Source organism: Cryptomeria japonica, chromosome 10, assembly GCF_030272615.1.
Source record: "Cryptomeria japonica chromosome 10, Sugi_1.0, whole genome shotgun sequence".
Classification (NCBI taxonomy): Eukaryota; Viridiplantae; Streptophyta; class Pinopsida; order Cupressales; family Cupressaceae; genus Cryptomeria; species Cryptomeria japonica.
The window spans coordinates 512927133-513071311 of record NC_081414.1 but is presented as its reverse complement, the minus strand read 5'-3'; positions in this window follow the sequence as shown (position 1 = coordinate 513071311).

Below are 144179 nucleotides of genomic sequence, written 5' to 3'. Positions count from 1 at the left end.
CATTATCTTAGAGAAGAAGCTCAAGAGAAGAAAGTGGTATTGGAGTATGTTAGCACAAAGGAGAAAATAGCATATATCTTCACCAAGCCACTACCAAAGGACACTTTTGAATATCTCAGAAGTCAGTTAGGGGTCCTACCCCTATCTTCTACTCACTGACCAAGTTCTGTGAAAGCATCAATCCGATGACTCTAATGAATATATTTTGGGAGTTGATGTTGAGTTATACACTTTAGGATGTTTTCTAAAAGTGTATTGGAATTAATATAGGAAATATTACAGGGAATGGGAATTGAAGACAAATGCTCTGACCGAGACTCAGTTGATACACAACAGAAAGAAATTATGTTTTAGTTCTTTACTTTTTGGCATTGTTGTCAAAGGGGAAGAAGACGTACAAAGGGGGAGAAGACTACTATGAAGGAGAGACAACTGAGAGAAGACCTATCAGGGAAGAAGACTAAGAGCAAATTGAGCAGACTACAGATTGGAAAGAAGACAGAAGAAAATAGGAGAAGTCTAATGTATGGGGGAGAGCATTTCAGCATTTTAGAATCACAACAATTTGAATCTTTTAAGGTCAAATCAATTGGTTTTGCAGTCAATGCCAAAGGGGGAGATTGTTGGCAATATTGCATTATAATAGACAATGAAAGATTGTTGGCATTTCATAAGGATATTGAGAAGGTTGTTGATGATTATGGATATAACTGATTAAAGATGTTTTATTGTCTTGATATTATTATTTTGTCATTGATGTCAAGAAATTGATTTTCTAATTCAGTATGATGTTGCATATCTTGAGAAGTATGATATGAAGATTATAAAGATGTTGGTAAAAGACACAGGAAAGAATATGATGAATAAGGGGATGAATTAGGTATTCAATGGACAACTACTACCGAGTCAGACAATGATGAGATCATGATGTTTTAGATTGTTTTAACATCATACATATGTTGTAAATTGTAAAGGTTAATACTATACTATGTTATCAACCAAAGAACCTAGTTGGTAAACCCTAAGGTTATCGCTATCAGTTAATGAAGGTGAAATTTCTACCGAGTGAAGTTTAGTATTCATCGAGTTGTAACCGAGCTATAATAGAATGCATTAAATGTTTACATGCGGTATTTAATGAAGGAAGCTGATGAGCTGGAGTAGATTAAATGATTGGTAAGCCGTGGAAGAAGTTTGTTAATGAATCTAAGGCAATGAAAAGTCGGCATGAAGATCTACAACTCAGATTGAACCACAATACCTTGGCACAAGTTCCAAGACTACTATGCAAGTTCCAAGGTGGGGTAAAATGTTTTCATATCGAAAGATGCATTGAACTTGAAAAAAGATTGAAGATCTGATGGCTATGATTGATCATGGGAAATGTGATCAAGGAGATTAAGTGCTTATCTAATTGTTTATAAATAGGAAACTATTGATAAACAATGTATGTGGGCAAGTGTATGCACAAGGATGCTACATAGTGATTACCGAGCACAGAAGCTTGAAGACCTGTTTGAATAATAGAGTATAGAAGCCCAACAGATAGACAAGATTAGTTCTATGTCTAGATTGTATTGAACAAATAGGAATCTTATTTAGCAATTTAGATGTGAAGTTGCAGATAGATTTTATTACTGTTATTTTGTGAAAGTGACAGAAAATTAACCGAGTGGACTTAATAGTCTTATATGTAAACCCTCTAGCAAGGTGACATTCTGATTGAGTGTTTGAAATCCTTTAACAAGGTCACTTCTAACAAAGTGAAGATCCTAATAGATCTGAGGGAAATCCCTTAACTGGGTCACATCTAGCAATGTGTTTGTAATTTTTAATAGGATTTGCTTTTAATCGAGCATACTCTAGAAGAGTATATTTCTTAGTGGGTCCGAAATCCCACAGTGGTTTTTCCCTATTTGGGTTTCCATGTTAAATCTAGTGTTATGAGGTTTATATTGTTCCTATGCTTTTGAGTTTGCATGTTTAACAGTTTTGGTTATATTACTGATATATATGTTACCAAGGTTGAATTTGATGTTTTTATGGATGATTAAGTTTGTATGATTCACCCCCCTCTCATCTTGTTGGCTATTGGATCTGTACTTATCTTAAGTATTAGAACTATCAACTTGTCCCTATCACTATGTATAAGTGCATCGAGGATCATAAGGACGTGTGGATCTTGTTGAGCTGACTCAATTTCTTCTTTTGTCAAATGTTGTTGTAATTTATTTAGGGTAGACATTGTCTGAGGACCTAAGTGTTGACCAGTTGACATGTCCATATTCGAAGTGGGGTTTATAGACTGTGTTGTTCAGGTCCATTATTCCTCACTTTTTGTGACCTCATGACGGGCATCTAAAATTGCTATATGAGGGTGGTTCTATGCAAGATGATGACTAACACTAGACTGTAGAAGTAAATATGAGGTATGCAAGGCTATACTAGATTCTCTATTGAGGATTTTGACATGAGACCTATTGAGCATTTCTAGATTTCTCTAATGCAAGTCTTTCCATTTCTTGCCTAAGTTGTTCTGTCTCAATCTCTCTATCAATTCGACGGGCAATTTTAGACTCAATATTTATCTCGTATATGACTCCTATATATTGAGGTGCATTTCTTCTTAAGTCCCAAGATAAGTTAGCTAGACCATCAATGTTTTCTCGTTGACCGCCGTTTGGCACTAGATTAGGTTGCTCAAAGGGGAGCAAACCATCACTTGGGAGACCCATGATGACACATGCTATGACTCTATAATTGATAATGGACTTAGATGTATATGAGGTCTAGATGAAGACGTATATGAGGATGATAATGCGGATGCAAAATTAGGACTATGCAACGACTATGGATAAAAGGACTTAAGATGATAATGAGGACAGAAGCAGGACTATGCAAAGACTTAGGACTTCCTAGGGTCACAAGTATGTTGAAATTTTTGAGTTTTTGGTTTCAAAATGGACTTTTTTTTCTGTAACCTCATGTGTATGAAAACTTTTTGTAGTTTTCCAAATCTGAGAACAATTTCTTGGAGGTATGTATAGCTGACTGACTCAATTTTCATACAATCTCAAAAAATTCAGAGATACATAGGATAGGGCTTGAAATAGCCCAAAGGACTGACTCAATATTGGTCTAACACAACGATACATAAAAAAGCATAGAATACAATCTTACGCTGGAAAGTGGACACCATTCAATGAGGCCCCCACAGCAAAATACCGAAACAAGACAGATAGATAGAGAGTCTGGCAGCACTGGCTCCACTTCACGACACACACTTCTGGGGCATGCTAGTCTCTCTTACCCCAAAGATCCGAAGATCTTATCACCAAGGGATTTTTGTCTCATAATGTAAGGTACATGAGGGATATCTATGGGGTACGATCTGCACTCCCAGAACCACTAAATGTAGGAATTTTGGCAACTAAATTGGTTCATAGTATTAGGTTTCGAGGGATCCCGATCCAATGACGGATTCTCAAAGCAAGCCACTTAAGACTTTAATTGAGCTTATTAGTGCAGGGAAGGACCCCACATATGTTGAATTCACTCAACACTCTAGCTACCTAACTAGTATACTTATATAGCAACTCAAAAAACCCGCTCGAGAGTACATTGGGAGAGATGATATCCCCAACGCATCCCAATTCAAAGTACCTCTGTGGGGTGATGAAATCCCCAGTCAAAGATACCCCTCACTACGTAGAATAAAATAAAAAATGGATGTCTTTGTCACCTTCCTCCTTTCTCCCAAGACCCCGAAGGCAGGTGGAAAGTTGGTTAATGCAATAATAGGTCCACCCCAAACAAGATAAAAATTCTTTACCTTAAGAAAAAAAGAAAAATGATTTAATCTAATGCAGCCTGATTCACGTTCATTTTATAGCCCAAATTTAGGTGTTGAATACGCATGTGCTTGTCCATTTTAAACACCAACTCAAAATATGAAGGCATACATGTCAATTTTAACCATTTATTGATTTTAAGCACCAAAAGACAAAGTGTGAGATACATGCATGTCAATTTTAGCCCATGTTCATTTTAAGCACCAAACAACGAAGTGTGAGATTATCCATACATGTCCATTTTAACTGTTGTTTATTTTAAACACCAAAAGATGAAGTGTTAGATTATGCATGCAAAAATACTAATCTAATCCTTTCTGTAAATCCACCATAGGCTGTAAACAAGAGATTAGTAGTAAAATCAAACCAACAGAAAATAGAAACTCAAAACTTGACAAAAGCGAATGCGTAACAATACCTGTGTAATTGTGTGATACTTACAAATCGAATGCGTGATCCTGACAGAGCATATGCATAAATCTGATAGACCCAATGTGTAATGATAACAAACAGATTGCGTAATAATAACAGGTCGATTGCGTGACGGATAGGCAGACAACAAAAAAATTAAAAAACTAAAAAAAAAAAAAAAAAAAGAAAACTAAACCCAATCAACAACCTGCAAAACCAACTGTGAGGCCCTAGCCAAATCTCTCATCATCCATTCAATATTGATTAGATCATATTTAACTTGATAAGAAAGAACTAAGATATTATATCTATCAAAGGCTAGTTGATCTTCCAACTCTTGTATCTGGTTTTCTGCCTGGAGAACCTTTTGATAGCGTTTGGCTTCTCTTCTTTGTTGTTTCATCCTTCTTGCACCTAAAATCTTGAATTGTACTTTTCTTGCCATAAACTATTATAATGAAATCATGAAATAGAAGTAATTTGTTTCCAGATTAACCCAATTTTAGATAGAAATAGACATATCAAATAACAGACAGAATAAAAATTTAGACAACAATTTTCCTTGCGAATGCGTGATCCAAAAAGGGTGTTTGCGTGATTTGAACAGGGTGATTGCGTAACCCTATTAGAGCAAATACGTGACCTTGAGGGGTCGCATGCGTGATGTTGTCTATGCGATTGCAGGACGATGTAATCGCAATTGCATGATGGAATATCTATTCTCAAAATTCATGCGAAATCTATAAATTTTTTGCAAAAATCCGTACGACCTGCAAAAATTACACAGAGAACAGAGAAGGTAAATTAGCTATGTTTCACGTCGGGTTCACCAAAATGTATGCATGTAAAATTCATCTTAATAACAATATGAATTAGAAATAAAAGGGAAATCATGAATCCCTATCTAATCAAAGAATCTTAACAAACTAACAATGAAATAACACAATCAAGCAAATAAGAATTAAAATAATTCAAATCAAACTCCCTATTCCAAGATTGCATATAGCTTCCATTGCTCTTCTCTTCTCTGTGGTATGATGGCTCTTAGATATTGCACTGGTAACCTGCAAGTGACACAAATATTCAAAGTTCGTGATTGTTGAGAATGGAGATTCAATGCTCAATTTATAGATTTTTGGAGAAGATTGATTGAAAGGTGGATTAGATTGATCAAGACGTGGAACTTAGGTGAGCTCACATGCTGATTGATAGTTGAACTGCTGACTTGGAGGTGAAACATAATAGATTGAATAGATTAATTGAGTCAACTGATTGAGAAAAAGCTAACTGAAGGAAGAAAAAGAATGATTGGAGGAAATAAAGAGGATGACAAAGAAAGCTTAATTTAGAAAAAGCTAACTGAAAGATGGAAATAGAGATTGGAGAGATAAATGATTTAATTAATTAATTTAGCATGTTCTTGCATTTAGACTTAGATTTTTTATTTAATCTTTGCATGAAATTTGTTCATATAATTGAATTTATTAATTCAATTTAGCATTTGAATATATTTAGAACTTGACTTTGATTTTCAATTTGATTTTTGAGATCATGCACATGTGATTGAATTTGATGAAATTAGAAGAATATGAAATTAAATGAAATTGGAATTTGGGGATTTGGAATTGGAAGAATTAATTAGTTAATTAAATAATTTAAAGAAACTATTTAATTATGTAGAAATGGAAATTAATTAAATAATAAAGATTATTTAAATTAAAGGAATTAAATCACAATTAATTAAATAATAAATATTTAATTAATATTTAGAAAAGGGTTAAATGATTAGATGATGATAGAATAGGAAATAGAATAATTAGTAAGATTATGAGGAAATATGAAATTAGAAGAATAAGATTAATTAGCTTAATTAAAGAATTAAAGAATTATTTAATCAATTAGATGAATAATTAGTATATGATCAATGAGACATTTTTAGGTGTCTACAGGATCCCAAAATCCTGAAGCAAATCCTTATTCTTATATTGTTAACTTGGGATCCTGAAATCCTGAATTGCTTGTGAATGGGAATTTTACACCTCGAGATCTTGGATTCCAAGAATCCCAAAGTCCGTTGTATTTTGATAAAATGAGTAAATTGATTGTGTCTTTTCTTATAGAGTAAAGCATGATTAAGGAAGCATCTACATCCAATCGAAAGAAAATAGGGGACGAGATAAAGTTGGAGAAAACCCACCTACAATGAAGTACCAGTACCAAGTTCAAACCTTAGTGTCCAAGCTTGATAATGAGGTGTAGTGGGTGACTAATACTAATGTGGGTCACATTGAAATTGAAGACATCAGAAAAAAGTGGCACAAACTAACGTAGAAGCACCATACAGATGGATTAAGAGATCCAGACTGGTCGAAGCCACAATCTTCCCACAGGCTGTACAATCTCCTGAGCTAATTTTCACAATGGCTCACCATTATAATCAGGAAACTAGAAAGTGTGTAGATGTAGTGGGTAATGTGATACTTGACCTCTCTCCCGAGATGATTGGGATCACATTTGGGATCCCGAAAAGAGATAAAGTTCATCAAACTACAGAAGAAGAAGTAGCCTCTATTTTCCACAAGGATGGTTTTAATTACAAACATCATATTAATGAAGCTTGGTTAAAAGAACCTAGAAAGACAAGCTTAAAGGCAACATATATCTTAAGGGCAGATTTCAAGAACACACCAAAGGAGTTGGTGATTATGCTAATCTATGCCTTTGGTAAACCAGATTGTCGACATTTCCACCTATGGATGTTCCACTACATGCACATAACCCTAATAGGTAAAGAATATTTGGATTAGCCACCAATTATCTCTGACAATATTTATAAACAACTAACTATAGTTCTACAAATGAAGACTTTTTTATATGACTTCTTATGTGATATGGGTAGTAGCTCGAGTTGGTAAATACTTGGGTCTGAACAAAGAAAACAAATTAGGAGAAGAGTCAGGGAAGAACAAGCTGTGGGAACATTACACGCAATTATTCATCACACAAGATAAGTTTCATTTCAAGAGGATAAATGATGCATTCATATATGCAGTCATATGTAAACTAATAGGTGATGTAGGGTATAGAATTTCACCATAGGCAATGAAGATGATCAAGGAGTGGGGTTGTTGGTTCCTTCAAAATCAACACTCTACTTACATAAGGGAAAGTGGAATTTTTGGAAGGCCTTGCCTCCTTCCTAAGTTTTGTAGTAATAAAATAATTATTCTTGAGTATGCACTATAGATTGTAGGGTTGTAATCCCTTCTAACCCTCAAGCACAAAAATGGGGTCACCTTCCCCATTTCACTAGAATATTATTCTTGTCAGAATTTGCAAGTGGCTAAGGCAGCTGAACAGGAGCTATAGGACCTCAGTTTAAAATAATTGGATTATGCAAGAGATAAATATGATCCTTTGGGCAAACTGAAGTAGATGATGCCTGTTTCGTATATAGGCCACTAGCTAGCTTTGGAGGATTTTTGGGCAGACATGCAGGATAGTTTTGAGGCTCATGACAGAAGATGCCACAGATTGACAGTTCCTCAGATTAGAAACTTTAGAATAGAAACCAATATTCCTCAGGATCTTAGAGATGATGGGGAGATATTGGATCCAATATAGAAGGAAAAAGAGATTGACAAGAGGCCACTCTCCCCTATTCGGTAGTCAGACCAAGAAATTGTTGATATAGAAATAGTCTCGAAAAAGGTGATAGAGAGGACAAGGTAGTGGTTGGGTTTGAGGATTAGACCAAGCATGACAAAAGAAAAGAAGAAAGGAAAAGCTACTGACAATCCTCAAACCAAAACAACCAAGGAGTATACTAGGAGGATGAGATTAGAATCTAGAAAAAATACTCCTATTGATCAGAGTATACTAGGAGGATGTGATCAGAGTCTCAATTTCATAAAACAATTGTCGAGCACGAGATTACCACTAGACTACAAGAAGTTCCTCAATCTTCTATTCATCCCATTGTTCCTACCATTGGAATGGTACTAGGAGAGGGTACTATGCATACTAAAACCACTAAGGAATAAGTCCCTACCATGACACAAACATCAACACCTACCCCTATCCTTACACAAGAATAGGTAATTATTCATAATGTTGAAATTGATTCTGACCAAGATGATGAGCCTATTGCAGTGATTGCTCAAAAGAAAAGGAGTGAAACAAGGAAAGGACATCTTGATATAGCTCACACAACACGCAAGGCTCAAGAAGAACCTATGATTCAAGTGTAGCCCGTGGAGGTACAAGTGCAAATGATGGAGGAGGATGAACCTGATGAACATGAAAAAATGATGGTTCTCACTCCTCAAGACCAAGAGAACCTACTAAGGCAATTAGAGGGAGGTGAGGAGAAACAAACAGATGAATCAAAAAGGGTGTTCGGAGAGGAAGTTCCTGAGAGATTTGAGGAGTTGGTTAAGAAACAATGGATAACTCCTTATCAGGTTCTTCAAGAAAACCTTGCTCAACAAGTAGCTCAACTCCAAAAATAACTACATAATCCTCCACTCCAATAGGAACAACAAGAAGAGGAAGAAGAACAAGAACATCATATAGAAGCCCACAAGATCACTACAGAAGTAACTGTACAGGGTGAGGAGAAAGATGACAATATGCCTCAATGGTTGAATTTCACTTTCAAGAAAAAGGAGAAAGTCATCCTCCGAAATATCACTTTGCAGCAAGCAATCAATGAGTCTCCAAGAAGATCCAAGAGGGCCAAAACAATTCATCACCATTCTAGAATTGACTCGAGAGATGTAATTCCAAGTATAGTAGCCTTGGTATAAGATGTTGAAGGACAACCTCCGGCCACCCCAAGGTATGAAGTTTCAAAGGTTAATTTGGGTAAACAAACCAAGTGGGGAGAAATTGCCACTCTAGTTGTTGCTACATCAACTGTTTAGACTAGGATGGAGAAAGAGCATAAAACTAAACTAGAAGTTAAAGCACAACTAAGACAATATAAACAATTAATATGGGGAGGGTGGAAACTATTATTAAAACCTAGGCGGAGGATCAGTCGAGTAAAGTCAAAATGTTCCTGCAAGATACAATGGAGGTAGTTGAAGAATCTCATTTCAATGAGAATGATCTTATTTACTAATCTACACAATGGCAACAATAAATTCTTTAGTTTTCAAAACAACACAAGATTCTTAAGAAAATCCAAAGATTAGGAGAGGATGTGATTGCTAAAGAGGACCTACTAGGAGAAGAAGGTATCAATAATTTGCAATCATGTATAGATATTTTGGATTTAAAGATGGAAATAATGGAGCAAGTGTTGGCATGATTGGCATAACTGATGTTGATTGAGAATGTTGATGAACTAGTAAAGGACTATTGGTAATGATATAGTGATGAAGAGATTGAGATTATTGGCTTAATGACTTTGATCAATTATTTGTGTTGTCATTGATGGCAAACTATGTGGAAACTATGTTTTTCATGTCTATTTTGTCATCTAAGTATTTTTGGTCTACCAGAAATGCCTTACCAGTAATGAAGACAGTGAACTGGGAATTAGGACTTTAACCGGTAAACATGGAAATTTTTTGATTGGCTCTAGAGATTGGTGATGAGTCAAGTGTTGAGGTTTGGAACATGTATTTGTATCATTGTACTGTATCTTTGATCGAAACCGCCTCATGCTTCGATTACCAAAAATTATGTTTATGATTTTTGTTGTATTTTTTGTAGGGTTTAAGAAGGGTCTAAAAATTAGTATTCGATTCTTATAATCGGTAATGATTTTGATTTTGGCAGTATATTACATTATGTTTGTAAGTTGGTGATGACGTGGTTGAAACTGTGTGAAATGTTTGAATGATGTTTCAACGCGATCAAAGAGAGAATTTCTTAGGAATGTGCAAAGTACTTAGGAGAATGAGCTAAGGGTTTGAAAGTGTATCAGATCGAGGTGCGATGATCATTCAATGGTTGTAATTGATGGTAATGATCCATTTGATGATCTGCAATGAGATGTAAAGATCTGTAATAATCTATGTTGTGAATTCATTTGAATTTTGAGGTATCTAGGGTTTTGTAACCAACTCAAAAGTAAAGGTTATTTATCTTGGTAGAGTTTATGTTTGTTGTGTCGGTGAATTGAGTAAAGAGTGTGAAGTTGAACCACTATGGTGTATCTGTAAGAGTGTAGCAGAGTGGAGCTAAATAGGATCTGAACAAGCAAGTAGTTAGTGTTATTTCCAAATCATACATCTGTTGTTCCCTAACAGTTGTAGCAGACAAAATCCCTTAATCGGGTAGGTTCTAACAAGCCTTAAATTGTAAATCTCTTAACCGGGTAGCTCAGCATCTGAGTCTCAAATCCTCTTGTGAGGTTGCTTCTAACCAAGCAAAGATCCTAATAGGGCTCATCATAGCAATCCCTTAACCGAGTGTTTCCTAATAGGGTCTTCTCCTAATTGGGCTAGGCTCCTAACAAGGTGCATTCTGAAAGAGTGCACAATTTTTGTGGGTACCAATTCCCGTCATAGTTTGTCCCTATTTGGGTTTCCACATCAAAATTTTGGTGTTCATGTGGTGAATGTTTTTGATGTGTTGATTTGATTTACTTTCAATGTATGGATGTTAATGAACACTTAATGAGTAGTTTTGATAAATCAGTTTAACGGTTAGATTTTAGTGATTATCGATTGTGTCGACTTGAATTTCATCATCAGAATACTACCTGCAGCATATGAGTTTCACAAAATAAAAAGGAAATGCTATAGGAAATCCAAACTCAACCAATGAAACTACATGAAATGAATATTAAAATAAAAACCATAATATTACCTTCATGATTTAAGTCTCATTGTGTCCTAACTCCACTGTTCTTGGTTGCAGACGATTTTCTCTCAAACAAGCATTGTTAGCTTCCAACATGGCATATGAATATTGGACTAATAATTGATAGTTAACTGATACTATGATATGAAATACAAATGATTTAAAGCTAAATGATTATGCTAAAATGAGAAACGCTAAATTGCTTCAAGATAAAACTCACAGATGCATAAGTTTTTACTCAAATTGTTAACTTGAAGACTAACTCTTTCTCAAATCAAACTCCTACTTTTATAGACTTTTGAGAGGATAAGATGATATTTCTATGATTAACGATCATGATTAGATCTGCAAATTTGGATGGTTGTGAGCAAAGGTGAAGGATGAGAGAAAGGGGAAAGGAGAAGACAAGTGTCACTCATCTCACCTTGACTGGGTTGCAGATTGAGGGAATCTAGGGATGGTTGGAGAAGATTTAGGCATGAGAGGAAAGTGGACTCAAGTCCTTCCTAAGATATAGGGATGTTGGAGAGAATATAGAAGAAGGTTAGGAAATATGTGTACGTATACAATATTTCATTTATTTTGGAAGTTGGAGATAAGTGGCTAATAAATGTTTTATTTATTTTAATTTTGTTGAATTAATTTAGCCACATGATGGATGAGTTGGCAAAGGAAATATGAAGTGGAGATGGAAGGTGAGTAAGAAAAAGAGATTAAATAATTGATGAAACTATTTAATATTTGAGACTATAGGATAGAAGAATCACCATTAAATATTAGATATTTAATTGATTCATTTGAAGAATAATTAAATATTAGATATTTAATTAATTGATTTGAAGAAAAGGATAAATGAATTAATTAATAAAATATTTCAATTAAATTAATTAATAGAAAGACATTAATTGAGTTAAATAAATTAATATTTTCAAATTAACTATTTAATAGAAGAATAATTATTAAATAAATATAAAATATTAATTTAATTGCTCATAGACTTTTTTATGTGTATACATTTTTCCCCTCTTTGAAATGATGTCGAGACAACATTGTTTCAAAAATTAAATCAAGTCTTGATAATGCGCCCGATGGAGATAAAAATCATGATTGTGTGCCCCCTTAGGAGATTGATCTTGAAATTGTTGAAAAATTTGGATAAGTGATTGATCTCACGATAATTGAAAAGGTCCTTCAATTAAATTCATTTGTTAAAAAAAAATAAAAAATCCCCACTTAAAAGCATTAATTACCCTTCCAAATGGTAATTATCAAATTAACCTAGGTTAATTTTGTCCTCATTTGCATCCCTGTCAGCTTGTGGAGTGAAAATAATTGTCTTGGTGAGCTAGCAAAATGGTGATTCCATTCGAGAACCATCAATTTGAGCGTGTTCAATGGTATCAATGACCACTTGAGTATGATTATCTGGTATGTACCTTATCCCAAGCTTGTTTGCAACTTGTCATACCAATTTCCTTGTTATTCGGCACATTTTATGTTTTTTCTTTAAATTTCTGATTTTTCGATTTTTCGTGTTAGTGCTTTTATAGAATTCACGCTTTTGATCCATCTGTTCACACATATGTAAAAAAGGTTTGCACTTTTCAATGATTTAGTGCTTTTGACTTGTTCGATAGCACATTTGTTGAAAAGGTTAACGCTTTTGAATGATTTAGTGCCCGTGTTTAATAGAATAGTGTTTTTGTTGAAAAGGTTAGTGGTTTTGCTTTAGATGAATTTGTTTGATTTTGTTCATATTAAAATTCATTGAGATGATTTGATTTAAGCATTTTGATGCACAAATGTGATTGATAGGTATTCAATTGATGTCTTGATTGATAGAAATTTTGATAATTTTTATTGATAGGATAAACGATTGATTGATTTGATTGGTAGATTGATAGACTAGCTCTAAGAGACCGATTCAGTTTTTGATGAAGAGCATTGCAGAGTTTGATTGAACTCATTGATTGATAGAAAACCATGATGGATAGTTTTAGGTTGATTGTTAAATAGGATAAACTTGATGTTCTCCAATGTCAAGAGAAATTCCCGATCATGCGACATTTAGTGCCAGAGCTTACCCAACCTAAGATTAGACATATAGGTGCCTATGGATTAAACCATTTATTAAACATGCCTGATATTACCCATAATAGGGGATTGTTGACTTCTTTAGTAGAGAGATGGCATAGGGAGCATAACACTTTCCACCTGCCCACTAGTGAGATTAGTGTGACACTCAAGGATATCTATAGGATTCTTCACATCCTTGTGACTGGTGAGTTAGTCTAGTATGAATTTCAAGATATTGGTGGGACAAAGGCTTACAGAGTCATATTTGGTGATGAGAGAATTTCCAGAGGAGAGATCCGATGGGAGGATATGATCATGTACTATGAGACTCTCCCAGTGATTCTTGCAGGTTTGATTGGCAGATTCATGTATCTAGACAGGAGATCTTGAGGTTTCGTTGTTGGTTGGAGTGAGATTTTTTAGTGTATAATGTAGTATCGAACTTGATATGTGTGGGGTGTTCGCATTCTTTCTCATTTGTATCATGATCTTCATGAGGTTGTTTTCGATGATAGTGCTAGTCTATCTATAAGATGCATGCTTTTACAGGTCTGGTTTTGGGAGCACATTGCTATTACTCGACCTATCCATCATAGAGTTTGTGGTGAGAGGCAGCCATATGTCTATTTATATGTAGGTATCCTTACTCAGCATAAGCTAGGTAAGATGGAGTATTGGCATTAGGTTTTGGATTCACTGGATAGCATCATTTAGAGACCTTATATCGATTGTGAACCATGGATAGATGATGCATGAACATTACCATATATTCTACAGAGTAGATATCTGATTGGTCATACTCCATACATTATTGAGCGGTAGTTGATGAGTCGCATTTTGAGACAGTTTGGTATCATTCAACACATGCCTACTAGTGTCACTATATATGCACGATGGTATAAGGATATGCGAGATTGGGGACCTTCTTTGTCTTTTGAGATAGCATGCATAGAGTTTTTGGCTACTCCTAGGGTGGCTTATGATTTGAGATTACACATTCTAGATCCTGGAATGACTGCGGATTATGCTCAGTACATGCTTGTACACCTCCTAATCCAGTAGACCCTCCTCCAAGCTCAAAAGATGAGGAGGATGATTTAGATGATCCCATCATTAGGAGACAAAGATGGAGATGATAACTTAGAGCTGCTCGAGAGGCTGAAGGTGAGGGAGATGAGGGAGGAGATGGAGGTGGAGATCCAAACAAAGAGGAGGTCGATTAAGAGTTTGTGGAGGACCTTTTGGACTAGTTGGCAGGGTTGGGAGACCACTTCCCATGGGTGGGAGAGATGTAGGATAGATTGGGAGGGACACTAGCAGGACATGTATGAGATCAGTGAGAGGATTACCCTCTATAGGAGGAGGCATGAGCATTGGACTAGATAGGGGTTGCGGGAGGCATTGAGTTTGGTTAGATTCAACCAAACCCTAGGGTTATTGCAGCTCATGGTGGAGAGGAGGAGGATTCAGAGGATCATGTTCCTCTCATTAGACAATGGGTTCTGAGAGCTACTTGGGTTGAGATTCTAGTAGGTGGAGAGGGAGGTGGAGATGAGGGGATTCAGGATCATGTTCCTCAGTAGGATGTGCCTTAGCAACATAGTTTGGATAGTCTCAGAGAACAGATAAATCAGTTTAGAGAATAGGTGTAGACTCTCATGATAGAGAGAGACAAGGTTGTTAGGAGACAATAGGATACTCAGGGTCTTCTTGATCACATTCAGCGGGTTGGATCTAGCACTCTCTCAACTGATATTGTCATAGCACTATTCTGGGCCGGGAAGGAGACATCACACTGATGATGATTATATGAGGAATTAGTTGCAGAGAGTCAAAGAGCAGATAGCTATCATACTACTATGAGGATGGATACTAGCAGTGGTGGAGTCATGGGACCTCCTCAGAGGAGTGGTGATCATGGGGGACAACCATTTGGAGGATCTTCTCGCCCACAACCACAGAGATGGATAGAGTCAGGTGGTAGTGGCACATGACAACCTTGACTTGATTTATATTGATGAGGCACTTGTATTTTCGATCCGATATCATTGTATACTTGGACTTTTTATTTTTTTATGATGATATATATGCAGACATGGACTCTATATGATGATATTTGGTTTATTATGCATGTTACTCTATATGATGATGATCTATATGCATTGATTACATGGATGATGTTTCCTTTATTTTCATGATGATGATGTTCTATATGATGATGCAATAATGATGAAATGAAAATGCTTTTGATTTTAGATTTTGATGATCATGAATGCAAATGAAAATGATTACTAACTTAAATGATATGTTGTATTTAAATGATGAAAATGCAATGATCTATATGGGAATGCTTCTAATGATTACACATGCAAATGAATGTTGATTTTATTTTTATAATGATGTAAATGTTTCAAATGCAAATGATCTACATGAATTTTTTTTATTCTTATATGTAATGGCTATAATAATAAATGAATCTAAGTGTAAAGATGCAACTAAATGACTTTAATGGATAAAAAAATGAACTAAAATGATAATTATCCTAATGCAAACAATAATGATGATATACTACATGATTATAAAATGCACTTAAATGAAATGCAAACCAATCCAATGATTGAAATGCAACTAAATGAACTGAATGATAATTTAAATTATTCTTAAAGATAAATGCACCTACAATGATCAAATGCAAATTTTTTGTTTGTCCAAGTATACTCAATCTTTATTATGACCATTGATCTCTGAATGGAATGAAATGTAATTAATAATGAATGCTTATAATGCAGATGATAATGGCATAATCTAAAAATGATCTAACTAAAATGATACTTCCATTCTTCATATGTTGTCTTATAACAGTGCTTGATTTCATCATTGAGATTAAAAATGTTGTAAGAAAATACAAGCAACTTGACATAATGATTCAAGATTACCTGAGTATTTCTTACATGGATTTTGATATAGCAAGTTAATACAAGCAACTTGATATAATGAATCAAGTTGACCTGAGTATTTCTTGTAGAACATACAAGGATTATCTCCTTTCATGCATGACTCAGAACATCCTCATTGATCTTTTGTCAATCATATCCTTAGACAAGTACATACCTTAATAAGAGATAAACCACAAACATCAAACAAAGAAAATAATCATGCCCCATCATAGCTTCCCTAGTGATGGACATCCTTGATTCCCATAGAGTACATGATTAGCGATATAATCAAGATATAAACATCGAATCTTGTATGTCATTCACATGTTCTTGTGGTCATTAACTAATATAATCATCTTGATCAATGATCATTGATAATATTTTATTATTTGCTGGTTTATTTTTTGTTTTATGAGTTTCATGATTCAGTTGTTGCAAAATGCCTTGATCGTCATTGCTTTGTTGCTCATTATCTGTTTCAAAATCCTGGATGTTTTTGGTTTTTCTAAGTTTTCTGAATGTTTTGGGTTTTCAAAGACTTAAAAGATCACCTTAGAAAAAGGAAATAAGATTTTCCCCCAGCAAAAACAAAACTTTATTATGGATATATGAATTGATCAAGATCCAAACCATGGTGGGATACAAATGCAGATTGATTGATTCTGATAAAATCTAAGACAATGACTACGATAAGTATGTCAAAGGTTGATAATTGTTGGTAAGCTGCATATATCCTGCTAAATGGTTCAAAGCAATGGATGTGAAAGATGAAATGGATGAGATAGGATAGATGGAAGTAGTAGATGTGATAGGATGGCATGAATAGGTGTGTAAAGCGATCTCATAGATGGAAGAAATCATTTTTAGATAACACCTATTTACCAGGTTTTCACTATCTAAATTTATTGCATTTTTTTCATATTTTGATTTTTTTTTCTTTTGTTTTCACTTTTTTTTATGCTTTTTAGGGATTTTCTGCTTTTTTAATTTTTATTGATTTCTTTAGGACTTTATATGGTTTTTACTGATTTTTTCAAGACTTTATATCTCAAGCATAAAATTTCTTGAGATGGATGTAATTGATAGGTTCATCAAACCAATCACCTTCAGGGGTAGATAACTTGTCTGCTCCTGAGCCATATGTTGCTACTATGACAAAAGGACCTAACCAATTTGGTTCAAATTTACCCTTCTTTTCTCGGTCTTGTTGATTTCTCAGATTCTCCCTTAGAACTATATCTCCAATCTGAAAAATTCATGGCTTGACTGTGATTATAACTTCTCACCATTCTTTGTTGATATGCCTTCAAATGATCTATTACATTTTGGCAAGATTCTTGAACCAACTCAAGTTCTTGAAGTCTAGAGACTCATTGTTCTTCTTCAGGTATAAGACTTTTCAAGGAAACTCATAGAGAAGGTATCTCTACTTCTACTGGTAATATGGCTTTTGATCCATAGACTAAACAATATGGAGTTTCCCTCGTTGGTGTGTGAATGTTGGTTCGGTATGCCCAAAGAGAAGGATTTAACTGAATGTGCTAGTCTTTACCAGCTTCATTGACTGTTTTCTTCAGTATTTTCAAGATAGTATTGTTTGATGCCTCAGCTTGACCATTTACTTGTGGATAATATGGTGTAGAAAACCTATGTTGGATATGGAATCACTCACATAGTTCCTTCACATCTTGATTCTTAAATGGTCATCCATTATCAGTGATAATGGTCATAAGGACTCCATAGTGACAAATTATATAATTCAACATAAATGATGATAATTTTTTTCCTATCACTTTCGTCAAAGGTATTGCTTCAATCCATTTAGTGAAATATTCAGTAGCAGTCAAAATGAACGATTTATCTTACCTATCAAATCAAGGCCCCATTTAGAAAATATCCATGGTCCTGCCATAGGATGCAATTCTTGTGCTGGTGCGTGGATGAGATTCTCATGGATCTAGCATTTTTTGCATTTCTTATCATATGTGAATGAATCTCTCTCCATAGTAGGCCAATAGTAACCCATACAAAGAAGTTTATTAGCCAGTGTTAATCCACTTGAGTGTGGCACAAATACCTGTGTGAACTTCATTAAGAATTTTCTCAGATTCTTCTTGTTCGAGAAATCTCAATAAAGTGATATATAGACCTTTCCTATATAAGGTATTAGCAATAATAGTATAGAACGATGACTAATGGATAAAATATCTTCTCTAATTGTAGGATAGGTCAGGAGGAATAATATTCTCTTTTAAGTATTGATAAGTTGGATCGTATAAGGATTGATCAGTTCTGAATAAATGGCAAATAATGTGGGTATGTTGGGATTCAATGGTAGGTTTCAAGATATCTTCCACCAGGAATTCATAACATTGTTGATTCTCCTGATTCTGCAATAAAGATGCTATTGTAGCCATCACATGTGCTGCTTTATTCTCATTTCTTGGGATCTGAGTGAATGATACTTCTTCAAAGTGTTATTTAAATTATTCTATCAATTGTTTCTAGGGCATGAGATTGTCATCCTTAGTTTGATAATCATCATTTATTTGGTTGATTATAAGCTGTGAATCACCATAAACATTTAATTCCTTAATGTTCCATTCAATAGCCATTTTGAGCCCAATAGTCAATGCTTCATATTCTATAGTATTGTTTGTGTATGGAAACCTTAGTCTATATGATTTTAGAATTGTGTGTCCCTGAGGTGTGATGAACAAAATTTATGTGTCTAATCCATATTGTGTATAAGAACCATCAAAGTACAACTCCCAAAATTTTGTACTTATTGTCAGAATGTCTACATCAGGAAATTCAATGTGCAATGGTATGTCATCTTGTAAGGGTTCTTCTACTAATTGGTCAGCAATGACCTGTCCTTTGATAGTTTTTTTATCAACATATTCTATATCAAACTCACTTAGTACCATTACCCATTTTTCCAATCTACTTGTCAAAGTTGACTTGTTTAGCAAATACTTTAGTGGATCTATTTTTGCTATCAGTTTCATAGAATGAGTCAGCATATAATGTCACAATTTCTGAGTTGTAAATACAACTGCTAGACATGTCTTCTCTACTGATGTATAGTTCAGTTCATATCCTACAAGTTTTCTATTGATGTAATAGATTGCTCTTTCTTTACCTTCTTCATCATGATATACTAAAAGAGCTCCTAATGATACATTTGTCACTGTGATATAAAGAAAAAATGGTTTCCCTTTGATTGGTGATACAAGTACTAGAGGATTCATGAGATATTCTTTGAATTGCATAAAAGCCTCTTCACACTTTTGATCCCATTTGAATGGAACATTCTTATGTAAAAGATGAGTGAATGGATGACATCTATGTGCTAATTGAGAGACAAAACTTTTGATTGATTTCAATCTCCCTTATAGAGAATGCAATTGACTTATGTTCCTAGGTGACTCGATTTTCATGACATCTTTGACATTTTCTAGATCTACTTCAATTCCATGAGCTGATATAATGTACCCAAGAAGTTTTCCAGAGGTTACTCCAAATGCACATTTCTTTGGATTCAATCTTAACTAATATTGTTCAAGCCTATCAAAGATCTTTCCCAAGATGTTCAAATGTTCTTCCTGTTGGTGCCCAAAACCACAGATTGGAAAACCTAAAGACTTGCCAAATCCTCAAGCAGTCCAATCAACCTTGGCCAATGAATAGGGCTAGTCAAAGACTAAATCCCTCTACACTTTAGGCTCCACTAAACCTAGGTGGGTATACCTCACACTCTCAAGCACAAAAGTGATTATTTAAAGTAGATTTAAGCCTTTTAGCAAATTACAATCTGACAAATTGTTGTCTGTAATTATGCTTTATTATGTGCTTTAAATAAATGCCTTTGAAAAGAAATGATTGTGAATGTATATTGAAAATGAGATTGCTTTCAGGACTTAAAAGAAATATGCATAGATCAATTCATATAGTATTTGGGAAGAATGTTTTTCTGTCAAGGACCTTGAATGCATACAGATCAAAACCTTGAAAAATCAATAACAGACCAGTGCCTCTATCCAGGGATATATATGACACTTTGTGGACAAAATATCTTATCAGCTCAAGAGACAATTTCTCATCAACTATGAAGGTTCAGTGTGTGTTACACAAACTATAAGAACTCAATCTTTCACTTAATGCAACAACATGTGATTCATATCATAGCAAATCTATAAACAGATTTATCAAGAGGACAAAGATAACTCATCAACACAAAAGTGTACACAATATTTGGAAAAAGAGATAGTGAACCTTGTATATTAATCTTCAAGAAATAATTGCATACATAAGCTACACTTATAAATACTTCATTACATATTGCTTGCACAAAATGACACTTCTTCTTCCTATACACTTCTCTAATACAAAATGATATTCAATCCTTACAGCATTATGTTGGTCTTATGACTCTCCCCTCCATATCTACATTTTTTAACCACTTATATATGTGGTTGAATGGGCACCATACCCCTTTTGGGGTGAAAAGTCACCATTTTACATTAAAATTAACAAAACCCTTTGAAATTAATATGCAAACTAGTTAGTCAATAACCTTGCTTGAAGCTATGTTTTGGGTTTTTGTTTGGTCGGCTACTTTAAACTTCAGATAAGAATTTTAAATTTTTTTTGGTTGTAGGAAACATCCACTTCTAAAATGGGTCTTCATCAGATTTGATTTTTTCATACATTTTCATTCCAAGTCGACATCTTCTTTCATGAAGGTCGAAATAACAGGCTTTTCAGCCTTCTTACAGTCTTCTGTATGGTCTACAACTGAAAACACATTTTACAAATCTAATATTTTTACTGGAGCTTGGAAACTTGATTTTTTGAAATGGGTATTTATTATATTTTCATGTTTCATTAATTTTAATTCTCTGTTCCTATCATCTTTTCTACTGATCAAAAACACTAGTCTTTCATGGGCTCCATTTGAATTAATTTATTCATATCCTCATTTACTCTAGTCGTTCAAATCATTAATCATCCATTATGTGTAATTTCCATGAAGTGACCACCATTTTTAATAGTAGGGTGCTTGAAATTAGTTGTAAATTTGAATCCCCAATAGTGGCTCTATCTAGGGAAGTATGCCCCTTGCGGGCATAGCAAGAATCCAGTTTTCTCTGGTAGAGTAGACCATTGCCAATCACCTCCCTTCTGTAGATTATGTCAAAAATGCATCTGGTTGCCCCTAGGTCCCAAAAACATGAACACTCTTATTTCCTGGATCAAACACCTTGTTCTCATCATGCAAAAATATTCCGGTTTGGCACATATCATCAACCAATCCAATTTCATTGTAAAGCTTATCAATTGTCATATTTTCATGTTTACCATATATGTTGTACTATATTTTATTTTTGTCTTGATATTCCATGCTAAAATAATCACAAAAATCTCCTTTTGTTTTCACCACACGGGGCATCAAACTGTTATAAATCGTTATATCATTTGATTTATAAAGTTTTATCTTTTGAGACTTTCTAATATTTTTAAATATCACATTATCTCTCCTTACTTTATGGACACGGTCCAAATCATCCCCGACATATTGCTTTTTACCCCTCCTTCTTGAATTTACCATATAGGAAATCAAATTCCTCTGAACCATCATGCTTTTATCCCTATAAGGGTTTTTCCTTTGAAATACTCCTATATTTGGAAATACATCAATATTCATCCCTATTTTATAGGGTTTCTCCATTTCTCCCGAGAGATGTTGGCTTTCAACCTTTATTTCTTTGGTGTGATTAGGTGAAATCATACTAACAATGTCAACATCAGAATTGGGAGAATTTTTTTTTCTTTGTTACTCCCCTATGTGATTGATGTAAACCTAAAGTCAAAAATTCATACTCAGGCTTACTTTTCAATTGTACCTTTTGTTGGAGAGATAGATTATTTAGAAACCCTAAACTTTTCTCATGAACATTTTCTTTTATTTTTGATAAAATTATATCACCAATTTTATTTGTCTGAGTGTGCTTTGGAGAATGCAACTTTTTTGATCCATAACAATGCTCCCAATTATCCTCATTTTTATTTATGTCATTGCTCAATAAGATTTCCTGATCATCTGGAGATATTTCTTGTTCTTCATATAGTAGATTTGAAAACACATAGAGATATTTGTTAGACATACTCTGGCAATATGTCATTTCATCATTTATATCTGCATTATTATAAAGAGGATTTGTAAAACATGTAAAATGATCTTGATAGTTATATGACTCTTCAATTTTTTGGTCGTCGTATGTCCTCTCATTGCCATTAATGTATTTATCATAGAAATAGGAGGACTTATCAAATAAAGTTTTTTCCGAATGGCAGCCATCCTCTGTCATGTCATCACACAACTGATTTGAAAATTATTTGAACCTATTTCTAGGTGCATGTGCACATTCTATCTGTTGTCCATGACACACTTCTTTTTCCTTTGCTGCATTTCTCTGATACTCTTTATCCAGAAGATCTGAAATTTGTTCACTACTGAGCAGACAATCTTCCTTTCGATATTGCATGTTGTCTATTTCCACACAAGTCTCATCAACAATGGATTCTTCTTCAATCTGATCCAAACTTCCTTCTTCATTAGGGTTTTGTGTTCCCTTTGTAGATCTCATCCTGCATCCATTATCTTCTGCAACAATTTCATCATGTAGATACTTGAGAAAACTATAAACTAAGAGTCATACCCTAACTTATATATTTTATTTAATAACTCATAAAATGGAGTCTTGACATCTGAAGGTATCTCTTGATAAATATTGAACATCCTTATGAAGAAATTTACGACAGATTCATCTTCTTGTTTTTTTATATTTAAAAATTCATCCAAGGGAGACTCACAAAATTTTGTTTCCATAGTGTATTCTTGGTCTTCCTCTAGCTCATAGCATATGCTTCCTTCTTCACCTTCATCGTGAAACACATCAAGGAACCATTGCTCCAACTCTCTCCATGATGAGATGCTCTGTGTAGGGAGTGATTCATAGGCTTCTCTTTCATTATCCTTCAATGTCTTGATGAATAACTTCATCACATAATCTTTTGCATAAATCTCATAATCCTTTACAAATGTATAAAATGAGCCCAAATGATCAAGTGCTAATTCATCATATTCCCCATGGAATTTTGGTACAAGTTGTGAAATCTTAGGGAACAACTTGTTTGGGATACATTGAAAACTTCTGAGATCCAATGGCTTGATGCCATCTGGAATAAATGGTTTTCTTTGAAACATTCTAAACCACAATTGCTATTTCTTTCAAAAAGGAAAATTTTCATCTCCTTCTAGATCTTCTCCCTTAGTAGAGTCACCAACTGAAATAGATCTTGTTATGTAGAATAGAGTTTCCACCTCCTATGGAGGAAAATATTACTTGATGATATCCTGGGTTCTTCCTTCCAGTAGAGCACACCTTAACAGAGATTCTGGAATTCAAATTCTGTAGACAACTCCCCAGTAGAGTCGCTAATCTGTTGGTGCCCAAAACCACAGATTGGAAAACCCAAAGACTTGCCAAATCCTCAAGTAGTCCAATCAGCCTTGGCCAATGAATAGGGATAGTCAAAGACTAAATCCCTCTACACTTTAGGTTCCACTAAACCTAGGCGGGTATACCTCACACTCTCAAGCACAAACGAGATTATTTAAAGTGGATTTAAGCCTTTTAGCAAATTACAAACTGGCAAATTGTTGTCTGCAATTATGCTTTATTATGTGCTTTAAATAAATGCCTTTGAAAAGAAATGATTGTGAATGTATATTGAAAATGAGATTTCTTTTAGGACCTAAAAGACATATGCATAGATCAGTTCATATAGGATTTGGGAAGAATGTTTTTTTGTCAAGGACCTTGAATGCATACAGATCAAAACCTTGAAAAATCAATAACAGACCAGTGCCTCTATCTAGGGATATATACGACACTTTGTGGACAAAATATCTTATCAACTCAAGAGACAATTTCTCATCAACTATGAAGGTTCAGTATGTGTTACACAAACAATAAGAACTCAATCTTTCACTTAATGCAACAACATGTGATTCAAATAATAGAAAATCTATAAACAGATTTATCAAGAGGACAAAGATAACTCATCAACACAAAAGTGTACACAATATTTGGAAAAAGAGATAGTGAACCTTGTATATTAATCTTCAGGAAATAATTGCATACATAAGCTGCACTTGTAAATACTTCATTACATATTGCTTGCACAAAATGATACTTCTTCTTCCTATAGACTTCTCTAATACAAAATGATATTCAATCCTTACAACATTATGTTGTTCTTATGACTCTCCCCTCCATATCTACATTTTTTAACCACTTATATATGTGGCTGAATGGGCACCATACCCCTTTTGGGGTGAAAAGTCACCATTTTACATTAAAATTAACAAAACCCTTTGAAATTAATATGCAAACTAGCTAGTCAATAACCTTTCTTTACGCTATCTTTTGGGTTTTTGTTTGGTTGGCTGCCTTAAAATTTAGATACGAATCTTAAAATATTTGTGGTGGTAGGAAACATCCACTTCTAAAATGGGTCTTCATCAGATTTGATATTTTCATACATTTTCATTCTAAGTAGACATCTTCTTTCATGTAGGTTGAAATAACAGGTTTTCAACTTTCTTACGGTCTTAAGTATGGTCCATAGCTAAAAACACATTTTACAGATCTAATATTTTTACTGGAGCTTGGAAACTTGATTTTCTAAAATGGGTATTTCTTATATTTTCATGTTTCATTAATTTTAATTCTTTGTTCATATCATATTTTCTATAGATCAAAAACACTAGTCTTTCATGGGGTCCATTGGAATTAATTTATTTATATCCTCCTTTACTCTAGTTGTTCAAATCATTAATCATCCATTATGTGTCATTTCCATGAAGTGACCACCATTTTTAATAGTAGGGTGCTTGAAATTATCTAGAAATTTGAAGCCCCAACACTTCCCTTGTTTGAGATTTTGCAAGTATATCATCTACATAATCTTCCATAAATGTATGCATCATATCATGAAAAATTGTTGTCATGGCTCTTTGATAAGTTTCTCCCATATTTTCTTGATCTTCAAGGGCAATTCTTATTTGATTATATCCTAAGAATCCATCCATTAATGAAAACATCTCATGTCCTGCTGATAAGTCCACAATTATATCAATGTTGGGGAGTGGGAAATCATCTTTGGGACATGCCATGTTCAAATCTCTAAAATCAATGCAGACTCTTATGCTTTTATCTGGCTTTGACACTGGCACAATTCTTGAAACCCATTCTGGATAGGCAATAGGTCTTATGAAACCCATATCCAATAGTTTCTTTAGCTCAACTTTTACAAGGAGAGCGATGTGTGGATGCATCTTCCTTATTTTTTGTTTAACTATTTTTTCTTGTAGATCCACATTGATATGATGCATGTTAAGATCTGGATCAAGTCCTAGCATGTCTGCATAGGACCAAGAAAAATTTATCTATCTTTGTCTAAAGAATTCTATGTATTCTTTCCTCTCTTCATCTGATACTGATGTAGTAGGATGAAGTATTTTGGGATCCTTTGGTGTGACAATATTTATTTCTTCTGTTGGCTCTATTAGAATAGCAGATCTCTCCTAAAAATATGTAGGGAGGATGTCGAATTTTCCATCTTCTGGCACCTCAAAGAGGTTTTCATCGTCAAATACGTCCTTTATTTTTCCTCTTGATTGATCTAGTGTTGCCATGAAATTGTTTTCAACGCTAGGTCTTTTTCCTTGTTTTATTTCAATTTTGTGACTAGAAAGTTTAGCATTCTCCTGACTGCAAGAAATGTTACTTGATTCCATGATGGAAGATATCTTAGGTGTTATGGGTTCGACAACATTAAGATATACAACTAAGTTATGATCATTGGAAAAGACATCCAATTCAAGGTTTTCTAGGTTATCCCAATCAATTAGTTCTGGATGAAGAAGGGGTAAGTCATAGTCATCGTCATTGTTAGGTGCTTCAAGGTTCATGACATAATAGTCATAATTTGGCGTAGAGTATGTAATGTCATAGATAGAATGCTCTTGAGGATAGTCTCTCCCAAGTGTTCTCCAATAAGTTCTAACAAAATCAGTATTGGTATTTTGTGGTTCACAATCAAGTGACTCATCATCTGACGTTTGTCCCTCAAACTAATGGATTATATCAACACATACATCTTTAACACTGCAAGTTCCTTCTTGATTAATTTCAATAGATTCATTTGTATTTTTAAGTTGACATACTTGTGTACATGGCATAGAGGATTCTTTTGCTATCTTTTGTCTTCTTTCGAACTTAGCTTCTTCTGGAATAATAGGCAATCCCGCTTGACTATCTATTAGTTCTTCCATGGTTCTTTCATACCTTGGTACGTCTTTCTCATCATTTGATAGAAATCTGATATTTCCTGATACTTGATCAATAATTGTTTGTGTTTCTTGTGGTATTACTTCTTGTTCTTTTTCATCCTCTTTCTTTTGTTGTCTTGTATATGCCTCTTTTCTCCAAATTCTGAGTTCTTCTTGTCTTCTTTCTAACTCTATCTTTTATTTTGTGAAAGACAAGTCTTCATTTGTAATAGCTGCTTGGTCTTCATTCTTTTATGCACTTGATACACTAGATGATAAATCTAAACCCCATTCATATTCATTTGAATTTGTCTTTGAACCATTTTCCAGGATTACACCACTATACCATACAAGAATATTGTATGGTGCAAATAGTTCTCTGATTTTGGCCATTTCTTCTTTCACTGCTTTTGGAATATCTTTCTCAAATTCAACACTTGTTTGTATTTATTGAACTTGTTTGCAAGATTCTTCTTCTCTTTTGATTGCAAGTTCTTCCTGCTATTACTCATATTCTTCTTGTTTTTTCTTATTGGCTACTATTTCTACTACTTGGTGTAGCTTTTCTTGTCATGGTTCTTCTTTAGGGATTGCTTTCTTTCTCCACTTTGGCTATTGATAATTATGTTGCTTTTGATTTGATTTTGGATATCCAAGTCCTAATTTATCTTCTTTAGATTGTGAGTGAAGACAAATAGGTTCTGAAATACCTTCTTGTTGCTTGCCAATTGGTTCTTTTCCTTCATATCCCATTTTTTGCATGATCTTATAACCATTGCCATATTGCTCTATGGGAATATTGACTTCTACAGATGTTGCTATAGTTTCATTTTCATCTTTTTACAACCAACCAAGATTGTCCTTGTCTTTAGTTTCTTCTGCAAGTGTTCCAACTCTAACAAATGCTCCATCAAACATTTCTACTAATTTTTCTGAGATCCATGGTTGAACATTTGAAGGCTTTCCATATGATTTAGTTGAAAGTGGAAAGCTATGTAAAGAATATTTTCCCATTCCTTCATTTAATTTGAGCTTTTTCTCAAAGGTTTCCCATAATTTTTCTTGAATTTCTTTGGTGGGATAAACTAATTCTCTATTATGTGGAACTCTTGTATCTTGTGTTGGCTTCAGATTATTGAAATATTGGCTGGAGTCTGCAAATATAGTGACTTCTTGTCCCTCGTGAGGAAACTTTACACATTGGTGATATGTAGAAGGAACCGCTTGCATGTTGTGAATCCATGGTATTCCTAGAAGAATGTTATAAGATAGATTCAAATCTAAAACTTGGCATAATGTATTCCTTTCCACAAGTCCTATTTTGATTGGTAACACCACAGTTCCTTTAGAAGAACATTCTTCTTCATCATAAGCCTAATCGTTATTTTCTTCTTTGGATCTACTACATTTTTTGAATATCCCAAAGCCTTTATTAAACTTAATGTACAAATGTTTAAGCTAGCTCCACCATCTATGAGTACACATTTGACACAAGTTTTGTGAATGGTGATTTCAAAATGTAAGGGAGTATTGTGAGGATGTTGCAGGGATGCATCATCATTTTCAGAAAATGATAAGCAATGAGGGGCTATAAGGTGTCCCACCATGTTTTGGAACTGATCTACATCCAAGTCTTTTGAAACTGTTGTTTCCATTAGAGATTTTTCCAAAATTTCCTTATGCATAGGTGAAAATTTGAGAAGCTCTAAAATTGATATTTGAGTGGGTATTCTTTGCAATTGTTTCACTAAGTTATATTGTCATGAATTGGATGTTGATTCATTTGTTATACCCACAAATGTAACCTTCACTTTTCTTCTTATAATGACGTTGATTGGTTCTGAAGGTGTGTTATCTTTAACAATGATGACATTTACCACATCATCATACGTATAATTGTAGTTCACTTTGGCTTTGCCTTTGTCATCTTTTGATTTAGATTGTTCACCTTTTTCATAATTTGGAAGCAGAGTTTTGAAGGCTAGATGTGATTCGTTTATCTTATGACTATCTACTATGATAGTTCCATTATCGATTAAATCTTGGATGAGGTGCTTCAATCTTTGACAATCATTAGTTTGGTGTCCTTTATTTCTATGGTAATTACAAAAATGATTGTCATTCCACCAATTAGGTTTGACTTGTGGTTCATAGCTTCTTGCTTCTAGTAAAGTAACTAGTTTATTTGCAAGAAGAGTTTTCAAAGTTGATTCTAAGGGTTCTCCAATGTTTGTGAATTTCCCGCGAGGATTGGAGAAGAAAGACTTGGATTTACTGTTTTCTTGATTGTTAATGTTTGGGATTTGACTTGATAGATTAAAGATTGGTTGTTGTTTTGTAGCATTATTGTCATCATTTCCTCCATTAATGGCATTCCTATTCTTTGAACAGAATTTAGGTTTGTCATTGTTATTATTGTTGTTGTTGTGATTGTCATTGTAGGAATTATTGTAAAGCTTTAGTACTCCTTCCTTTACCACTGTGTCTTCTATTTTTAGACCATTTTCAATCATCTTGGCAAAAGAAGGAGGACATTGCATTTTTAGACGATAACTCATTTCACTGATAAGATTGTCAATGAACATGTCCATTTTCTCTTGATTAGGTACATCTCTTGGATACCTACTAAACATTTGTTTCCATCACTGTAAGAAAATCATGAAAGATTCACCATTCTTTTTCTTAACATTGCATAAATCTAGCATTGTTATCTCATTTCTTACATTGTAGGAGTATTGTGAAATAAATCTATTCACAAGTTCTTCAAAAGATTTGATTCCAGATGGTAGTCTTAACAACCATTCCATCCATTGTCCATTTAAACTCCTAGGTAATAGACGCATAAGGTAAGTTTCATCATGTGCAAATTCCATTACTCATAGTACAAAATTCCCTAATGTGATCTTGAGAATCAGATTTCCCATTGTATTTATCATATTTAGGGATTTCGCAATGCTGTGGAAATGGTATCATATTTAAACTTTTGTCAAAAGGATACAGGTAGATATCTTTCAATGAATACTTCTTGGAACTCGTTCCATTCTGCATATCTTGTATTTGTTGTTGTAGGGTTTGCATTTGTTGAGTGAGATTTAACAAGGGATTATCCATGCCTATTCTCCTTGTATCTTCATAAGTTCTTCCATCACTACACTCTCTTCTTGTATCATCATGATCCTTTCTTGTTTTATCTCCCCTTGTTTCCTCATGGATTTCTTTATTTATATCCTCATTATTTGGATCATCTATGTTTTGATTATCAATCATCTTTGCATCTTTTTTCAAGCCTTCTATGTTAAATTCTTGTGGCAATTTAACCCCTGATTTTGCCAACATTAAAAGATTTTTTTGTTTGTTTTGCTAATAACTTTTCCATTAGTCTATCAAATTTGAAATCTTGCTCAAGGTCTCTAATGGTGTTATTGACTACTTCTTCATCAATAGCCATATACTCAAAATTTTGGAACATTGAATTATCTTCTTCCATTTGTTTTTTTTATTTTCTCAGTTGCTCGTATTGAGCTCTAGTCCAAGCTGGCATGTGATTGCTTCAAACAATTTCTAAAGTTTTGAACTTCTAAAAACAACTCAATAGGTGATTATTGGTTTAGGAAGGTATGCTTTGTTGATTTTACCACTGTTGTTGGTTCATTGTGATAAAGTGTCTCTTTGTTGAAAAGCACGTCCTTGCAAAATTTCTCCATCAAATTCTATCCCACAACCACGTAAATAGTGATGAAAATGGTGTAGGAATGTCCTATGTTTTAACAAGATCTTGCGATTGATATACAAGAATCTTATCCTCTTCTAATTAGCTTTATAATTGGGCTTTATTTTCTTAAGGCAACATTTAAAAGTCATATAAGCATATGATAGTTTACATGTTTGCTTGATTCCAATGTGATTGCAATTTTGATTTTGATATAACCTAGGTTCAAAATAGGAACGATATATCCAAGATAATGAACAAAAGGTGGATTGATCAAGTTTCGTGATAGGGGATTTGATATATCCTGATGAGAAACTGATAATGATGTTGATTTTTGCACTTAAGATGGTTGAATCACTAGCTTGTTGAATGTTTTATGCTTATGGAAACCTTTTGGAAATATCCTATTGGATTGGTAACCTAATTATCGAACTAGTTTGAAGATATGTGATAGTTTAAAAAACAACTCTACTCAAGAAAGGTTTTGATACTGACTTTGAAATTTTGGTCTAATATGCTTTGTCTCAATTGTGAGAAAGCATTTGTGCTAACTTTTTGGTCAAAAGTGCTAACTTTATGGGAAAAATGTGCTACTCTGTTGCTTGAAAGCGCTACTCTAACTGTGTTTCAAGGATTTTTCAATTTTTCCAGCAAGTTGTTAGATTTTTGCTCATTTTTTAGATGATAATTTTCTTCAATTTTTTACCATTCTGAGCACATTATAGACATAGAAGACACAATTTTTGAAAAGCAAAATGCACAAGAAAGCACGAAATCCTATGGTAGGCTGAGACAATAATTGTTGAATCTCACATGGGGTTTCCCCCGAGGCTACGCTATTCAGAGCAGATATTTAGATGCTTGACCCCATTGGCTCCACCTGAGGTACTCACTTCTCTGGGGCAGCCAAGCACCAATTTCCATGAAAACTCCCCATGGCAAACTTTTTATCTCTATTAAGAACCATATGTGTGTGAGCTGCTTCAGAGGTCCGACCTCCTACGCCAACAATTAGAAGGATTTTGGCAAATAGGACAAGTGGTTTTTAGTAAAGACTTCCGGTCATGTGGCTATACATGCGGCACTTTCAGCTCTGTAAATACAGAAGGTTCCCAGCCTATAGAGGTTACGCTCGATAGGGTTTATGGGGAAACATAGTGTCGGTATGAACTTATCAGCACATGTTGTTTGTGAATTTTGTCAAAAACACAATTTATTTAGAGTGGATCAAAAGGACTCGGTATTAGCCCTTTTCCACTTGGGTCATTCCCCTCTCACTGCCCCCCTCAAGGCAGCTCGGGAAGGCAAGCCCTCTAAAGGTTACACATAAAAGAGAGTAGGTCTGGTTTTTTGATCACCGTATGAGGGTGAGAGAATACTTACCTATACTTCATTCAAGCATGGAAAACACAAGTTTATTATAGCCTTCTACAATCTATGTGCAACTACTTTAAAGAAATCACTCAAAATGCAAGTTGCATGTTGTCAATTCATCCCCTTAGTTAAGCTAAATGAGCAAGATATGATATGTTACTTTCCATAATAAAACTCTTAATTAATTACGTGAGGAAATGCATGAAATTTTCTTTAAAACAATCCTATACACAGATATGTTTGTAGTTTGAAATTTTCAGTTCTTGGACATTCGGACCTACAGAAAAAGTTTGTTAGCTGCGAATAAATGCGCTATCCTAGCAAATGCATTATTTTCCACCTCAAAAGCACTGACCTAGGGGGCACAAGTGTGAACCTAAGATACGAAAGTGTTGCTCTGCTAACTAAAATGCGAGAGTTCAAAGACAAAAGCATTAAACAAAATGACAAATGCAGTAATCTCAGAGACAAAAGTACTAGTCTAAGGATTAAATGCGTTGATTTGCAGACACAAGCGCTAACCTAAATGCTAAATGCGCTAACCTACGAGAAAAAAGCGCTAATCTATTAAATGAAGGCACTGTTAGAATTCACACAGGCATGAATTTGTATTACAAATGCGTTAAACTTATGTTGGCGAGAACTAGACAGGATATTAGAAAGATATATGTGAGGCTCGAGCCCCATGGTGGATGCCAAAATGTGTCGACTTGAATTCCATCATCAGAATACTACTTGCAACATATTAGTTTCACAAAGTACAAAGGAAATGCTACAGGAAATCCAAACTCAACCAATGAAACTACATGAAATAAATATTAAGATAAAATCCATATTATTTATTACCTTCATTATTTAAGTCTCATTGTGTCCTAACTCCACTATTCCTGGTTGCAGATGATTTTCTCTCAGACAAGCATTGTTATCTTCGAAGATGGCATATGAAGAATGGATTGATAATTGATAGTTAACTGATACTATGATATGCAATGCAAATAATTTAAAGCTAAATGATTATACTAAAATGAGAAATGCTAAATTGTTAAATTGTTTCAAGATAAAACTCATAGATGCATAAGTTTTTACTCAAATTGTTAACTTGAAGACTAACTCTTTCTCAACTCAAACTCCTAATTTTTTAGACTTTTGAGAGGATAAGATGATGTGTTTGAGATTAACGGTCATGATCAGATCTACAAATTTTGATGGTTGTGAGCAAAGGTGAAGGTTGAGAGAAAGGGGGAAGGAGAAGACAAGTGTCACTCATCTCACCTTGACTGGGTTGCAGGCTGAGGGAATCTAGGGATGGTTGGAGAAGATTTAGGCATGAGAGGAAAATTGGACTCAAGTCCTTCCTAAGATATAGGGATGTTGGAGAGAATATAGAAGAAGGTTAGGAAATATGTTTATGTACACAATATTTCATTTATTTTGGAAGTTGGAGATAAGTGGCTAATACATATTTTATTTATGTTAATTTTGTTGAATTAATTTGGCCACATGATGGATGAGTTGGCAAAGGAAAGATGAAGTGGAGATGGAAGGTGAGTTGGAAAAAGAGATTAAATAATTGAAGAAATTATTTAATATTTGACTATAGGATAGAAGAATAACCATTAAATATTAGATATTTAATTGATTGATTTGAATAATAATTAAATATTAGATATTTAATTAATTGATTTGAAAAAAAGGATAAATGAATTAATTAATAAAATATTTCAATTAAATTAATTAATAGAAAGACATGAAATGAATTAAATAAATTAATCTTTTCAAATTAACTATTTAATAGAAGAATAATTATTAAATAAATATAAAATATTTATTCAATTGCTCATAGCCATTTTTATGTGTATACACCGGTAATAGTTTATTATTGGTTTGTGATTGATTTGGTGAAGTTTTGTCAGTTTAAGTTTAAGTTTGAAATTATTGTTAATACTGATTCACTCCCCCCCCTCTCACCATTAACTGGATCCTCTCAGATTAACATCAAGGCCGTGTCAAGGTTCTTAAGGAACATCCTCCACTCCTCAATACACTTGAGCAATATGAGCAATTCCTGGTTAAGTTGTTAGGAAAGTATGGGTACAATCTCAAGAAAAATGAGGTGTTACATCAAGAGACCATACTCAACAGATAGGATTCTTATATTCCTGACCACTTTGCAGCCACTATGGAATTCACTGTGGAAACAATGAACAGATATATGTATGTGGCATTCTAGTGTGAGGGAGTTGAGATAATAATTAATGATATGGTCAGTAAGTTGGAAAGTGTAAATGAGATACTTAGAGTATCTAAGTTCATAATAGAGTATATTGTTTATCCACCCACCACTTCCATTGAATGTTTCATCAGCAACTACAAAAACTATAGGAAGAAGTGAATGATAAACATGTAGTTATTAAAAAAAAAGCACACTGGATCACCATCGCCGCCACCACGATTGTGCCTTCAACTGATGTTGCATCTTAAACTTGGTTTTTGGGCATTATTTTTGCATGATTCAAAGTTCCTGCCTCTAGAACACCATCATAGAAATGAACAACTAGAAATACTTTAGTAATAGTTAACTGGAGTTCATAGGCAGTGACTTGCATGTTTATTGCAACTCCTCCCTTTTTGTAATCCTAGATTATAGGCATGATTCTTTCCTAGAGTATAGGGTAAAAATCTATAAATTGTACAATTTGGGCCATTTTGAGGGTATGTGAATTGATGATTCAAGGCCATTTAGCTAGAGAATTTAGTTTTTATGCTATTTCTTTCTCATGAACTCTTGAAATATTGCCATTTGTTTTACAAAGATTAATACAAAAGCAACTTGTGGATTGCCTGATCTACTACCCATGTTCTCTTGGTTACTATTCTTTGTAGTCTGGTATCTTCTTCCATTTGAATCAGCAACTTGTCCTTTCAACTTTATTATTTTGTGAATCATATTACACATGTTAATGGTATATGCAGAATAAAATGGTAGAGAAATTATATGATCTTGTGATATTCATTTAAGTTGTCCAACTTTGCATATTTTCTAGAGAGTTACGTTGAATGTTGATTAAGTGTTATTGATAATACCTTACTGCAATACATAGACTTTGTAGTTCATTCAGTTGTTGTGTATTTATTTTGATATCATTTCTTGTTACCCTGATTTATCTTTTGACATTTTTTTTGGATTGAAATTAAAATTTAAAAGTACCAAAAAAAGGAACTATGTTTACTTAGTTACAACTAGCAGGCCCCTTGATAGGTACAATTGCATCAGCCACTGAGTGATCCAACATCATCGCAACCCAACTATAGAGAACTTGGAGTAGTTAGTCTTTCAAGATTGACTGCTTTTCAAGAGAGGTAGTATATGTTCTTTTATCCTACTTGACTGTTGGTGAGTGTGTCAGAACACACGTCAACAACACTACAGAAAGGACACTACTCCATTAGTGAGTAAGGCTAAGGTATGAATATCGCCCCTTATGCTATCTCCCACAACTTCCATCAGGGTTATGTAGGCATGCTCAGACCTAAGAACTAGGTGGAGTTGATGCCTTGTACTTGCAACCCTGCATAACACCAAACGTTTGCAAATACATATACATATAAAAGAACTCGAACAGGTGATAGAGAATCGTAACATCACATCTCGCTCACAAGTGAATGATGTGACATTGTCCCATTCACCCCAGTCCAATCATAGAAAAGATATTTTATATAGATATTATCAAACATCATATTCATTTAACACAATTATGAAGTAAAGGTTAGCACAACACATGTCATCGTATTCCAAGATAGTAAATCACACCTACTAATTAACATGTAATCATGAATGAATCGACATAAAACCCTAACCTAATGATTATGTCCTAAATATATCACTATCCACTTTAGGAGCATAATGTATTAAATAACATCATAAAATATCTCAATCAAGAGGAATTCAATCATCAATAAGGAAGTCAAAAGCGCACATGATTTTCATTAGCATCTAAAATAACTATCATAAGAATGATTCCTAGAGGGGGCATTACAAAAACTACCTATATGTAGTTTCATGCTCCTTCTTGTTGAATGAGTATGCCAATAAGGTGGTTGAGAAAGAAAAATTCAATCTGGAAACCTACTTATAGCACATGAATATCATCACGAGGAATCAAGGTAAACCTAGTCAAATACATGAATAAATACCTAGGGTTTTAAATACCAAGCTTCTAAGAATTCCTATGTGGGATAGCTTAATTTTTCTATGGAGTCTTTTATTGAACCATCAATGTCTTGAAATGGATAATTATAGGTGAATTTAGTGCAAAGGATAATAGGTTAATTTTTCTATGGAGTCTTTTATTGAACCATCATCTTCCACCTTTAAATTTTAGATCTATTGGGTGATAATATGACTTAGGCGTGTTAGGTCCATGGTAATTTACTCTAACATTAGATTATAAGCCATTATTTGTAAATAAATGGCCCTTTATATTATCAAATTGACAATATGTCGTAGATGCAAAATTACTTGTCATAAACTTAGGTAATCCTATGTCTCTCCATTTTCTATATACAAGGGTTCTCTTCACATTATTCATCTTGTATGCATTGTTACTATTATTGGCATATATTATTTTCCATTTGTTCTTTCTTATGTAGAAGTTTCTTTGGTGTTGTAGATTATTCTTTATCATGAATAATTTTAGTAATTTTTAACATGTTATCAAAGTTCTAAATCGTCATGATCCCTTCTCTTTTTTGGGGATATCTTATTAATTACTAGAGATACTAGTTGTCCACAATCCATCAAGTTTTTTTGTATGTTGTTTTTGGATTCGATTGTGTGTTTATTTGCATAAATGTTTCAAATCATACTCTATGATTCATTTTCGGGATGTTTGAGTACTCAGGAGTAGAAAGACAGAGTATGACCCAAAAAATTGATGCAAATAAAAACACAATTAAATCAAGAAACAACATATACAAAAATAATCAATTGTTTTAAAACGGTGCATTTTGACCCAAATTTTACTTCATAGTTGAGCCTCGAAGGCCCAAATATACTATAAACTTGATAGAGTTTGATTATTGTCCTTAATTTTTTTCATCGTTTCAATTTATAACTATTACTATGATGACATCCACATCATTAGTGTGGAGATCTAAGTTTTAATTTCATTTTTTTGGATATTTGTATAATGTTGTCTAAGTGCAACAATTTTTATTTCAAAATTTAAAGGTAGAGGGACCGCATACCATCATGCCTTACATTTGACATTTTATTCTTAAAAATTCAAACAATTATTATTTTTATTTATTATAAAGTAAGAGACAAACTTTATACCCATAATAAAGTGGTGGTATGTCTTGCAACCTATCCATGACCCTATCATGATAAAATGTATAGAACCTATTAGGGCCATGTAAGTAGGTGCCAATAAGACTAAGTCTCAACAATTCCTTTTGGGGATCCATCAAGAGCACAAGGATCAACTCTACATTTATGTGATTTTACCATTGTAATAACTCCGTATGAATGTCACTCTAATAGTGTATTACCCATGAACATCACTCATTAAGAATATTAGCCAAATGGTGATTTTAGACATATAGATAATTATTTTTCCCCAAAATAATTTTTTAAAAGAACTTGATGATAATTTTGGCATATTTCATTAGTACAAATAAAATTTTATTAGCTTGGAGTATTCCACCTTGCGATGCTATATCATGCTAACATTAGCGTTGGAATTTATCAAATGTCTTCTCTCATCATCAACGGCCTTTTTAGTTTTTTTGTCTAGATTTGGAAGCCTCATTCTTGCTCATACAAAGTCCATTTTTAGAGTGAAATTTTTGAAATGGGCTAAACTTTTACATGCTTCACGGTGTTGTAGGTGGTTTTTAGATTTTTTACGTGGTTTTTCTATAATTTTAGTTTGTTTAATTATCTTTATAAATATTTTTCATTTTGAAAACATTTATGGGTCATATCTTATATGTTTGGACTTATTTTTGGATTCAAATATTTTTGAAAATGAATATTTTTTTGTACTTCATAGTGGTTCCTTCTATTCCCTTTCATATTGTATTAGAATTTTATTTTCAATATATGGCCTTTATTGGATACTGTAGCATCTATAGAATGCACATTCTCATTTGCAAATGTATTAAAATAAAGAACAACACATTACACTTGTATTCTAATAATTTTTCACATCATGATGCATCATTATTGTGCTCACACTACATAAAGTGTCATGGGGTTTTTTTATGCATGTCGTATTTTTTCTATCGTACTTCTATTAACTTCATACATGTGTCCCATATTGTTCCACACCATTCTTGAGTTTTAGTTACATTATATTGGTCATTTTGATGCTACTTCTTTACCTTCCCTACACCATATTGGGATACACAATTTTGGTGGGGCTACTATACTTCTCCCTTGCTAGCATAATGTGGGTATTTTTAACTGTGTTAAAGCTTCCTTCGTTTCACTTTAGAGTGAGTAATGCACCTATATTTTCCCCCTATATATTAGGAAAATGTAGTGGCTAGCTATCCATGCATTTCAGTGAAATGAAATTGATACCATATAGACAGTCTTTGAAATGCCTACCAAAATACCCTAGATAAATATAACCATCTATCTAACAAATAGAGGTAATATTTTTTTTTAAACATCTTCTACTAATGCAACATATATAATTGAAATACTGATAAGAATTAAACAACCATCTTCTAAATATGCACATAATCATAAGAGCACAATACACAAGCAGAAATAAATACATTTCATTATTCAATATTCCCTAGGGTATCTCAACACCATTGCTTAATTAAATACTAGGAACATAGCATCATAATCACTACCATAAACTAGTACAATCTAACATTTCTTCTACACATCCATTTCTTATAATAACATAAGAGATCAACCATGCATTTAACTATCATGAATACTTCCAATTTCTATACAAATGTCATTAACCCTCTTCGGTTCATTCTAATAGCACCAATCTAGTTGTTCCTAATTTCCCAGTCTATTATTTAATAACATTACATCATTAATCTATTCTAAACATTATATACAACATAGCTAATTCATTTCCCTTGATAAGAATGAACCTTTCACAATATCATAATTCTACTTACATAATCAATTCCAAGAGATAAGTACAATAAAGAAATAACATCTTCCAATCCAAGAAAATTCACTTAATTCCATCCAAGACTAATCCAGTAACAAATTATGCAACCATAAATCTAAATCCTTATTTTCATAATGAACAATATCCAATACACAACACTAAATTAACAAGGATTACAATAACATATTCTATCACAAGAATCATGATCACAATCCTATTACATCCTTCTCCATAGAATATAAATACAATATCCTTTACATCAAGATACATGATACTCCATCTACAAATACAACTATCTCATGAATGTCACATGAATCATAGTACATCAATCTAGTCCAAAAGTCCATCCACTAGCCAAAGAGATAAATAATCCACATCCACGCACAAGAGCATCCGATGAAGAACATCCCAATGGAAGAAGGCATCAAACCACCTGACCATGTGGAACCACAAGGAACCACCCCCCATGCTAGGAGATGACACAAGGTCCCACACACACTCTAGACCTACGGTGATGCCTAACAACCAAAGAGACCTCAACAATACAATAACCACAACTAAAATAACCACATGAACAAATAATCCAAATTACATCACATGGCTAAATTAAAAGCACAAAACTCCTAGAGGCATATCAAAAACCATGGAATAAGGAACAAGGACACATGTAGGGAAGAGTGTCATTTCATGCTATCCTCGCATAGAAGATATATATATATATATATATACAATAGGATCTCCACCCATCACCCCGATAGACATGTGGAACCGTCTCAACCTATGAGAGAATCAAGGGAGTTTGATTTACCATCTCCAGAGTCTTCCCAAGATCATCCCGAGTCTCCACTTAAGGGCTATGAGGTGGGGCACCAAAATCATTTAATTATCTTGTTTAGGTGAGTCCTAAATACCCAACCCAACTAATGAATTATTATGATTATCACTTGTTTAAATCAAGAAAACTTCCAACGTGTTCCTAGTGGTCTAGACTTCAAGCATGTGATGACCCTAGCCATCACATGGAAGCCCACTCCCCCTAACCATGTTCCAAGACCTTAGGGTAAGCACATAAAGTATCAACAACCAAGAGGCTCATACAAAATATATCCACGGGCTATCCCACTTTTCCCAATGAAGGAAATTGATGAAAGTGGAGAATTTTGTTTAGGGGGGTTCGACCGAAGTGGGGGTGTTCGAACGGACTACCCTTTGGAGTTTGAGCAAAGCCCCCACTTCGCTCGAACCCCCTCTTTCGAGTGAAGCACCTTTAATGCTTGTTTATGTCATTTTTCAATTATATTGGGGGGGTTCGATTGAACCCCCTTTCATTTGAAGCCCCCTAAAAATGGGGGGTTCGCTCGAACCCCCCTTCGTTCAAACCCCTTTTTTAACACTTCTCTAAAGCTTTCTACATTTTTTTGCAGATTTTTGGCCTTCAAACCTCTGGTTGAAGGCTCAAATGGAATGATCTTGACAAACCCAAAATGTAGTATTGTAGTCCTCGAAGCAAGCTTTCCAATGACTACAATTTTATTACATATTGAGTTTATTATGAACTTGTTTTTTTAATTTTACTAAACATAGGTCTTTCACCAAACAAGAATTTCTCTATTCAACGCATTGGGAAAACTAGTAAACTAATTCAAATTTTTTTTGAAAAATATCTATGTCCTAGGTATTGATGTCTTCTTTCTAACAAAAAAAATAAAATTGAATTTCGATATATATAGAACAAGTAATGTTTTCAAACATACTCCTATGTCTAAAATATAATTAGTCGGACTTCAAAACTTAATAAAATAAAAAATATGTAACATATCACTATCAAACCAACTGCAAGCCCTGAATATTGATGTTACAAACCAAAATTCGAAAGATTTGAGTTTTTATCATTTATAAAAAAAGTTATGCATTTCGAGAGGCACATCACTCTTAAAAAATGTAGTTTGTTGTAAAAAACTACTTTTTGAGGGAGATGAAAAAATTAAAAAAAAATCCTTCAAAAAAATTTGAAAAATATATATATAGAATCTACAGACAAAATGCTACAAATCACTTATTTACATCATCTTCAAATTCTTAATAGTTTAAAAGTTATTGTTGTCGGAAGTTGAAGATTATTTTAAAATTGTTCATCTCAGTGTCAAAAGTGGCAAAAAAGTGGGAACCATTATTGTGAGTTCACCGGACAAATAGCATCCACATATACATATGCAAATCTAAGTTATAGCCAAAATGCTACAAAACTAAATCACATAATAAACCAAGAGCCTCAAATAAATGATCAATAATCAAGAGAAAGACAATAACCTCTTGTTCAACCAAAACAACATATTCCTCTACAACGAGGCACACATCATCCCGCTGGAGTCATCATAACAATCCTCCGCAGCAAAGATGAACCATCTTGTTGGAGCTATGACAAGGCAATCCTCAACAAAAAGGCACAATACATATCACTGGAGCTATAAACATAATAAAATATCCAAATATGAGCAATATACAACTCTGAAAATCACATAGGTATTGAAATCATCCTCTGGTACAAGAAGCGATCATAGAAAGTCAAAATGATCAAAATAAAAATGACAGGGAAAATTAGCACTTTTGTGAAATAGTACAACACTTATGAGAGATAGTTTAGAACTTTTCCAAATAGTATAGTGCTTTTGATTGACAAAATAGCGCCTACACAAAATTCAGTATCACATTTGAGAATTCAAACAACACATTCACAAACTACATTAGCGCATACACATTAAGTAACAACACATACACGTTAAAGATTGATGCATATGTATGACAAATCAGCATATTCATGACAAGGTTTGGTGCATTCACCCTTAGACTCAAACACATAAATACCAGATTATGATATCACTCGAGAAATACATAAGGCGATCGGAGTGAATCCAATGCCAACCAAACAAGGGATGCAATATCACATATAAATAAAAGAAATCAACAATAAGCATAATAAATCAACCCAAAATAAAATAAATACTTCCTGGAACATTGCAAAGAACTCATTCTAGTAATACATGGAAGACCAACTCCTCCCTACAATAACAGATAAGGAAACTCCAAGGTGCACAATAATATCGAGACTCCAACGTTGCACCGACATACTCTCACCATAATGCAAACTTGACTCGAATACACAATTCCAGGGAATGCAGAATCAAATACAACATTACACAATAAATAGATATAAAGAATTTGCGACAAATCACTAGAACATGTGGCTATAGAAAACATAATTGGAATACAATATTTCTTTAACTATATAAATAATCTTACAACATTAACAATATTGTTAGCAAGAGACATTGTTCTGGAAGAGATTAGCACTTGAGAATCATTTAGGGGTTGTCATTGATGGCAACTAAGATCCGAATGCATCATCCAATATATGCAAATTCATTCTATCAGAAGTCCTAAGCCTATTTTGCTGAAGTTTGGAAAGTGGAACACAAAGTTCGACAGAGTATGAGTATATTGAGAAGAACTCGATTTTGGGTGCACATTTTTGTTTGTGGTGCAAGAGGTAGTAGATTTCCTTTTTGAAATTTCTTAGTCCATAATCCTATCTTTCAGTGTTGATTCTTGTGCAAGTTTGATGATCTGGTATCCGATATTTCAGGAAGAACATGGTTATTTTGGTATAGCATGTTATGCAGAATCTTTGAGATGATTTTTTTGATTGGTGTCATGTTCATGGTTATTGTGCTGACTTATGTGAATCATATTATCAATTTGTTTTGGTACATGTGTATTTGTAATCGGATTGAACCGACATTTTGTTACACGTTTCATCTTTTTAGAGATGACATGTTGGTGACCAAATAAGGTGATTCAGATATATTAGACTGATCTATATGAGCATTTTGGTGATTGATTTGAGTGTGTGAAGATTGTACGAGTGTTGGTGTGCATTTTCACATGCGCTATCCTTAGATTTGTGCTCTGGTACATGACGAAGCAGAGAAGAATAGAGTAGTGTGCTAGAACAGTGGAAGAAGACTTTTTGTGGTTAACTGGAACTACATTTTGGCATTTGTAGATGCTATTCATCAGTTCAGACAATCAATTATCATTTGTAATCACTTGTAGGACAACAAGTCCTCAGGGGTTGTAGCCCTCTTCTTTGTAATTGAGCAATGAGCTCTAGGAAGTGTGTCTGAATGCATGTGCATTCTCCTTGTAATATTATTATACTCTTGATCACAATATTATAATATTGTGGGTTTCAATCCCATCATAGTTTTTCCCTTTCCAAGTTTCCATGTAAAAATTCTGGTGTTATGGTTTTGTGCTTGTGTGTGTTGAGTTTCTACATTTTACTTTAATTATTTTGCATCTAGGGGTTTAAGAATCAATTAAAGAAAGTTATAAATTACAGAACATTGATTCACCCCCCCCTCTCAGTGTTCATTTATTCTAACAATTGGTATCTGTAGACATATAAAATTCACATATTAAGTTTTATCAGCCCACTTTTCCCGCATACAGTATCAAATCTTATTTCCTCTGAGGAAGCCTAACAACTTGAGGAAGATCTAGGATAGAGAATCAATGGACTCCGGTTTACAGAAACAACTCAATATGGTACTTGAAGATCTAGATACAACAAGAAATGAATTAAATAGCTTGAGAAGAAATTCGAGTGATGTTGAAGACTTCATTGAATCTTTGAAATAAAAAGTGAACATATCTAGAGAAAAGAGAAAGCATCTTATAGAAAAACTTAAGGAGAAAGAACACCAAAGCATTGATAACCAAGCCTTAAAAGACAAGACAAATGAATGTGAAAAACTTGCTAGAGATAATGTAGTCTTGAAGAATGAGATGCAATCCATTGTAATTGTTAGCACCACCTCAATTTTTCATTAAATTTCAAATTCAAAGATCGCCTTTGGTGTTTCTTTCCTCTTTCGGCCTTATGTTTCCTTTCTTTGAACCTAAGTCATTGAACCTTTTCATATTTCAAAGGTTCAAGGTTCAATGCGCGCTCTAAGTAATTATTTTCACGGCTTTGTGTTATGGTAAAGCAAGCGTATTGTTGTAATTTGTATTAAACTTTGAACCCTTGAACCTTTTTTTGGTTCAAGGTTCAACCGACCCTTTTGCACGAGTTGCGGCTATGTAATGTTATTCAACAAGCAAGTATGAACGTGTTAAGTCGGTTTTGACATTGAACTTTGAAGTGTTTAAAAATCGGTTCAAGGTTCAAGGTTCAATATTTCCCTTTCTATTTGATAAAGGTCTTTGCTCGTTCCCAGTGTTGCTTTGAGCCGCAGATTGAGAATTCTTTGTTCTATCTCATCCAATTGAACTTGAACCATTGAAATCTTCGTGAGTTGGTTCAAGGTTCAAAAGGTTCATTCCAAGTTGGCTATAAAGACTTTAATAACATTGAAGGTGGCGCGGAAAAAAGGAATATTCCCAGCATCTCATAGTTTAAAATTTTTAATTTAGAAAGAAATCATGAAAAGTACAAACCGTTTGTGCGGAGTTGATAGGTAATTAAGAAAGTGTCAGGTTCCTATCATATCACTATTACCTCACATGTTCGAATGAATCATTATGAGGCATGTGTAGATCTTTCTCAGTAGTTTTCCCTTCTATTTTAAAAAGACATGTGAATTCTAAAAATTGTAGAAGTTGTAGTTGCTATTATTGAAGGAGTCGGAGATGTCGAAGGTAATTTAAGCTCCATACTGTCGAGGGTTTCATAGATTTCATGGTGGTTATAGGTGAGTTTTGATAATCTCCCTCTACTGTGTTTTTAGCTCAGAAAGTCGGTCAAAGTAGGAGAGATCTTTTGTTTTGGAATAGAATTTTGTCTTGTTTAGGAATTGTTGTTTAATGTAAAAGTGGCCTCAATGAGGCCCGTACTTCCAAAACTCGGTCGAACATCATGCTTGGTGAGCATACTTCTAGAGTTCTATGACACCTCTTTGGCTCAGGCCAACCTAGGAGATTTTTTAGAAAGGGCTAGAAACCCTGAAGTTGGTTCAATGATGGAGAAGATAGTAATAAGTGGTATGATTGAAACTGTAGCCTTTCCAACCACTACTCCCTATCTAGATTTGGTAATAGCGTGCATGAATAGATATGACACTAATAACAAATGCATTAGAACTAGTAGCGGCGAGGTGTTGGTGGAGATTAGCAGAGAGACAATTATGGCTGCAATGGGGATCCCACATAAGGAGTCATGCGAGGATTGGTCAATTGGGACTTCATATGCATTTTTCTCTGAAAAGAAATGCACATATAGAAGTGTTATTGCAAGAAATTGGCTTTTGAAGATGCAAAAGGGTGGATCTCAGTTACCAAAGCCCCTTACCAGAGAACACTTCATTACAAAAGTACAAGATATTGTTATATTGTTGAACAGGCTCAAGGGGAACTCGCACTTCTTTTATTGGGAGGATTGGATGTATTTCTATATCTAGGTGTTATTGACAGGTGAAAAATACCTTGACTAGGCACAAGTGATTGCAAAAAAACTCCACGAGGGTTTGAGCAATTTTGTGGGTATGTTTAGCTTCTACATGTCTTTATATTTGTTCTACATACTGGCCTGTACTAGAGATTGGCAAGGACTGCATAATCAACCTTGGGTGGATGGCATGATAATCTATGACTACTACCCTTTACTTCAACAACAAAAATATGCAGAGCATTTCACCAGATGGAATGATGTCTTCACAAGGAGGCTGGCCTTTGAATTGCAAGGTGATGTTAATAAAAAATGCTGGCTAAAGCCATGGAATTGATTAGCATATATGGAAGATTTTTCAATTAGTTTCCCAGATTTACCTATCTCCGAGTGGGTAGTTTTGAGGGTGAGCCATTTAAATTACCTATATATGCCTTTGACAGCTACATACTCATTAAAGTGAGCAGACAATTGGCCCATATTGACAAAAATCTAGGAATAAAGGGTAACTCCAGAGTTATTTTTCCAATTGAACTTGGTTATTATAGTTGTAAATCGGTGTCTGATGCTTTGAGTTTAGAGTTAGAATTTAAGAAAATGAATTTGCAGTCTTATGTTGGTAGGCAGAAGTTTTACAGTAGGGGGTATGTTGTGGAAAACCTGAATATGGATGATCATTTCTTTCATGAACCCCAGTTGGAAGACTACTAGGAAAATTGTAGTGACGAGTTGGAAGTAAGAAAGAGATTATGGTTGAGGTTCACTTTGCAGCAAGTGATTACCATGAAATTGCCCATTAATGTGACTGGTGTGCAGGAAGAAACTAGGGAGGATATCCTAGATCTTGAATTCAGTGAGAAGATCCAAGGATAGCCAATTTCTGAGATTGACTAGGACAAGAGAGAAGAAGAAAACATTCAGGCCATGACGTTTAATGTCATAAGGAGAACAAAAAAATGGCTAAGGGATAAAAAATTTAGAAAAGGATCAATCATGCCTTCCCATGAACTAACAGTTGGTCCGCATGCTAACACTCAGCTTCCTATTTCTACCTCTAACAAGGTTGTTGATATTGTAGGTGACACAAGGCCAATTATTGAAGAGGTTCAACTCAGAAGGTCAAAGAGGTCCCCATTGAAACCTTCAGCAGTTTGGGTTACTCACTCAAGGAGCAAAAAGAAGAGCAGGGAACCAGTGGTGAACCAAATTGTTGTAGACTTGGATCTAAGTGAAGAAACTAAAGAGATAATGGATCAGCAGGTGTTGAATAACCCTCTAGTGCAAGATGCAGATACAGGGAAAGAACTAGAAGGAGAGCCATACCCAATGAGTACTCTAACTATAATTGACTCCCTGGATGCTCAGACACCTCCACCTTCTAAAGAAACTCCCATCACTCCTTGATGGCTAGGAGTGTCAATTGGGAAGAAACGTAATGTTGTGCCTATCACAATTCCCATGGAAGATATGATGAGCAAGTTCCTCAGGAAGGTATCTAAACCAAAGAAACTCAAAACACAAGCAATGATGGAAATGGATGAGGCAATAGGTCATTGGGTGGCGGAAGTAGCAAAACCCATCTCAGGCAGAGATTCAGAGAAGGCCATTGAAGATGATTTTACAGTGGAGAAAATTGATTTGGGAGTTGCTTCGAGGGCGGTAGACACTAAACACATGGAATCCTCCACAAAGAGGATGATATCCAGGTCTTGGAAAGATGAGAAAGATAAAAAGGAGTTGAAATAGCTCATCACTCAAATGACAAAATACATCAATGCCATACATCATCCAATCCCTCAGCCCCTTTCCCAGATGACACTATCCTTTGATCCCAAATCACCGGTGTACCAAAAACTGTTAGATCAGGTTCAAAGGAGCCGCATGGTAGCAGAGATATTTGATGAATGGCTTGATTTTATAGTACAATAGGGTTCATATTATATTTCCAACCTAGTTAAAGTGTATGGAGATGCCAAAATTGTGAGTAAAGAGTTAGAGCTAGAAGTTGTTTCCTGGAAGAAGGAAAGGACCAAGTGGGTGGTAGTGTTAGCACAAATGAATGATGTGCAGAAGTTTGGCATGATGAAGTTCTTAATCGAGAAACCTATTGAGAATTTTGATGATAATGTTCTTTATATGTCAAGGAAAAATGTCGAGTGGATAAATTCTATCATCAAACAAGGCCATGAGGAATTTGCAAGGTTACTTAAAGGGTTGAAAGATCTAATTGACACAATGTAGAAAGATCTAAAGTGCATTGATATCCAACTCATGAAAAAAGATGCCCAAACAATTGAAGCAGCTACAAACATGACAAAGATCTTCAAAGAGAGGGTACAACTCATCAGGGAAACAAAATCTTTAACCACGGATGATTTTTCAAAAGTGGCTAGAATAGAGTTGATGCTCACAGTCTTCTCTGATCACTTGGAGGCACATAAAGATAAAGTTTTGTAGGTGAATATGGATAAGGAGGTTTGGAAGAAACACATCCAGCATATCAGATTTCCATACTTTCAGGTTATCTTGAACTTTTCAGTAGCGCATCTAAAGTGGCGTAATGCGCGTGGTGCTGCGGAAAAGCAGGACAAATCGATAGTGGCCTCTTACACGACGGAGTCCTGATCGGCTAATGGATGAGCTATCATCTTATTTGTGGCTTTTGTTTATTTATTTTAGTTTTATAAAGCTCAAAGCAAATGGTTTCTTTGACTCTAGGTTAGAGTTAAAATATTTAAGGTTATTTCATAACAAATTATTGGCCTAGAGGCTATATATGTTAAAAAATGAAGCTTTGTAGTGGTCCGAAAAAATTTGATTTGGAGGAACAAATTTTATTTTCCTTGAATTTATCATAACTTATATTTCTAGTATTTGAATGAAATGCTATTTTGATGAAATCTTTAAAAACTGTGTGTTTGAAGGATTAGCGGTCTCTGTTGAGATATATGTTGATGTGTGAAATATATCATTTCATTACCAGATCTTTCAATGTTTGTGAATTCATTGATTTTCATTGTTTAAAAGTAATCTTTATTGTTTTTTGAATGGCACTAATCCCCCTCGTCTTTTGAGGCATGTGTAAGGCCTTCCCCAAACCCAGCTTTGATTAACTTAGTTGACCATGTTTGACCCTATTAATAAATGCTTTATAATTCAATAGAATGAACTGTGTTAGACAGATAGATTGGTGAGAAAGGTAATTGGACCAAGTTATAGAGTTATTGCACCTTATGGTGTACATTTTGATATGTTATGAATTTGAAATCCTAAAAGATCCATTGATTGGATAATCTTGATTTAACGTATGTCAGCTATGTGTGGATGTAGAACTTATATGATTTCGTGATTGGATAACATTGATGAATGTTGATGCTTCATTTATATACTTTACAATAAAGAACTCTATATGATTCTAGAATAGGATAAATTGGAGATGATGTATGTCATTATTGGATTTGCAGGACTTTAATTATGATGATAGAATTAAGATGTATGTTTTATGTGTGGACCAAAATTATGAGAATTATGATAATTGCTTATGTGGATTTAATTGGATATGAGATATATTGAATTGTTCAAATGTAAATTGTATGCGAAGTGTTTGGTGTGTATTCTAATTCATGTGTTTAATATTATACGAGGTCCCCAGGAAAAGATATTCATGTGACCATGGAAATATTACGAAGAACCAAACCTAGACCTATGTATGTTCGTAAAACCAGGGTTTGTCTATTTGGAGAGACAACACCCCGTTTGTGTCGTATTTTATTCGTAATAGTAAATGATGCATGTGTGTTAAATGTTATTTAATTGACTTATTTAAATCCAACAAGAGACACGATTTCATGTATTTTTTTGTAAAAGTATTTTCTTTGTGTCACTTGACACGTGTGGATTTATGTTTGAATTTTTAAATTTGTCTCTTGGAGGGAATTGATTAACTATAGCTTTTTCAATTAATGTAATGTGATCCCATAAATGCCTTGGGTAAAGAATCTTTGGGATGGTCAACATAGGTTTGACCCGAAAATAAACTTCAGAGGGGTTAGAAAAGGGTTAAATGGACACCTAAGGGTAGTTTGATAGGGTTTCCTAAAGCCCATAAGGTATACCTAAGGGTTAGGGGTAATTTGAGGCCAGTTTCTACTCCCATGTGACCTTTTAGACACCCTAAAAAGTGACTTTTCTAAGTTGTGCGAAAATGGAAATTAGAAGACTTGAACTAAGTTGTAAACCTTCCCTTTCGAATGAGAGTTCCCTTTCCCATTTTACTTTTCCTTCCTTTTCAATTTTTGGAAACTTGTGAGAACTCTCACAAAGGGCTTCTTAAGCAAGAATTAGAAAATTAGTGGGTAATCACCCACTCTCCATTTTTGGAGACAAAAGAATTTTGTAAAGAAAAAGATAGAATTTGGTTTGAGAATTTTGGCTAAGGGTAGAAAGAGAAGAACCGTGGAATTGGGTTGCTCATCCTCAAAAAAACTAGCATACCTTTGGGCAGTTTAAGGTTGGTTGTATTTTTCTTATAAGGATTTCTTATTGCATGTGTTTTGAAAGTAATATTTGTGTAAAAGACTAGTTTCCGTGCATGTTCTCTTGGAAACTTATTTGGTATTTTATGTTTATACATTGTATGTGTTTTGGGAGTAATCAAGACCTCCTACTCTTGGGAGAGAGGAGGATCTTGTGGATGGTAGAAGTGACAGCCCTCGAGTGAGAGACTCTCGTTATGAGAGCGATCACAAGGGAATTTATGTGACCATTGCTGCATGGCTTGTTTATGCATTGGGGGTCATAAGGAGGGAAATAAGGCATGAATGCCTTGGGGGGCATAAGGAATAAGGGGTTGAATATGTTATACTTGATGTATTTGGTTTGCCATGAGGTGGCTATTTGTTTTACCATACTTGCAGTCTCCTCAGGGTACTTGGTCCACTACCACCCTTGAAAAGACATCACCAATGTGTGGTGCAGTGTAGCTCGGGTTTGGGAGTGTGTTTGGAGTTTGTGTGTATTTTGTCTTCTGTGTTTGCATGTTTGTTACCTGTCTAGGGCTTGGTTCTCTGAGCTCGGGGGTGGCTACTAGTTAGCCTAGGCTGGGAGGTGAGCACTCCATGGTCATATCCTTGAATTTATTTGTAGGTTGTTGGAAGAAAAGAATAGGCAAGTGGAAGTTTGCTGGGGTTATTTGTTGCAGAAAAATATTTGTAAATGTAATGTATTATTTGAAAGTCCTCATGTATTTGAAATGAGAGACCTATTGGTAAAGTGACAATAGTGTCTTTGGAATATGTTTTAAAAGAAATGTAATAATTATTTGTGTTAGACTGCAGAAAAGAAATAAGTATTTTCTGGTTCTAATTTTTCTATGGTTCTGAAAAATAATATTTGTTGTGTAAAGAATATTTTGAAAAAAGAAGAAAATTGTTTATTTCCCTTACGCATTTAAAACAAACTATTAGAAAGGAAATGGAATCAGTTTTGCATGCATATAGTAGGTTGGTAATAAAACATTTGATCTATACATGGAAATGTAAAATTTAGTTTATTTAAATCTGTTATTTAATTTATTCGCAAAAAAAAAATAAAAAAAAATTATATCCATCTCTAAGGTTTTATTTAATAAATTATAGGTTGTTCTAGTTGCGGTTAAATTTGTTAAATTTGGTCATTTAAATAGTTGATGTTAGATTTATCAAATTTTGTTATTTGTCTATTGCAGAAAATAAATCTAAATTTGTTAGTCTATCTCTCTTAAGGTACAAAAAAAAAATAATACCTTGATTTAAATCTGAGAATTAATAATAAACTGATCTATGTTTTTGAAAAGAAAAATAATTTATATTTGTTCCAATGAAAGTTTAGCCCTAAATCCAATGAGCTTTCAAAATAAATGCATATAAATAAATATATATACCTGTATATTTATTTATATTTACATTTAAAATATATGTATATAAATAAATATATATATACATAATATATATATTTATTTATATTTATTTTTGAATTATAATTATATATATAATACAAATTATAAAATATATATATATATAATTACATTTAAAAAAAAAAGGAATATTACAAAGCAAAGTTTTTTTTTTAAAAACAAAATAAATAAATAAATAAATAAAATATAGCAAGGAAAAGGGGCTTGGCCCCTGTAGAACCCCCGTAGGGCGGCCCCCTCCTTGCAGAGGGCAGCGACCCCACAGCAGTGGCGCTGCCAGCTGCGGGTCGCGACCCATAGCGGCGGCCGAGGCCGCCTCTGTGGGCTGTGACCCACAGGTCCGGCAGTGGCCGACCCTGCGGAGAGCCTTTCCCCACAACCTCCGCCACTCCCCCTGCGAGACACTCCTCTGCCAAACGCCGCCACCGTCATTCTCCCAATGCTCCACCTCACCTTTCCCCCCCTCTCCGCCAAATGCCATGGCCGCCGCTCGAGGGTCCCTGCACAATCAAGCTACAAAAAAAAAATATAAAACCCTAGCCGGGTAAGGCTAGGGTTATATGGTCAATAAGAAATGAAGGAAGTAAAAGAATTAAACTCTATTTTTTATAAATAAAAAAAAACAAAATTAGGGTTTCTTTATCTTTTAACTATTTAGGTTAAGTTATATGGAATGGTATAATATGTATTTCCATATATTTGTGTTACGAATTAAAGGAATATATATATATATGTGTGTGTGTGTGTGTGTGTGTGTGTGTGTGTGTGTGTGTGTGTGTGTGTGTGTGTAGTTTTAAAAATAAATGTATAAATGGTCTTTAATATAATGGTTTACTTATAACGTTCATACTTTTATCAATGTTGAATAAACATTTAAATATAATGAATAGGGCAAAATGAAGATTAAGTAATTTTACAATTTAAATATGTCCTTAATAATAAAATGGGCATATTAAAAAAATAAAAAAATAAAAGAATGTTTAAATTTTGAATTACTTATGAAGTTTAATTCTTTAAGGAAACTTATAACAAGTTGGTAAGTGGTTTTAGCTAAAGGAAAATATTGTTCAGTCCACCTAAATATAGATCTGGATGAGATTAAACTCTTTTAGGAAAATAATCGTTATGAATTTAATTCGACCCTTTTAGTCGATTTAGTTATAAAACACATTTTAATTATTGTTAGACATTTATAAATCTAAGTGCTAGGACTAAAATAATTAGTTCCTAAAAGCAATTAATGATTATCAGAGGTTATTTATATCCTCATCAATTATTTTAGAGAATTTTGATTAAATCAATCCATTGACTAAATTTGATGAGGAGATAAATTAATTTATTTAGCATTCCACATTTAAACTAAAATAGTAAGAAAGAATGTATTAACAGGATGGAGGAAATTTGATATGTAATAAATAATTAATATAGAACCAAGTAATTATGTTAATCTCTAGTTAGTAGAAATGGATTTATTTATGTACTAATAATCGCAACCGAAATAAGATGGACTTTTGAGTAAATTTATTATAAAATTTATTCGAACCGCTTGATAATAGGAGTTATCGTAAATGTTATAATAGTATTTAACAACATTTAAAAATTCACTTGGAACATCTTGTTAAGTTGTCACAACTATTTAAGCGATGGTTGCGTGTAACTTTAGTGTTTTAAAAATTTAGTGTTTTAAAAAAAAAAAAATTGTTGGTTGTGTTTTGCCCAAAAAGTTTGGGCATGACAGCATGAGTGGGAATCGATCAGTATTTGCATTGCATTGGGTTTACTTTATTTTGAGTTTACTGAATGAACATATGCAGAAGTAGAAGTCTGTGAGATCTACACTTGAAGATAGATCTTTGTAGCATTATTTTGTATTGATGAATGAATGCGTATGCCTTTTGCGCTTTCTGGTGAAAAGTGTATTCATTTCTTAATTAGCTGCATAAAAATTCTTTGTAAATCTCATGAGGAGCTTCCATCCAATGCAGAGGATGAACCTTAATTTGGTTCACCCAACTGTTGGTTCATTTGTTTTCCTTTCATAAAGGGTGTACACGAGTCAATATTATAATATACATATATAAATTAAAGAAAGGACAAATTTGTTAATCAACAGATTTTTGGCGACTCTGTTGGGGAGTTGAATCACAAGACTGGTTGCCTGGTTATAAGGTATCAAGAATTGGATTGTCAATTGTTAAGAATCTTTTTGGGTGCCATCAAATTTTTTCTTTATAGACAGACTGGAGTCGAGAAGATATACTATGTCTCAAAGGCGGGAAGGGATAGTTGACTCTGTTTTTCAAGAATTGCAGAACCTAAATTTTTAGCCCACCTTTTCACCTCAAAGATGAGTAAGAAGTAGACCTACTTCTCCATCTCCTTCATTTCCTATATCCTCGATTTGTCAAGCTCTAACCTTGCATGGTATTTATTTACCTAGTATAATCAACTCAACCCCTCTCAATATCATCCTTCCAATGGAAGCAAATAATCCTTGGGGAGTTGCAGTAGGTCCACTGAACTTGGGTTTAAATCTGAATGCCCTACCCAAAGGAGCAAGAGATCACTTGCCAAAATTTAGCGTTCAATGTTGCCTATGGTATAATAGCTATTCAACATGAAGATGTTGTAGTGAGGCTATTTGTACAAACACTAACTAGAGCTGCTGCAGATTGGTTCTATCACCTACCAAATAGTGTAATAAAAAATTGGCAGGATTTGAAAACAAGGTTTGAGGCAAGGTTCAAAGTAGCAAAGGATGAACACTCTCTTTTGGCCCAATTGGCCCAATTAAAAAAAAAGATTCCAGAATCCATGAGGGATTTTGTAGCAAAATTTGATAAGATTATACATAAAATTCCTGTCAATCAGAAACCCTCGGATGACAATCTAAAATGTTTTTTTATAAATGCCTTCAGAGATAGGTTTCCTGATCCACAGGCAAAGAGTTGCAACCCTAAGTGATGTCAAAACACTTGTTGTCGAGTTGGAGGATGATTTGATCACTACAGGAAAATGGAAGAGAGAAGTACAGATACCCAATGCTCAACCCTTTACTTCTTCAGACCTTGTAATCCAGAGACTGATGCATGATGTAATAACTCTTAAAAGATAGCTACCTAAAGCTAGTACATCTTATTCATCACCTTATCAAGACATACCTAGGAAGAATACAAATCAGTCTTTGGGGATTGGAAACAAATATTTACAATTACCCCCTACCCAACAAAGTTTGGTGATTGAAGCCCCACCACCAAAGGGCAGTATGTGTGTTTTTCATCTTACAGATGAACATGATGACAATTCTTGTCCTGAAATGGTGCGCTATGCGTAGCTAATTATTTCTCAAGAGATTTTAAATGAATTGAGTGAAGAAGAATCTTCTAGGCAACATGGCGACTCTGAGATCCACTTCCTAGAGTATGAGTCAGATTCAAAAAGAGGAGGTGACATTTTCGTTACTTTAGAGGATCCTTCATGTGTTGTGCTCACAAGGAATCAACGAAATGTAAAACCTCAGGGCATTTCTTCATCCTCTGCTATGAATTCTAAAGCTAAGGAAATTGTTTCCAGATTTCATAATAATGATCATAAACCCCAAGAACCTCAGTTGGTAAAATCTGTAGAAACATAAGGATCATTTTATATTTTAGACTTTTGTAAATCTTCCCAGATCCAAATTACACTAGCTGAGTATCTTAAATTAAATCCCAAAGAATTGAATAGACTTGTTCAGTTTGTAAAAGGAAGTAATGTAATACAAGCCAATGGAACACAATAGTCAGTAAATGCAACATTGTCTTCCCAAAGTGATGTGTCATCTTATCCTGTTGTTCATGAAATGACCCTTGAAATAACTGCCCTCCAAACAAATGATACTTTGTCTTTCCTCGAGTCAAAACCTGAGCCTTTTTATATATCATTGTTCATAAATGGTCATAAATTAAACAACTGTATTATAGACTCAGGTGCATCAGATAATATCATGCCATCTGTAGTAGCCAAAGCATTGGGGTTATCCTTGACAAAAACCTTTGGTAGATGCTATTCAATGGACTCCAAACAAATTCCCCTATTAGAATAGATCAAAGATGCTCAAGTAGTCCTTGCTGCTCAACCGAATAAAAGAATCAAGCTAACTATTCTAATAGTCGATATCCCTGCCAGCTATGGCATGTTGTTAAGTCATACATTCTATAGAGATTTAGGAGGTGAGATAAATATGGATTGGTATCAAGTCACTATTCCTATAGGAAAACAACAAGTCATTTTGTGGCCTAAACCTAAATCTATGTTCACCATTTTTCCCTCTAATGACCCAAAGGCTCAAAATTTGTATCATGAGTGCCAATTCAGAAATTACATGATTTTATCTGATAATGAAGTTGTAGAAAATGTGTCACAACTAGATGCAGAAGAAATTTTATGGTTGATGGAGTTTGATGGGAGTTGTGCAGCGTTAGGTTCTAGTGTAGGGGTAGTTCTTATTCCTCCCTCTGGTATTCACATTCCTTTTTCTTTCAAAATAGAATTCAAGAACACAAACAATATGGTTGAGTATGAAGCTTTATTGTTGGGATTAGCCAAAGCAAAGAAATTGGGAGTAAAAATTCTCCAAGTCAAGGGAGATGTGGAGTTGATTGTGAAATAGGTCAGAGGATTGTTCAATGTAAAAAATGAGAGATTGAAGCATTACTGAAATAGAGTTTGGGATGAAACTGAAGATTTTGATGCATTTTGTATTGAGGCCATTCCCAGAGAACAAAACTCCAAAGCAGATTCTTTAGCAGTATCAGCTTCTTTATTGATTCCTCACCATGAGTTTACCAATGATACTTATCGAGTTGAGCTGATATATCGGCCTAGTGTACCTGATAATTCTGAGTTTTGGCAGGTCTTCAAAAATGATAAACAAATTAACAATTTCATGCAGTGTGTAGAAACATTCGCTAGTACATTCTTTGAAGGGTCAGATGTAAAATGTAAAGAGTTTTCACCAGAGCGGGCCAAAGAGCTAACTAATGGGGTTATGCAGTTAAAAGGAAATAAGATTCCTAAAGGGTTGGTCTCTTTAGAACGTCTCTTTGACTGCCATGATGTTTATAAGAAAAGAAAATATGAACAAATTCCTACAGTTCAAGATGTTGAGGGTTATGAAAGGATTAACATTGGCATTGAGGAAGGTTCCAAGTATATAAATCTAGGAAAATGTTGCACACCTATAGAGAAAGAGAGGTTCATTTCTCTTCTATTGTAATACAAAGATGTCTTTTCTTGGTGTTACGATGACCTAAAAAACTTCAGGGAGGGAAAATTTCAACATCACATTCCTTTGAAACCTAGTGTGAGTCCTTTCTGACAAAAGCTTAGAAATTTTAATCCTAAAGTAGCTGAAGCAATATTTCTGGAAGTAGATAAAATGCTAAAGGCTAGGATTATATACCCTATTCACCATTCTACATGGATAGCCAACATTGTCCCAGTCCAGAAGAAAAATGGGGAAATAAGGATTTGTGTGGACTTTAGGAACTTGAATTAGGCCAGTCTCAAAGATAATTACCCGTTACCTGCTATGGATCATATTTTGCAAATGGTTTCAGGTTCAGAAATGATGTCCATGCTTGACGGATTTTCTAGTTATAATTAGATCAGTGTTTCAAAAAGTGACCAATATAAAACTGCATTCATTACTCCCTAGAGCACTTTCGCTTATAACAAGATGCCATTTGGTCCAATCAATGCAGGGGTGACCTTTCAGAGAGCTATGGACTTATCTTTTGGTCATTTGAAAGATAAGAAAATTGTTGTATATCTTGATGATTTAACTGTCTTCTCAAAGAGAAGAAAGCATCAACTGAAATATTTGAGGCAAGTGTTGTACAGATGTCGTGAACATGGAGTGTCATTGAATCTGAAAAAGTCAGTATTCAGGGTGACAGAAGGTAAATTTCTTGGTCACATTGTCTCTAAAGAAGGAGTGAGACTAGACCCTGAAAGGGTAAAGACAATTCAACAGTTAAGTCTACCATCAAACATAAATGCAGTCGGATCTTTCTTTGGCAGGTAAATTTTCTAAGGACATTTGTTCTGGATTTTGCAGAAACCACTCGATACATTGTAAACCTGATGAGTGAAAATCAAGCATCTAAATGAAATGAAGACAGGAAGAAATCATTTGAATCAACAAAGGAGGCCATTGCCTAGGCACTTGTTCTAGTTAATCCAGATTTTAAGAAGGATTTTATTATTTATTGTTATGCCTTGGAGCATACTATGTTAGGGATATTGCTACAAAAGAATGAAGATAATGAAGAAGTTCCAATATCCTTCATGAGTGTTCCCCTGAAGAAACATGAATTGAAATATTCCTTGATGGAAAAGAAAACGTACGCAATTGTGAAAGTTGTAAAACAGTTTAGGTACTATATTCTTCATTCTCATGCAATTGTTTATGTGTTGCATTCTGCAGTAAAGAGCATTTTGACACAACATGATATAGGAATGAATAATAGATCCTCATGGGTATCTAAGATTCAGGAGTTTAACTTGGACATTAAACCAACAAAATTAGTAAGGGGACAAGGCTTGTGTAAGTTGATTGCTGAAAGTAAAAATGAAATGATTGAGGAGCTACCCTAAGTCTTATTTGTTGAGCTTCAAGATTCTTGGTTTGCAGATGTTGCATATTACTTAACTTATGGGGAATGTCCCGTGCATCTTTCTCCAAGTGAAAAACAGAACTTAAGACTAAAGGCTACCAAATATGTCATTTTTTATGATGTGTTGTACAGAAAGGGGTTGGATGGAACTTTCTTGCGCTATGTGGATAAGTCACTTTTGTTGGTATTATGGATATGTTGCATTGGTTTTGTCATTTATGTCAACACTTATCAACACTTATCCTTCTGGAGATCTTTGGTTATGTTCACCGGCAAGTTCAGTGACTTATGCACAGTCACCAGTATTTGGTTCACCAACAGGTTATATTGTTCACCGGCACTGAGGATGACTTGTTATCATTTGGTTATGTCAAAGACATGGTTTGGACACTTGGTTATTGGTCTAATCGAGTTGACATATTTGTTGTTACTAACAAATTGGTCTAGGTTATGGATTGACATGCGTTGTCTATTCCAGATCAGAATGACATGCTATGGAGATGGTTTAATCAATTAATATTGTTTTTGAGCTGACATGATGCATCACATCTTGACTTGTAATAGATTTTATTGTATTATTCTTAGTAAGTTGACCTACACATTTGGTCTTAGGTTTTGGTATATATGTAAGATCTCAATTGTGAGATTAATATAGAGGTGAGATACAATAAGGTATTATAAGGTTGTGATATTCAGTATATGCGAATATAAGTAGAGCTACTCACGCAGACATCATTTGAAGATTCAAGAAAGGTTTGAAGGAGAAAATCAGAGCTTAACCGATACTGAATCTAGCATTGGAGATGCTACTTTGAGCAGTACATTATCATTGGATTTAATCATCCAATTGTAGTCAGTGTGACTCTCATTTTGTGATTGAGCAGTGAGCTCTTGGCAGCTGGCCTTTCTGCATGTCATTTGTATACACATACTATCTGCAGTAGTATCATTTGATTGTGGGTAAGGTTTCCCACCGTGGTTTTTCCCCTTACAAGGTTTCCACATACAAATCTTTGTGTTATGTGTTGTGGATATTGTTTCTCTTTCTGTTTCATGCATTAAGTTTCCCTTGTACTGTTATTAATTGTTAATCTGTTTACTAGCATTAAGTTTGGTTTACCGGTATTAAGTATCAAGTTTGATTAAAGTGTATTTGGGTTGAAATTAATAGACAACTGATTCAGCCCCCCCCCCCCTCTCAGTTGCCTTTGGGTCCTAACAATTGGTATCAGAGCCAAGTCTTCTTTTTGTAGAAGTTTAACAACTTAAGGAGATTTTATGGCAACTAACTATTTCAGGAAGGACAGTCTGAAACTTGATGGAACTAACTATGGTATATGGAAGATCAGAATGGAGACTCATCTGAATTGCATTGGAAGAGACATATGGGATGTTACACAGAATGGTTATGTTGGTCCTACATCAACTCAACCTAATCCACCTACATTGGGTAAGGATCAAGAGAATGATTGCAAAGCAAGAGAAGCACTTTTGAGCACCTTGTCAGATCAACAAATCATGGGATTATCAGACCAATCTACTGCTAAAGCTATTTGGGACAAATTGGAAACATTGAATGAAGGAGATACCACTATCAAAATTGCAAAAATGGAATGCTTCTGGGTTAGGTATGAAAATTTGAAAATGGAAGATGAAAGAATTTTTGCTTTTATGGAAAGGGTTAATGAAACCGTTTTGGGAATACAATGTTGTGGAGGTTCCTTAAGTGAAGATGAAATTGTTTCTAAATATTTAAGAGCATTTCCACTGGCATACAAAATGAAAGTAACTGCTATTAATGAGTTAAGAACTATGCCTAATACATCAGTGTCTGGAGATACCTTGGTTGGAAAACTTTTAGCATTTAAGCTTGAGGAATTTGGTCCTGTTGCTACAATTAAGATAGATTTAGCTTTCAAAGCATCATCATCTGCAACATCTTCATCATCAGCTGATAAATCTGATTGGAAAGCACTTTATGCAAGAGAACTTGAAGACATCGGGATGGAAAATGAAGAACTTGAAGAGCTTGAAGCACTTTTTGCAAGGAAAATGCCTAAAGGTCCTATTGGAAGCAAGTATGAAGGTAAAGAAACTTTTAAATGCTTTAAATGTAATAAAATTGGTCATATGGCATCTAGATGTCTGGATAGACATGCAAGATTAAGAGAAGAAGCTAAAAGAACATATAAGCCTAACCCTGAATATTAGAGATACAGATTCAAGAAAGATAGAGACAAATCTTGTTACTATGCTGATGAAGGAGTTACTGATTCTGATGAAGAACCAGGAGAAAATGGATGGGCTTTTTATGCAATAACAAAAGATCAACTGACACCTACTATTCCACCAGTAGAGCAGGCCCTGGTAGCTAAAATTGAAGAAAAGGATGAATGGATTATAGATTCTGGATGTTCACATCATATGACTGGTGATAAAAGTAAATTCTTATCTTTTCATGAATACAATGGAGGTCTAGTAAGATTTGGAGATGACAAAGCTTGTTTGATTAGAGGAAAAGGTACTATATCTTTTGATGGTAAGAACAATACTGACAATGTTTATTATGTTGAAGGTTTGAAGCATAATCTCTTGAGTGTTGGTCAATTAGTTGAAAAGGGATTTCAGTTACAATTCAAGAATGGTAAATGCAAAATCATGAATAGAACTGGTTTGGAAATTGCAACCGGTAATCAGACTAGAGATAATATCTTTCATTTGAATAACATTGAAAATACATGCTTGATTGCACACATTGATGAAAGTTGGTTATGGCACAAAAGACTCTGTCATGTAAATTTTGATTGCATTGTGAAGATTAGTTCATCTAAGGTAGTAAGGGATTTACCTAAGATTGTAAAACCTCATAATCTGGTATGTAAGGATTGTCAAATGGGAAAGCAAGTTAGAAAATTTTTTAAGAGTATTTCTAAGAAAACCAATGATGTTCTTGATTTAATTCATACTGACTTATGTGGTTCGACAAGAACAAGAAGTCTATAGGGAGATAGATACTTTATGCTAATCATTGATGATTATTCTAGAATGTGTTGGGTTAGTTTTCTCAGGGAGAAATCATAAGCTTTTGGGAAATTCAACTTATTCAAGGCACTTGTAGAGAATGAAACTGGCAAGAAAATCAAATGTTTAAGATCAGATCAAGGAGGTGAATTTACATCTAAGGAGTTCAAAACATTTTGTGAAGTGAATGGAATAAGAAGACAACTATCAGCACCTCAGACACCTCAGCAAAATGGAGTTGTGGAAAGGAAGAATAGAACTATTCTAGATGCAGCTAGAAGCATGATATCAGAAGCAAATCTACCTCATGTGTATTGGAGAGAAGCAGTGAATACAACTGTTTACACTTTCAACAGAATTCACATCAAAGGTGAAACCGGTAAGACACCCTATGAACTCTGGTTTGGTAATATTCCTACTCTTAAGTACTTCAGAATATCTGGAAGCAAATATTATATTAGGAGAGATGAGTATGTCGGTAAATTTGATCCTAGAAGTGATGAAGGAATATTTCTTGGTATTCATCTAAAAGCAAATCATAGAGATGTTTTAATAAGAGATTGCAGAAAATCATTGAGAGTGCAAATGTGCAGATTGATGAACACTTTAGAAGAAATTAAAGGTCTATGGATTTTGAACTGGGAGTTGAGATAATCATAAATGAACCTATATAGCATGCACTGAGATAGAATGTTGATCCAGTCACACTGGCATCATCAAAGAATTCCACAATGATTGAAGAACAAAAGCAAGTGAACACACCTAGGTATGTAAGATTGAATCACTCTGAAAGTCAGATAATTGGGAACAAGTATCAAGGAGTTATGACAAGAGGAAGACTGACAAATGAATAGGTATGTTTAATTTCTCAAATTGAACCAGTATCTATCATTGAGGCATGTGAAGATAAACATTGGATTAAGGCTATGGAACATGAATTGGAAAAAATTGAAAAGAACAATACATGGACATTGGTTCCCCGACCTAAAAATAAAAATGTAATTGGAACTAAATGGGTATTCAGAAATAAACTTAATGAAGATGGTAAGGTAATCGGAAATAAAGAAAGACTAGTGTGTAAGGGATATTCACATAAAGAGGGAATTGGTTACAATGAAACCTTTGCACCGATAGCTAGAATTGAGGCAGTCAGATTATATCTTGCATTTGCAGCACACAAAAACTATAAAGTATATCAAATGGATGTTAAATGTGCATTTCTGAATGGTGATCTTGAAGAGGAAGTTTACATTGAACAACCTAATGGATTTTCATTGACAAATGACAAGGATATGGTTTGCAGGTTAAGGAAAGCTTTATAATGATTGAAGCAAGCTCCTAGAGCTTGGTATGCTAGATTGGACAAAAATCTTATGAAACTTGGTTACACTAAAGGTAATGCTAACAGCAACTTATATTTCATAGTGACTAATGAAGAAATTTTGGTTATTTAAGTTTTTGTTGATGACATAATTTTTGGAGGAGAAGATGGATTGTGTAAAGACTTTTCTAACAAGATGCAGGAAGAATTTGAAATGTCTATGATTGGGGAGATAAAATTCTTTTTAGGATTGCAGATTTCATAGACTAATAAAGGTATATTCTTATGTCAATCAGAGTATTTGAAGGAATTACTGAAGAAATTTGATATGGAAAACTCTAAACTGGTAAGTACTCCTATGACTACAACTAATAAACTATCATTGAAGGATGACTCAGCTCCTATTAATCCAACAAGATACAAATCTATGATTGGAGGTTTACTGTATTTGACACAAACAAGACCTGATATAATGAATGTAGTATGTATTACTTCAAGATTTCAGAGTAATCCTAGAGAAAATCATGAATCAACAGTGAAAAGGATTTTTCGGTATTTACAAGGCACACCAAATCTTGGTTTATGGTATCCTAAAGATGAAAATTTTGATTTATGTGCATACACTGATGCTAATTGGGCAAGAGATGTAGATGAAAGAAAGAGCACGACCGGCGGGGCATTCTTTCTTGGTAGAAGATTGATTTCATGGTTGAGCAAGAAACAGAGTTGTACATCATTATCAACAACAAAACAAAAATATGTTGTAGCAACAATCAATTGTACTCAGGTATTATGGATTAAGAAAATGTTGAAGGACATAAAGGTTATATGAAAAGAACCTATAATCATCTATTGTGATAATTCAACAACAATTGATATATCTAAGAATCTGGTATTTCACTCTAAAACTAAACATGTTTCTATCAAATACAATTTTCTGAAAGAGAACGTTGAAGCAAAAGAAGTGAGATTGGTTTATGTGAATACTAAAGAGCAAATTGCAGACATCTTTACTAATCCTTTGCCTAAGGAAACTTTTGAATATCTCAGAGAGCAGCTTGGGGCCATACCCTCACCGGTAGAGACTTAGACAGTTGATGCTTGGCATCAAACCGACATAATTTATAGAGAAACCTTTTTCTGGCTTTGATGAAGGAGAGCTACTTCTCAGGGGGAGTAGTTGGATAAGTTGGTATTTGTAATTGGCTCTATGAACTGGTTGTATCTGGTATTTGTATTGCTTTGGCATTTGATGTCAAAGGGGGAGAGATATCTATGGAAAAAAACATTATCCTTTGGAGAGATTATTCATTGGGGGAGATATTTTTACTCTCTACATTTGTATTTTGATTTCTGGTATTGATCTATTCTAGAGATTGTTGGTTTTTGGTTTTTGGCATTTTTGCTTTGGTAGTTAGATGGTTTTTCCATCTTGTGTTGACGTCAATGCCAAAGGGGGAGATTGTTGGTATTATGGATATGTTGCATTGGTTTTGTCATTGATGTCAACACTTATCCTTTTGGAGATCTTTGGTTATGTTCATCGACAAGTTCAGTGACTTATGCACAATCACTAGTATTTGGTTCACCGGCAAGTTATATTGTTCACCAACACTGAGGATGACTTGTTATCATCTGGAGATCATTTGGTTATGTCGAAGACATGGTTTGGACACTTGGTTTTGGAGATTTGGTTATTGGTTTAATCAAGTTGACATATTTGCTGTTACCGACAAATTGGTCTAGGTTATGGACCGACATGTTGTAATGCCCCTACCCTGGTCGGACTTGTAAAACCCATTTGACCTTGGTTGACTTCCTATGTGGCATTTTTGAATGGTAGGTTAACCATGATGCAATGTGTAGTTTAGATAATACAAATAATTGTGCATACCTATTATTGTGCTCTTGCATCGATTCTTGTGTAAATGTAATTGTTTCCTAACTCTTGTGATAAATCTCGAGCTAATGCCTTCATTGAATATGTATATGTATATGTATGCTTGCATGATTCATGGGTGCAGGAGATTTCAGGTACAACACCGCCTAGGGCGAGGTTCATCTCCTTCAGGATTCGCAGGGTTGAGTAAACCTCCTCCATCCTCAGAATTCGGATTTGGGGGTCATAAAACTCTTGTCTTGCCTTAGCCATGGTCAAGTGAGCGTCATGTGTGGTTCGTGGGGCTTTCTTTTTATTGGGTTGTGTGTCGTGTGATTTGGTGGACTTCCTTGGTTTGTGTGCCTTGCGCAGGGTAAGTGGAGTTTGTTATCCTAAGTATTCAATTCAATTTAATGTGTGGATGTACGCATTAGTAATGTAGAAAATTTAAAATAGGTAGTTTCTTTTATATGATTAATCGTTAATTTAAAGAGATCGCTTTAATTATAATTGTAGCAAGCTTAAAGTATTTAACTTGAATTAATGTGTTCATTTACGCATTAGTAGTTGAGAAAATTAGAATAAATAGGTTTCCTTCATGAGATTAGTCACTCATTAAAAAAAGGTCGCTTTATTATGTTGTAGCGAGTTAATTTAATAGTTAATTTTAAAAAAAAATAATAATAAAATTCAATGAGTTATGCATTTTAGAAAGGAAAGATTTAAAGTCATTTGGGAAATAGAAATAAATTAATCATTTTTGCATTTTGGAAGAAAAAGGGTAAATTTTATTATTTAAAAGAAATTATTTTCTTTTTACTTGTAAAGCTGATATAGTATAAATGATTGATTTTTGGAAATTTAAATTAATCTAAACGCCTTACCTTGGTCAATAGTTTCGAAATATAATGTAGGCCTAAATTAACATTGAGAAAATAAAATTTAAAACTAAATAAGAGATAGAAGCATTTTAATTTTAATTAGAAAAGCGAGTTAGATTTATTGAGTAGTGGAAAAGAATGATTTCCATTTTCATTTTCTTTTATTTTAAAAATAAATACTTAAATTAGAAATTGAAAATTAGGTCAAAAAAAGGGGGTTTCTCATTTAACCTAGTTGTTGAAATATTTTTGGGGGTTCTTCTTTTTGGGGGCTCTTGGGAGAAAAGAAAGGGGGAGATTTTGGGAGGAGGGATTTTTCTTCCTACAGGTGGAATCCCTGTGCCACAGTATGGCATCAAGGGAGCTGCGGGAATTCCCGCCTCTTCCGTGTTGGAAGGTGGGCCCCGCAGTGCCCCCCATTTTTATTTTTATTTTTATTTTATTTAAGAAAAAAAATAATATAATAAATTAAATAAATTAATTTTAATGACAGTTCTTTTAAATATAGTTTTTAGTTAATAATTAATTTTTTTATTAATATATATATTTAATGTGAGGGTTAATATATATATTAATAAATAATTAATATGAAATTCATACGTTATTAAACAATATTTTTTTTATATATATTTTTAAGGAAATTTATATATTATATCGAATAGTAATTAATAACTGGTGATTTTTAATTAATACAGTATTCAGGAAACACATAGTGATTCTATCTGAGCATTCTGAGAACTTAGAAATAGGAATCGAAAATGTTAAAGTATTTTAAGTTCATCATGGAAATTTTGAAAAATCAACTGATATGCTAACAAGATCATCAGAAACTTAATAATGTGTCGATTGGAAGTTTGGAAGAAAATGATACATTCTTTTAGTAAAATAAATAGTTTAGTTATTTCTTCCCCGATGATGTGAAATAGATAATGGAAAAGATGGCAAGTTTATTTTATGTTTTCGCTTGTGTTAAGTATTGGCAAGGCTTTGCTAGGTTTGTTTGGACCCTGTCATCTGGTCACTTGTGTTGGTCATAGCCAGTTACGTCCCTAGTCAGAGTATTGTCAGTCATTAGAACCTATAATTGCTTGAAGTGTTCAGTTGGATCCGCTTCAAAAGGGATCATTATGTAAATTCCGGCCGAGGTGTCTATTGTATATTGGTTGTGTTCGCCTAAGTGGCAAGATGTAAAAGACTTATAAATTATGTATTCCTAATGATATTAATACCAAAGGGGTCTTGCAGTTGAGCAGACCCGGAGATGTAGCCCTTTAGGGGTGAACTCTGAGATCATATCTGTGTTATGCGATGCCTTGTCTCTTTTATTTCATACTTTAAGTTATCATGTATGGTTGCTTTTCATAAGTGTATAATGGGAATTTAATGAATCTAAATCAAGTGCATAAATTTAGACATCTTGAGAAATGTAGTAATCAGGTTCATAAAACATTGTAAATTATAATTATGGAGAAGTATTTGGTTTATGTTAATTAAAAGAAGTAATAGTGGAAAGAATATCGCTAGATTACCATTATTGTTTTAGCTTGATATAAGTTGGTAAATTGAACGAATGTGAATGGGAAACAAAGTTTGAATTAATGTCATAATTTTCTAATTTGAAATCTAAAGGATGAACATCAGATAGGTATTTACTTTTATCTTCTTAAATGAGTATCGCCATGTTAATTATATTTCTCTATATTGGATGGATGTGTTTAGCTATTTCACGTCTTAATCTTAACTAATAATCTTTACCAAACTAACTTGACAATTGGGTGAACTCAACTATTCATCCATAATTATAACCCTAATAAAATAATTCTCTTTATGATTGCTAAATTGAACTGAAAAGGGAAGTAATCGTATAGTTGTTTATATCTTAATCTTAGTAAAAGTATCTCTTCATATTAACTACATTTAACTAAAAAGAGTGACATGCAACAAGATAGTTATATTCTAATCCTAATGGAAGAATGTCACTATGAACTTATATTTTAATCCTATAATAATGAATATCATCTTGCTAACTATATCTTAACTAAAGGGATGAACTCATGTGTTCCTATTACATTTTCACCTTAATGAATTGAGCTCCTTCTATTAGCATTATTAAAACTCCAATGAATGAACTCTATGGCTACCCACATTTTATCCACCATAAAGAACTACGACTCATTAGTAGGTTATGCTTGAATTCAAAAGAAGGAACCTCACTCTATTAATGGTAGTTTAATCCTTAAGGAATGAATCTCATCTTATTTACCATTCTTTTAAATTTAAAGGATGATATCAATTGTGGGTGGTAACCTTAAACCCAAAAGAATGAACTTCGCGATATTAATCGCATTGAACCTTATGGGAGGCCTCTTAAATTAATTATGTTTTTAAAGTGCATTGAGTAAATAACCTCACAATGGCCTCCTATCCACCCAAAATAAATGAACGCTTCCTAAAATTCTAAGATGTCAAATCATTGAACATATATATAATCATGTCTTATGCATTATCTCGTAATTACGATATCCGGCTTATTGGATCAATTGACGCGGGTTGAGTTAGGTGTAAGGTTACGTAATCGCGTTGGGAAACTCCTTAGGTTCGTTTAGCCTTCTGCTATGTTATCTAAGTTTCAGATAACTCCAAAGTATCTTAATGTTGTAACTTATTATTAACACTCGTAATTATTATTATTATAAAAAAAAAAATATTTACACTCTATTTGAGTGTTTTTAACTTAAACCCTTAGGGGTTTCCTGGTGGGGCATTACACATGTGTTGTCTATTCCAGATCAGCACGACATGCTATGGAGATGGTTTAATCAATTAATATTGTTGTTTAGCCGACATGATGCATCGCATCTTGACTTACTTGTAATAAATTTTATTGTATTATTCTTAGTAAGTCGACCTACACATTTGGTCTTAGGTTTTGGTATATATGTAAGATCTCAATTGTGAGATTAATATAGAGGTGAGATACAATAAGGTATTATAAGGTTGTGATATTTGGTATATGTGAATATAAGCAGAGCTACTCATGCAGACATCATTTGAAGATTCAAGGAAGGTTTGAAGAAGACAATCAGAGCTTAACCGGTACTGAATCCAGCATTGGAGATGCTACTTTGAGCAGTACATTATCATTGGATTTAATCATCCAATTGTAGTCAGTGTGACTCTCATCTTGTGATTGAGCAATGAGCTCTAGGCAGCTGGCCTTTCTGCATGTGTAGACCCTATTTGTATACAACTGATTCACCCCCCCTCTCAATTGCCTCTGGGTCCTAAGAACTTCAAGAGTCATTATTGAAGACCTTTCATGATGAAGCCTGTGGTGGTCATTTTTCATCAACATTAACGGCTTACAAGATCTTGAGAAATTGTTATTACTAGCCAGGTATGTTCAAAGATGAATATGCATGGGTAGCCAGGTGTGAAAAGTGTAAATTATTCACAGATAACCACAACTTCTAGCCTTACCTTTTCGACCAGTAGTTGTGGATGAACTATTCAAACAATGGGGTTTGGATTTTATAGGTCCCTTGATGCCTACTTCAAGTGCAGGGCATACACACATACTAACAACCACTGATTATTTTACCAAATAAGTTGACGTTATTCTAGTAAGGAAGATAACTACTGAGATTGTTTGTAATTTTCTCAAAGAAAATATTCTGGTTCGATTTGGAGTTCCTCATAAAATTGTGGCTGATAATGCAACTAACTTCTCTTCTGCTGAGATTTCATTGTTTTGCTATGATCATGGTATATCTCTCACTCACTCCTCATATTATTATCCTTGGGGTAACGACCAAGTGGAGTCGAGTAATAAAAATCTCATTAATATTATGAAGAAATTGGTGAGGGAAATCTTTAAAGACTGACACAAAAGATTGTATGAAGCTCTTTGGACAGATCGTACATCTCCAAAAAGAGCCATAGGAATGTCACCTTTTGAATTGGTATATGATGTAGGTGCTCAGGTGGCACTTCCCTTAGAACTTGTGGCTTCCAAGTTATAGACTATCATTGAAGATGTATATTTTTAGGATTCCTTAGAGAAAAGGATTATGCATCTGATGAGGATTGATGAAGAAAGAGACAAGCTTGTTGATCGGATCACAAAACATCAAATGAGGGTCAAGAAAATATTTGACAGGAGAACCAGACCACGAAAATTCATGTTGGGTGATCAGGTTTTGCTTTGGGATAGAAAAAAGGAACCAAAAGAGGTGCATGCAAAGTTTGAATCTTTATGGAAAGGACCATTTATAATTTAGGAGGTAAAAGTCCCTAACTCTTTAAAATTAGCATATCAAGATGGTTTTGTTCTTCCCCTGACCTATAATGGGAAGGATTTGAAGTTATATCAGTTGTAAACAATATTCCCTCGTGGGTCTCGTACATAAGTCTTGTAAACAAGAGATCCTAGGGTTCATGTCTAGGTCCCTTGCTGTCCCAGTCCCCTGTCAGAGCCAATGTTAGCACCTCCTTAATTTTTCATTAAATTTCAAATTTGGAGATCGCCTTTGGCGTTTCTTTTCTCTTTCAGCCTTATGTTTCCTTTCTTTGAACCTAAGTCATTGAACCTTTTCATAGTTCAAAGGTTCAAGGTTCAACGCGCGCTCTAAGTAATGCTTTTAGCGGCTTTGTATTATGGTAAAGCAAGCGTATTGTTGAAATTTGTATTTAACTTTGAACCCTTGAACCTTTTTTTTGGTTTAGAGTTCAACCAGTCCTTTTGCATGAGTCGCGGCTATGTAATATTATTCAATGATTAAGTGTGAATGTCTTAAGTCAGTTTTGAACTTGAACTTTGAAATGTTTAAAAATTAGTTCAAGGTTCAAGGTTCAACATTTCCCCTTCTATTTGATAAAGGTCTTTGCTCGTTCCCATTGTTGTTTTCAGCCGTAGGTTGAGAATTCTTTGTTCTGTCTCATCGAATTGAACTTGAACCATTGAACTCTTCGCGAGTTGGTTCAAGGTTCAAAATTTTCATTCCAAGTTGTCTATAAAGACTTTAATAACATTGAAGGTGGCGTGACAAAAAGGAATATTCCTGGCATCTCATAGTTTAAAATTCTAAATTTAGAAAGAAAACATGAAAAGTAAAAACCGTTTGTGCAGATTTGATAAGTAATTAAGAAAGTGTTAGGTTCCTATCATATCACTGTTACCTCACACGTTTGAATGAATCATTATGAGGTGTGTGTAGATCTTTCTCAGCAGTTTTCCTGTCTGTTTTAAAAAGACATGTGAATTCTCAAAATCGTAGAACTTGTAGCTGCTATTATTGAAGGAGCCAAAGATGCCAAAGGTAATTTTAGCTCCATTCTGCCAAGGTTTTCATAGATTTCATGGTGGTTATAGGTGAGTTTTGATAATCTCCCTCTACTATGTTTTTAGCTTAGAAGGTCGGTCAGAGTAGGAGAGATCTTTTGTTTTGGAATATAATTTTGTCTTGTTTAGGAATTGTTGTTTAATGTAAAAGTGGCCTCAATGAGGCTCGTACTTCCAAAACTCGATCGAACATCGTGCTTGGTGAGCATACTTCCAAAGTTGGATGACACCTCTTTGGCTCAGGCCAACCTAGTAGATTTCTTAGAAAGGACCAGAAACCTTGAAGCTGGCTCAATGATGGAGAAGATAGTAACAAGTGGTCTGATTGAAGTTGCAACCATTCCAACCACTGCTCCCTATCCAGATTTGATAATAGCATGCATGAATAGATATGACTCTAATAATAGATGCATTAGAACCAGTAGCAATGAGTTGTTGGTGGAGATAAGCGGAGAGACATTTATGGCTGCAATGGGGATCCCACATAATGAGCCATATGATGATTGGTCAATTGGGAATTCATATGCATTTTTATCTAAAAAGAAAAGCACATATAGAAGTGTTATTGCAAGAAATTGGCTTCTGAAGATGCAAAATACCTTGACTACATTAGCCCCTTACCAGAGAACACTTCATTACATAAGTATGAGATATTGTTATATTGCTAAACAGGCTCAAGGGGAACCCACACTCTTTTTATTGGGAAGATTGGATGTATTTCTATATCCAAGTGTTATTGGTAGGTGAAAAATACCTTGACTGGGCGCAAGTGATTGTAGAAAGACTCCATGAGGATTTGAGCAATTTTGTGGGTATGTCTAGCTTCTACATGTCCTCATTTTTGTTCTACATACTGGACTATACTAGAGATTGGCAAGGACTACATAATTAGCCTTGGGTGGATGGCATGAAAGTCTATGACTACTACCCTTTACTGCAACAACAAAAATATGCAGATAATTTCACCAGATGGAATGATGTCTTCGCAGGGAGCTAATCAATGCAGATCAAGGGGAAATCAAGGTAATTTCAGGCCAAATTAGAGAAACAACATTGTTTGCTATGGTTGCAACAAATCCAGTTACATTGTAAAAATATGCATAAGCAAGAATGTGAATAAGAATGCTCTGGTAGACAAGAATGAATCCGATGATAAGGGAAAAGTGAAGGTTTAAGAGATTAGAGAGGAATACAAGAAGAAATGGGTCAAAAGTATGATTCAGATGCAATAGATGAGTCTACACTTGATTTCGGTGTTGGAACCTCATCCGGTAACTAAGGCACTTGGCCTTAGGGGGAAGCTTTTCATGTAGATCTTGAAAACCCCATGTCTAAAATCTATAACTTGTTGTGGGAAGTTTCAGATGGTTGTGAATGATTGTGCACTCGATCCTGAAGGATCTCCAAAAGACTTCATGTTGATTTGAGACTCTAGAAGAATAGTCATGAAATATAAAGCATTTGGTAGAGTTAGGGTTGAACATTTATAATACTTAAAAGCTAGGTATGTGGTCTATAAAAAGGTGATTTAAATTCATTTATCACATTTTGTTCGAAGTGAAAGAGGTGAGCTTGGCAAAGAGATTGTGAAGTGAACCCAAAGCTTTGAAGTGATTTGGTGAAGATTTCTTGCATCCGGTTGAAGATTAAAAGGTATTTTTCAGAGTTTGATAAATTTCTCTGTCATAACCTAAAAATCGACAATGGCATGATCTGGTGTGGTAACTCCATTGGTTGTTGACATAACTAATACAAAAAGGCCTAAATTCAAGAAACACCCATATAAATCGATGGAAGATGATCTGCAAGGGGTATTTTTGACCATTTGGTATGGTGTTTTGAATGTTGAAGACATTAGGGCATATATTTATTGTAATTTTGAAGAACTTGGGAATGTTGAAATGTTGAAGCTTTACACAAAGCACATGGTAGATGGCATGGGTAACCTTAAAGTCGAATTCAAATCACTCTAGGACAAGGGTTTCATCCAATTCATGAACTTTCTGATCTTTGACGAACCAGAATGGATTAGATTCATTCTAAGTAGAGTTCATGGCAAGTTTATATGGCTTGATAGGTTGCACAAGTTCACAAAGAAAGAAATCAAAGCCGTAACATGCTTGAATGTAATCGGTGTAGTTCCCACCCTAAGGAATGTGAAGAACACAACTATGACAGAGGCAACTAGTTTTGAACATGATGGAAGATCGATGACAATTAATGACATTATTGAAAACGATGTTAGATTTGCATCCATGGTGACAGGATACAAGGTTTATCATTCCAGCAGAGATAACTCAGTATCTTGTATGACCATTTGCACTGCTTTTCAAATCCTCAAGGAAGACAAATTGTATGATTTATGTGAGGTGCTCTGGAATGAGCTCTTGAATAATTTGAAGAAGGTAAAGTAGGATAAAAAGTATATATTCAAATTCAGTAGCCTAATTATCTGTCTGTATTTATATTTCATGAATGAGTTCCTTGGTGTAGGAAAAATTCAATGGGCCTATGACAAGCTAGTGGCAGTACAGATAAAGGAAAATATAATTGGATTGGGTGATGCACAAGCTCAGAGAGCTACTCTGTGGGGTTACTTTAAAACTTTCCAAGGCATGATGCAGAGAAGGGAAAGGATTCCTAAGGAAATTGTTGAAAAATATGAAGACACCATATGTTTCATGGTGGAACCTGATCAATGCTTGATGGAGGCTATCAAACTCAAGATAGTTTGGATCATGCCCATGGGGTATGAGGTTAGTGGTGACATTCTTGATGCGTATGCTCAACACCTCTTGAACAAGCCGGTAGATGTTAATGAGAAAAGGTTTGGAACATATAAGGAGAAAATATTGAGTCTTCATTCTCAGTTCACCAAACCTGGAATGTAGAGGAGAGTGAGGAAGGAAGTAGAGCAGCTCATAGAAGACATGGGAATAAAAAAGGAGGTAGTCCAAAGAGCCCAGGATCCTAAAGGAAGAGGTCCTCCTTCTTCAAAGCCAAGGCAAACAAGAAAGCCAGTACCTTCCTCCGGTACTCAAAAGCCTATTCCTCCACCTAAGCCTTAATCCAAACCATCCGGTGGAGCTGAGAAGAGGAAGAAAGAAAAACCTAAGAGAGCTTATGCATCAACCACTGCAGAAGAAGAGACTAAAATAGATGAAGCGGTGAGAAAAGTGAAGAAGAATGCTACTACTTCTAGGGTTGTGAAGATGCAATCCTTTAGTGGAAGTCAGACTAGCAAGAAGCCAAGAGTTGATACTTATCCATTCGGTATAAATCTCAAGAAAGTCAAGGAAGTAATAATAGAACAAGGTAACCTTAAATTACTTTCCCAATTTTATGATCATTTGTGATGTAGGAGCATCCTCGGTTCTTGGAAATCTTGCATCAACCAAAAACATTTCCTTTTCAGTTTGTTTTTTGTTTCGCAGTCTCAACATTTCTTTCTATATTTTTTATATTGGCTCACTAGATCTTGCAGAGATGGAGTTTTCTTGAGGACATGATCATCTTCCTTATTCCTAAACCATGGAGCATTTGGATTATTTTCAGCAAGTTATTGATTCTGGATTCTAAGACAGTTTTCTGGCTTTGGACACTAGAACCACCTGGACCTATTTTTCTATTGGAGAATCTTGTGGACCCTTTCTATATCTTGCAGAGCCCTAGTTCATGGATTCCAATGTTCCTTGGCATGTGGCCAACCTTCCCTTTGATCCACACTTCATCCTTTTTGTGTTCTAGAGGAATCTCTTTGGTGGAGGCCGATCTATTGGATTTACACGTTTGATCTTATTCTTCAGCATTTGATCCCTTTTGGCTGACTGAATTCCCTTGGGTCGTATAAATCATTGTAATTGAGCATTAAAAATCAGTCAAATAGAACATAGAAGATAGATCTTAAGCTTTAGAGGTCCAGAGTTGACCAATTATGTAATTGAGAATGTATGTGGCAGGCTTGTGAGCCGAATCTTGTAACCCGGACGTTACTGGTTACCTGTAATCAATTTTCATGATTTAATTCATTTAATTCCACATTTGCCTCTGTCATATCCTCTTGTTTCTATTGTGTTTACTCTTGTTGACTAGTCCAAATTGATCTCCTTGAGGTCCCTCCTAACCGATGTCTACACCAAGTGGTATCAGAGTGAGATTTCATTCTAGAGATTGTGTTGTCTTGAGAATCTTGTTGTATGGTGGCAAACTGTGGATCTAACTTGAAGCTCCAGAGGATTGGTGTGAAGATGAAACAAAGAGGAAATAGGAATGGTGGAGCGCATGGGAATGCAGACCCTGTTGTGATGGAAATGTTGAGAGGAATTTCAGCCCGATTGGAAGCCATTGAGATGACCTAGAGAAGAGCTCGACATATTGAAGATGTGAGCGAAGATGAAAAAGAAGAAGCACTGGTAGAACAAGTAGCAAATCCACCGATGACCGATCTAGAAGAAGAGAGGTTCTTGAGGGTTTTAATTAGGGAGAACACTAAACCATATTTTACCCCACTAGAGTATGATGGTAAGTTGGATTTGGGTGAATTAATGGATTGGATCTCAGAGATGGAGAAGTATTTTTATTTTGAGAACACCGCAGAATAAAGAAAGGTGAAATATGCCTGTACCCAGTTGAAAGGTCATGCGTATCTTTGGTGGGAGCATTTGTAGGTTGATAGACAAAGAAGAGGCAAAGAGAAGATCAAATCATGGGGGTAGATGGTTTCTAAGTTAAAATCTAAGTTTGTGACAACTGATTATCAAGTAAATCTATTCCAGAAGTTGCAGAACTTGAAGCAGAAGGAATCTAGTGTGAAGGAGTATACCGAAGCATTCTACAAGTTGAATATTAGATCCAGGCATGTTAATGATGAGATTGAACAAGTTACTAGATATTTGAATGAATTATAGATTTCTATACAAGATAAACTTAGTTTGATCAAGTTGTAGAGTGTTGAAGAAGCTTACCAATATGCCTTGAAGGTAGAAGAGAAGTTGAACAAAAGACATGAGAAGAGATAGAGAGGTAGAGGTGGAAGGTTTTTTAGAGGAAGATTTTAAGGAGGAAGAGGAACCTGTATAGATTAGAATAAGGACAAGGAAGTAAGTAAAGAAGGTAGTTCATACCAGAAGGATAACATAAATTTCTACTTGAGAAGAGAACTTGATGGCTACTAGAATGAAGGTTTTGGAAAAGATGATAGAAGACAAGACAAGAGAGTGTTTAGAGGAACTTGATTTAAATGTGGAGGAGAAGGACATCGTGCTTTCAAATGTAAAAATAAAAAGAACACTGGGAGAACAACATTGGAAGATGAAGAACCCTTGCAAAGGATAAATCTATTCAAGGCTAAATGTAAGGTATTTGGTAAGTGTTGCAAAGTAGTTATTGATAGTGATAGTTCAAATAATCTTGTTTCAGAAGAGATGGTGAATAAACTGAAGTTGGAAAGATTGAAAGACCCCAAGCCATATCAGATAGCATGGATTCAGGATGATCATATGTTGTTAGTAAGTGAGCAATGTTTGGTGAAATTGAAAATTGGAAATTATCATGATGAAGTCTTGTGTGATATTATGCCTATGGATATTTGTCACCTTTTGTTGGGTAGACCTTGGCAGTTTGATAGACAGGCAATACATATACACTATTGTAGCAAATGGGATGAAACAAACCTTGTTACCCTTGGAGGAGCCCTTGAAGAGTGAAGTCTGTATGAATGCCATAATTTATTTGGTGGGTGGAAGGAAATTCTTGGAAGGAATAAGACATGAGAATGTGTGTTTTTTCTTAGTTTCTAAGAAGTCTGAGAACTCATAGCCTAAAGAAGAACAATCAAAGCAGATAAAAGAATTGATGATAGAATACAAAGACATCATTTTAGATAATGTGTCTGATGGATTACGACTTGTGAGGAGTATCAGTCATTTCATGGACTTGATTCCCAGAGCTAGTTTGCCTAACAAAGTTGCACACTAGTTGACACCGATAGAGAATGAGGAGTTGAATAGACAAGTGCAAGAATTGCTAAAGAAAGGTTTGATCAGAGAAAGTTTGAGTCCTTGTGTAGTGACAATAGTGTTATCACCTAAGATGAATGGAGAATGGAGGATGTGTACCGATTTGAGAGCAATAAACAAGATCACTTTGTAGTACCAGTTTCCTTTACCTAGGATGGATGACATAATGGATTGTTTGAGTGGAGCCAAGTACTACACAAAGATTGACTTGAAGAGTGGATATCATCATATCAGAATCAGAGAAGGAGATGAGTGGAATACAACATTCAAGACAAATGAAGGATTGTATGAATGGTTGGTGGTGCCTTTTGGGTTGACTAATGCACCAAGTACTTTCATGAGATTGATGAATGAGGTATCAAAGAAATTCTTGGGTAAGTTTGTTATTATATATTTGGATGAAATTATGATTTTCAGTAAGACAAAAGAGGAGTATTTGTTGCATTTGAGATAATTTTTGCAGAGGTTAAGAGAAGAAAAGTTGTTGATAAACCTAAAGAAGTGCACTTTCATGAAAGAAGAGTTAGTCTATTTGGGATTTGTTATATCTACAGATGGATTGAAGATTGACCCTGAGAAGGTAAGAGCAATTGTTGACTAGCCTACACCAAAAAGAATTGGAGAGGTTAGATCATTTCATGGATTGGCTAGTTTCCACTGGAAGTTTATCCGAAATTTCAGTTCTGTTTGTAGCCCTATGACTGAGAGAATGAGAGGAGACAAGAAAGAATTCAAGTGGACAACCAGAGCAAATAAATTTTTTGAATTGCTGAAGCAAAAAGTGACTGAGCAGCGTATGTTAGATTACTAGATTTCAACAAAGTATTCCAAGTAGATTGTGATGCAAGTGCAACTACAATTGGAGCCATGTTAAGTCAAGAAGGAAGGGCAGTAGCTTATTTCAGTGAGAATTTAAATGATACTAGGAGGAGATATTCGATGTATGGTCAAAAATTTTATGCCATAGTTCAAGCCTTGAAGAAGTGGAGACATTACCTGTTGCCTAAGGAGTTTGTGTTGTATACTGATCATCAAGCCTTGTAGTATTTGAATAGTCAAAGTAAGTTGAATCAGAGGCATATGAGATGGGTAGAATTTTTGCAGAGTTACACCTTTGTGTTGAAGCACAGAAGTGGGAAGTCAAACAAAGTTGTTGATGCATTGAGTAGAAGGAGGAACTTGTTGATGGAGATGAGAGTGACAGTATTAGGATTTGAGGAGTTATAGACCTTGTACAATGATAACCTAGATTTTGTAGAACCTTGGAAATCATGTAGAGAATCGGTTATGATAGACAGAAGAAAATGGTTGGATTATTTCATTCAGGATGAGATTCTATTCAGAGGAGTTCAGTTGTACATACCTAAGAGTTCTATGAGGGAGAATATGATAAAGGAGAAGCATAGTGGAGGATTAGCCAACACTTTGGTGGTGACAAAGGGTGCCTCCAAGAAGTTGAGTCCACTTTTTGGCCAAAAATTCGAAGTGTTTTCTTCATTTTTTAGATTTTGTCCTATTTGACCTACAAATTTGAAGCACTTAAATATTGAATCTTGAAAAAATTCAGGAATAGAAAATGTAGTGCTCAAAGTCTAATTTCTAAATATGTAATTTATTTTAATACCCATATCTTAAAAATTAAGTTTGAATAGGCATTACTAAAACCTATAGTTTAAAAGTCACTGTTAAGGACCATACCATGCTCATGTACGACAAGCATAATTTGACCTAAATGAAAGTATTTTTTTTAATCCTTCTAGGAAAAGATCTATAACTCACTCACCTTTGATGAGGATGTTTTTTTGTAATTTTTTTCTGCATATATTTTTTTTTGTTAATTTTCTATTGGGCATAATCATTGTTTTGAAAAATCCTCGTGTACGACAAGCATAATTTGACCTAAACTTAAAATTTTTTAATTTTAATTTTTAAATTGTATATAATTGTCTCTAGTTTGATTCCATATAATTTTTTTTCAAAAACCTTAAAGACAAAAAAGTTATTAAAAAACTAAAAAACCATGTTATTTCAAGTTTATGGACCTCTTTAATTAGAAATTATTTTAAAAATAAAAATATTGATTCCATTTTTTAAAAAAATTATATATTTGGAATTTAGATAGTCTCTACTGTAATGGTTTTTCATTATTTAAAAAAAAATCTAAAATTTGGTGTTCAGATATATTTTTGAAGTCATTATTTTGTATGAAGATTGATTTGGCCTTCAAGTTGCAGGTCAAACCAGGTCCAAGCCAAAGGGTCGGCACTCCAAGCCATATCCCAAGCCAAAATCTGAAGGAGCAACTGGGCCAAAATTCAATTTTTTTAGAAACGGGATCCCGTTTCTTTTTTTTGTTATTTTTATTTATTAAAAATAAGCTATATATACATGTAATATAACATTTAAGTATAAGTCACATTTCCCTTTGTCTTTTTCCTTTCTTATACTTTAAGTTATATTTCATGTATATATTGGCAGGATGTTTGAGAGTGGTGTCAAATATCTAGGAGTTATAATGCAAATTTTAAATTTTAGAAGATCTTATAAATTTTTAGACTTGGTCAAATTCCAGCAATCAACAGGCTCCTATCAGGATTTTCTTGCTCTCTCTATATCACTCTCTTTATGGCCCTCAAGCTAAAGACTTATCTCTCTCCATATTGCTCTTCCTCTATCCCTCTCTTCCTCTCTATCTCTTTCCTCTCTCTCTCTCCCAAATCTAGATCTATCTCTCCACCTCTCTCTCACATCCTTAACTCTCTACTCTTTGTCTCCTCTCTCTTTCTATGCACCTCCCCTCCCTCCCTACCTACCTCTATTTCTCTGTATATACCTCTCTCTCTCTCTCTCTCTCTCTCTCTCTCTCTCTCTCTCTCTCTCTCTCTCTCTCCCTACCTACTTAATTAGATGTTTAAATGTTTAAATTTCTTTCTGATATGTTTAAATGTTACGTATATATTCTAGATGTTTTCAATGTTATGTATAAATGTTATACATGTATAGTTAGATATTAAAATGTTATCCTAGGACCCCTTAGTACATCCTAGGACCTCTTAAGATACCTATAGCCCCTTAAGACACTTAGGACCCCTTAGTGTATCCTAGGACCTATCAAGACATTATAGGACCCCTTAGTACATTCTAGGACATCTTTTGACCCCTTAAGACACCTAGGACCCCTTAGTACATCATAGGACCTCTTAAGATGTCATACAACCCCTTAGTACATCCTAAGAGCTATTAAGACTCATGTGACCCCTTAGTACATCCTAGGACATCTATTGACCCCTTAAGACACCTAGGAACCCAAGTAGTACATCTTAAGACACCATACCACCCCCTAGGACATCTTAGTACATCCTAGGACCCCTTAGTCCATCATAGGACCTATTAAGACAATTCATATGACCCCTTAGTACATCCTAGGCCCCTTAAGACATCATATTACATAAGAAGGGCCCTTAATACATCTTGGGCCCCTTAAGACATCTTAGTACATCTCTCTCTCTCTCTCTCTCTCTCTCTCTCTATATATATATATATATATATATATATATATATATATATATATCCCCCCCTTAAGTCCTTTTAATACCTGTCCCCTTTGTCCCCTTTTAGCCTTTTTAATATTCTCTCTTATAGTGTCCTACGAGGTCATATGGTGTTATAACACATGTGTGGCCCCTTTCGGAACCCATATGACCCCTTAGGTAGCTATATGACCTCTTAGGACACCATATGACCCATTTTAACATCCTAGTACATGACATGACCCCTTAAAACACCATATGAATCATTAAGACACCATATGACCCTTTAGGATAATATGATGTCCTAAGGGGTCATATGGTGTCTAAAGGGGTCATATGGTGTTCTAACACATGCGTGGCCCCTTAAGACCTTATATGACACCTAACAACACTATATGACCCCTTAGGACTTTATATGACCCATAACAACACCATATGACCCCTTAGGACACTATATGACTCCTCAGGACACCATATGAACCCTTTTAACATCCTAGTACACGACATGACCGCTTAGGACACTATAAGGCCCCTTAGGAAAATATGATGTCCTAATGGGTCATATGGTGTTCTAACACATGTGTCGCACTTTAGGATCTCACGTGACCCCTAATGACACCATATAACCCCTTAGGAAACCATATGACCCCTCAAGATACCATATGACCCCTTTAAACATCCTAGTACAAACATGATCCCTTAGGACACTGTATGACCCCTTAGTACAATATGATGGATCCTAATGGGTCATATAGTGTCCAAAGGGGTCGTATGGTGTTCTAACACATGTGTGGCCCCTTAGGAGCCCATATGACCCCTAACAACACCATATGACCCCTTAGAACACCATATGACCCCTTTTGACATCCTAGTACATGACATGACCCCTTGGGACACCATATGACCCCTTTTAACATCCTAGTCCACAACATGACCCCTTAGGACACCATATGACCCTTTAGGATACCATATGACCCCTTAGGACAATATGATCTCCTAAGGGGTCATATGGTGTTCTAACACATGTGTCACCCCTTAAACCCCATATAACCCCTAAAATAACCCCTTAGGACACCATATGACCCCTCAAGATACCATATGACCCCTTTTAACATCCTAGTACATGACATGACCCCTTAGGACACCATATGACCCCATACTAAGGCGTCATATGGTATCCTAAGGGATCATATGGTATTCTAACACGCCTGGCCCCTTAGGAGCCCATATTACCTATAACAACACCATATGACCCCTGAGGACACCATATGACCCCTTAGAACACCATATGACCCCTTAGGACAATATGATGTCCTAATGGGTCATATGGTGTTCTAACACATGTGTGACCCCTCAGGACCCCATATGACCCCTAACGATACTATATGACCACTTAGGACATTATATGACCCCTTAGAACACCTTATGACCCCTTAGGGAATTATATGACCCTTGAAGACAACATATGACCCCTTAGAGCACAATATGACACCTTAGGACACCATATGATCCCTTTTAATATCCTGGTACATCATATGACCCCTTTGGACACCATATGACCTCTCAAGACACCGTAAGACCCATTTTAACATCCTAGTACACAAAATGACCTCTTAGGACACCATATGATCCCTTAGGACATTCATATGGTGTTTAGAGTGATCCTATGGTGTCCTTAGGAGTCATATGGTATCGTTAGAGGTCATAAGGGTAACTAAGGGGCCACACATGTGTTAGCACACCATATGATCCCTTAGGACACCATATGACCCCTTAGTAGAATATGATTTCCTAACAGATCATATGTTGTCCTAAGGGGTCATATGGTTTTCTAACACATGTGTGGCCCCTTAGAACCCCATATGATCCCTAACGACACCATATGACCCCTTAGGAAACCATATGATATTCTAATGGGTCATATGGTTTCTAAGGGGTCATATGGTGTTTTAACACATGTATGGCCCCTTATGACCCCATATGACCACTAACAACACCATATGACCCTTATGATATCATATGACCCCTTAGGACACCATATGACCCCTCAGGACAATATGATGTCCTAACAGGTCATATGGTGTCCTAGTGGGTCATATGGTGTTCTAGCACATGTGTGGTCCCTTAGGACCCCATATGACTCCTAACGAAATGATATGGCCCCTTAGGACACCATATGACCCCTTAGGATAGAACATGACCCTTTAGGACACCATATGACCCCTTAGGATAATATGATGTCCTAAGGGGTCATATGGTGTTCTAACACATATGTAGCCCCTTAGGACCCCATATGACCCCTAATGACACCATATGACCCCTCAAGATACCAAATGACTCGTTAGGTGTTTTAAGGGGTCATATGGTGTCCTAATGGGTCATGTCGTATACTAGGATGTTAAAAGGGGTCATATGGTGTCCTGAGGAGTCATATAGTGTCCTAAGGGGTCATATGGTGTTGTTAGGGGTCATATCGGGTCCTAAGGGGTCATATGGTGTCATTAGGTGTCATATAGGGTCCTAAGGGGCCACACATGTGTTAGAACACCATATGACCCCTTAGGACATCATATTGTCCTAAAGGGTCATATGGTGTCCTAATGGTTCATATGATGTTTTAAAGGGTCATGTCATGTACTAGGATCTTAAAATGGGTCATATGGTGTCTCAAGAGGTCATATAGTTACCTAAGGGGTCATATGGAGTACTGAGGGGTCATATAGTGTCCTAAGGGGTCATATGGTGTCGTTAGAGGTCATATGGTGTCTTAAGGGGTCATATGGGGTCCTAAGGGGGTACACGTGTTAGAACATCATATGACCCCTTAGGACACCATATGACCCATTAGGAAATCATATGGTCCTAAGGGGTCATATAGGGTCCTAAGGGGCCACATATGTGTTAGAACACCATATGACCCCTTAGGGTGTCATATGGTGTCCTTAGGGCTCATATTGTGTCCTAAGGGGTCATTTCATAAATACCAAGATGCTAAAAAGGGTCATATGGTGTCCTGGTGTCATATGGGGTCCTAAGGGGCCACACATGTGTTAGAACACCATATGACCCCTTAGGACATCATATTGTCCTAGGGGGGCATATGGTGTCCTAAGGGGTCACGCCATACATACCAAGATGTTAAAAAGGGTCATATGGTGTCATGAGGGTTCATATGAGGTCCTAAGGGGTCACACATGTGTTAGAACACCATATGACCCCTTAGGACACCATATGACCCTTTAGGAGATCATATTGTCCTAAGGGGTCATATTGTGTCCTAAGGGCTCATGTCATGTACTAGGATGTTAAAAGGGGTCATATGATCTCCTGAGGGGTAAGTAGAGAGGTGGAGGGAAGGAGGGAGTGGTGCAGGAGCACCTACCTATGAATACATGAACCAAGAACAAGATGATTTTCAATTATCTAGAAGGAATGTAATAAGACCCTATGGGTCTTTTTTTGTAATTCAGTGCCCTAGGAGTGTGACAGGTTTGTCCATGTTTGGGTCAAATTGTCATCTAGGGTTTGGTAGAGAAAATTGAGTCAATAAGGGTCATAATGGCCTAAATTGAGGGATCAAGTAACCACAAGTCTATTTGAGTCATTTTTGATGTTTTAGAATCAAATGTAATCAACTATGATATTCTGGAGTCTAAGTTGGTTGAATTATGCAAAAGTTGTCATATTGTCAATTTGTTGTCATGACAATTTTGCACTTTTTGTAAGTTGTGATTCTCCAACGGTCAATTCAGTTTCAAAAATAGTTGGAGGAAGTTGTGGTCACTTGGGAGATATCTTTAAAGGCCCCAAACACCAAAGGATGTATGTTGATTGATTTGGAAAAGAAATCAAAGCATCAAGAATTGTTGGAAACTCAAAAAAACCGTCTAATCTTTGTTGATTGCATACTGAAGGTGGATTGGAAAGAATATTGATGGCATTGTTCCTGTAACTAAATCATGTTACCTTTGCTTTTCTTTCAATGTGAAGTCTTGAAGTGATCGCTACCCCATTCTACAAGCAAATCTCTACCGGGTAGCCTATACCCTTAAACCCTTAGGGTTTCACTACAATAATGGGTTTTGGCCTATCAATCCTTAATTGACCATTCTACTGTTATAGGAGATGGTAGGCCACTGTATCATATGTTAGTGCCAAAATCCATTAAGAGGATACAACAAGGCAAAAAAGGATGGAGAGCTAACCCTAGGTCTAGCATATCTATGTGACAAACCGGTTTGATGAGTGCAATGCATGAGAATTGAGTGGTAGAGAACTAGGAAAGGGTTTGAATGTGGTAGAAGAGTACTTTGGAGGTTTACATAACATTTCATGGTTAGTGATGGTCACCCATTAGGAGAACCAAACCAGTTTGTGGAAGGCATTCAGTCAAATAGGTCTAATAGCCCTATTAGGTCTGTTAGTGCAACATTGGTCGAAATATCTACAAGTTGGTCTAGTACTAGAAACTAAGATATTGTTGAGAACTCCCAAAAGGGTATCTGGAAATATAATTTGTTTGCCTAGATCCTCAAGGTGTCAAAAGTTATCACCTAGTTCCTTCAAATGGAGGCCTAATAACAACCGGTTCAAGTTTGTGGGCGAGTAAGTCAAGATTGATGTTTTGGTGGATCTAAACCATGAAATGCTATTTCATTTGTGTTAAGGTGTTGTGAGAACACCCCTCTAAGGATCGTTGTGTTGAATTGGTCAAGTGGGACATTTAAACCCTAAAGCCTAGTAGTAGCCCTCTCATGTATGCAAGGGTGTGTGTAGTCACACAAGGACTTTAGAAGTGTTAGTTATCTGTAAGTGGACATAGTGGAGCCTTTTGGTTTTACAAGGTGTTGATTGGTGTCATTGAATCATTGCTTGACTTGGTGATTGTGTAAGGATCTTTGGAAACAAGGATTACTAGTTAAGTCTGTGAGCCTTAGAGTTTGGCTGGTTCAAGGTTACCCTCTTTCCGGTCTATTGCCTCCTCATCAGGGAGGGATTTGTGAATAGAGATAGAGGAAGAGAGAGAGGAAGAGGGGAGATATTGATAAGTTTAGAGGGGGGAAATAGATAAAGAGAGGTGGAGAGGGAAGGAGATAGAGACAAGTGAGGTATACAAAAGTGGAGGGGATAGTTGGAGTGAGGGAGAGAAGGAGAGGTATTCAAAGAGAGGTAGGGAAGGAGAGGTATTATTTACTCCACCTCTCTATAAATTACCCATCTATCTATATTGTCTATCTCCCCTCTCCCTTTATGTATTTATCTCTTCTCTCTAGATATGGGTATCTATCTTCCCTCCTACTCTTTTTATCTCCCCTCTCCCTCTCTCTACCTACCTCTCTTTCCATCCCTATCTACTTTTATCTCCCCTAATTTTATACCTCCTTCCCTCCATTCTACTATTTATATCACCTCTCCCTCTATCTCCCTCCCTCTTTCCACCTCCATAATCTCTCTCTAGCTACTTATCTCTATCTACCTAACCTTTTTTTAAATACCTCTCCTTCTCTCCCTCAATCCAGGTCTCCCCTCCACTTTTTTATATATCACCTATCTCTATCTCTCTCCTCCCATCTCCACCTCTCTCTATCTATTTTACCCCTCTCAACTTATCACTATCTCCCAAACCTTCCCTTATCACTTTTATCAATCTCACTCTCTCCCAACTCTCTCTCTATTACCTTTTTCTCAACCTACATCTCCCACCCTCCCCACCTATATCTCTACCTCTCTCTAGAGTGAGATAGAGGTAGAGAGGGAATAGAAGGGAGATAAAAGTAGAGAAGGAATGAGGGAGGGGTGGAGAGAGAGATGTTGGTAGGGAGGGAGATAAAGGTATGTAGATTTAGACAGATAGGTATGTGTAGAGATATAGAGGTAGGTAGGGAGTGAGGGGATGTGTAGAAATATATGAGATAGAGAGTAAAGAGTTAAGGATGTGTGAGAGAGGTAGAGATAGGTCTATATTTTGGGATAGAAAGGACAGAGTGAGATAGAGAGGTAGAGATGAGATAGAGGGGAGATGAATGTAGAGAGGGAAGGAGGGAGGGGTGGAGAGGTAGAGATGGAGAGAGAGAGATATCGAGTGGGAGAGGGATGTATGTAGAGAAAGATAAGTTGGTAGGGAGGGTGAGAAAGACACCTAGAAAGAGAGAGAGAATTATATATGTATATAAATAGAGGTAGGTAGGGAGTGATGGGAGGTGTGTATCTAGAGAGAGGAGACAAAGAGTAGAGAGTTAGGGATGTGAGAAAGAGATAGACAAATAGGTCTAGATTTCAGGATAGAGAGAGAAAAGAGATATAGAGGGAGAGAGGGGATACAGGAAGAGTTCTATGGAGAGAGATGAGTCTAGAGCTCAAGGAAGATAAAGAGAGAAAGAAAATGATGATAGGAGCTTGCTGATTATTGAAATTTGATAATCTGAAAAATTTATAAGATCTTCTAAAATCTAGAATTTGCATTATAACTCGTAGAGTTTTGAAACCACTTTCAAACATCCTGCCAATATGTATATGCAAAGAGATGAGTCTAGAGATAAAGGAATATAAAGAGATTGAGATAAAGAGAGCTAGAAAATGTTGAATTGCTAATTACTGAAATTTGACTAAGTCTGAAAATTTGTAAGATCTTCTAAAATCTAGAATTTGCATTATAACTCTTAGAGATCTGAAACCACTCTCAAACATCTTGCCAATATATATATAGCTTATTTTTAATAAATAAATAAAAAAATTGGATCCCATTTTGTTTTTGAAACGGGATCTCGTTTCTTATATTTAGACTCAGGATCCCAACGGGAAACGAGATCTCGTTTCAAATTTTGGCTCGGGATTCCAAACCATAATGAGATCCTGTTTTGTTTTTGATGCACTTCGCGTGATTTGCCATTTTTTTCTAAGTGTAAAAATTCCACACTAAGTGGACACAACTTCTTGCACTTACCCCAAAATTGTAGCATTGGTGAGCGAACATTACTTTTGGCCTCAGATTCATAAGGATGTTAGGAAATTTGTGGAGAGCTATAGAGTTTTTCAAGTTGCAAAAGGTAGTATTTAGAATGTGGGATTGTATAAACCTTTGATAGTACCGAAGAGAACTTGGGAGGACATAAACATGGATTTCATACTTGGATTACCTAAGACACAAAGAGGGAATGATTCTATATTTGTGGTGGTGGATAGATTCTTGAAGATGGCTCATTTCATACCTTGTAAGAATACATCAAATATAGTAAATGTGGTTGACTTATTCTTCAAAGAAGTGGTGAGATTGCATGGATTACCTAAAAGCATAGTTTAAGACAGAGACACTAAGTTTGTTGGTTATTTTTGGAGAACACTTTGGAAGAAGATAAAGACAAATTTGAAGTTAAGTTATACTTTTCACCCACAAACTGATGGACAAATAGAGGTAGTTAACCAGAGCTTGGGAAATTTGTTGAGATGCTTAGTTGGAGAGAAAACTAGAAGTTGGGATTTGATTCTTGTACAAGCAGAGTTTTCTATAATAATTCAGTAAATAAGAGTATTGGAAGAACACCTTTTGAGATTTTTACCAGAGAACACCCTAGAGGAATATCAGAGGAGAGATATCAGTAATGAAGACAAGCAGAGTGTAGAAGCAGAAGAATTTGCAAATCACATGAAGGCCTTGCATATTCAGGTTAAACAACATTTGGAGGATATGAACAACAAGTATAAAGAGAAATCAAATGAGAAGAGAAGACATAAGGAATTTGAAGTTGGCGATGAAGTGATGGTGTATCTAAGAAAAGAGAGATTTCTACTTGGAACCTATAACAAGTTGCAGATGAAGAAGTTTGGACCTTGCAAGATCTTGAAGAAGTTCACTCCTGGAAATGCACATGAAGTGGAGCTACCAGATAGTTTGAGTATTTCACGTATATTCAACATTGCAAATCTACATCAGTATCATGAATCAAAATTCAGTGAAGATAGTATTACAAACTTGGAGAAATAGTTACCCCGGAAGGAACCAGATCAGATTGAAGACATTTTGGATAGTAGGATTAGGCGTAGTACCCAGAGCAGTTAGTACAAAGAGTATCTAGCGAAATGGAAGGACAAACCAGTTGAAGATTCATCTTGGATTTCTTAGGAAGAGGTGGACCACCTTGGTTTTCCTTTGGCCCCAGCAAAGTGAGAGACTCATTTTTTTTTCAACAATCTTGGATGTCTGATGCAAGAGCATCCTCGGTTCTTGGCAATCTTGCATCAACCAAAAACATTTCCTTTTTAGTTTGTTTTTTGTTTTGTAGTCTCAACATTTCTTTTTGTATTTTCTGTATTGGCTCACCAGATCTTGTTGAGCTAGATTTTGCTTGAGGACATGATCATCTTCCTTATTCCTAAAACATGGAGCATTTGGATCATTTTTCAGCAAGTTATCGCTTCTGGATTTTGAGACAGTTTTCTGGCTTTGGACACTGAAACCGCCTGGATCTATTTTGCTATTGGAGAATCTTGTGGACCCTTTTCATAGCTTGTGGATCCCTAATTCATGGATTCCAATGTTCCTTGGTGTGTAACCAACCTTCCCTTTGATCCACACATCATCCTTTGGATTTTCTAGAGGAATCTCTTTGGTGGAGGCCGACCTATTGGCTTTACATGTTTGATCTTGTTCTTTGGCGTTTGATCCCTTTTGGCCGACTGGATTCTCTTGGTTCATATAAATCATTGTAATTGAGCATTAGAAATCAGTTAGATAGAACATAGAAGATAGATATTAAGCTTTAGAGGTTCGAAGTTGACCAATTCTGTAATTGAGCATGTATGTGGCAAGCCTATGAGCCGAATCTTGTAACCCGGATGGTACTAGTTACCTGTAATCAGTTATCATGATCTAATTTCCATTGTGTTCACTCTTGCTACCCAGTCCAGATTGATCTCCTTGAGGTCCCTCCTAACTGATGTCTGCACCAGTTTGGATAAAAAGGGGAAAATATCTCTAGAAGAAGCTACTATTGTATACCTGAATAAGTATAGTGGAGCACTTATTGAGATTAATTCTAAAGTCCCTAAGAGTCTATATGATATTTTGGATATGAGAAAAGAAACTGCAAGAGTAGAAGAGGAGAGAATAAGGGAGTATGAGTTAGTGTAACTCTGTTCGGTGATTGCTAAGACAAAAGTTGATAAAATACTTAAGGAAAATAAAGAAAGATTTAGAAGAAAAACCTGAGTTAATAAAATCATGATTGGTAAGAATTAAGAGGTTCATAAGGAGACATGAGAAATTTTGAGAGAAATAATAAAGAAATATGATTATGATATAGTTCCTAAAATATCTCAAGGAAGTGTTCATAAGTCTATTCTGGAAGTCCTTGGGATGCCATCCTTAGGAAATGAACCAAAAATTGCAAAACTGGTCCAAGAGACAACTATACAGGTTAGATAATGTTGATAATAGTCAACATATTGCAGACTCCAATAAAGTAGTTCAAGATCCTCTGGTGATGAATGTTGAGAAGAATGTTGAGGAGATTGGTGATGACAAGGGAGAAGATGCAAAAATGGGAGAGAAGGAGAAGGATGAAAGCAATATTGAACAGGTTCCAGTGGCAAGAGACACTACAGAATCCAACAAGGGCAAGCAGATTGTAAGTGACATTGATCTCATCCAAGGGCCTATCAATCTCAATTCATTATCTCTTGTGCAAGCACTGAAGTTTGCAGCTCTAGCTCAAGCGAAAGCCAGTGAAGACTTGTTGAAGTCTCACTCTGAAGACAAAGAGCTTATAACTTTGGCCATAAGTATTCTTGAGAAAATTTTGTCAATATTCAAGCAAGACACACTTGACTCGCCCTCTGGTAAACTAAGAAATATACTTAAGGCAGTAGATTCTCATTTTGAATCTCTTGAGAAAATGTCAGATGTAAATATTTTGAATCATTTATATGTTATGAGGTTAAGGACTATTTTGAAAATGGTTGAAGGTGATAGGGTCAATTTGATAACTAGTGTGGAGGGAATTTGGGAGGCATTGAACGAAGGCAGCAAAATCTACAAGTCATGTCTTCTATTGCCGAAATTCACTATAGAGCTTGACAAGAAAATCAAAGAATGCGAAAGTCAACTGGCTGGTATATCTCATTCCTATTCACCCCAGGCCATTTTTGCAAGTAATTATGAGGCTCAGGTGATGTCTTTACTTGATAAAATAAAGATCCTAAATCGAGAAAAGGATAGGGTAATTGGTAGAATGGGAGATGAGAAACTTGATCACTCCTCGATTGGATACTCTTTTGAGAAGTCAGTAGGATGCCTTGAATTCATTGAATAAGAGTGTTCCTTCCGATCTCAGAGGAGATTAAATGCATGCATACCTATTTCATGCTTTGATAAACATTTTGGAGAACCTAAAGAAAGGTTGGGATGATCACTTGCAGTCTTTGAGTACTATTTTTGTAGACATTTTCAAATTTTTGCAAGTTGCCGTATATACCCTTGTACATACAATTTTGAGCGGATACCTACCTTTGCCATTAATGTCAGAGGGGGGGAGAGAGAGAGAGAGAGAGAGAGAGAGAGAGAGAGAGAGTGAAAAGTGATGTATTTTTTCAAGGGGAGCCTATGCCTGTTGCATTTTTGGAGTTTTGAAATTTTGCAATGTTTGACATAGTCATTTTTCACTAATTGTTGCCATCAATGCCAAAGGGGGAGATTTTTGGCAAGAGACACTATTCCAGAAGGGATTAGAACTTGAGAATTGTTTAAAGGTTGTCATTGATGGCAACTCAAATCAGATGCATCATCTAGTATATGCAAATTCATTCTACCAGAAGTAATAAGCCTGTTTTGCTCAAGTCTGGAAAGTGGAACACAGTGTTCGACAGAGTATGAGTATATTGAGAAGAACTTGATTTTGGGTGCACATTTTTGTTTGAGGTGGAAGAGGAAGTTGATTTGCTGGTTTAAATTGCTTAGTCCATAATCGTATCTTTTACTATTGATTCTTTTGCAAGTTTGATGATCCGGTATACAGTATTTGAGGAAGAACAAGGTTATTTTGGTATAGTGTGTTATGCAGAATCTTCGGGATGATTTTGTTGATTGATGTCATGTTTGAGGTTGTTGTGCCAGCTTATGTGAAACATATTATCAATTTGTTTTGGTCGACATGTGTATTAGTAATCGGATTAACCTGAATTTTTGTTACATGTTTCATCTTTTTGGAGCCAACATGTTGGTGACCAAATCAAGTGATGTGGATATATTAGACCGATCTATATGAGTATTTTGGTGATCGATGTGAGTGTGTGAAGATTGTATGAGTGTTGGTGCATAGTTTCACGTGTGTTATCGTTAGATTTATGCTCTGGTACATGACAGAGAAGATCAAAACATAGTAGTGTGCTAGAACAATGGAAGAAGAATTTTTGTGCTTAATCGGAACTACATTTTGGAATTTGTAGATTCTATTCATCAGGTCACACAATTAGTTATCATTTATAAGATAGTGAGTCCTCTAGGGTTCTAGCCCTCTTCTTTGTAATTGAGAAATGAGATCTAGGTAGTGTGCCTAAATGCATGTGCATTCCCCTTGTAATATTATTATACTCTTGATCATAGTATTATAATATTGTGGGTTTAAATCCCACCGTGGTTTTTCCCTTTTTGGGTTTCCATGCAAAATTTTTGGTGTTATGGTTTTGTGCTTGTGTGTATTGAGTTTATGCATTTTAATTTAATTCTTTTGCTTCTGGTGGTTTAAGAATCAATTAAAGAAAGATATAAATTGCAAAACACTGATTCACCCCCCCTCTCTCTTAGTGTTCATTGATTCTAACAAATATTCCCCATTGAGCAAACAATCTTTTCACCAGCACAATGCAAACATTCTTTCAAAAATTAAAAATGCAAAGAAGGAAGAACAATCTCCAACCCAGAGGTATAGAAGTTATGGCAATGAAATTTGAAGTAGAGAAATCCAATTCCACAATCCAACCAAGCCAACATCCAAGAAAATAAAAATCTCCAATATTGTAGAAAATTCTCCAAAAAGCCAACCCTCGACAAACCTCAGAAAAATATATTTAAAAACATCAATTCAAAACTATGCAATGGAATCAGCCAATCAAAATAATTGAAACTATAATATTTCATACCTACCATGCACAAAATCGAGGCAATAAAATAAAAAATAATATTACTTACTTACCCAAATCTGTCAACCAATAGTAAAATAGGGTAGGTAGGATAAATAATATTTAAATCAATAGACCATATTGATATAGATTAGTCTACTTTATGATGATTTGATGGTATCTTACCATGTACTAATTGTAATTCATGATTATATTGGATATGATGGTGATTATGATATAGCTTGGTTGTCATGATTGTCTTCTACTATGTTTGTGAAAGGGAGGATGTCATACCACTCATTTATGAGCATGCTATGACATTGTGATTCCTTTTCACTTGTCTATTTATTTCATGATATATATTATTATATATGTTGTTGGTCATGTCAAATTTGTAGGTACCAAACATAGACTCCACCTGGCTTCATAGCTCTGAGCATGTCTTCATCCTAATGGAAAGTTGATCAGAGGTGACATGAAATCCTAGTATACACTCTAGGTTTAAGTTGACACCCTTGTTAGTCTAGTGTCTTGAGTTGAGTTATCGTTTAGTGTTGTGTGGCATTTTATAGATGAAGTAAGAGATTGTTTGGTTTTCCCAAGAATTATTATTCTATTTGTTGTGCTTTATCCGCTAACTCAGGCTACATGAACCACTCATTCATTCCCATCGAGGGGGGGTCCAATCAAGAGTTATTGACTAGCTTCATGACTGGAACTAAGCCTTGCGAGTAAACAAAATTGAATCATGACTGGCTGGATCTTAAGATCTCAACCCTATGTTGGGTTGTCTTGAGGAGTTGTGATTATTAATTAAATTCTAAATTAATTAATTGGTTTATATAGTTTATATAGTTAATATAGTTTACTAATATTAAATTAAACTAATGGATGACATTTAAATATAATGTTGTATTTAATTATTGAGGGTTATTATTATTATTTGGCATTTATAATTATGCATGAAAGATTATTTATTTATTTATTATATTTTATATATGTATGTGGGAAATATTAATGGTATTGAGTTTAAATTATATGGGCTAGAGTATTTTTATATCTATCCGTACATTTAATTATTTGTTTATTGTGTATTTACTTATTTATTATTGGCTTGTCTATTTATTGGTTATTTATTTACCTACCCCTTGTTATTGTTAGGACTTAGAGGCAATTGAGAGGGGGGGGGGGGGGGGTGAATCAGTTGTTAATTAATTTCAACCAAAAATTAACTTAATCAAACTTGATACTTAATACCGGTAAACCAAACTTAATGTCGGTAAACCAAACTTAATGCCAGTTGATAGATTAGCAGTTAATATTAATACCTGTGAAACTCAATGCATAAAATAGAAAGAGAAACAACATCCACAACACATAACATAGAGATTTGTACATGGAAACCCTGTAAGGGAAAAACCATGATGGGAAACCATACCCACAATCAGATGATACTACTACTGATAGTATGTGTATACAAATGGGGTCTACACATGCAGAAAGGCCATCTGCCTAGAGCTCACTACTCAATCACAAAATAAGAGTCACACTTACTACAATTGGATGGTTAAATCCAATGATAATGTATTGCTCAAAATAGCATCTCCAATGTTGGATTTAGTACTGGTTAAGCTTTGATAATCACCTTCAAACCTTCCTTGAACCTTCTCTATTGTCTTCTCATATGATCTTCAATATTCACACATACCATGTTACAAAACCATATACCATATACCATTTTCTTCCTTCCTATTACATCATCTCACAAATGAGATCTTACATATATACCAAAACCTAAGACCAAATGTGTAGGTCGGCTTACTAAGAATATTACAATTAAATCAATTACAAATAAGTCAAGATGTGATGCATCATGTCGGCTCAATACATTTATAATAATATCCAATTAATAAATAATTTTCATAATGTGTCATGCTGATCTGAAATAGATAATGCATGCCGATCCATAACCTAGACCAATTTGTCGGTAACAACAAATATGTCATCCCGATTAGACCAATAACCAAAATACCAAAACAAAGTATCGAAACCATGTCTTCGACATAACCAAGTGATCTCTAAATGATAACAAGTCATCCTTAGTGCCGGTGAACAATATAACCTGCCGGTGATCAATATATTGGTGACTGTGCATAAGTCATTGATGTTGCCGGTAAGCATAATGTGTCAGTTCAACATAACCAAAGATCTCTTGAAGGATAAGTGTTGACATCAATGACAAAAATAATGCAACACATCCATAATACCAACAATCTCCCCCTTTGGCATTGATGGCAACACAAGATGGTAAAACATCTAAGTGCCAAAACAGAATGCCAAAAACCAAAAACCAACAATCTCCAGAATAGATCAATACCAGAAATCAAAATATAAATGCAGAGAGTAAATATCTCTCCCCCAATGAATAATCTCTCCCCATAGGATAATGTTAATGTTTTTCCATAGATATCTCTCCCCCTTTGACATCAAATGCCAAAGTAATATAAATACCAGAACATACAACCAATTCATGTAACCAATTGTTATAACCAACTACTCCCCCTGAGAAGTGGCTCTCCTTCATCAAAGCCAGAAAAAGGTTTCTCTATTAATTCTGCCGATTTGATGTCAATCATCAACTGTCTAAGTCTCTACCAGTGAGGGTATTACCCCAAGCTACTCTCTAAGATATTCAAAAGTTTCCTTAGGCAAAGGCTTAGTAAAGATATCTGCAATCGGCTCTTTAGTATTCACATAAACCAATCTCACTTCTTTTTCTTTGACACATTCTTTCAAAAAATTATATTTGATAGAGACATGTTTAGTTTTAGAGTGAAATACCAGATTCTTTGATATATCAATTGCTGCTGAATTATCACAATAAATGATTATAGGTTCTTTGCATTTTACCTTTATGTCCTTCAACATTTGCTTAATCCATAATACTTGAGTACAATTAGTTGTTGTTGCAACATATTCTGATTCTGCTGTTGATAATGATGTACAAATTTGTTTCTTTCTCAACCATGAAATCAATCTGCTACCAAGAAAGAATGCCCTGCCAGTGGTGCTCTTTTTGTCATCTACATCTCTAGCCCAATTTGCATCGATGTATGCACATAAATAAAAAAAATTATCTTTAGGATACCATAAACCAAGATTTGTTGTGCCTTTTAGATAACGGAAAATCCTTTTCATTGCCGATTCATGATTTTCTTTAGGATTACTTTGAAATCTTGAAACAATATATACTGCATTCATTATATCGGATCTTGTTTGTGTCAAATACAGTAAACCTCCAATCATAGATTTATATCTTGTCGGATTAACAGGAGCTGAATCATCCTTCAATGCCAATTTATCAGTTGTAGTCATAAGAGTACTTACCGGTTTAGAGTTTTCCATACCAAATTTATTCAGTAGTTCCTTCAAGTACTTTGTTTGACATATGAATATACCTTTATCAGTCTGTGAAATCTGCAATCCTAAAAAGAATTTTATCTCCCCAATCATAGACATTTCAAATTCCTCCTGCATCTTATTAGCAAAGTCTTTACACAATCCATCTTCTCCTCCAAAAATGATATCATCAACAAAAACTTCAATAACCAAGATGTCTTCATTAGTCACTTTGAAATATAAGTTGTTGTCAGCATTACCTTTAGTGTAACCAAGCTTCAAAAGATATTTATCCAATCTAGCATACCAAGCTCTAGGAGATTGCTTCAATCCATACAAAGATTTCCTTAATCTACAAACCATATCTTTATCATTTGTTAATGAAAATACATTAGGTTGTTCAATGTAAACTTCTTCTTCAAGATCACCATTCAGAAATGCACATTTTACATTCATTTGATATACTTTATAGTTCTTGTGAGCTGCAAATACAAGATATAATCTGACTGCCTCAATTCTAGCTACCAGTGCAAAGGTTTCATTGTAATCAATTCCTTCTTTCTGTGAATATCCTTTACACACTAATCTTGCTTTGTTTTTGATTACCTTACCATCTTCATTAATTTTATTTCTGAATACCCATTTAGTTCCAATTACATTTTTGTCTTTAGGCTGGGGAACCAATGTCCATGTATTGTTCTTTTCAATTTGTTCTAATTCATCTTCCATAGCTTTAATCCAATGTTTATCTTCACATGCCTCAATAACAGATGTTGGTTCAATTTCAGAAATTAAACATACCTCTTCATTTTCTAGTCTTCATCTAGTCATAACACCTTGATATGTATTCCCAATTATCTAACTTTCAGAGTGATTCAGTCTTACATACCTGGGTGTGTTCACTTTCTATTGTTCTTTAGTCATTGTGGAATTCTCTGATGATGTCGGTGTGACTGGATCCACATTCTATACCAATGCACTCTATATAGGTTAATTTATGATCATCTCAATTGTCGGTTTAGAGTCCATAGATCTTTAATTTCCTCTAAAGTGTTCATCTATCTTCACATTTGCACTGTCAATGATTTTTTGCAATCTTTTATTAAAACATCTATATGCCTTGCTCTTAGATGAATAACCAAGAAATATTCCTTCATCACTTCTAGGATCAAATTTACCAATATAATCATCTCTCCTAATATAACATTTGCTTCCAAATATTCTAAAATATTTAAGAGTAGGAGTATTACCAAACCATAGTTCATAAGGGGTCTTATCGGTTTCATTCTCTACCATTGCCTTGAATAGTTTGAATTTCCCAAAAGCTTCTGATTTCTCCCTGAGAAAAGTAACCCAACATATTCTAGAATAATCATCAATGATTAGCATAAAGTATCTATCTCCCTATAGACTTCTTGTTCTTGCCAGACCACACAATTCAGTATGAATTAAATCAAGAACATTATTGGATTTCTTAGAAATACTCTTAAAAGTTGTTCTAACTTGCTTTCCCATTTGAAATTCCTTACATACTGGATTATGAGGTTTTACAATCTTAGGTAAATCTCTTACTGCCTTAGATGAACTAATCTTTACAATGCAATCAAAATTCACATGACAAAGTCTCTTATGCCATAACCAACTTTCATCAATATGTGCAATCAAGCATGTCTTTTCACTGTTAGTCAAATGAAAGATATTACCTCTAGTCTGATTACCGGTTGCAATCTCCAAATCAGTTTTGTTCATGATTTTGCATTTACCAGTCTTGAACTGTAATTGAAATCCCTTTTCAACTAATTGACTAGCACTCAAAAGATTATGCTTCAAACCTTCAACATAATAAATGTTGTTAGTATTGTGCTTACCATCAAAAGATATAGTGCCTTTTTCTTTGATCAAACAAGCTTTATCATTCCCAAATCTTACTAGACCTCCATTGTATTCCTGAAAAGTTAAGAATTTACTTTTATCACCAGTCATATGATGTGAACGTTCAGAATCTATAATCCTTTTCTTCAATTTTAGCTAGTAGGGCCTGCTCTACCAGTGGAACATTAGGTGTCAGTTGATCTTCTTTTATTGCAACAAAATCCCATCCATTGTCTGTCAGTTCTTCATCAGAATCATCAATAACTCCTTCATTAGTATAGTAACATGATTTGTCTCTATTATTCTTAAATTTGTATCTCTGATATTCAGGGTTAGGTTTATATGTTCTTTTAGCTTCTTATCTCAGTATTGCATGTCTATCAGGACATCTAGATGCCATATGACCAACTTTATTGCAGTTAAAACATTTAAATGGTGCTTTACATTCATACTTACTTCCGATAGGACCTTTAGGCATTTTCCTTGCAAATAGTGCTTCAAGTTCTTCCTGTTCTTCATTTTCCTTTTTGATATCTTCAAGTTCTCTTGCATAAAGTGCTTTCTAATCAGATTTGTCAGATGATGATGATGATGTTGTTGCAGATGATGATGCTTTGAAGGCCAAATCTGTCTTAGTTGTAGCAACATGACCAAATTCCTCAAGCTCAAATGCTGAAAGTTTTCCAACCAAGGTATCTCTAGATATTGATGTATTAGGCATTGTTCTCAACTCATTAATAGCAGTTACTTTCATTTTGTATGTGTTAGAATCAATGACAGTCCCAAAGACACTAAGAGGGGGGGGGTGAATAAGTGTCTAACCAGTTAACAAAATATTTATACTTATTAAAAACTTTGCATCCTAGAATAGTGTACTGGTAAATAAGAATTAATGCAGCAAATAAGAATAATAGAGATAACATAGAAAACATACCATAACACAAGATATTTAATGAGGAAACCCGGTGTGGGAAAAAAACCTTGGTGGGATTTGTGACCCACAATATTCACTCACTAGCCAATGAATAAATATTACTTACATGAGGGGCCTACACATGCAAGAAGGCCAATAGCCTAGAGCTCACTGCTCAACTACAAAATAGAAGTCTCACTGACTTATAAAATGGATGATTAAATCCAATAAAATGTACTACTCAAATTAGCATCAACTATGCCAGGTTCAGTACTGGTTTAAGCTCAGTCTATAACCAAAAACTTTGCTGTAAATTATATCACCTTATACAAAATTGCCTTATACTTATCATCTATCTTCCTTACAAAAAAAGACCTATAAGATCTCATACATATATGAGTCTTTTACAATATGCCATGTCATCTTATACAAGAGATAATTACATTATAAAACAATAAACAAAAGTTTATTCCATGCCGGATTGAGTGTCGGTATGCATTGTTGCCGTTGTCGGTGAATTGCTTGCCGGTGTATGTAGAAGTCTATTGTCGGTGCCGGTATCTGTCGGTTGGTTGCCAGATGGTTGCCAGTTGGTTGCCATCAATGACAACATCAATTATTCTCATAAGAGTATAGAATGCCAATAGTATGCCGGTGGAAAAGCTCTTAAAACTTTAGAAACAATTTCATCTTCACTTAAGGAACCTCCACAACATTGTATTCCCAAAAAAATTTCATTAACCCTTTCCATAAAAGCAAAAAATCTTTCATATTCTTCCATTTTTTGATTTTCATACATGACCCAGAAGCATTCCAGTTTTGCAATTTTGACAGTGGTATCTCCTTCATTCAATGTCTCCAATTTATCCCAAATAGCTTTAGCAGTAGATCGGTCTGATAATCCCATGAGTTGCTGATCTGACAAGGTGCTCAAGAGTGCTTCTCTTGCTTTGCAATCATTCTCTTGATCCTTACCCAATGTTGGTGGATTAGGTTGATTCAGTGTAGGACCAACATAGCCATTTATTGTAACATCCCATATGTCTCTTCCAATGCAATTCAGATGTGTCTCCATTCCGATCTTCCATATACCATAGTTAGTTCCATCAAGTTTCAGACTGTCCTTCCTGAAAAAGTTTGTTGCCATAGAATCTCCTCAAGTTGTTAAACTTCTACAAAAAAGAGGACTTAGCTCTGATACTAATTGTTAGGACCTAGAGGCAACTGAGAGGGGGGGGAAGGGGTGAATTAGTTGTTAATTAATTTCAACCGAAATATAACTTAATCAAACTTGATACTTAATACCAGTAAACCAAACTTAATGTCAGTTGACAGATTAGCAGTTAATATTAATATCGATGAAACTCAATGCATAAAACAGAAAGAGAAACAACATCCACAACACATAACACAAAGATTTGTATGTGAAAACCCTGTAAGGGAAAAACCACGGTGGGAAACCGTACCCATAATCAGATGATACTACTACTGATAGTATGTGTATACAATGGGATCTGCACATGCAGAAAGGCCAATCGCCTAGAGCTCACTGCTCAATCACAAAATAGGAGTCACACTAACTACAATTGGATGGTTAAATCCAATGATAATGTACTGCTCAAAATAGCATCTCCAATGCTGGATTCAGTACTGGTTAAGCTCTGATAATCACCTTCAAACCTTCCTTGAACCTTCTCTATGGTCTGCTCATATGATCTTCAATATTCGCACATACCATGTTACAAAACCATATACCATATACCATTTTCTTCCTTCCTATTACATCATCTCACAAATGAGATCTTACATTTATACCAAAACCTAAGACAAAATGTGTAGGTTGGCTTACAAAGAATATTACAATTAAATCAATTACAAATAAGTCAAGATGCGACACATCATATCGGCTCAATACATTAACAACAATATCCAATTGATAAATCATTTCCATAACATGTCGTGCTGATCTGGAATAGATAATGCATGCTAGTCCATAACCTAGACCAATTTGCCGGTAGCAGAAAATATGTCTATTGGCATTACAATAAGTTGGGAGATTGTTGGCTCACATTAATGTCTGTTACATCATTTATTCTTAAGGACCTTTTATCGGATGTGGCACTAGTTAACCGAGTAACTAGGTCATTAGATACCTTCTTAGTTTTGTTTGGTCTTTTACCAGTCATCGGTAACCCTGTGACAGCTTTCACAACTTCCTTAGTGATTTTGTGGATTGCATCTAGCCAGAAAAATTCACCATGTACCCTGCTTAAGACTATCCTAATCACATCCTTGGGGAATTCAGGAATGCTAAGGATCTATGTAAATCCTAGGGTTTCAATGATCTTATGTTAATCTTTTACATTGCCGGATTCATCACATATCACAATTTTAAACATGGTTTTAATCTCTTCATCTCCTAGTTCCTCAATGTTAGAATGAATGTAAATTCTAGGATCTTTAGCATAAACAACTCCCTTAGGAGTTTGAGAAAAAGCACCTCAGGTATCATCTTTCTTTGCTACCTCAGGAACTAATTGAAATACGAGCCTAGGTCTTTTTATAACTTCGACAATAGTAGGGTTTTCTATATATTCAATTGCAGAGGTGGATGCCATGATAAAATACCTTTTACTGCCTTTAGGATGGATGATTGCTTGGAGTGTTCTTGCCTCTTAGCTCAGAATGCCTTAGCTTGGAATCTTCACACTCTTCGTAGGTTTGAAATCTCGGTGAAATGAAATGGAGCCAAAACCTCAATTTTATAGTGTCTTTTCACCATCTACCACATTAAATGCATGTCGGTTAAGTATTCACTTAATATTGTCTGTCGGTAATAAGTAATTTCCAACTTCTTATCTCTAACCGAGGGAATAATAGCACATGTGTCATTAGATTGCCAAACCCTCAAGGAAAATTTCTTCAATTAGATGAAGAACTTTCTGCCGGTGGAGCACTGCTCTATCCTATTGGTGAAGCATTGCTCTATTCTACTGGTGAAGCATTGACTGGTCCTACTGGTGGAGGAGTATTCCCAATATTTAGATCAGCTTTTCTAATCCATTGTTTTGAGAATTCTTGCTTAACCTCTTCAACTTTTTCTTTACCCTTCAAGCTAGAACTTTTGTTGTCTACCGGTGATCCTTTACTTCTACAGAATTTTGCAATATGCCCAATCTTGTTACATGCATAACAAGTCACATTATTGTTCTGAATAGCTTTCCCATAACCTATGTCGGTTTATGTTCTGGATTGATTAGATAAATGTTTGAATCTTCCACAAACATAACATCTCACATTCATTCTACAATTTTTAGAGTTGTGACCAACTTTGTTGTATTTTGAACATTGACCGGTGGGTGTGTTGGTATTATGATAATTTCTAGATCTACATTCATTTTCTCTATGACCATACTTATTATAGTTAAAGCATTTTCCATTGAATTTATAAGCATTAGGTTGTCTTACCGGTTTGTTGTGATCCTGAGTATTTGCAGTACTAGAGCTTTCACCAACTTCAAAGCCAATTCCAGAAGTGTCACCTTTAGGTTTTTGATTCTTCAGCAAGGTGCCAAGTTCCTTTGAGCTTTTCTTGAATTTTTCTTTATGTTGATTTGCAGTTACTAGTTCTCTTTCTAAGACTTCTTTCTATCTCATCAGTTCATTGGAGTCATTCTGAGTGTGCATCAGATCTATCTTCAACATCTCATTTTCATAGCTAATTCTTGTGTTTTCATTTGCTGCATCACTTAGTCTTCTGGTCAATTCTTCTTCATTCTTCTTCCTATCCTCAATCTCTTTACAAAATCTCATAGTCATATCCTGCATCTCATTCTTTGTTGTCATGTTCTCTTGTTTCAGCTTGCTTATCTGATCATTAAGTGATTCCTTTTCATCATTCTCATTTTGCAACTTTTCACAAAGTTCTCTTCTCTTATTTCTTGCAACAGTAAGATTCTCTTGAAGTTCCTGAATGATATCCTGAGCTGCCCTTAAATCATCTTCTAGTATGATATTTTTCAATTTCTCTGCATCATAGTCTGAAAGAGCTCCTTCAAGTTGCTTCATTAGATTTTCCATCTTTACCGGTGTCAAGATCTTCCTCAAGCTATTAGGCTTCTGAAAATAGAGGACCAAGCTTTGATACCAATTGATGAAAAAGAACAAGTAGAAAACAGTGATATATTGCATATGGATATGTATAAGAAATTTTTGATGGAGGTAGTAAATGAAATTCCAGATGAACTATTTAAGAGACTGGAAGCAAGAAGACAAGCAGTAATAGAACTGGACAAGAAAATAAAGATAGAGAAGCTACTTGCTGTATATCTGGTGAATTCACCCAAAGAAATTGATGACTTAATTGCTCAAGCCAACCGATCAGTATTTTCTACTACACACTGACACATTGCTTTAATGGTTGGAAGAGTTAATGAGGTGACTGAGGAGATAGAAAATGGATGAGATATATTCCTATTTGAAAAAGAAAAACAAGAAGAATACAGGAACCCCAAACCTATAAAGGTATATCAGAAAGAAAGAGACAAGGGTAAAGGTAAAGTTGGTGGACCACCTAGTATCAAGGTTAAAGACAACTTACTCCCACCTCCTTTGATTACTCCACCGATAAAAACAACAGCTACAGAAGATCAACCAACAACCGAAAGTATGGATGTAGAGGATGGTAATCCTAATCCTGAAGTCTTATATACTGTGGATGTTGATACTCAAAAGATCAACATTGTGGTAGACAAAGATACAGCTGGTAAGACTGACATGGCTAGTGAGCCTTCGATAGCTGAGCAAACTGATAACACACAGGAGAAACCGGCAGATGACAAAGAGAAAAAGGTAGAGACTCAGACTCAGACTGAGACAATGCAACAAATAGAGCAAAAGGCTCCTGAACAGGAACAACAATAGGACTAGGAATAGAAGGAAACAGTGCCACCGGCAACTAGAGAAGTAGAAAAACCATTGCTAAAGGAAATGCAGACACAGACAGACCTACCAGAGGTCAATACATGCTTGGTTACTTCCACTAGCGGTACTCAAAATCTAGGTTCATCATCAGACTACAAATCAACTAATGTGACTAAGGTACTATTGGATTCAATTAAAAAGATAACAGACTGCAGCTCACAAGCCTATAAGGCAATAGATGATACCATACCAATTTTGAAGGTAATTGCTCCTAATTTTAATATAGACAATAAAGATTCTTTTGGACAACTTGATACCTTGTGTAAATATATCACAGAAAACATTGAGAAAATAAAGGAAGAGACATTGAAGGATAAAGTAGAAATTTAAAAGCATAAATTCTTTGATGACCAAATAAAGAAGTGTAATAGATATTTTGACACACTTCTACCGGAATTGTGTAATTTATTGAAAGAATACGAACTCCTGTACAATGACACCTGTAAGACAAACCTTTTGACTATAGATATAGATAAGAAGATGACCAAGGTACAAGATGAAATCAATAATCTTGCAGATAATTTTGTCAACTCACCTGATACACTATTAGTTTTCGCATAGAAGATAACAAATTTTGAGGAAGATTTACTTAAATTAGAAAGAGAAAAGGAGAGAATAGTGAATAAGGCAAAGCATCTGAGATTAAAACTGAGTCCAAGATTGGACTATTTAGCATCACTGCAGAAGGAAATATCTGAGGCACTAATATAGGGACAGAAAACACCGATAGAGCATTTGCAGCATCTCACCGTTACAGTTAAGAGAACAAAAACAACAATAAGAGATAGTAAAAAGTTTATGGAGAGTATAAACTTGATTTTGGTGGGTCTATTTCAAATTGTAACTACCTAGTTACAAGGTTGAAACTACAAACTCTACTGACATCTTGACAACCTTTGTAATTGATGCCAAAGGGGGAGTAGTGGGATGAGAAAATTCAACATCACAGGAATCATATGCTCAGGGGAAGAACACACATTTTTGGTAACATTTTTGGATAATTTTTTTTGGATACACTTTTGAAATTTCTCATGAGTGTTGCCATCAATGCCAAAGGGGGAGATTGTTGGCATATGCACACTCCAATGAGACATTGTAGGTGATTGAAGGTTTTGTCATTGATGGCAACCTTGCAATCCTATGGCACCGGCAAGGCATTATACCAGCAAGGCATTATACCGGCAAAGCATTACACCGACAAGTTAGTGCATCGGCATCAGTAGATCACACTCTACACCAGCACTCAGGACACCGGTAACAACACAAAGAAAGGAAGTATACCGACACAGAGGCCGATAGGATTTTGTTATATTATATTTTGTTTATTATTGAAAAACTTTGTAAGCTAACTTGGCATGTTGTAAAATGACTCTTATATATAAAAGAGATCATTGTAGACATTTTGTATGTAAGGAAGTAAGTGAACAAAGTGATGTATCCGAAATATTAAGGCAGACCTATTATGCAAAATATAGGTTGAAGGGTTTATGTAAGAAGCAAAGTAGCAACCGGTACTGAATCAGGCATTATAGATGCTATTGTAAAGGAGTACAAGATATTGGATTTGTATAATCCACATTGTAAGTCAGTGAGACTTTCCATTAAGCAGTGAGCTCTAGGCAGTTGGCCTTCCTGCATGTGCAGGCCCCTATTGTAAGTAATATTCTCTTACTGGCCAGTGAGTGAATATTGTGGGTCACAAATCCCACTGACGTTTTTCCCACACTGGGTTTCCTCATTAAATCCTTGTGTTATGGTGTACTTTTCATGTGGATATTCTTAATTCTGTTTATTACATTATTTCTTGCATACCGGTACACTGTTATAATATGTTCTGCATGTTTTAAGTTAAGAAATTCTAATTACCGGTTAGATATTGATTCACCCCCCCTCTCAGTATCTGTGGGATTCCTAACAGGCATTACAATAAGTTTGATGGTTGATGATATTGAGAAGGTTGTTGGAGATGAATGATATAATTGATAAAGGATGATTACTGTCTTAATATTATTATTTTGTCATTGATGTCAAGCAATTGATTTTCTGATTCAGTATGATGTTGCCATATCTTAAAAAGTATGTTTTGATGAGTATAAAGATGTCAGTAAGTGACACAGAAAGAATGTGAAAAGGAAGGGGAGTAATAAGTTATTCAATGGGCAACTATTACCGAGTTTGACAGTGATGAGATTATGATGTTTTGATTGTTTTGATATCATATATATATGTCTTTAAAGACTGGACTAGAAGGGGAAAAGATTTCATGAAATAGAATGAGTAAAGGTTTGATACTATTCTATTTTACCGAGCAAGGAGCTAGTCATAAACTCCAAGGTTACCGATGTCAGTTAATGAATGAAAAAGTCACCGAGTAAAGTTCAATATTAACCGAGTATCAACCGAGCAGTAACAAAATGCATTAAATAAAGTGTATACATTATTTAATGAAGGATTCCAATGAGCTGGAGGTCTATTGAAGATAGGAATGTCATGCAAGAAGTTTGTTAAGGATCAACGGCAATTAAAATTCAAGAGTATGATCTACAACACAGATTGAACGGTCCTAACCGAGCACAAGTACCAAGGAAGGATACAAGTTTCAAGGCAAGATAAAACATTTTTCAGATCAAAGGATACAATGAACCTAGTCAAGTTTGAAGATCTTATGGCTAAGATTAATCATGGGAAGGAGATTAAGCGGTTGGGAATTGCTTATAAATAAAGAGTAGTTGAAGAACAAAAAAGTGGGCAAATCGAAGCACAGTGATGTTACAGAGGTGATTACCGAGTACAAAAGATTGAAGATTTGATTGAAGAACAGATTGAGAAGCCCAGAAAGGAGAAAGATAAGTCTTATGACAAGATTATCTTGAGCATATTGAGCACATAGAATCTGCTTTAATATTTTAGATGTGAAGTTGCAGATATATTTTATTACTGTTATTTATGTTTGTAAGTGACAGGAAATCTCTTAACTGAGTGGACTTAACAGTCTTATTTGTAAATCCTCTTGGAAGGTAACATTCTGAATGAGTGTTTGAAATCCTTTGACAAGGTCACTTCTAACAAAGTGAAGATTCTAACAGATCTGAGGGAAATCCCTTAATTGGGTCACATCTAGCAATGTGTATGTAGTCTTTAACAGGATTTTCTTTTAACCGAGCATACTCTAGAAGAGTATATTTTCTTGTGGGTCTGAAATCCCACAATGTTTTTTCCCTATTAGGGTTTCCATGTTAAATCAAATGTCAAATGTGATTTAATGTTTCATGTTATCTCTTTATGAGTTTGAATGATTTACAATCATAAGTTGCATATCAAGTAAATGCTGCCGAGGTTGAATCTGATTAGAGTAATTATTATTGAGGTTATCTAAGTCACCCCCCCTCTCATCTAACTAACAATTGGTATTAGAGCTTGGACTCCGGAAGAAAAAGTTTAAAGGTACTTGAGGAAAGATCCAAAGATGTATGAAAGGGATGCACCAAAGCTGAACAAGTCAAGTTTCACCACATGGCAGAGAAGGATGAAGCTACACTTATAAGGAATTGGAGAATATGCAATATATTATCTGGAGAATGATTACAGTGCACCTAGCACCTACCCTATGACAATGGAAGAAATAAAGGCAAAGCAAGAACACATTCAAGCAATGATAGAAATAACATCAGTTTTGACCGACTCAGAGTTTAATGATCTAGAAGATTGTAATGATACCAAAGCAATGTGGAATAAGCTCACATCTGTGTATGGTGGAGATGAACATGTTCAAAGAGAAAAAGCATACAGTCTAAGAGGAAAACTTGAATCCATGAGAATGAATGAAGGTGAGAGAATAATCCAATACAGTACAAGGTTAAAGGAAACTGTCAATTAAATCAAAGGAGCAGGAGGAGCTATTGAAGAAAAGGATGTAACAAGTAAGTTGCTGAGAACACTTCTACCTGCTTATGCCATTAGAGTCTCTGCAATCAATGAACTAAGGTTTGTAGCAAACATGCCAGTCTCCTTGGATTCTACTATTGGTAAGCTACATGCTTTTCAGTTAAGTAATTTTGATAACAGTGGGTCTTTGGAAAACAAAGTTGAATCTGCATTTAGTTCTTTTCATCTCAGTGAATCTGAAGATTACAATGATAGAATGTCTAAGTATGCTGAAGGAAATCACAATGGAGCAAGTGAGAGATTTCGCAAAAACATGGAAGAAGTATGCAAACTATATGAGGAAATCAGAAAGCAAGAAGAGTTTAAAGCATTATTGGCCAGAAGGTTACCTAGAGGAAAAGGTAAGTATAAAGGGAAGTTACCTTTAAAATGTTTTAACTGTGATAAAATTGGACATATGGCTTCTAACTGTCCTGACAAAGATGACAAAAAGAAAGATTACCGAGATGATAGATAGAAAGACAACCAATATAGAAGACACTGAGACTTCAGAAGGAGAGAAAGAAAGACATGCCTAGTAGCTATTGAGGAATCCAATGATGATAAATCTGATGAGACTGAGACAGAGGAAGTTGTATATGTGGCTATCAAAGATGGATCATATGAAGAAAGGTATGAAGAAAAAGCCTTAATATCACACATAAATAAAAATGATTCTTGGATCATAGATAGTGGATGCTCACATCACATGACAGGTGATAAACACAAGTTTGTTAAATTAGAAGATTATGATGGAGGTTATGTAAGATTTGGTAATGATGCACCATGTCCTGTGAAAGGTAAAGGTTCTATTACACTTCTTGACAATGATTAATGTGATGATGTATATTGGGTTGAAGGTTTGAAATACAATTTGTTGAGTGTAGCACAACTAAATAATATAGGATACCAAATAGAATTTCAGAAAGGAATTGTCAATATTCATGACAAAAATGGAAAGTTGGCTGCTATCGGGACTCAAACAAGAGGTAATACATTTCACCTTGACTCAACTAGGAACAATTGTTTGTATGCAAAAATAGAAGACACCTAGTTATGGCATAAAAGGTTTTGTCATGTAAATTTTGATAATCTGATCAAAATAAGTAAGAAGCATCATGTAAGAGGTCTACCGAGCTTGGAAAAACCTGAGAATGCAATATGCCGAGGATGCTAGATGGGTAAGATGACAAAATTAAGATTTACAAGTAAGTCTTACACTTCTAAAGGAATTTTAGATCTTGTACACACTGATCTTTGTGGTCCTATGAAAGTTCAAAGTTACTATGGTGATAAATACTTCATACAATTTGTGGATGATTACTCAAGGATGATGTCAGTTATGTTTCTAAAAGAGAAATCAAAAGCTTTTCAAATGTTCAAATGGTATAAGGAAAGAGTTGAAAAAGAAACAGGAAGATAGTTGAAATGTCTTAGATCTGATAGAGGAGGAGAATTCATTTATGATGAATTTAACTTATTTTGCAATGATCATGGTATAAAGAGGCAAGTGTCAGCACTAAGGACACCACAACAAAATGGAATAGCTAAAAGAAGGAACAGATCAATTGTAGATTGTGCCATAACTTTGATGATAGAAAAGAGAGTACCTCAAATATTTTGGAGAGAAGCAATAAGCACTGCAGTTTACACCTTGAACCAAGTACAACTGAAGAAAGGAACTATGAAGACACCTTATGAAATCTGGCATGACAAGAAACCGAATGTAAGTTATTTTAAAATATTTGGAAGTAGATGTTATGTTCACAAAGATGATAGAAATGGAAAATTTGATCAGAAAAGTGAGGAAGGAACATTTCTTGGTTATTCCTCTAGGAGTAAAGCATTTAAATGTCTGATCAAATCATCCAACAAAATTGTGGAAATTGCAAATGTGAAAATTGATGAATTTGTAGAAAGGAATGATGAAGGAAACTCCAAAGAACCAGAAGATTATGAAGAGTTTGTATATGTACAACCGACCAGTTTTACCGAGAAAGCCAATGAAGAATATACTTAGTTACTGAGTGATGAAGAAGATCATCCAGGCCTACCAAGCCTATATTAGCAAAATGTGTTAGAAGAAATCATGCATCGAGTCAAATTATAGGAGATAAGGATGCTCTAGTGATGACAAGGATGAAACTGAGATACAACACATGTCTGATATATGAAATTGAACCGAGGATAGTAAGAGAAAAATGAAACATGGACACTGGTCCCAAGACCAAAAGAGAAAAATGTAATCTGTACAAAGTGGATTTTTAGGAATAAGCTAAATGAAAAAGGTGAGGTCACTCGAAATAAAGCAAGGCTAGTTTGCAAAGGTTATGATCAAGAAGAAGGAATGGACTATGGAGAAAATTTTGCACCTATAGCAAGACTTGAAGGAGTATGAACATTGTTGGCATATGCTACTTACAAAAATTTCAAGGTATATCAAATGGATGTTAAATCTACATTTTTGAATGGTATACTAGAAGAAGAAGTCTATATTGAACAACCTGAAGGATTTATTGAAGAGAAGAATAGAGATCAGGTATGTAAGTTGAACAAAGCTTTATATGGTCTAAAGCAAGCACCTAGAGCATGGTATGAAAGGTTGCACTCTTACTTATTAAAGATTGGATTTATAAGGACTAGTGAGAATAGCAACATGTATATAAAGAATGATGAGAATGGAATATTGATGTCAACCATATTTGTTGATGATATTATTTTTTGTGGAAATGATTCTTTATGTAAGAACTTTGGAAATGAAATGTGCAAAGAATTTGAGATGTCATTAATCAGTGAGATAAAGTATTTTATAGGTTTATAAATACTACAAATGAAAAATGGGATTTTTATTACTCAATCCAAGTACATAAAGGAAATCTTGAAGAAATTTGGAATGGAGGATTCTAAACCTGTAAGTACTCCTATGACTACTAATTGTAAACTATCAAAGAATAATGAATCTGCATCTGTTGATGAGACACTTTACTGATCTATGATTGGAAAGTTGCAATATGTAGTTTACAATAGGCCTGATATAGCACATGTAGTAGGTATAGCTACAAGATTTTCTGCAGATCCCAAAGAAACTCATATGATAGCAGTCAAGAGAATTTTCAGATATTTGAGAGGCACCCAAGATTATATTCTACTATATGAAAAGAGGAATGATTTTGACTTAAAAGTCTATACTGATGCTGATTGGGCAGGAAATATCGATGACAAGAAAAGCACAAGCGATGGAGCTTTATTTTTGGGAGAAAGGCTAGTAAGTTGGCTTAGCAAGAAACAAGGATGCATTTCACAGTCAGCAGCTGAAGCTGAATATGTCGTTGCAGCATTGAATTGTTCCAATATAGTATGGATCAAACAGCTGTTGGAAGGAATGAATGAGATAGTTACTGGACCAATAACTATATTTTGTGATAATACAAGTGCTATTAACATTTCAAAGAATCCGGTAATGCACTCTAAGACAAAACATATCTCTATAAAGTATCATTATCTTAGAGAAGAAGTTCAAGAAAAGAATGTTGTGCTGGAATATGTTAGCACAAAGGAACAAATCGCATACATCTTCACAAAGCCACCGCCAAGGGACACTTTTGAGTATCTCAGAAGTAAGTTAGGGGTCCTACCCCTATCTAGCACTCACTGACAGAGTTCAGTGACATCATCAATTCTATGACTCCAAAGAATACTATTTGTAAGTTGATGCTGATTTACACACTTTAGAAGGATGTCTAAAGTTGTGCAGGATATAGTGAATGAAGTTGCTTTGACCGAGATACATTTGTATATGTTTGTATTGCAAGGAAATTACCTCATAGAGGGAGTAATTATGGACCAGTCTTACTTTTGGCATTGTTGTCAAAGGAGGAGATGATTGTTTACAGCTCAAGGATAACAAGAGAAGATTAAAGAAATTGGAATAAATCAAGTTGGTATTGCCATCAATGCCAAAGGGAGAGATTGTTGGCATTACAATAAGTTTGATGGTTGATGACATTGACAAGGTTGTTGGAGATAAATGATATAATTGATAAAGGATGATTACTGTCTTAATATTATTATTTTGTCATTGATGTCAAGCAATTGATTTTCTGATTCAGTATGATGTTGCCATATCTTAAAAAGTATGTTTTGATGAGTATAAAGATGTTAGTAAGTGACACAGAAAGAATGTGAAAATGAAGGGGAGTAATAAGTTATTCAATGAGCAACTATTACCGAGTTTGATAGTGATGAGATTATGATGTTTTGATTGTTTTGATATCCTATATATATGTATTCAAAGACTGAACTAGAAGGGGAAAAGATTTCATGAATTAGAATGAGTAAAGGTTTGATACTATTCTATTTTACCAAGCAAGGAGCTAGTCGGTAAACTCCAAGGTTACCGATGTCGGTTAATGAATGAAAAAGTCATCGAGAAGAGAATGTCTACCGAGTAAAGTTCAGTATTAACCGAGTATCAACCAAGCAGTAATAGAACGCATTAAATAAAGTGTATACATTATTTAATGAAGGATGCCAATGAGATGGAGGTTTATTGAAGATAGGAATGTCGTGCAAGAAGTTTGTTAAGGATCAATGACAATTAAAATTCAAGAGTAAGATCTACAACACAGATTGAACGGTCCTAACTGAGCACAAGTACCAAGGAAGGATACAAGTTTCAAGGCAAGATAAAACATTTTTTCAGATCGAAGGATACAATGAACCTAGTCAAGTTTGAATATCCGATGGCTAAGATTAATCATGGGAAATGTGATTAAGGAGATTAAGCGGTTGGGAATCGCTCATAAATAAAGAGTAGTGGAAGAACAAAAGAGTGGGCAAATTGAAGCACAACGATGCTACAGAGGTGATTACCGAGTACAGAAGATTGAAGATATGATTGAAGAACAGATTGAGAAGCCCAGAAAGGAGAAAGATAAGTCTTATGAAAAGATTATCTTGAGCATATTGAGCACATAGAATCTGCTTTAACATTTTAGATGTGAAGTTGCAGATATATTTTATTACTGTTATTTATGTTTGTAAGTGACAGGAAATCTCTTAACTGAGTGGACTTAACAATCTTATTTGTAAATCCTCTTGGAAGGTAACATTCTGAATGAGTGTTTGAAATTCTTTGACAAGGTCACTTCTAACAAAGTGAAGATTCTAACAGATCTGAGGGAAATCCCTTAATTGGGTCACATCTAGCAATGTGTATGTAGTCTTTAACAGGATTTTCTTTTAACCGAGCATACTCTAGAAGAGTATATTTTCTTGTGGGTCTGAAATCCCACAGTGCTTTTTCCCTATTAGGGTTTCCATGTTAAATCAAATGTCAAATGTGATTTAATGTTTCATGTTATCTGTTTATGAGTTTGAATGATTTACAGTCATAAGTTGCATATCAAGTAAATGCTACCGAGGTTGAATCTGATTAGAGTAATTATTATTGAGGTTATCTGAGTCACCCCCCCCCTCTCATCTAACTAACAATGTCATCTCAATTAGACCAATAACCAAAATACCAAAACAAAGTATTCAAACCATGTCTTCAACATAACCAAGTGATCTCCAGATGATAACAAGTCATCCTTAGTGTCAGTGAACAATATAAACTGTTGTTGAACAATATACCAGTGACTACACAAGTCACTAATCTTGCCAGTAAGCATAATGTGTCGGTTCAACATAACCAAATATCTCCAGAAGGATAAGTGTTGACATCAATGAAAAAACTAATGCAACACATCCATAATACCAACAGTTATGATTGGCCTTTAAGGGAGTTGTGTTTGCGAGATAATATTATTTAATTGTTTATTTATAAATTTATATTATTTTTGTGGTTTAACATTTATTGGGATTTTGATTTATTTATTTAATTTATTAGCCCTTTCTATTTTATTTATTGGTTGATGAGATTATTTATTATTTATTATTGTTTATTCTACCTACCCTATTTTACCTTTGGTTCAGATATTGGGGTAAGTTAATTAAATAATATTTTATATTTTTGCCTTAGCATTTTGGAAAGGGTTGGTAAGAAATATATTTTAATTTATTATTTTCATTGGACGACATGTTTCTATAATTTTGGAATAATTTTCCATATATGGGATTTTTTGTGTGTTTGCTCGCGTTGGCTTTTGGGAAGAATTTGCATTGCTGAAGCATTGAATTTGGATTTTAAGCTTGGATTGGATTTTTTCATTGCGCTTCTTCAAATTTTTGGCTCCCCATGACTTCTGTATCTAGGTTGGAGATTTTTACTCCCTTGCTATTGCATTTGTTTTCTGGAAAAGATTGTCCTCTTCAGTGACTGTGAATTTGCCGAAAGTGATTATTGTATTGTGTTGAAGGATCCTATGTATTGTTGGTTTAAGTTAATTCAATTTATTTCATGACTTTGGCTTATTTACTCCATGTTTTGTTGAGCCCAACTTTAGCTTTAGTGTTTGATTTATTTGAGTTTGGTTGAATGTTCTGGGACATTTCTGATTGTATTTTGTGCTCTAGAATAAATGTGCTACTTCTTAGGTTATATGTGCTACTTACTATCATTACTAATTTTTTCTTACAGGCCAAAATTTTTCTTATTATAAAGTAAATTTTAAGTGATATTTAGAATATTGTATAAATGGCCTTGTATTCCAAGTGATTGTCAAAAAAGAAAGCCTTTTTTCTTTACAAATCCTCTTAAATTCAAACATAAAGTTATGTATTTGATTTTCAAGGAGATATTGTCCATGTTTAAAAAAAATCAAAGGTAGGATCCTTTGGCATTTGGGAGGGAAAGTTAAAGTTTTAAAAGAAAATCAATATTGTCCCACGTTGCATGAAGAGTTTTTGGGAATCCATGCCCTTTGCCATGAAGAACTCTTTGTTTTCAAGTCATCCTCCATGTATGCATGGTCAACTTTAGGCTTTTCAAGAAGAAGTTGTAGTTGTAAAGGCAAACCCTAACATGTCTTTGAGAGTTCTTATGGTCACTAATAGCATATTTTCAAGGAAAAGAGGAAGAAGTGGTGAGTTCAAACACGAGAAATAGTAATTTGTGTGACAAAGACCATGAAATCAGAAGATAAAAATAATAGATGTCACAAAGAAATAGCTTCTTTGGTGGAGAAAATAAGGGCACGAGGAAGCAAACGGTGAATGTGGAGTTCTTCATTTTCAAAGTGCAGTAATTAAGGGAATCTGTAACAGATAGAGTCTCATGTTAAAGGGCAGTCATACAATCGATATTGCTTTATCAAACAGTTTCAATCATACCCAAGGTATGATTCTTATACTATACCTCTTTAGCAAGTTCATGCATAAGGTTTAGAGATTTTCATAAATTTGATAAACAGCTACACAAAGGCATAATGTCAGTTATTCTATTAGTTTTTAAAAATCTTCATACCCTAGGTCTTAAGGTTTTCATGAAGAGATTCCGACTATTTATGGTCATAAATACAAGATTTGAAGTTAAAATCATACCCAAGTAATAAGATGAATAAGAATATAGTTATATGGTTTCTGGAAAGTGTCAAAACTTCAAGAGCATTGTTCACTCAAAAGACAAAAGTATGAGCATCCACAGTCATCATTGAGCAAAGGCAACATTCTAATCGACCAAAGTTTTCAAAAGAAGTTAAAGGTCATGATAAGGGCAGGGTCCCATGTAGCAATAAATAGCCAAAAGAATAAAAACATGAAAATATATAGATCATGCAAAGAAATCAAAAGTTCCCATCCCTTGAGCAGAACAATGATAATAGCATGAGGATTAACATCAAATCCCTTAGCACAGTCCCAAAATCCTAGGGCAACATATATACTAAACAACGATAGTCATGCAATCATAGTGAAAAGTGATAGAGAGTAGCAGTTCTTATATAAAGTGAGATCATATCACAACTGTCCAAATCACACATACACAGTCAAAAGATAGTAAATAAGATGAAGGATCATTATCACAGTCATAAAATGCAAAGAATGTCACAAAGATGATTAGAAGGCAGCAAGATGAGAGAATAATATGAAGTATTATCCCAAAGTCATCACACAGAGGTTTACAAGGAATAGAACCTAGAAATAACACCATCAAGCCATGCCAAATGCAACAAAGGAGAATAGAGACTTACAGGTCAAACATCAATGAGTGAGAAAAGACAACATATCCATGTTGCTAATGACATAAAGGTCACTGACCAAGAGACTCTGATAACCATAGAACTCAGTCATGGTAAAGCATCACAATGTAGAAGCTTACAAGAATAGAATAACACAAAGAAAAGATAGTGTTAAAAGGACAACCCATTATAGCGAGTTTTTTGATCAAGGAGGCTCTATCAACATATTAGAACTTCAATCACAATGAATGTCAAATCATACTCCCAACAACCTAAATCAAGGTGGAAAAAAAAACAGTGATAAAGATTGTTGAAAGTCACATAAATATGGTCATAGGATTATCTTGAGTAAACAAATCCAGGCAAGATGGTAAATAAAAGAAAGAGCATCTATAGTCATGAACACATTTGAAACAAGACCCCTCTATGAGGGTACAATAGCAGTCATATGCAGTGAAGAAGTCATTCAAATGTACATAGATAATGTGCTAAGAGATAGCCATCATTGAGAAAAGAGACCAAATGGTAGGAGAGTTAATCACAAAGGCAGTCTCAGGTTAATGTTGATATCATTATGAAGATCCTTTCTCAAAAAATCTTATAGGAACTACATGATTAAAGGATAAACACCAAATGTGAAAGTGTTTCTACCCTAAGTCCAAAGATTCCAAGTTTTGGAAACCAATGAAGACTTCACTTTGCACATGAAGGGTTATCATAGGGGTAACTCTTTATAGAGGGAGACATTTGAGATGCACAATCAAAATCTAAGCCCTTCAAAGCTATTACATAATCACAAGCACAATATACAAGGATCACAAATTTGGAAAGGTGATGGATGACATACAAAAGACAAACATGGCATGCAAAGAACATTGATAGTTTTTACTGTCATAGGAGACAAAATGCACTTTGTAGTAGCATTCAAAGTTAGTAGGGGAAAGACCTTTACCATCAAGATATAGTCCAAAGTCAAAAATAGGACAACAAGCTAAAAAGAAATTACAAAGCTTGATCAAGGCAATGAAATCTCATAGCATGAGAAGCACAATTATCACTATAAAATGGCATTCATCTCAAAGATTGATAAAAATAACAGTTAGGACAGTGTTGAAATAAGCAGTGACCATATACAAAGCAACACTTATGGATGATGATAGAAAATGAAAGTACCAGTCCCTATGACAGAAAGCATACATAATAACCTTAGAACAGTCATGACCATTAATTATTTTATAGCAATAGGCTCAACAATCCAAGTAATCAATTTATAGTATCTAAGAAGTCAAGTTGTAGAGTAACTTTTGTTGATTAGACAGAGCATGTAAGCAAGGTTGCAGAATAGCAAGGAAATGAAATACACTTGTGCAGTTTAAGGCATCAATAAAGATATATTTGTATGAGCACACAAGTTTAGATCATTGCCACAAAGTACTCAAAAAAACAGGGAGATACATTATTGATCAACTGTAGTCAAGGAAGTACTAAGGGACAATGATTTTTTTGCAGTTCACAGAGCATATCATAGTGAATCTTAAATAGTTTGATGCAAGGGACAATCAATGACACATCAGTGAGCAGCTTCAATAGAGCACATATCAAACAAAGAGCATTAAGAAGTCTCTTTGATAGTAAAAAAGGGGTTAATGAAATCATTGAATGGATCAAGAGTTAGTCATAAACAGAGGAGGTGGAGATTTCAGTCACACAATCAATCAAAGCCTAAAAATAAGAGTTTTGGAGTAGTATACAATATTTTCACATCAGGTACAACCCCCACATGGGTTGCACATCAATTGAGGTTACCTTTTAAGTAGTCTACCTTCAGTTCACAATAATTTTGAACATCTTTTATGCATTCTCTTTCTTTAATTAGATCTCACATGCTTCATTCATGCAAGATAGAGATAGAAATAAGGTGGAGACTTTCAGTTTCAGTTTAGTTCTTGGAGGTGGAGGTAACAGTTCATCTCAGTCACATCTTTCAATCAGGGTGCAACTTCTATTTTTGATATATCTTCCTTTCTTCTTCATTATTCTCTTGTTGTTTTTCTCTCTGCCGTTTGCTTTTGGCTGGACATGAAGCATTGCAAACTCATTTTATGAGTTATGTAATAGCAACACTCTTTCATTTTTTAATAAAATTGAAACAATATTCCTTCTTAATACTTTGTATTTCCTTTCATGGATGAATGGTTTGATGTTTTTATGTGGTTTATGTATTAAATCCTCTAATATGTCTCATTCAAATATGTTTGGTGTAGGAAGATACATGATAGGTGCAGGTCTTAGATTGTGTTAGTTGAATCTAGTAGCTTGTAGCTGTGAAAACACATTGTTTTCCTACAAGAAAGATTTAGATCCAGTCCTTTCTAGGAAATATTTATGCATCTTATTGTTTAGTTGACTTGTGAGAGATCCAAGTCTATTTTGTTGAGGGATTTTGCGAGTCAAGCATGTTGCAGGTCTTAGATAAATCATTTGGTGCATCACCTCTTAGGATAGGTTTTCAATTCAAGTTTTTTCCTATCCCTTTTCCTATCAAGTCAAGTTTGTAGGAGGTTCATCAAAGAGAATCAGCTCATTTTGGAGGTTGATTTCCACCATAGGCAACCTACAGCCTTGGAAATCATCCCATGTTTCACAAGATTGTTGAGCTTTCAGCTTAAGCATCTCGGGTGCAATCTGGGTGACAACAACTATATCATAAGCACTAAAGGAATTGGCATATGCATTGTTGTATTGATTATATGCCCATTTTGTGGTTTGTATGTGTTTTTCTGTTGTCCAGATGCACCATTTTTGTGGTTTGTATGTGTTATTTTGTTGTCCATATGCATTGTTCTGTTGAATTGTTAATTTGAATGTGCTACTATGTAATATATGTGCTATATTATTATTTAAAAGCATTGCAGTGGTTCTTAAATGCGCTACTCTACTCGATGAATGTGTCAAATTGTTGTTTTTACCTTTTGTAATAGTTTTTGGCTTACTGGGTCATTTCTGAACTTTTTGTGTGGGTTTTGTGATAGTCCAGAGGTTGTTTCTGTGTTATCTGAAGTGTTCTAAGGTGATTTGGGACTGTGATATTCATTATGATGGAATTTTTCACTATTATATGCATGAAAGATGATTGATATATTGCTATTGCTTTGGGCTCCTTTGGATATATTGTTATTTGCACATTTGGATTATTATATGGTTTTATGTTGCCTATATGGTTGTGTAATTGATATGGTTATGTTGTTTTGTTGATATTTCTAATGAATGGTACCTTGGATACCCAGGTTATGTTTGTGATCCCTTGTTACTATATTTGGGTATGTTGTTACCCTAAGGTCTAGGTCCATGATTAGAGAGAGTGGGCTTCCATGAGTCTGTTGAGGTCACGAGGAATGGACTACTAGGATTCCTTAGGTGAGGAGATAGGGTATAGACTATTTGGATAGTGATGCAAAGGTTATAAGATTTCTATAATCATTAGGAATCATATTTCATACCCCACCACAATTTGAACAATATTTGATCATTCAGGACTCTAGCCTAAATAACGCTTCACCATGGCTCAATGAGACAACATAGCAAGATACACAAGCAAGACTTGGGGAAGGAGTTCCAACATGTCCTTTGACATATTTTGACTCAAAAAAAACTAATCTCACCCTTGGTATCAATCCCTTCAAGATCATCCAACACCAAATGCATCCTATCGGCCTAGACTCTAGTAGCCCTATTCCAAGACAAATTTCATCATATCTTTTGATTCACTGACACAAGAAATGAAATGAAACCATTTTGAGATACCCTTTTTGAATTTTTAAAACATATATAGAAACCAAGGTGGGGTACTTTGGACCAAGGTGCTCAAAATCAGATTGTTACAGTCTTACAAAAGCCTAATTAGTCCTCCAAGTACATTATAACCACCTTTTAGACTCTCCATTGCCCTGCACAAAAAAATTGGAAGGTAAGGGGATGAAAAATTTGGATGGATTTCATAGGTTTTATGGTCTCCTTGGCCATTTTGGTACCAAAACCATCAATAAGTCACTCAACCTTGTCAAACTGGCCTAATACATAGAGATATTAGGCCTTCAATTACTCAAAACCCCACTTGAACTCCTCCTCTAAAAAAATGGTTCAAAAAAAATCTGAAACGCCCTCATACCCTTCATTCCACCAATTCTTGATTCAATTCGTTAGTGGAATGAGTGGATATGCATAATTCTAGTTAAAACCCTCCAAACCTAGGCTCTTAGACCAGTCTAGAGAAAATTGCTTGTAGGATGCACAAAACCCAATGAAATAAATCAAAACTAGTGCCAAATGAAAGGTAACTCAAATACCTTTCCAACAAGTCCATCTTAGAGTTCTAATGTTACTACTTATCAAATTCCATTAGTTTTTGTATTCAAAGTCATACTATATATTCTAGTCGGTTAACACTACCGAATCATGCAGTCGGTACACATAGAGAAGTCGGTGTGCATAGTCTAGTCGGTTACAGAGGAAAGCAGTCACAGAATGCAGTATACACTGAGCTATCTACCGAGTATCTTTTTGAGACTACCGAGCAGCAAAGATGACACACCGAGTTGACATACACCGAGTGAAACTTCTTACCAGATACATTGAACCTGGACATGCATATGAAAACGTGTTACAAGATCGAGGCACATCTAACCATTATTACATTGGAAATTACACCAGAAGATTGTGTATGATTACAAGGACAATCTAACCAATGAAATATTTTGTTTAGTTATTCATTCGAGGAATCTTGTTTGTAAGATCGAAGCAATGAATTGGATCACCATTTTAAGAAGATCTATTTATACAGCATAAGTGAAGTGTATGTATGCATGAGGGAAGACTGTTACAGAGACACAGAGGTCACTGAGAAGGTTTTCAGAGAATAGTCAAAGAACAGAGTAAATAGAAGGGTTTACCGAGTTACTATATGGGTTACCAAGGTATGCTATAAGCAAGGTAATCTATTCTGAGCACAGAGAATCTGCTATAACATTTCAAATGTAAAGTTGCAAATATTTGTAATGATTTTATTGTAATATTGTGAAGTTGAAAGAGAAACCTTTAACAGGGTAAAAGACTCTAATCAAGTCTATAAATTGTAAAGCCTCTAACCAGGTGCAGCATTCAGAATATATGTTGTAAAATCCTTTAGCAAGGTAGATCTAACAGATCTTGTTACTCCTAACAGGGTAAGCTATCAGAAATAGCTATATGTAGCTCTAACCGAGCATTCTTTATTATTGCAGTAGTGAAGTTGTGGGTGCCATCCCCACTATAGTTTTTCTCTCTAACCAAGAGTTTTTGCGTAACCAAAATATATGTGTTATGGAGTGAATCATGTATGATTGTTATCTATTTGTTTTAACTTTATTTTATGTTACTGTACTATTCTATTTATACATAACAGTAAAGTTATTATTCAAGAAAAGTTTTGGAGTACTGATTCACCCTCCCCTCTCAGTACATTAGCTTTCCATATTGGGCCTAACAATTGGTATCAGAGCTTGAATCTTGGAAAAGGGTTTAACTACCTAAAGAGAAAGATCTTATCAATGGAAGGCTATAAACAATCTCAGAGGATTGTGTATCTGCAAGAAGAGTTGGATCATGCAAATCAAGTGATTGTAGACATGCAAAGGAAAATGCAAAAATCTTTGAAAGTAAGAAGAAGATTATCTGATGATTTGCAGGATTCTCAAGAGTTAGTGGAACAAATTGAAACATCATCTGAGAACAGTATATCTAAAGAGACTGAAGAAATGAGTGGAGTGTTGAAAGAAAAGAACAAAGCATTGGCTGATCAACTAAAAGCAATGAAAAGAGAACATGAACATTTCAGCACACAGATGACTGAAAATCTAGATGCATTAAGGACAACAGAGGATAAAGAAAGAGATCTACAAAGAGAGAAACAACAACTTGAAGTCTTAGTATCTGATAAGAATGATGAAATCATAAGGTTAACCGAGATTCAACAAAATATGACAAATCAACTAGGTTATGCACATCATGAAGCAATTCTGAAGAATGATGAAAATCAAGCATTGAAACTTGAAGTATCAAGGTTGACCAATGAACTTGAAACAGAGAAGAAATCCAAAGAAACATTGAAGAAAAGTTATGAAGCATCAAAGATGTTGGATGAGCAACTGAATACAAGAAGACCCAACAAAGATGCAGGACTCAGCTACAAAGGAAAAGAATCTATTGAGAAAGGAATTCATACTACCGAGAGAGGAGAATCATCAAAGCAAGCTGGAAATAGGAATAACATCAAAAGAAAGAAGCCTATTTGCTACTACTATGGAAATCAAGCTCATACTGCCAACATATGCCAAATCAAAAAAGGTAAGCAACCGGATATCATAAGGCAAAATTCAAAGGGTTTTGTAAAAATTGCAATAGATATGGACATAGTACCGAGAAGTGTTGGCTTAAGCAAAAGAACTATAGGTGGTCTGCACACCGAGAAAATGCTAGAGGTTACCGAACTCACACAAACCCTTACCGACAATATGCAACAGTACCATGGGATTACAATACAAGGATATGGTGCGAATGTTGTGGAAGATATGGACATATAAGTGCCAACTATTTTATAAGGTTTGGAATGAACAACCGAAGATCATGGAGAAATCCTGGTATGGCATGTTTTCATTGTCACAAAGTTGGACATTTGGTTGGAGATTACAAAGATCAACCTAGAGGAGACACTGGAGAGATAAAAGAAAAATTAAAGATGATTTGGAAAAAGAAGGAAATTGTGTCAAATGAAGAAAGCACCTTACCTACCGAGTTAGGTGCACCTATTCCAAATTAATCAGCAAAGGTATGAAGGAACTGCATTCTCTAAAGGTTAAAATCATAACAGTTCCTATTCTATTATGTACTAAATCCAAAATCTGCATAATTAAGATGCATTAGTAAGTTTGAAATTCTATCAAAAGTACTTTACAGAAAACCTGTCAAGTCGATGAATACAGGAATCCTGTCAAGTCGGTAAATGAAGGAAATTTGGTTACTCGATTAAAATGAAAAAAAAAGGGAGTAAATTCGTTAAAGGTAAACCGAGTGAAATTAATGTTTTGACCTAACCCGCACAAAGCCCAATAAGGTATTTTGTGTACTTAAAGGTATTTTCATGGTCGTTTTCATTCACCAAGTTTTCAAGAGAGCAGAACAGAGTGAATAAAGGCGATCAAACCTCACTAAAGTGAATCCAAGGTATTTACACAAATCTCATCACACTGTTAAGCTATTTTACCGATCTTGTCAAATTGCTATTATCTACTAAGTGTGAAGCGTCTGCTATTTGTAAACCGTCAAACCCTAAGGATAGTTTGCTAGTTTTATCTAAAATTTACAAATGGCACCCAAGATCCAAGATCCCATAGTTTGTCAAGAATGTCGAGAAGGCCACACTGAAATACACTTGGACTCCTAAAGTCGCCTCTGAACCGGATGACAAAACTGCCTTTTCACTCATCCCAGATCGAGTCTTGTTAGTCGAAGATGTTAGATTCTTCACCAAATGTCATGTTGAAGAACTCGGTCATGTTGAAATTAAGGACACATATGATGAGCTATGTACCAATGGCAAAATGGATAGCAAGTACGAGCATATCAAAATCAAGGGATTAACTGAAGCCCTAGCTTATCCCTGTGTCTTCAAACCCTAGTGGGTTAAGTTTGTTTTAAGCAGAGTTCATGATGATTTTATGTGGCTAGAGGAGCAACCATTCAAAATCACTAAGGAAATCATTCATGTGATCACCAGTTATCCTATCTATGATCATGCATGAGCACAGAAGATGATATCATAGAAGGAGTTAATCAGTTTAACTGGAGTAGAATCTGATTATCGAGGATTGAAATTGAACAATGTCACTGATGCAAAACTTAAGTTTGCAATTAGAGTAATTGGTTACTGTTTCTTCCAATCAGCAAGGGAAAATAGTGCACCCTGTGCAATAGTTGACTTAGCCTATAAAATTGTGAAAAAGGGAATGAAAGTTGATTTATGCGAAGTGTTATTGAAAAACTTGTTTGAGAACCTGAACACAATAAGGAAGCCGAAGAAGAACAACTCGGCAAATACAGTGAAGTTTGGTTCACTTCTTGTATGCATGTTTTTCTACTTTGAGAAATTCTTTCCATCAGTCGGTAAAGTAGTTTGGGAGCTACACCAACCAATCACCCATCAAATTAATGACTTTATCAAGAAATTGGGAGATAATTTCAATGATATCATGGATGACTACTTCAGCAAATTTCAAGAGAAGATGCACAACAGGTACCGGATTCCACCCCAGCTGGTAGAGAAATATAAAGATGATATATGCTTTGAGGTAGACACCGATTACTGTTATGTGAATGTTGTGGAACCAAGGACTCAATCTTTGCCACCAATGGGTTACGAGATTGACTATGATATCACACAACAACAAATTGATGCATTTCTTACACTACCAAGGCATGCCACCGAACTAAGATATGGAACTTATGAAGAAGTTAAGGAAAAGGTGAAAATGAGCATTGTAGTACCTAAAGCTACAAGAAAGGCTACAAAGATGATTAAGACATTATCTGAGAAATTCAGAGAAGAATCTTCCTCCACACCTATCAAAGGTACTCTTGCCATTACCGAAGAGGAATTAGAAGCTCGAGAGGTAGCAATAACATTGAGCACTGAATTGCCTAAGGGTAAAGTATTGAAAAGAAAGAAACAAGACATTTCAAAGGCCCTACCGACTCCTCCAACAAAGAGACCTAATACAAGAGCATCAACTGCATCACCGAGTAAGAAACAAAAGAGTGTTACTACTCCCAAGGTAACCAAGACCTACAAGAAGTCTACTCGGAGACTCATTCTGGCAAAAGAGTCTAGTGATACAGAATTTGAGGATGCCAACGAATTCCAGATTGTCAAAAGCAAGAAGGTAAATATACATAGTGTTGAAAACTTTTGTGCAAATCTAAAAGAATATGGTGGATTTGGTTCCTTTAGATATGTCAAGTATGAGACTAGGGATAATGATGAGAAGCGACAAATTGAAGAAGTTGTCATCTGTACACTTCTAAAGTTTCGACTAGCTCCATTAGAACTAGTCAAGTCACTTCCGAGTGAACTGTACTTACATATTGATAACAGGTGGAAATATGCAATGGACTCAGAGAAACAAATTAGAGAAAGAAGTCTAGTCCATCTATTTCCTGATATGTCTATTGCAGAGATTAAGGAGCATCTGACAACCTACAATTCTAAATTTCTTGTCAAACAGCGAGCCTTAAAATTGATGAATGGGCTATATATTGATGTAGAATATGAGACAAAAGAAAAATGGCGGGAAATCTTCAAAATAAAAGATGTTGGTGAACAATCTAAAGTTGAAATTGTTGATGTCACTGAACAAGATCCTAATGTCACCGAGCATGGTCCTGAAGCTACCGAGCAAGACCCAACTGACACTATTCAAATTGATGAAGATGTCATGGATGCAGAAGAACAAGAGCAGGAGATGATCGAAGGCACTACATATGGAAAACTTGTATCTAGTGAATCTATGTTAGTACAAGTTCAGCCTTATCTGCCGATCACTCAACCTGTCTCAACTAAAGCTCCTCAAGATATAGCACAAGGCACCGAAGGTCACAAGTCTGAAGCAGCAGAAGGTACAACTCAAGACAAGACCTCTCAAGCACTGTCAAGCACTGAAAATGTAGCAGCTGAGACACCTAGTACCAAGACACCCAAAGACACCATAGTAGCTACAGGTACCAACCAAAGTGTTGCCTCTACCGAGCAACATATTGAGGGTCAGCAAGCCTCACAAGATATTGTCTTGGTCCAACCGACCAAAGGTAAAGAGAAGAAGGTGAAAAAGCATAGTTTTAAAGTTGATTTGACTAAACTGATAGTGTTGCCCAATGTGGATATCTCAAAATTAAAGGGGCAAGCACTTATTGATTTTGGTGAACTATGCAAAGCAAAGGCCGAACAAGAAAAACAAATGGCCATTCAAAAGAAGAATAAAGTACTTCAGAAGGTAAAGACACTGCTAACAGAAATGCTACCTACAGATACAGTGTCAACTGATGCAACCATCCACATTCAACTGGATGAACTCCTTAATCAAATAGAAACATCTAGAGTTGATGCATCTGAGTACTTGAGCAAGCTAAAAGACAAGGAGCTTACTGCAAAAATGATTGAAGAGGTACAAAAAGCTCTAGCTATTGGAAAAGTCAAGCTTGTCAAATTCATTGCTGAGTTGTCCCCTCAACTCAAGCATATTCTTTATTTAGTTCAGAAACTTTGTACATTTTCCATATTCATTAAAGATATAATGAATAAAACTGATGCAATTGAGAAAGAGATCACCGATCTCTCAAATAAGTTGACCATAGAGCCCAATTCAGTTCAAAAAATTTATACCAAGCTTCAATAGCTCATGGCTCAACAGTTAGAACTCAGAAATGAAGAACATAAGATCAAGATGGATATAATGACACTCCAGACATTATTCCTTCCTCATCTTTCATCAATTCAAGAACAGATTAATAGAGCTACACGCCTATCTACTACACAAGAGGGAAGCACTCTTGATGGCTTAATATCCCTATTGACTGATATTCAAGCACAAAATTCTTTAATGGAAAGTGTAAAGGATGCACTATTAGTTGCACTCACCGACGCCTAGAAGAAGTATAAATCTATTTTTGATCAGTTACCACCCCCGGATGGAAATTAAGTTTTTGATGTTTGTCAAAAAGGGGGAGTAATACAATATATGGAGTGATACTATATAGGGAGAGATACAGTTTTTATACAGTATTCAGAGTATTGTATACAGGGGGAGTATACTGAGCAGAGTATGCAGAATATTCAAGGACAGTAAGCAGAGCACACAAACACAGAACTGAGCATGCACAAAAATCAGAGTTATGTACAGTATAATGATAAGGGGAGTATATCTGAATATACTATTTCATTGACTATTGTATTTATTGTTAAGTATAGTCATTTTGCAAAGTATATAGATTTTTTTTGAGTTATGACTTTGAAAGTAGTTTTTGTCAAACATCTGAACTAATGTCAAAAGGGGAGATTGTTACTACTTATCAAATTGCCATTAGTTTGTGCATTGAAAGCCATACTATATATTCTAGTCGGTTAACACTACCAAATCATGCAGTCGGTACACATAGAGAAGTCGGTATGTACAGTCTAGTCGGTTACAGAGGAAAGCAGTCACAGAACGCAGTATACACCGAGCTGTCTACCGAGTATCTTTTTGAGACTACTGAGCAGCAAAGATGACACACCGAGTTGACATACACTGAGTGAAACATGTTACCAGATACATTGAACTTGGACATGCATATGAAAACATGTTACAAGATAGAGGCACATCTAACCGTTATTACATTGGAAATTGCACCAGAAGATTTGTATGATTACAAGGACAATCTAACCAATGAAATATTTTGTTTAGTTATTCATTCGAGGAATCGTTTTTGTAATATTGAAGCAATGAATTGGATCACCATTTTAAGAAGATCTATTTATATAGCATAAGTGAAGTGTATGTATGCATGAGGGAAGACTGTTACAGAGACACAAAGGTCATCAAGAAGGTTTTCAGAGAATAGTCGAAGAACAGAGTAAACAGAAGGGTTTACCGAGTTACTATATGGGTTATCGAGGTATGTTATAAGCAAGGTAATCTATTCTGAGCACATAGAATTTGCTATAACATTTCAGATGTAAAGTTGTAGATATTTGTAATGATTTTATTGTAATATTGTGAAGTTGAAAGAGAAACCTTTAACAGGGTAAAAGACTCTAATCAAGTCTATAAATTGTAAAGCCTCTAACTAGGTGCAACATTCAGAATAAATGTTGTAAAATCTTTAGCAAGGTAGATCTAACAGATCTTGTTACTCCTAGCAGGGTAAGCTATCAGAAATAGCTAAATGTAGCTCTAACCAAGCATTCTTTATTATTGCAGTAGTGAAATTGTGGGTGCCATCCCCACCGTATTTTTTCTCTCTAACCAAGAGTTTTTGTGTAACCAAAATATTTGTGTTATGGAGTGAATCATGTATGATTGTTATCTATTTGTTTTAACTTTATTTTATGTTACTGCACTATTCTGTTTATGCATAATAGTAAAGCTATTATTCAAGAAAAGTTTTGGAGTACTGATTCACCCCTCCCCTCTTAGTACATTATCTTTCCATATTGGGCCTAACATCTAATTCATCCAAACTAGAGAGTTATGAATCAAAGTGTAGCGTTTTTCTAGAAATTACAGAGAAAATGTTCATGAATTGCCTTCAAACTTTGAGTTCGCCGTACAATACCATCAACCAAACCCTTCCAAACATCTGAAGGGTCTATAAATACTCCAAAATCAATGGCTATAACTACCATTTGAATTTTTTAGCCGTACAACTACCTTTGGTATGCTAAGTGTCTTGACAACATTGAAAAGTTGGCGAGCAACTTTTTCCAAAAAATGCATATTTTGCATATTTGACACCAATGACCCCTAGAAACCTTTAAGAAATATCAAATAGGGTACATTAACACCAAATACATTGGAGATACTCCCATACCACACTTTGGGAGGCATTGACCTAGTTTGACCAAGATACCCCTATTTGAGTACATTCAACAAATTGGCACCAAGGCCTTACAAATGAGACAAAAGGACTCCAAAAGTTTGAAGATGGTCCTTGGGATCTTATTACATCCAACATGAACAGCAAAAAATTAAATGAAGAACAAACACACTGAATAGGTCCCATGTACCCAACTGTGCCCCTGCACCGTGCTCCCAGGGAAGAAGATTCTCAAGTCCCACTTGAGAGGAGGTATTCAATAGAGACACCATGTTGTTTAATATCATTCTCAGTCATCCAAGTAGAATATTCTTCATGGATATCTTGCCACTTGATCAAATATTCCTTGTATGTCTTTCTCCTATTTTTCTTCACTTCCTTAGTGTCAAGGATACACTCAAGTTTTGTTGGTTGGCTAGGGGGAAACTCCTTCACCCAATCATCATCCTCAATTGTTGTTTTATCTATATCAGAACCTGTAACCACAAAGTTCTTATATGGAAATAAGTTAGATACATTGAAAATGGGAGATATGGCTACCCTGAGGGGTAACTCAATCTCATATGCATTAGGACCAAACTTGTGAACCATCCAGTATGGTCTTATCTTTTTCATCATCAGCTTGGTGTACTTTCCTTTGGGAAGCATTTCCTTCTTTGGATGTGTCAACACCAAGTAACCAACCTTAATTTGTAGGTCTCTCATTTTCAAATATGCCCTTTCTTTATACTTTTCCACATTGTTTTGAAGGGTTTCTCTTACATGTTGATAAATGTCCTTGATTGCTAAAGAAAAATCTTCTCCTTGAGCACTCCTTCTGTCAATCCCTTGTAGATATCTCAATTCATACCCACCTCTAGGGTGCATCCCATAAACAACTTCAAATGGGCTTCTTCCAATTCTCCTATTCATGTATTCATTATAGGCATACTCTGCTTGAGGTAGGACTAGATCCCAAGCTTGACCATGTTCTTTGGTAAGACATATCAAGATATTTCTGAATGATCTATTGAAAAATTTTGTTTGATCATCCGTTTGTGGATGATAGGCTAAGCTATAAGACAATTTTGTGCCAAGTTTCTTCCATAAGGTCCTCCAAAAGTGACCAATAAACTTAGAATCCCTATCAGAGACAATATTCAATGGTAAACCATGAATTCTCACCACTTCTTTGAAGAACAAACTTGCAATATAAGATCCATCATTAGTACATTTACATGGAAGAAAGTGTGCCATCTTACTAAACCGGTCAACAACCACAAAAACACTATCAAAAAACCCCTTAGAGTTCTAGGAAGCCCTAGTACAAAATCCATACTCACATTCTCCCAAGGCCTATTGGGAAGTGGTAAGGGTTGATAGAGCCCTGCATATGAGGAAGTACCCTTGGCCTTTTGACATATAGAACATCCTTCAACATACCTCTTGACATCAACCTACATTTTTGGACAATAATAGAACCTCCTAACCAGATCCAAAGTTTGATTAGGCCCAAAATGACCCCCCAAACTCCCACAATGCTTCTCTTTTATTATATTGTCCCTCATTGAGAATCTAGGTATGCATAAGTGACTGCCTTTGAATAGTAAACCATTCTAAAGTAAAAAAGTAGAATACTCATTGTGGAAGGTATTTAAGGATTGTTCACAAACCTCATAAATCTCTTTGAAATTTGCATCATCATGATACATTCCCTTGAGTGCATCTACCCCCATGCTTTGTAGTTGGATTTCTTGCACCATGAGGGCTCTCCTACTAAGAGAATCTGCCACCTTATTAGTTTGACCTTTCTTGTGATTTATAGTGAAGGTGTAGGCTTGAAAGGATTCAACCCACTTCATATGCCTATGGTTAAGCTTATCCTATCCATTCAAGAAACTAAGACCATGGTTATCAGTAAAAACAACAAATTATTTGGGCAAAAAATAATGCCTCTATTTTTTAAGAGCATGCACCATAGCATACAATTCCAAGTCATATGAAGAATACTTCCTGTTTGCATCATTGAGTTTCTATGAGAAGAATACTACTGGTCTGCACTCTTGGCTTAACACCACCCCTATGGCTTGATTGCTATCATCACATTCAATAGTGAAAATCTTTTTAAAATTAGGGAGAACAAGTATTGGTTGTTGTGCTACCCTTTTCTTCAAATACTCAAAACTCCTTGTTGTTCATAAAAAATGATTAACCCAAGTACACCTGCAATTGATCTATGAAGTAGCCAATTCAATCTATGAAGAACCTCAAGGCTTGGACAACATGACAAGGATATGAATCCTTCTACTCTTCAGGCTTTGCAAAACCTAGGCGGGTATACCTTTGATGCTTAAAATTCAGACTCGTTACCCACATATGACAGCATCAATAAAGCAGATAGATCTCATAAACAGTTCAAATACAAGGAGGGTACTGTAGATAGGCTAAATCAACATTGACAACTCAACAATGTTTGAATCATGAGATGGAGGGACACTACCATAGAACATAAAACAAAAGATATTTTGATTTTGGATTTTTAAATGATGTTCAGACAACCCTTCAATGTTACAAAAGACCAGTGCCTTATCTAGGCCATAGAGTCATGCATAAAACTGAAAGAGAGATCTTAGTTACTAGTTATTTTCCATATTAAATTCTCATGTATTAATGCCTTACACTAAAACAATCCTCTTCTCTATCACAAAACCATACTCATACATATCCAATTTACACACTCAAAATCACTAATGTGGGATTTCAGGATTTAAATCCTTCCTTGAAGAATACCCAAAAACACACATTACACTCTTAGAGAAGACTGAAAGAAACAAATCCAAATAACCCTTGATAAAATGAAATTGTATGAACTTGAATGGTATTTTGGAGACAATTTCGTGGGAACTCACACATGCCTTGCATATGTGTAAACCTGCAAATTGAAACAAAACTTACAACAAAGACAACACTGAAAACCTCAAAGAACACACTGTCATTTGCAAAAATAAAAAGATGCCATCACTGGAACCTGCAATTTTGGATTTCTCCCTTGGATAAAATCTCTCAAAAACTAGAACCCCTACAATTGAGAAGAATTGGGAATAAGGAGAGGGAAAAAGATCAAAATCCATTAGAACATGCCAAGTGTCTCCTTTGTCCCTAACTACAAAAATATATTCTTCATTTCTGTGGAAACTACTCTCAAAATATCCCATATCTATTGAAACTAACTCCATAACTACATTCCTCATCTCGAGAGCTTTCTGGCAATATATAATACTTCATATTCTGGCCAAAAATAAGCCTCTGAGCGAATTAATCACTCATGTGCCTCCAATCATTTAAATTTTTGAATTCTTTATATAGTTTCAACTATATAATTTAACTTTGATTTTTACTCTGATTTTGGCCCTACACCCTGCCACGTGGCAATCTCTGATTGGCTCGTAGGGTCCACTGGGTACCACCTCGGATGACACCTCATCCATCCGCCACGTGTCCGCCACCAAGCTGCTTGCTCATCACCACATCATCGCCATGTGTCTGCCACCTATGCACCACGTCACCGCCACTGGACAGCCACCTCATCGAGACCTGCCTGTTGGACCACCAACTGGACCTACCACCTGGCTTTCACCATTTCACAATAGGTAACTGGCATGCATCTTCGGGCTCCGAAATCACGCAAGCCGTTGGATCTTTCCAAACTTGCTTGATCTTTACCTCGATTTCCGCACATGGTTTTTCACTATTTCGTGAAGGGTATTTGGCGTCCATGTTCCCTTCGCGAATCCACGTGCACCGTCGATCTTTTTGGAACATGCTTACTTGTTAAGCCATCTGTTTCCTGCAAAACTCGTCTGCCTGCCTCAGGATCCATGCCTATGTGGGGTCCACCTGTTGCTGCTCAGTCAGCCTCTTTGATCACCTTGGGATTCGTGCCCATGCGTGTGGGGTCCGCTTGGACGCCCCACCGGCACCATCCGTCAAAAGCCTTGAGGCTTTTACATTATACATTGGTGGAGATTTAGTTATAAACATAAAAAAGTTCTCCTCCATAGTGAATGTGGGATAATGTTATTTTGCCTGGGACTATGTTTTTGAATCTTTATCTGCAACTTTAATGGCTTCTCTTTGCATTTGATCAAAATTTTAAAACCTTTTCACACACCACATGCCTAGGAGGATGCTGGCAAGGGCGATGGAGTTGGGATTATAGCTGAAAACACACATTTGCAATGCATAAACATAGCAATTTCAGAAAATCCTTTTTACATGGCCATCATTTCCATGTTCTACGCAGAGGAGGGGGAGTGCTGGTTTTACTTTACATTATTAATTTTTTAGGTGTCCTTCTCCAGCCATCATGTGCCATAGGTAAGGAGTTGTTGTCAATATCATTTGCATTTGCCTTGCTCTTGACTATTGCCCCTTTGACCACCATGTGAGCATTTGCCTGAAGGTATCTATTGGCTGCCATTACCCTGTGAATTTCATTTGCTGAAACTTGTTTGCTGCTGCTATGTCCAACATGGGAGGGGGAAAAACATTCTGCACCAGCCACATTGCCTTTTTTATTTGTTAAAAAAAGACCTCTTCACTATACCACGTGAAGGAGGATGCTACTTTGCACTTGCTGCAAGCTTTTCTTGTGGCCTCCAAACACCATGTTGCAGCAGGGAGGTCTTTGGAGGCATCTATTTGTTTCAGCAATTAACTTTGCCATACTATTTGTTTGGAAGTTTCAATGAAAACCCCCTCCAATCTGGAAACTAGGAATGCTTTTTACTTCAAATTTTCAATAAAACATCTAATCACTCATCTTGTATGAGCCTCCAGCAGCATCCTTGATGTTAAAAATCTCTAATTTGCCACATTCAAATTCACATTTGGTATTGGAGTCTCTCTCACTATCCAACTGGCGAATTGCAATCGAACCAATATGGATACACATATATTGCCAGGAAAAAAATAACATTTTGCCATTAAAATTAAAGCACAGGCATGAGCCAGGTCGGGCCCCAAAGTAGGTCCGACTAAAAAAAAATTCATTTTCATGCAATTGACCTTTAAAAAGCTTCAGAAACCTTAAACACACCTCTGGAAATGATCAACATCATTTTCAGATCATCAGACTGAATTTTACAACCTTCAGGCAATTACGCCACATTTTCGCATTTAATTGCGAAGACGTAATTTTCAAAGTGGTCAAAACACCTTTTTGGACCTCACCATCTGACATGCGTGTACTCTGATATACAAGGATGAACTCTGCCAAGCGGTTTTTCAAGATGAGTCCCGAGTGAAGAGATATTAATTGGCAAAAATGACCAACTGGCTTTGTCGACACTGCAGACCTGATGAAGTCAATGTCCTGGCAACACATGATGTCTTTCTCAAAAATATCAAATGACCTTCGTAGACCCTCAAATTTGAAACATAAGTACCTTGAAGTACATATTAAATCTTTTAATTCTCAGTTCAACCAAAATTCTGACTGGGTGCAAATGGCGCGCTCATGAAAATGGCTACTTTAATTGATATAGCACTGAAAGTACGGATAACTGAAACAGAGGGCTCAATAAACCCTTTTGAAAACTGATCAAACGGATTGGCAGAGGCTTGAAATTTGAAACATGACTCATCATTTATACCAACAATATCTTGGAACAAACATTCTAACATGACATTCACTAAGACAACTTTTACACTTGTGCAAAAATAGGGACTTGCCAAAACACACAAACTGCGAACAGATTGAGCTTTGAAAATTGAGCAAACGGATTCATGAGGACTTTAAATTTTGCAAGATAACTCACATTTATGCTTAGAATTGAATCCATTTTTAAATTCTTCATGAATATCAATAGGGAAAAATATATAAACACCCAAGGCAGGCTACTCAATAAAATCTGCATTTGTGCCTAAAATGCACTTTCAGCTCATCCCTCGAAATGGGTACCTGATAAACTTATCCAAATTGAATTCTAAAAGTTGCACATCACTAAATAGGCCAAATTAAAGGTGTAGGACATGTTTCCCGAACCTTACCCTCTGAAAATCAACTGGCTCCATTTTGCCCTCTCTCTAACTAGGCCATTCAAATTGACTCATTTGGAAATGCAAAGCAAAAATTTGAATTGGGCCTCAAAACTTGACTCAATTTTAATGATTCCCAACACTCCTATCAGCCTCATTAGTCCAAGAAAACTTATATTTACTTTCACCCTTAATAGTATCTATCATAGGTTCACAAATTTGACTAAAAATCTTTATAAACTTTCTACATAAACTAGCAAGCCCATGGAAACCTCTACCATCACCAACTGACCTTGGGGTTGGCCAATTAAGAATGGGCTCTACCTTGGAGGGATCCATTTTTAGATTTTCCTTGCAGATGACAAAACCAAGGTACACTAGTTCCTCCTTCATGAAATCACATTTCTCCAAATTGATCATGAGTTTCTCCTCATTTAACCTCCTAAGAACCATGTCCAAATGCTGCCAATATTCTTCCTTTGACCTACTAAACACAAGAATGTCATCAAGGTAAACAATAACAAATTTACCAATAAGGGGTTTCAACACCTCATTCATTAGGCACATAAAGGTTCTAGGAGCATTTGACAGCCCAAAGGGAATCACCATCCATTAATATAGGCCTTCATTAGTATTAAAAGTAGTCTTCCATTCATGCCTGATGCATGAACACCAATCTAGTTCTTACCAGTTGGGCAGTTTTCAATGGAATTGCTTGAGAGCATGGAATTTCTTTTGTTTTGAGTATTTAGCGTTGTAGTTTTGGGTTTATTTCATTATGTTCGTGGTCTTTATCGTGTTTGAGTTTCATGGCATTTGGCTTTGTTTTCGGTGAGATGTGGATTCTGATATTGACCCGGTTGATATGTTCTTACCGGTTAGATTAGCAGTGTGTTGAGCGAAGTTGGATCGGGTTGTGGTTGACCTCCATGACTTGCAGATCATTGGAGATGTTGCTTTGGGTCTTGGTCGGTATTCTTGGAGGTCCATGCATCGTTTTATGTTTTGTATTTGTTCTTAGTGATTTGAGCCGACATGTTACCGTTGCACATTTCATAAACTGGTTGGTCTTTGGGCCGACTTGATTGAGTTGTAATTATTTGCAGATGGTATAAATGGAAGCTTGTGAATATTTGAGGATGACAGTGAGAAGATAGAAGACAAAGTTAAGAGATCGAGCGAAGATGTAGATCCGGCGAGATTTTGAACCAGTTGGATTGAGGTCGGAAGGCTAAGGTCCAGATTAGGGTAGAACCGATAGACTATCCCCGAAAGGCGATTTGATATGTGGATGATCTACGGATCTTGTAATTGTGTTGTAAGAATTGTTTGTATCCTAGACTACGATCCAACATGTGGCATGTATAACTCTTCAGATTGTAATAATATTTATTCAAGTTATTTACCGGTTGTTCATTCTGTTGTTTTTGGCATCTTGTTACCGGTTACCGATATGTTTTGCATGATTTATGTGTTAAGCTGCAAGGTTGGGTTGTCCTTCATCCTGCCTTGATTGTGTCAAATGGTATCAGAGCTGGTTTGGGAACCTGTTGTTGGACAGAGTGTTGTTTGTGCACCGATTGGTTGGAGAGAAAATTGAGGCAACTTGTTGACTTGTTCAGATAGCCAAACGTGAGGCAGAGCAATGTTTGCACGTAGACCACTGATCCTAGAGCTTGAGCTTGAGGCAGTTAGTGGATGGAGACTTGAACAGATTGCCGATTGAGGCAGGCTACAGTTTGGACTAGTAGATCGTCGTGGAGAGGCAACTAGAAGATGTAGTTAGATCATCGAACCCCCTGAGCCAATTGCAAGTATCTACTGACAGATCGCCAAACTAGATCAAGTGATGGGACTCACTTTTCAATTAACCACAAGAGTCTGATGCAGGAGCATCGGTCTAGTTCTTACCGATTGGGCAATTTTTCAGTGGAATTGCTTAAGAGCATGGCATTTCTTTTTTTTTTAGTATTTAGCGTTGTGGTTTTGGGTTTATTCCCTTGTGTTTGTGGTCTTTATTGTGTTTGAGTTTCATGGCATTTGGATTTGTTTCTGGTGAGATGTGGATTTTGATATTGACCCAATTGATATGTTCTTACCAGTTAGCCTGGAAGTGTGTTGAGCGAAGTTGGATCGGGTTGCGGTTGACCTCCATGAATTGCGGATCATTGGAGATGTTTCTTTGGGCCTTGGCTGGTATTCCCAGAGGTTCGTGCATCATTTTATGTTTTGTATTTTTTCTTAGTGATTTGAGCCGGCATGTGACTATTGTACGTTTCATGAATCGGTTGGTCTTTGGGTCGACTTGATTGAGTTGTAATTATTTGCGGATGGTATAAATGGAAGCTTGTGAATCATTTGAGGATGACAATGAGAAGATAGAAGATATAGTTAAGAGATCAAGTGAAGATGTAGATCCGGTGAGATTCTGAACTGGTTGGACTGAAGAGGGTAGAACCGATAGACTATCCCTGGAAGCCGATTTGATATGTGGATGATCTACGGATCTTGTAATTGTATTGTAAGCATTGTTTGTATTCTAGACTATGATCCAACATGTGGTATGTATAACTCTTCAGATTGTAATAAGATTTATTCAAGTTATTTACTTGTTGTGTGTTCTATGTTGTTACTGGTTGTTCATTCTGTTGTTTCTAGCATCTTGTTACCGATATATTTTGCATGATTTATGTGTTAAGATGTAAGGTTGGTCTATCCTTCATTGGATCTCCCTGCCTTGACTACATCAATGCCCCTCTCTAATCCTTATTTGATGGTAACTACTCTTAAGATTAATCTTTGAAAAGTAGCATGCTCCCCCCAAACAGTTCATTAAGTCTTCAATTCGTGGCACTGGGAATCTATATCTGATAGTGATCCTATTAATGTCTTTTGAATCTATACAAAGTCTCCATTTACCATCCTTCTTGGGTGCTAGGATGGTGGGTACTGCACATGGGCTCAAACTCTTCCTCACCAAACCCTTATCTAATAATTATTGCACTTGCCTAGCAATTTCTTCATTTTGGGAAGGTGTCATCTTATAGGCAACCTTATTAGGGAGTGTGGCACCTGGAATAAGGTTTGTATGATGGCTGATATATCTTATTGGAGGCAAGTTGTTAGGCATTTCATCAACTACTATACCTTTGTATTTCACCAATAATTGCAATACCTCTTTAGGAGTGTCTTTCCTCTTACTTGTTAGGAAATCTGATTCACCTTTTGGCTTCAAGATCAAGGCAAACCCTTTTCCACCCTCTTCCTTCAAGGTTCTCAAAAACTCCTTCTCACCTACCACCATGACACTAGAGCCAACTTGTCTATCCCCACTCTCATCCAACAAAGGGTTCAAAGTGAAAGACTCATCATTTTTGGTTATAGTGTAAGTATTTTTTTGTCCATCATGTTGAGCATTAAGGTCATACTACCATGGATTTCCTAGAAGCAAATGGTAAGAGTTTGTGGGAATCACAACACATAGGACTCTATCCTTATATCCCCCAATCTGAAACTACACCCAAGATTTTTCATTTACAAGCACTCGTTGGCCCCTACTCAACCAAGACACCTTGTAAGGGGTAAGATGAGGGATTTTCTTCAATCTTAATTTATCAACCATTTCTACTAACACCAAATTATCTATGGATCCTGAATCAACTATAATTTTACATACCTTCCCTCCAGATTTACAAGAAGTCTGATCTCATCTTGGATATTGAATCTCAAGCCATTTAGGTATCTAGCCACCTTTTATCCTTCATTCTCCACATGTAGTGATCTCTTGTTGAGTTTATGGAACTCCTTAGTGTAGGCAGCCACATCCATGTCATTCTGCTTCAAGTTTTGCATCCTCTTGAACACTTGAACCTCATAATCAGTAGGTAGAAATTGTCCCTTCATTTTTTTCACCATCCTATCCCATTAATTGATCATAGATTTTTTTTGTTTCACCCTTTCTCCTTGGGTGTAGTCCCACCATGTCAAGGCAGGACCCTTCAACTTGGTCTTGGCAAATTTTACCTTCTTATCTTCAGGCACCTCCTTGTACTCAAAATAGTTGTTCAAGGAATCAATCCCCTCTATCAAATCCTCAACATAAACTTTTTCTCCATACATTGGAAGCTTCATCTTCACATCAGCAACATCCCTTTTTACTGACTTCAAGGCATTGATGAACCTTATTGCTTCAAGAGGGATCTCCTCTTCCTGAGGTCTTGCTGGAGGGGTCTCACCTTCACCTTCTCCTCCTTCCTCTTTGGGTTCACTATCACTCTCTTCACCCCTTTCTCTCCTTCTCTCTTTGGCCTTCAATTCTTATACCTCTTCTCTTAGGGCATTCAACTCCCTAGCTACTGTTGATCTAGCCTTTGGAGGCATATTGCCTACTCAAAAATCAATTTCCCTTCTTCACACATTGGTCCTTTCTCTTACCAAACCAAATGTGGCTCCGATACCACTATGATTTAGAGGGTCTAAGAGGTCTCACAACTATCAGGAATCAGATTTCATACCCCACCACAATTTGAACAATATTTGATCATTCAGGACTCTATCCTAGACAATGCTTCACCATGGCTCAATGAGACAACATAGAAAGATACACAAGAAGGACTTGGGTAAGGAATTCCAACATATCCTCTGACCTATTTGGACTTATAAAAACCAATCTCACCCTTGGGATCAAGCCCTACTAGATCATCCAACACCAAATGCATCCTATGGGCCTAGACTCTAGTAGCCCTATTCCGAGACAAATTTCATCATATCTTTTGATTCACTAACACAAGGAATAAAATGAAACCATTTTGAGATACCCTTTTTGAATTTTTAAAACATATGTGGAAACCAAGGTGGGGAAATTTGGACCAAGGTTCTCAAAATCAGACTGTTACAGTCCTACAAAAGCCCAATTAGGCCTCCAACTACACTACAACCACCTCTTAGACTCTCCAGTGCCCTGCACAACCAATTTGGAAGGTAAGGGGATGACCAATTTGGATGGATTTCATAGGATTTATAGTCTCCTTTTCCATTTTTGTACCAAAACCATCAATAAGTCACTCAACCTTGTCAAACTGATCTAATACATGGAGATATTAGGCCTTCAATTGCTCAAAACCCCACTTGAACTCCTCCTCTACAAAAATGTTTCAAAACCCATCTGAAACATCCTCATACCCTTCATTCCACCAATTCTTGAGTCAATCCGTTAGTGTAATGAGTGGATATGCATAATTCTTGTTAAAAGCCTCCGAACTTAGGGTTTTAGACCAGTCTAGACAAAATCGCTTGTAGGATGCACAAAACCAAATACAATCAATCCAAACTAGTGCCAAATGAAAGGTAACATAGAGACCTTTCCAACAAGTCTACCCTTGAGTTCTAATTCATTCAAAATAGAGAGTTATGAATCAAAGTGCAACATTTTTTTTTGGAAATTGCAGAGAAAATATTCATGAATTGCCCTCAAACTTTGAGTTCTTCATACAATACCATCAAGCAACCCCTTCCAAACTTCTGAAGGGTCTATAAATAGTCCAAACTCAATGGCTATAACCACGATTTTAATTGGTTAGTTGTACAACTACCTTTGGTATGCTAAGTGTCTTGACAACGTTGAAAAGTTGTCAAGCAACTTTTCAAAAAATGCACATTTTGCAAATTTGATAGCAATGACCCCTAGGAACCTTGAATACATCTCAAATAGGGTACATAAACACCAAATACATTAGAGATACTTATTGTAATTTCATTAATATTGCATTAATGAAGTATAAGTTTTGTCATTGATATCAATTGTAACTTGTAATGGAGTTGTATTGCAATCGGTAGTGATGCAGTAATGCAACCGGTAGTTGAGCAGTGAAGGAAACCAGTATTACTATTGAAGCTGAGAGATCAACTAGTAACCCTAACCTATTGATATGTTGAAACCTAACTAATGGATCTTGGTGAATCGGTTGTGTTGATCTATGATCGAATGGTGATCAAAGATAATAATGCCACGTATGCATGATGCATGTGATGAGTTTCAAAGTGGTTTTGGCACATAGAGATAATTGTTTTATCTTGGGAATGAGCGAGTGCATTGGATGAAGTGGAACTCGCATGATGAGTTACAAGTTCTAATGTGCAATGATCCAGAAGCGGTCGAGGTTGTCTAGAACAATGTGCGGATGATTACTATGTAATCTAACAGTCACGTTTGAACCGATTTGTTTGTAATCTCTATGAGATCTTAGGTTTTGTGATGTATTACTGCCCTATTCTTTTTCTTATAAGGCTGATGAGTTGTTTTGTAATAGTGTTGTCAATTTTGGTTAAGTATGTCAATATGATTGATTGCCAAACCGAAAGGAGTATCTACAGAATGTTTGAAGGCAAATAGGAGCATAAAAAGGATCCGATCAAGCAGAGTAGTGCTATTACTATGTGTGTGAAAAGTGGACATGTACCTATATCTAGAATACACAACACTTCAATTAAGTCATTAGATGCATGATTAGTAAATCAATAATCAATGAATAATAAACCATTACAAAGCGACCCATTGCCTTCTAGTAGATGCGAGTTTATCTTGCTCTCAGATTGCTAAGCTATCCAGTGACTAGACAACACCCGAACAAAGGATTTTTAAATCTATATGAGCATGAGTATGAGCTAAATGGATGCAAGATTTAAGCTAGATATGCAAGATTAATCTAACATGATTTAAGCAATATATAAATATTTAATCTAAATGATTTAAGCAATATGGAATAACTAATATGCAATATCTCAATGCAAATTCTCAATGAACCTAGAGAAAAACAACATAATAACAATATATTCTCCAGGGTTTTTGAATGAGAGATGAGAGCCTGAATCTATAGAAAATTCAGAAAGAAACCAAAGCCTGAGATCAAATGATGATGAGCAGTCAAGATTTTCCAAGAGGAAGCACAATCTAGGTGAATTGATGTGATTGGATGCTTTTCTTAGTTTTAAAGGAAATTGAACTAAAATTAAGATAAAATCAGGAAAAAACTGATTTATTCTCTATTTCATTCAATTTTAATATTTGATTGTTTTAATTGCTTTCTTTGAGATTATTTATCAGTTTTTAATTTGTTTTTCAAGATTGTCTCCAATTGATTTCTTTTCTCAAATTTTTAATTATTTTTTATCAATTAATTCCTTTTTTGAAGATTTGATGACAAATCAATTTATTTAATTAAATATGCTAGGATATTTAATTAAAATAAATAAGATAATTGTTTTAAATGATTTACTTGGAATTATTTAATTAATTAAATAGATATTTAATTAATATTGATTGATTAATTTGCCATGTGACATTGATGATTTTAGAAATTAATTGTGTGCTCAAGATTTATTTAATTGTCTTTGGTTAGGACCTTGGTGACGTTGTTGAGATTAGGGGCTCATGTTTAGATGACCATTTTTAGGGTATTACATTTGCCCCTCTTTGAATTAATGTGCGAGCAACATGTTGGTTCAAAGAATAGTTGATGTCTAGGAGATACTAGTTCTGAACTTGATTGATCACGAACCAGATGAAGAGCGAGGTATTCAACTTGTTTTGAAGCGATGAAACTGAACAGAGTTGATTAAAGAAAAAATGATCCCGAACTTGATTGAACTAGGACTGATAGAGAGAAAAGATACCAAACTTGAACTTGATTGATCAAGAAGCGGATCTTACTGATCTAGAACTTGATTGAACTAGACACAGTGAGTGAAGATAAAATCGATCTTGAACTTGATGGATCAAGATGCGATGAGCGAAGATAAACTGTCTAGCTTGATTCGATGCGATGAAACTGAACACCTTCTTAGATTGAGAGTGATCAAAGAAACTCTTTAAACCCTTGATTGAGTTTAAACGAATAATCAGCTTGATGAAAAGCGATAAAACTGATTAACGTTAAGAGACTAATCAGATGAAGACAATATCAGCTTGATTTGAAGTGATGAAACTGATATGCCCCTAGAGATTGATTTGATGAAGCTTAGCTTCTTGAAGATTTGAAATTTTCTCGATATTTGAAGATGTGAGGTCATAAGGTCATGAGTATGCCCCCTCGGGAGCGAAATCAAAAGATAGCGAGGGTACATGATTATAGGCAATTGTTTAGCGATGATACTGATTTGTTTGAGCATAAATGATTTAGAGGAATATTTGAAAATTTAGCGTTGGTTATTGAGAAATTGAGTGCAAAATTGATTTGGAGAATAAAATTGAGATTCAGCGTTGGTTTATTGAGAAATTGAGCACAAATTGAAGAAAGAATGAGCTTTTGATGAAAAGTGCCAAGTGGTCAAAATTTTGGAAATTGACTAGAAGAATGATCTTGAATTTTGATTTCGATCCCGAAAATGGAATCAGGACAAGCAAATTAGCTAAGGGTACAATTTTCATGTCCATCGGAGAAAGTTGAAAAATTAGGGTTTTGGCTATATATGGGGTAAAAGTGTCATTTTCAATTTATTTTAACCCTCCAAGTTTGAAAATTCAAAAAACCTTCTATGAAGAAAAATGGTGGTTCCCACTCATGTGCATCAATTTGAGCATCAGAGACGACATAATCGACCTTGGAACTATGAGCCAGCGGTAAGTGATCTATCTTAAGCATGTTATTCATTTCAATTTTGAATTTTTTTGTTGAATTTTTCAATTTTTTGCAAGTTGAAGTCGAGCTTTCTCGTTTTGTCGTGCGAAACAGGATCCTATCTCATACGACAAACTGATTAAGTCTCTTTTTTTCATTTTAGTCCATTAGTTTTGTCATTCGAGGCCTACCCTTATATCGTACGAGAACATTCAAAAGAGTCACTTTTGTCATCCTAGGGATATTTTTTTGTTGTATGGGAGTCTTTTGTCATACTAGGTCTATTTCTGACTCGTATGAGTTTCTTCCCCTATGATGTTTTGTCATTTGGAAAACAGAGCATTTTTAAGGGTGCAAACTTGAAATTTTGACTTTGCAGTTGACGTAGTTGAATTTGCGTGATGTTTTGCTTCTCTTATAGGCTAATTTGAAATGTTTTATGATGCTCTGTTGTTTGATTTTTTGTAGGTTTGATTGCCTCACATTCTTTTCAGATGTGTATATCCACCGATGATGAAATTAGTGCGTTAGTTGTCAGAGGTTGACCGGGCACATATTGATTTGTGTGGATTGACCCCCCTTCTTGATTTACCTGATATCCGTGTGAATCACAGAATGCTGACTGCGCTTGTAGAGAGATTCCATTTTGAGCATAACACATTCCACTTTCCAGTTGGGGAGATGACCATCATTCTTGAGGACATGTACAGGATTCTCTGTATCCCTTTTGCTGGGGATGAGGTTGATTATGATGCAGCACAACTTCCTGGGTTACTAGCTGTTAGACATGTTTTCAGGTATCCTGATATCCTGACGCGTTCTATCAGTTGGGACATGATGATGGGCAAGTATAGTGAGTACTTTCCACTTGCTTGTGTCTTGGTAGGTTTTATCAGTTGTTTTCTAATGCAAGACAGGAGAGAACAAGGTTTTTTGTGTGGATGGGGCAGGATGTTAGAGAGGCTTATTGAGACCCCTCAGAGATTAGGATGGGGCTCTTGTATATTAGCACACATGTATCGCGAGATGCATGAGATTATATTTAGGGAGGGGAAGAGTATGGCTACAGGAGTTTTGATTTTATAGGTATGGGCCTGGGAGCACCTCCCAGTTTGTAGGTTGATTGTAAATGACGACAGAGATCTTGGTCAGCCCATTGTATATAGATATTCAGGATATGTTACTCAACCCCATCTGGGCAAGACAAATTTTTGGAGACAACAACTAGATGATTTGATAGCTGTGACATGGAGACCGTACAGGGGTCTAGAGCCATGGGATGAGTGGAGGATTGTTCATAGGGATTTGTTCATGACTTGCCCTCTCATTGGTAGATCACAGATAGTAGTCAAGTGATTCATTGTTTCCCAAGTGATGAGGTAGTATGGTAGACCTCAGGGGATCTCGTAGGAGTACACTGCATATGTGCGTTATGTAGATGAGGAGAGGAAAGGATGGTCACTGAGATTATATTATGCCTTAAGTATGCAGGAGCTGACTAGATTACAACATCTCAGATGGGACTATATGGATGATGTTGTAGATGTGGGGGTCTTGCCCAATATAGGGATTGGTTCTAGCAACATCCATTTTTGAGATTTACAGATCCAATTGGGAAGGTACCTCGCATAGAGGAGATAGAGGATGATGCCCCCATGTAGGGATAGGGACAGGGACAGAGACAAAGATAGAGAGTCGAGGCTCTGAGGTGAGCAAGTGGTGATCCTGGTGCTAGAAGCAACGGGGTACCAGCTGGTGGTAGACAACAGAGAGGAGAGGGTGGATCTGTAGGGA